Here is a 144,179-nt window from a genome sequence, read left to right on the forward strand (position 1 = left end):
TAATGGATAGCACAGTAGCATTAGTAAGAGTGGGGGCAAATGGGGCAAATACTCTAGTAATAAATAATAAAATTATTTTAAGCATTGCACACTGGCAAGAAGTCTCTTGGGGTCTTTCTCTTTATAGAAACAGCTGTTGCACCACTGCACTGATTAACCTCTTCGCTTTGTTATATTATTCATCTTCCAGGAAGCCAGCAGGATGCCTACAGGCTCCAGTAGCATGAACGTTACAAGATTTTATGCAACTATACAGGACAAACATGGCAAGTTAATCAATATCATAGTTTGATTGCCACTTATGCTTATTTTACCTTAAAATCTTGGTACATTATAAGCTTATTTTTTAAAATATTTTAAGATATATGTGTCCAGTTGAGTGAATATTAATATGAAAATTTATGGGACTATTTGCACAATCAAGGAATTACCCAGGTTAGAAAAGACTGAAGGGTTTGACCCAAAATACTTTTTCCTCCATCTTTGAGATTAACTGTGGAACGAGCTAACAATTCTACACAAACACTACTACCAGCATCTGGAACTTCATCTACTTTTGTGAAGGACAGAGTCAAACAACATATTCGTAAGGAGTAGTAATTTACACCTCAAACTCACTGAATTGAAAGGATGAGTGTGCCATTAGTTTCACATGCCTATGCCAAGGCATAGAATAAGCAAATAGCTTGTTGTACTGCTGGAGCAAATGTAGAAGTAGCACAACTGGAATCCTAGACAGGATGGCAAAACCACAACTGTACCGCAGCCAGTCCTCCTCACAGTTCAGCATATTAGCCAAACTGATACACGGTTGTGGCTTGTGTCAATACAACAAAGCATGGACATACGCCTCATTCTCTGCTGCAGAAGAGATGGTGCTTACATCTGGCATACAGGTGGAGAAAACAGCAGATATGGTAAGAGTTGTCTGCCCTCAACACCTGGTAGCAGAGGTGACAATGCCTCTGTCGCCCTAGTAGTGACTCACCTGGTGACTATATTCAGATTGGGTCAGACTGTAAGAGGCCATTTACTGCCCTCTTGCATAAGAAGGGACGAACAGGTAGGACGCTGACTTACGCTTTCCTAAGGAACTTCCCTAAAGGCCCATATATTTACACATTTCAATAGACCACGTTTGCTCTGCTGACTGTATTTTCCCTCCATTTCCACCCCAATCTAGTTGAATGGGTTTTCAGCAACTGTTCCACTAGCCCTGAATTTTCCTAATATGTAAATTAGACTCCCCCCTCACTTAAAGACCCTAGAGAGCAATTTTTCCTGCATTAAATAATTGTACCACCCATTACATGGACAATGAATCCAGCCCCAAGTGTCTGCCTACACTAATGAATATATAACTAATGAAATAGAGATTAATTAAATACTAGTGCAGTGACATAAGATAGGAAGTACGAGAGAACTAAATTTACTAATGATGTATTTATGAAGCACGTGAACAAACTCTGAAACTGAAGGTTAAAACATCTTCGAATCTAGACATCAAAACCAAACATGCAAGTCGCTCAATGCCAGCATCCAATACACAATTACTGTATTACATCTGTAATCATTGCTGTGGCAAGTCAGTAGTCCAAGCAGGACGCAGCCCAAGCCATAAGACATCAGGCACTGCATTCACCAGTTTACTACTAGGCAGCAGAGCAGGTGCAGCCCATTCATAAAATCCTCCATACAACAAACAGGCTTTCTGGACTGGATACCAGCCTAGACTACATTCATTTTATATGGCACCGTTCTCATTACACCAAGGTTTGATTTAAACTAGCATTGATGAAAACCAAGCTTCAACCACACCACAATTCTGTTTGCTGCTGATTATGGGAAGAAAACATTCAGCCACATCTGCGCTTTGCTAACATACAGGACTGCCGAGAAGCAATTTGACAACAGGGTGACTGAACACTGGAACAGGCTGCCCAGAGAGGTTGTGGAGTCTCCTTCTCTGGAGACATTCAAAACCCGCCTGGACGCATTCCTGTGTGATATGGTCTAGGTAATCCTGCCCCGGCAGGGGGATTGGACGAGATGATCTTTCGAGGTCCCTTCCAATCCCTAACATTCTGTGATTCTGTGATTCTGTGAACCATTATAACGTAGAAGAGCATCAGGTTGGTTTTAAATTACATTTTAATGCAATGGTACTTATCCAGTTTTTCTGAAGTCCTGCATTGCCAGCACTTGGAGAAACACTAATAATATTTTATTTCTTCAGCTAAAACCTTACCACCTCTTTAGCTTTCTCACACCAGCTTTGGGACAACCTGCTTAAGACTGCACTATCTGAACATGCTTTTCTACCTGGAAAATCCTCATAGGTTTAATGTTCTGTCGAAGGCCCCCCGAAATATATTTCTTTTGCATTGTCAATGCTATTGTCACTGAAATTCAGGCCACAGGAGTTCCATTTGTTTGCTGCTTTGCTGCCCTTGGAATGAAGTTTAGGGAAACTTTCTTGCCAGCTAAGGGTAATTATACTAAAACTGGTATCTGTTTGTATTATTGGTCAGCAGTTACCACATCATCTGTGCCAAAATAGAGGTCAGAGGTGTACCCTGGAACACTGCTTTTCGCAGTTATTTTCTCACATACAAGCAGTGATGCAAGAGGGAACAATGTGAACCTGAACCCAGACCTACTGTAACTGTCCTGAAAAAAAAGTAGAAACAATGCTGTAAAATCTGGGTGGAAGATTTATATTACTATTATCCTCTAGATAATTCCTCAGTTGGATATGAAAGCCAATAAATAATGTGATTTTCAGCTATCTCTTACACAACTAATCTCAGAGAAACAGCCCAGTGGACAAATATTGAAGGTAAGATTTTTTTTTTTTTTTTTTTTTATTTAATAAGTAGGTAGATAAATAGCATTAGACAAGCCATGTTTAGGAAGCCTAGGTCAACGGTACTTAAATAGCAGTGTGTGGGATGAACATAAACTCAGAAGCCTTAGGGAAGACAGGGTTTCTTCACATCCTGAGCCACTTGGTAAATTACAGTGGAGTGTCTTCTCCAGAGTGCAGAGCTTCTGAGAAAGTCAAGCTACACAGAGTCTGGGAAAAGGAATCACTGCTGCTTACAGACTGCATTGCTGGGTGGCACTAATGACACTTGGTGATAAATCTGCTGGGCTCACCTGTCAATCCTAGAAATCCAAGTCACATTCAAAACTTATAATTATCTTTCCCAACATGTGCTTGCCTGGCCTGGCCTGCCCCTTCTCTCATGTTAGTGACTTCCAGCCATGCAAGAGAAAGCTAGGCTTTTGTTGTGTTCAAACAGGTGTCAATGTGAGAGTTACAGAATCGATATGAAATTAATCCAAATATGTGTGTGGGATGATACAGCCTGATATCTAGATCCCTGTGTGAAACCTGCTGTCAAGATCCATTTATAGCTTAAGTTTCAAAACAGACAAAGGAATTGAAAGAACTCAGAAGAACTGAAGTCTTGACTGGAAAGAGACATGTAGGTACCTGAGTCTGTGTATGAGTGCCCATGTCAATTTAAGCAGAAGGAAGGGAGATGTGTGAGTGCCCATATGAATTTAAGCAGAAGGAAGTCGGTGGGGAAGGGGCTGTAGCTGAATCAATGTCCCTCTCAAGTTGAGGCGGTAGGTCTGCAAGAAGGAGAAAAAAAAAAGTCCAAAAGCAAAAGCATTAGTCTAGGTTTTCTGTCATGTCTGTGATGAGCATACTTGTCTTTCTCTCTCCCCTCAGAGGGATTTTGAACAGCAACCTACAAACTTCTGTGTCAGCAGCAAAGAACCGTAAAGGTTCAGCTGTGCTCTGACCTTGTCCCGTTACCACTAGAGACATTTCTGTGCAAGTGAAACAGGATAGATGATAGAGAGGAAACACTAGCTACCACCACTATCATAGATCTTGTTGAATTCACCTCACTAATACCAGGGCAGATCATGTAAATTACCTGCCCAGGGCCTAGTAAGTTTGGTCCCTTGAGTTTTCAGTTTGGTATAATCACTAGCTTGATTAATCGTGTGGCAGTTCCCTAATCCTGCTCTGCTCACTCAGAAGATAAGCACTGGATACTAATTTTTTAAAAGTTCTTTTTTAAAAGCTTCTAGAGGCCAAAGTCCATCTTTAATGCATATTATTCATTCCTAAAAACCAAACACCTGACTGACTGAAGCAGGTTACAGATGTCCTTGAACCTTTTGAATAACCACGGTATGCTCCCGACTTGGGTTTATTTCTACTTCTATCAACAGCAGTGAACCAACAGCTTCCCTTAACAACTGAAAATACTTAGTGCCATCCTGGGATTTCAAAGATTCAATACCCCATACTCTCATCATGTTTACTTTATAACATTTATACAGAGTTAGTAGTTTTGAATCTTCTAATTCTAAGGTACATTTTAATATTTGGTATTCCATTTCAAGTCCCAGCTTTAAGAGTCTTGTGGCTTCATGAGAAACCACACCCCTGAATTTGATTTTATATTGTTAATTAAAGTGAGTTTAAAGAAAAACTGAGAATATGCCTCTTAACACCTTAAAAAAAAATAGAAGCCAAGTAATTAAGAAACAAACACTTACTACTACTTGAGAAAAGAAAAAGAAAAAAACAACCTCACACCCCTCTTGATTTAAGCTAGTCTTGTGATCTGGATTGGGGGGTTCAAACTCCCAACACTAAGAACTGTCCTTTCAATGAATTCACATTGCATGGATTTGGATGCATACTTAAATGCGTAACAGAAACTCAAGCCTGAACATCTAAGTGAATACAGCCACACTATGAAGAGATAAGCTATGAATGAATAGCTTAATTGGACACTTGCAAAATTAACACGTCAAAAGTAATTACTCTATACATGATCCAACTGCAAGTGTTTTATATCAACCACAATTTAAAATAGTATTTAAGATATTCCTTGGCCTTTGAAAGATATATTCACAATATGCTGGTTTTTTACTATGCTATTACCATGCCTTTGCAAATCTTTCAAGCACTCTGGTACAAAGAGAAAACAAATTCATTTTGTGTTCAGTTCCAAAGAGGTTAGCAGATATATTGACTATATTTTTCAGGGAAGTTCTCATTCATTCTTCTCCTTAAGTTAGAGTAAAATTATCCTGACTAAATGTATGTCTTTGCTTTATGTGTATAAGAATAAAAATAGATTTTAAAATGAAACAGGTGGAGACTGGAAGACATTTAGTGATTGGGAAAGATCAAGTAAACATGACCAAAAGCAAGACTATGCAATTACAAGACATCAGAACTTGTATAGAAACTACCATGGAAAGTAGTTTACGCCTTTTCATTGAGGGTATAAGCTACTTTGCATTACCAAACACCATATACACATACAATACAGTATATCCAGACATGCGTATTTCAGAGCACAGTTTGTTGTACTTCTCTTCTTTTCCAGTCATTGAAAGAGTGCCAGTAGTAATATTTGTTTTAATTTATGTCCTTTGTTTTGTGTGGTGTTTTTTCCAATTAATGCTTAATTCCACATTTCAGAACATTGTAATAAAACAAGAGACATGCTTTGGGGAAGAGGACTCCAAGAGGAAGTTAAATCTCTCCCTCTCAGGTCCTAAAAGAAATAGTAAGCTTTGCATGACTCATACAGCAGTAATAAAATGCTCCCTGAACTAGACAGTTCCTATCTAGTACCATGAGATAGCAGATCATAATTGGAAAAATAAAATCTCTTGATACACAGATGTATTTCTTTCATCCATGCATAAGGCAGATGCATATCTATTCAAAATAGCATCTCACTGAATTTCCATCTCAGTAACACAGGAAGCAGTAACCCAAAGAGTTGAGGCCAGGTACATCACATAGCCTTCCAATGTACAGCTGCTACTGCATGCCTGGCCTAGCAGAAAGGTTGTTCTGTACATTCATTAAAAACATAAGAATTGTCTAGTGACTTGGTAGACTATCACTTCTCCTCATACTGATACTACGCTGATCAAAAAAGGCTTCCTATGCAATCACTTACGTATTGCCTTAATCTACACAGTAGCAGAAAAAGGCAGAAGAGAAGACAGATCAAAAGCATTGTTAGAACAAAAGCCAGCAATGCATTCATATGGCATTACCACTACCTAGGCCACTACAGTGAGCATCAGGAGAGAGAAAATACTACTAGAGTAGGTAGAAAGCTGTGCTAGCATACTACAAATGCTAATACTTAGAGAGGAAAGAGTCCAAGTATACTGTGCTGCTGCTGGCTTGTACTGAATTCCTTGCACATGCTGCTATACTTGAGAAGGCAAGGAGGAAATATAAAGTTCAAAGATTATCCAATTTATTAAAACTTAATGAGCCATTGCCCCAGTATGTGCAAAGCACACAACACCTTATATTCTGGCTTCAGACTGCAATTTACTAATCAGTTACTGAAGCACCTCAGTCCCAAAGCAGTTACTGATTGATTGGTTAATAAAAGTTTCTACAAAGAGAGTTTCACTTCTATAATTGAAAGTTTAAGGGGCAAATCTGAGATTATATTTAAAAAAAAAAACAACAAAACCAAAACAAACCACCCAACGCCCCCCAAAACAGCACTTAATTAATTATTTTCCTTACCTTTAAAATAATAGTGAAAGAGGTATTTTACTATTGATGTATTTTATACACTGGCATACAGGTTTAACACAGCTGTTGTCCACAAGACTGCAAAATTATTCATACTTTTTCTAAAGAAAAATTGGACAACAGAAGCTCTGTGATATAGTATGTACAAAACACCACACCTAGAGTCTTGAGTGGGGCCAAGTTATCCCATGAGCAACCAGGTCACAAATTCAAAACAAAATAAAAAAGATTCTGGTTAGTCAGCAGCCTATGTGAAATAGGCTGCTGTTACTGGGGGGCAGCAGTTCACACCAGTCAGCATGAACTGATGGTGCTACACAAAGCCCAAGGACAGAACAAATGACTCAAGATGAAATACTTGCCTCAACCTTGTTAGCAGTCTTTTCCATTAGATACACAAGTTTGTTCTATCCTGTTTTGTACCCCCAGGCATTTATTTCTCCAGGTTGTCACAATACGGCTCTGCTTACAAGCTCTTAGTTAATGCCTGTGACTAACACACTAACTATCTTTACCAGATCCATGGAGAAATTATAACCAGGATTCAAAAGCAATGAGTCTTTCCAAGTCTGCAGAAAAAAAAACCAGCATCTCTCCATCTAATCTACTAAATAGTGGTACTTAGTTTCTTCTGTATTTCACTTGTCATGTTGACACGTGAGCATCTGGTGTTTATACAGGAATAAGTATTATTTAAATCGTGGATGGATTAATAATTTCAAGGGCACTGCCATTCTCTTTTCATTCTCAGGAAGAAGCAATATTTACATTTTTTATTTCACTATAAGAAAAGTTACCAAACACATAGGCTGGCATAAATACAGTACAGAGAGGGGAAAAAAAACCCCACACACATCATAAATATTCTTATCATGTTTAATATAACTTATTGAAAAAGCAAAACATAAATCAGATTTTGTTTCAAATGCCACAGGCACTGTGGGAAGATGAGGACAGCAGTGCAACTATATAAGTAAAAAAAAAAAAAAAAAAAAAAATTATGTCCCATAGTAAAGACATTATATCCAGCAGGGTAATGCTTTCAACCTGTGTTCTTCAAGCCTGTTTGGATGATGCATAATGCACTGTATAGGTGTATACATTTGAAGGCAAGGAATATACAAACAGTCCTGAAAATAAATAACCCCTTATAAATCAATCAATCCTAAACAAGCAAAACAAAAGTCTGTGTTGTTGCATAGAAAAAAAAAAAAAAAAAAAAAAAAAAAAAAAGGTGAGACGGGGCTGTCTCACTTCAGGATCTGGAACCTTATTCAAAGCTTTTAAGCATTTATCTGTAGTATTTTCCCTCTTTTCCTTCATTTACATTTCTGCTGCGCTTTTATTGCGGTAATTAACCACAAAGTTCTATCTGGTCAACAGTTTTAGTTCACATCCTTATTGCTTCAGACAATTAAAAACAATCCTTAGTGCTAAGAACAATAAAGGTAGCCCCTAGAAGCGCTGTGCTAAGGCTCTGGAATATAATTTTCTTTTGAAATATAACCTCTTCAAATTGGCTTCAACCTACAAGTAATCTCACATTTTAAGGAGATCCCTCTCTGAAAAGCAACACCTTGACAAGTTTTAACACTTGAGACTAAAATTAATTTTTTAATCAAAAACAGTCTAAAGATAGACTAAACTAATGTCATTATTATAACTGGCTTACTCCAAGCATTATGTTGCTTGACAACTCTTTCAAACAATTCCTTCACTTTATTCATGACAGAGAAGTCAATAATAATTGAAGGTTTTGTTGATTATTAATGCCATCTCTTAGTCAGGGAAAACACAGTGATGTGTATTCCAGATTTGACTGTTCATCTACAATTTTTCTTCTTCAACAAGTTTAGCATAGATCTTTGTGTCTATTTTTTCCTGGGGTGGGGCTGTCAGCTGGAATCTTATAACTGAGTATATGAAACTGAAGCCGTAAACCATTTAAAAGGATACCAGAACAGACAATCTATACCTCAAGCATAGTTTGGAAGGTATAGTTTGTCTAAAATTAAATACTTCCACAAGCATCAAGACTATGTCAGGCTGCCTTCAGAAACAACAGATTAGGATTTAGTCTTATACTTTGTACAATAACATTTAGTTCCTTCCCTTAGACTGGGGTCAAGGGAGAAAGTTCTTGTTTGAGTACTGGTTATGTGAAACCATATGCTGCTGAAATCTTATATCCCTGACCTTATATACAAAGTCATAGATAGCCTGCAACAAGAGTTGTGGCTCTTAATTTAGGAAGTAACAGGCCTCAGACATAACACAGCTCTTTGAAATTTCAGTTGAGGATTGTAAACAGAAGAGACAGAATACACAAGAATGCAACGCAAAGAGTAATAAAACACATGAACAAATTAGTCTCACTCCTACATGCTCTTTCTCTATTCCATATAGCAAAGAACAAGGAAAGATAAAGTGAAAACAAAAGGCTGAAAAGACATTTTGAAGGCTTTCTTGCAGATGCCAACACAATTAGAGAGAACATACTAGTGAATTTTAGGTCAGCTGAAACATTATCAACCACTTTCTTCTGCATGCTCCATAACAGACAGTACACACATGAGATTCATACAAGTTTATGGACTCCTCTCTAATCTAGATGCTCTGGCCTAGTCTCTGCTGTTTCCAAATGTAGTTCCCATTGCTTGAAAGACATACTATAAAAGAAATCCACCACCACCAAAACATATGCCTTATAGACTGAGCTCTATCTAAATATAAACCTGACATGATTCCTGAACTACAACTTAAGCATTTAGAAAACATTGTATATTATAACAGGTCCAAACCAAAAGAAGTGACCCCCTTGGAATAAAACCATACTCATTTCCAACTAAAAGAAATTAATCCCTAGGCAGCTAGAAATCATATCAAAGGTAGCACAAGCTCACAATGTGAATTTTCTAATAACTTCGTCAAGATACAACACCAACATGGCAGTGACATACTAGGAAAACCTCTTACACCTATAATAGCTGAACTTCACACTGGAAAAAATGGGTTTAACTTATTAAACAATAGGATTCGCAGTAGTACTCACCATAAGACAAGGTTAGTGGTGCTGAACTCCCTCAAACAAGCACTGCTTTTGCCTTTATGGAACAGGCTGTAAAGCTCCCCAGCTACAATAAGCCCAGTAACCCCTTTACTTCCAACTAGCTCAGTGTCCTGAGACACAAGGAGGGTAGTATGTACCAACGTGCTAGTTTTCAAGATTGCCAACACCTGATTCAAATCACAGGTGCAGTCACTTGCTCATTGCAGCACTCCCAGGCAAGATATGCCATGCGAAAACCAGTACAGAAGAGCCATATAGTATAAGGGTTTCTCATGGCTGAACCAAAGATACAGGTTTTCTCCTACAACACAGCCTCTGAGGAATAGTGAATTCACCTTCCACAGTAATATCAGTATCTGCATATTACTTTTATAGTTCCATTACTGTTTGTAAAAATTGCTTGTGCATACATATTTATGGTGTTAGTTTTTTCTAGCCAAGTCTGGCCCTTATTTTCAACTAATGAGTAATAGCACTTTTATGAAATAAAACACCTGGCATTACCTGTCTGTCAACAGAAATTTATGCCATTTTGTACATTAACACACTTTGATACAAGACCCCTCAAACCATACGGCCCTTCATATTACCCAATCTATCACTGCATGCATGCATGCACGCACACGTGGTCAGCAGATCATACAAGGCAGATCTATTAGCTCCCTAAATACTGTCTCCTGTGTTCAAGAGAAATACCCTTCTCCAATCTGCAAATTCAGGTACATTTTTTTGTATTTGCCATCTCCCATTATTGGTAGGTAGACAAATTGAGTCAATAGTCCAGGCTGAAAATCATTGCCCTTATTAGTTGAAAGTTGCAGAAACATAAGAAAATTTCTCTCTTTATACCTGTAGAGAAAAAAAGGCTTTCAAGGTACACAGGTGATCTTAGGGGCCTAAAAGTTTGAAAACATCCCTTACCATAGTTTGCTTCCAAACTTAACAATCCTCTTCATTACTCTTCCCTGTAGGGCAATGTCTGATTATTTGATAGACTACAGATCTACTCTTCCAAAAGCCACATCGTTCCACTTCAAAATCTAACAGAGGTTCCTGACTGTTCCTTATTTCACATGCTGAAATAAGACACTGCAGGCAGCCTGGGAGGTATCTAACAAACACCCCAGTCTGAATACCCCATTCCCTGCTGTACCAAAAGGAGATCTCACAGTCCACAAAAGGACTAAGTATGCGTGCTAAACATGGCTTGCAAGAAAGCAGAATTTAGAGCTCAGACCCTATAAAATGAAATTCAGAGGGATCCTCTTTCAAATAAATGGGACAGACTGCATGTTTATGGCTTACATGATACGCTGTTGGGTTTTTGTCCTCTACAAAATTCCAATTTCCTCTCAGGCATTGATTAAATTACTGCAGTAATAGGAAACTCAGACTCAGAGCAAACTGTCCCCTGGGTCTACCCTCTCTAAGACAGAAGTCTACAGAGTTAGTACTGAACTATCATTGTCCAAATCTTTATGCAGTGCTGGAGATACTTTCCTATTCCAAGCCACAGCATGATCTATAAACACACTGCAAAGTAGAGGCTGCTGCCCAGGTACGTAAGGAACAAATACGTAGCCTTTCCTACCTCAAAGTAAGCTGCTGGGAAAGGCAATTATTCCCTGCTTGTCTCTGATTGATCAGCTTCCTGTATATGGATGTGTGAGCTTTCATTTATTACCTACTTGGTCACCGGCACAGGGCTGCAAAGAAAAAGGTCTTTCTAATAGGATTTTTTCTGAGAAAGGAATTAAAATAGCATTGAGACAATTTACATCACAAACAATGGCACTTTCCAATCCTCCTCTCTACATAAGACAACACCTATGCAACGAAAAGTTCCAGGGCAATTGTTTGGGATGCGGAAAGTGGATTTCAACCCCTTTGTGTTGTCTACTCCCTTTTAAATAATATGCACAAAGGGCAGAAGCCTGTGCAATCAAGGCAGAGTAAGGTTTTAAGTAACATGATTTTAATATTCATAAGGTTTTAACTTCTTAGTGATTATTTATGAAATCTTCTATTACATCAGGATAACAGGCTTAAAAGAAAGAAAATAATCTGAAACGTACCATTCTTACACCAGTAAAAACATTTTAGAGCTATATTCAGAACCTATCCTCATAGCTGGGTTGAAATGATCTGTCAATCCCTACGAAGTATCAAATAGTAATTACATCCAAAGTTCATGGAGAACAATTGTTAAAGGAATAAATTTGTTGCAGAAACAACAATCATACATTAAAGCTTCAGCCTGAAATGTATTCTTCGTCACAATACATTACATAGGCCCCTGCTAAGTGCAAAAGACAATGAGGTTTTCCTCATATCAAAATTATCAAAAACTCTTACCTATTCCATTGGCTTAGAGTCTGCTATACAGGCTTTACATTAGGTTATCTCATATGTGAAGAGGTTCACAATAGGAGAGAAGGCGTCACTCTGATGTTCTTTCATTCTCCATAACATGTCTGAGACGGCCTGTCGCCAGTTTTTCTTTACTGGAAAGGAATTTTGTCTTGGTCACCCTTTGATGTACAAGGCAGGGATATTCCCCAAGAAAAGGAATAAAATAAACTAATTAAACTAAGCTATATTGTACAAGTAACTGTAGATCAGTGTCTGCTGAAGGTAACTCTCAATTGGTTCTTCTCATAAAGAACCTCTCGTTAATTTAACTCATTTAAAATACAAATATATTAGAAAATCAGTGCTATGGAACAACCATTATAAAACATTTTCTTAGATGGATAAATTATCTTCCATATGATTCTGAACCACTCAGCATCTCCTATTTGAGCTTGGGAAGACAAGAGCGTATAAAGGTTGCAAGGTACTGTCAAGTGCTTATGCGCACCACTGTCCTCTGCTGGAAGAAACCAGTCTTACTCACGTTTGTGACTGATTAGCTTCTATTAGCAGTAGCTGACATAGAGCAAAAATGACATAAGCAACAGCTAATGTACATTCCCATTTAAGCTTCACGGGCCTGTGGCTTAGGACAGAAGGTTGTTAATTCTAATGTCTGTGCAATGTAGCTGCGCAAACAGCATTTAAGATGTCTGCATATGCCCTGGACAGTGTTCTTTATTACAATGTATTTGTACAGTAATAACACCCCCAGGCCCTGTAGAGACTGGACCTTGCTGCTTTACATGGAGCTCAGATCCAAGATTTCAACTGCATAGTACTGTCTAATTTGATGCCCAAGATTTGCAAAATGCCATCTCTAAAATAGCAACTGGTTTTGTACCAGTGTGAACCCAAAGGAAAACCACACAGAACCCCTTTGAGGACCTGAGCCTAAGACATTTTAGACAACAGGTAGAAGAAAGATGCAAGTGCAATCACTGTGTCTTGCTCCAGCATTTCTATGATGAGTGTTAATTTTCTCAGGATAACCAGAGGACCTGCAGACTCAAGTATCAAGGCTTCTCGAGACCCCCTCAGATTGTAGTGCAGCTGCTTCCCACACTAACACTACCACACTTTTGGGTGCCTGGGGAAAACACATCTCCGGGAGGAGGTAAGCAGGACAGCTGTGTGCGAGGTGAACTTGTACGTGCTTGGTAACAGAGCGTCATGACACAGCCATGAAAGCAGGAGAGGCCTCTCCACAGCAATGGCAAAGCACAGAAACCCCACGTTCACCACAAGCTGAGCGGAGCCAGTCTTCACCCAGCCCCTGGTGAAGGCGGGGAGGTGTGTGTGCCTGCAGCTGGCTCCCCACCTCTACCCCGAGGAGCACCACAACCTTTCACAAACGCTTCCCCTCCTCAGAGCCTCCCACGCCGCCACTGCCTCCCTCCCACCCGCCCCCGGGCTCCTCAGGCGGCGCGCGGGGCCACACCCCGCCCCGCCCGCGAAGCGCCGGGGGGCGCGCAGAGGGCGGGGCCGAGGGGAGGGGCCTGCCGGGAGCTGTGGTCCGTTCTCCCACGCTGCCGGACTGCATTTCCCAGGGGCCGCTGCGGGAGCCTCTCGCAGCGAGCAAGGCAAAATGGCGGCAGCGGCGGCGAGGGGGTGCGGTGGGCTCTGGCGCCGGGCGTGGCAGCGCGGCGCCGGGGGTCCCGCCCCCCGCGGGCAGCGGGCCGTCGCCTGTAACGCGAGAGGCGGGGCGGTGCCGGCGGGGAAGAGCGGGTACGGTGCTGGGACGGCGCGGGGAGAGGGGCCGGTGGAGGTGGTTCTCCGCCGGGGCATCCCGCCCTCAGGGCGTAGCCGCAGGGTGGGGGCCGGGCCCGGGCAAGACAGCAGCGGTTGCGGGGGCAGGGCGGTGGCGTGTCAGGTTCAGGAGGTGCGGTTAGTGTGTCACAAGCAGATCGCAAGGTCTGGGCCCGCTTTAAATACCGTCTTCTGAGCGGTGTAAGGCGTGTAGAGCTTGCTGATGGCTGGCAGCACCTTAGCACGCACTTACCCCCCCACACCCCCCCGGAACCCTCGGAACAGTGCTTGTCCTCGCAGGAGGGCTGCTGTCCCTTCGGCACGGTTGGCCGTGGTAAGATGCCCGCACGATACAGGCAAATCAGAAAGCGTTAGCATTCACGCGTCCGGGGTATAAACAGCGAGGGCGGCACCAATTCTGTGAAGTATTTTTTGAAGGGTTATTCTGGTCCGAAGGAAGCTTGCTCTTCCAGTGGAGAAATGTGAAACTTGGACAGTGCCTGGAACAGAGTATTTTATTCCTGCTGCAACTGAAAGTTACGGCCCGTACAAGCTTTCATGTTCTCTGGTGGGATTCAGGTTTCTCTGCACAACTGATCATCTGAGTGAAGTTATGCACTCACCGGCGGAATTATGCTACTGATTCTTTAGAGACGCAAATAAATATAAACCTTGAACACATGGCAAGAAACTCCAGGTTTCTCATCGGTGTTGTTCGTAGGACTTGAGGACTGACTGATGCACATGTCTTTTTTTATCTAGTGTAAGCCAACACACTGATGAAGCAAAGCCTGATGCAACTTTTAATGCTGTAATGTGACAGGGATTCATTTCTAAAGAATGCGGGAAACACTGAAATAAATTGGCCTCCAAAATTTAAAAAAAAAACCACCAGCTTTTTTTTCCTAAACCTTCAGCTATTTATACGAATAGTTGAAAATACAAAAAAAAATGTTATGTTTCAGTAAAAGAAAATGTATTAGCTCCTTTAAACATCTGAACCTTAATCCTTTATGATAATATTCCTAAAGCAGCAGTATAAGTGGCGTCTGCATCGCTAGTTTTGTGTTTGTAGGGATGTCCTCAGCTGTTGGAGGGCAGACAGAGAATTAAAATCTTGGCAATGTATTATGTTCACCTTTGGAAGGAACACTGTACTTGATATATTTGTGTGATATTTTTCTATAGCTTGCTTATCTCCTGTAGCTATCCGGGTACTTATACTGCTGAAGTATTCTGCTGTAGAAATGTGATTTCATCACTGAAATATTATTTGTGCCACTTCATTTGTACAAGGTCAGATAATTACTTACAGAAACTGTCAAGCAATTCATACTGTAAAGGTGACCTTTTTCTCTTGTCCGTATAAAGGTTATGGATGTGAGAATTGCAATTACTTTTTAGATGATATGGAGAAGCTTTATTCTGTGGAGTATGTTCAGAGAGCAGTAGCTCTCTAGTTGAAATGATGATTTCTCTATTACCAGATTACTAATGTTTATGCTAATATGCTACTAACACTGCTCTGGAGAGCTACCTTTCCCAGCATGCAAGTGACTTAGCTAACAAAGAATACATAATTTATTGTGCCACCTGTCTGTTGGAGATTTATCAAACTACCTGAGAAGTAATTGGTATTTATGATGATTTTGTGATTTTCATGAAGTACCAAATTAGATTTCATCCAGCATGCAAGTTTGCCTCATTAATTTCTCTAAGATTTCTCATGTAAGGAAAAATTAAAAGTTTCAGACCATTACATTTCTTTTTTAAGGCATTCGTTTCTGTATATAATGAAGACACTTTGCCATACAGTCCCCTCCGTATATATTGTCAATTAGTCTCAGTTCTCCAGTATTGCAGCACAACTTTTGCCATTACACTGTGGATGTATTTACAACAGCATTTACAATTTTTTACAATTGCAATTTAATTTTTATTAAAAGAATGAATGAAAAGTTCTTAATTCATGTATTTTTAGATGTTTAAGGGGTTTAATGTCATCTATATTTAAATTTTATTTCCCTTCTCTTTCCTTTTCAGTCTTGCTCCGTGGGTACCAGTTGTGGGTCTGGAAATTCATGCACAGATCAGTTCCAACTCAAAACTTTTCTCTGGTTCCCAAGTCCAGTTTGCAGCACCTCCTAACTCTTTGGTATCTTTCTTTGATGCTTCTTTACCAGGAACTTTACCTGTAAGTTATGCTTCAAGTTAAATTTATATTAGGATTAATGTCTGACAACTTTGAGTATGTTTCTAATACTTTGTTCTTCCCAAGATTTGACTATAGAACTACTTTTACATATTTTTCTATTTTCTGACTGTTTGATGACATGAGATGCCTACTACCGTTTCCTTTCAGTTTACTCACTCCCTAGTTATCACTACAGGTACTTGATAGCCTCTGCAAAGGAAAAAAAAAATAAGGAGTGTTTCTTCAACATACTGAATGAACTGCGGTATTTCTCTGAGGCAAGAGTGGGTGTATTTGGTTAGTGTGCCACACAGGAAATTCCTTAAATATGAGAGATACTTAAAATCCTATGAGAGAAGAACATCTTAGATTTCCAAGTGGCCATTTGATGTTACTTTGCCAAATGTTTATTTATGTAGCTGTCATTTGCCATTTGGAGTGTCTCACTATGGAGGTACTTTGCTTCCAAAGTGGAAAGTCTCTGATTTAGGAAAGTGTCAACCATTCCTATTTCCAGAGCAAAACAATTATTAAAAAATTAAAAAGTAATCTGTATGAGACATTGTGGACTAATACGTCAGAATAGCTAGCTAGCACTTCGCAATGAGATTTATTAGTGACAATGTAATAAATTTTTGAAGTCACAGCTTAATTATAACTTTGTGATGGCTATGACAGTATTGCTGTAGAATTCTCTGGGAATCTAACAAGTTTAATATAAAAATAATAGTTAAAAAAGTATAACATAAGCTCTTACTATACAGTGAAAATAAATATTGAATAGACTTAGCATTGTCTCATGCAACAAGCGTGCAGAGACTACAATGGGGTCATATTATTTAATGCAAAAGTGTTTCACTGAGTATATTTATTAGAGTGGAGGTTTGAATTCTAGTTGCAGATATATCTTTTCCAATCTATTGGACACTTTTCGTCACCATAATACAGCCCTAAATAATATTCTGAAATTGAGAATTAACTTCTGGCTGGATTTCTAGGGTCTCTATATATGCTGTGTGAGCCTTGAAAAGAGAAATGAGTTGATATATTCATTCTGTATTTGCAAAGGTATTGAAACCTAAGGAAGTGAAGTTTAGATGCTGATGAAATTTGGACTTCACTCTGGTCTCAGTGGCAATTCAGGGCTGAGTTTCACTCTAACTATATGGAAATTTTGAAAACTTTCCAGAGAGAATGGGAATCTTATGCAATCGTTTGCTTTTAGAAGAATCTAGTTAAACTTAAACATGGAAAATGAGTTCCTTTCATTTGCGGGCAGGGCTAGGTTAGGGAGTTAATAGTCACAAAATATAAAAAGGTTCAAGATTTTGGTTTTAGACCTTCTTAATGTTCTATTAATGTACAGAAATCCTTGTAAGTTGTCTATGCTTATCTTCAGTCAAGTAGAAAAACTGCCCTTGAATGAATAAAACCAAGTATTTATGAAAAGTTTCATTTTTATGTATGATACTATTTATCTGTGAGGGTTTTTTGGCTTTTTCCTCTGTTGAAGTGCTTTACAAATGAGCCTTGGTATGACCTTTGTGAGAAAACCCCAATACATGTGGGATTTGGCAGAGAATATGACTGCACTTGAGAAGCAAAAAGCAGGATGGTTAGGTTAATTTAAAAGTAGTGATGCTATGTTAGCTTCTACCAGCTGCTTTTATCTATACAAAGAGAAGAAAGGTTTTTCTCACTGTAGTACTGGTGAAAATAGAATTGAAAGTGAATGTTAGAAAATACATGTTCTTGCATGTCAGAATGTGATACAAAATCTAGTCAGTAGTCATAGCTTTATTTTCCCATTCTACTTGCTGCACAGGAATTGATGTTAGAGACCAATGTTTGTTCCAGAATCAAACAGCCAGGCTTATTTTCTTGAAATAACTATATGTGTTTGTATATGGCAATAGTGTCTGAGGTAGAATTGGATTTTGGTGGATTTTGAGAGATGGAAGGTAGTTTTTGAAAATTTCCAAGTATTTGTAAAAAAAAACCCCAACATTTTAACAAGTGTTAATATTGTTGCCTAGTAAGTCTCTTTAGAAGGTAAATATTTGGCCTTTCCTTTTGACTCTGTTTTGTTGAGAAGCAATAAAAATAGAAACAGAGTTTTAATACAGTAGTTGTGCTGTCTTTAGCAGAGAATAACTACTGTTATAAACTGAGAACTGTAGGGGCAGTTTTCAGTGTCACAGGGTTTTAAATTTACTGTGGGACCATGCGATGGTTGTGATAGACAACCATGCTAGTATTCGCTGCTTCACAGCGGGACCAGAGAGAATGGTGCTAAAGGGAGCTTTCCTGGTTGCTATATGTTTCTGGGTCACTAAAGAGTGTGGGCCTGAACCTTTGCTCTGCTCTGCACGGGAGAGGGGAAACTAGAAGAATGTGTTTAGCCCTCCTCCGCCTTTCCTCTTTATATTTTCTTCGTGTTCTGTAATACAGCTTATTTTATGCTTCTGCTGCAAGTAGGCCTTAGAAGGACCATCACAGTGTTAGTGTCATGGCCATTTCACTATGCTGCTCTCATAATGTGCCTCTGATAGACAGCTACAGGCAAGAAGAGCTATGCAGGTGCACTCCTGTTTGGCATGAGACAAAAAATGGTGTGGCAAAGCTTTGATTAAAAAAATAGATTTAGAAGTAATGAGACTGGATGGCGCATCCTGTGCTGTTCTGCACGGCTTTTGTTCCCTGTGGTGATGGAGCCCCTCACCACTAGACCAGATAGCATCTTACTCAAATTACTGTAAGGCTGTCATTTTCTTTGGGACTATATATGACTTCATGTAATCAAATGTGCAAAGGCCTGTTTTTTTTTTTACCTGGTGAATGGTCTTGACAATGATCTTAGCTTGATGTCTTTAGGGGACCTGTTATAAAGAAAGTTTTACGCTGCACGTGGTGGCATATAGTGCGTCATACCTGCAGACTGATCTAAAAATCTTCGGAGGATCCATAAAGGTGGTTGCACTCCCAGTCTGATTTATCCTCTTTGAAAATTCTGAGAATATTTATAAAGGTTTATAAAGATAAGACTGGGCTCGCAGAAAGAGAATCCATGATTATCTATTCTTATGACTGAGGTGGCTGACTAAAGGTTAATTATAGCTCAGCCACAGAAAAAGATGGTAGATCTAGCAGCTAAAGGCTGAAACCTTTTTGCCTGTGCTTAGAGTCTTTGTTGCTAGTCACACGAAAAGGTGCACATTTTACGTTTTTCTCCTGCGTGACTTAAAGTGAAAGCCTGATCCTATTTCTTTGTAGGCAAGTGTACTAAGAAATAATCTAGGATTTACATAACGAAGGTTTAAAGTAATAAGATTTGAATGAATGTTAGCCCTACAGTCTTAAGTATTTTGAAATTTGTGACACCTTATCATGCATTCGAATTTCTCTCTTTACAGTGTGAACAGCATCTATTTTATCTTTTTTTAAGATAGAGTTTTTGGAAACACTTGGTAATGATCAAGCTCTCTTTCTAATGAAGAAAAGGTAAATAGCTTCTGACCTCAAAAACCAGAGTAAGATCTGTGTTGAACACTGCTGTAGAATATCATGTGAGATGCATGATTTTATCTGAATATACGATTTTTTCCTGTTCCACTGCACATCCTTGAGGGCTTGACAGCTCACTCATTGCTGCTGTCCTGTACTGAGATTTTCGTATCCTCTTGTTTTAAACTCCTTTAGTTTTCCCTCTGTAAGTAGTGTTAGAAGGAAGCATTTGGGTCCTACTGTACCTTCTCTCACCTGTATAATTACAGTCAGGCAACCAGGTACGCCTTTTCATGGAAGAAAGCAGGGCTAGAACAGCTATCAGCCGTTGTTCCTTCTCGTATTGCACCACTGGCAACTTAAACGCCAAGCCCTTGACATCTCCAAAGCTGAGGAATGTCACTGCAACACTGGCAGTAGCAAAAGAGCACATGTATTGTGCTGTTGCCTTCCCCACGCTGCAGTGCTGTGCTGTTAAGATGGCTGCTCAGGGACCTGACAGGGGTAATACCCAGTCTGGGGATGTAGAGGGTGCTGTAGTTCGCCCTCCTGTACTGACACTTGGCAGTGGCAGATACCCAGTGTTTTTCCAGATGTCTTAGGTGATAGATTATGAGACTTTATGATGAATTTTACATGTTATTAATTTACAGAATTTATCTGATGCATTTGCTTTCAAAGGCACTGGGAGGTTTGTGTGAGATTTTGGTGGATCTGTCTGTCAGCTATACATACGGGAACAGAAAGAGAATTTGAGACTAGAATTTATACTTTACAGCTTGAAACTAGAGTTTTTGATATCCTGTGCCTGTTAAATCTGGTGATTGCAACAGCTGCTTTACCAACTTGTGCTTTCAGTTTTGTTTTGACATTCTTGCTGGCATGCATATGAATTTACTCCCTTCTTGTGCTATTTTGCTTTGAAAAAAACGTGCTTCTTAGCTTGACTTTTGATAATTACATTTTTAATTCCATGCATCTTTCTTGGGGAACTGGACAGTCTTCTGATCTTTGTATGCATGTTGGTTTAGCACCCATTGTATAAATTTTCTTCTTTTCTTTGAAACCACATGATGCCTAGGTTGTTGTATCCATGAGCTCTACTCTAAAAATAAATTAGTGTCAGTCCCTGAAGGAAAAAGTGAGTTCATGCTTGTTTTAAACCATTTATTTATGTCTAGGTTCACTTTAACTGCTCTTTACTTCTTTCAGTAAAACTGTAATAATTGTACTTAGGGGAAAAAAGGAGATATTTTCTTAGAAATTGATGGTACCTTTCCGTTGCAATCCTTTCTTCCCTGACAGTATTTGAGTTTGCAACATGCATTGCATCATCAGTGGTTAACAGTCTCTTGTTGCTCACACAGTCCAAGCTTGCTGGACTTGCAGTCCCAATAAGCCTCTGAAAAGAAAATCCTACATAATTTAGGAAAAAACTAGGGGAGTGAAATAGGCTTTCAAAACATTGCTCCCTGAGAATGCCTTTGTAGTTCATAGACCCTCACATTTCTGAGTGCATGATGGATTAAATCCTGCCCACGTAATTTCAAGCTATTGATCAGTTCAACGCTGTTGTACTGGTCAGGAGAGGTCTCAGAGAGATAAGGGAGGCCTGCTTCAGGCAGCTTTGAAGGCTGGGTTGTGGTGCAGATTGTTCCTCGTTCTATTGCTTTCTCTTTCATAGGATCATTCACAGACTCAGGATTAGCTGTGGAACTAGTCTCCTTCACTGGGGTCTGAGAAGCGTTATACTTCCTCAGGTACTTCAGTTGCTTAGCTCAACTTTATTTCATACTTAACTGTAAATGCCATTTTTCTGGAAACGCCTCTGCTCTTGTGCTTTGGAGTATTTGGTGACATTTGTTGCTCTTCTCTCAAGCTTTGAAGGAGTCCCCTGTAAAGGTTTTCTCTTGCTTTTTGCTATGTCTCCTTTATTTGTGAGAAGTTCTGACACTCATTCTGAGTGTTTTAATCTTTTTGTCAAGGCTAACAATTCCTGTAGGAGTTTGTCTCCTTAGCACCTCAGTAACTATTGAGCTCTCTTTCTTTTTGTTGTTCTTGTTGGCTTTCCTGTTCATCCTTAACAGGTCCCTCTGGCTGATGTAAACTTACCAGTTAGAATGGCATTGAGTTGATAAAACATCTTGTTATCACCTATCTCAGTAGATCCTTCAACGCATCAGTGATGTTATCGATGTATTTTATCTCTTTTTGTGTTGGTTTTTTTATTGCTTTACGTTTTGCTTTATATACATATTTTTTGCTTCTTAGTGGGGAGCAGGACTTTGCAGTACCTTGTTTCCTTTCTTTCACACAGTTCTGTCACTGCAGTTATTGTGCCATCTTTGATACTTTTGGACAGCACGACCATTACATGACAACTATACAGATCAGTGTCCCCTCTTTCTGGATTCACTCTGAAATTGCTTCTGAAACGCACTTGAGCTTTTTGCAGTAGTTTTTCTTAGTGGGCTGGGAATTTCTTTATTTTAAGTTCAAACCATGAGTGGATTTTTTGGGGCAAATTTCTATTACTTCTGTTATCAGTCACTATATAAGCTCTGGCATCCTGAAGTGTTTGATTTAATTTTCTCTCAGTATGTAGACAAACAGTCTGGTTCCAGGTGACTCCCTTTGACGAAATCCAAGGTAGTATATTGTATATATGTGTATGAAAGCAGTGCTCTGTGAAGTAAAAGTTTGTGTAACAATCATGGTTCTACCCATTTGTTAGCGTTTTAACTTTGTGAACTGACATCTGGCTGCTTCATTCTTCTTAACATTTTTTTTCTTTGAAGAGTTTTTTCATTGAAAGCCTTTTAGGAAACATTGTCCAACAGTAATGACATAATTGTAGACCGGGTCTTTGTTCTCTTCATGGTTAGCTGTCTCATGTGTAATGTTGCGTAACTGTCAGGTTTATGTATTTTGTTTGAAACTTATCTTGGTGCAATTAGGCTGTAATTGGTTCCTGGGGTAAAATTAATTTCATTCTTTGTGTTCACTCTGCTTATCAGCCACCTTGCCACCTTAAATATATTATAACTATGTATTTGATTTTGAGAGGATTATGTAAGCTTCTGCAACTGGTGTTTATTAGTTACATGTGTTTATTAGTTACAGGTTTTGCCACTGCAACCACTGTTCTCTATACGGAAACGCTAGTTTTGCAGTTTCACTGCCAAGTTCAGCCAAATTTGCCTGAAAAAATTTTAGGTTTGTAGAGGTTTTTGTGAATATGTTAGCAAGCACATGAAGAGGAAATTAGCAATTGAGTCTCTTCTCCCCACTGATCTCAGCTTTATTTGGGCTGCTGCTGTTCGGGCATTTGTGACACTTTATACTCAATTTGGGATGTTGAAATGGGGAGAAGGTGGGGGAATCATGAAGGAGAGTATTGAGGTCACTGCTTAGATAAAACAAACTAGGGCAGTTACTTATAGGAAATTAGTCTTTGTGGGTTCTGCTGTTCCAGAACAACTTTGTGGAAAACAAAGAATTTTAGTTTGCTTTCTTAGTAGCTTTTTGCAAAACTTGTTGCATTATGTTGCCTGTTGTTTTCCTGAATTAGTACATTCTTGTCTCTATCCGTGTTGGGCTCTCTTAAGAGACCTGGGTCAGCCTGGAGGGAAAGATGGCTGCCTCTCTGGGAAGCTTGTAAGCATGTTCCAGGAGACAGCGAATGGAGGAAAAAGGAATGAGGGAGTCAGAGCGAAGGGCTGGGAGTTTTTAGTGTGTATCTAGTGTGGGCTCTCAGACACACAAAGACTGCAAGAAGGAGCAGAGGGCAGATAGCCAAGACTTAGAAATGATAGAAAATAGTCAATGTGTATCAAAGGTCGGAATTGTTGCAACTCAGAAAACCACAGAGCTGGCCCTCACCAAGCCTACAAGCAAAGGATCATCTGCAAGGATGAACAGGGCAGGGGTTGGTTTATAAACTCTGTTCTGTTCTAAGTGCTCTCAAATTCCTCTATTGAACAAGTCAATCTCGGTTATATTGAAGAAGGCAGATATTATTCATGTTTAAAAGCCTTTTTTAGCCTTTTGTGGAGCTCAGTGTAGGAAAAATCTGAGAAGGTCCACCTCAAAGCTCTGGTTGACTTTGGATTTGATCACATTCTGTAACTTAGGTTTTAGCCATTGCTCAGTCCCCTACCTCCAGAAGCAGCGAAGTTCTTTCACTGAATCTTCTGGTATTTAACTTTTCCTGGGTGAGATAACATTAGCAATGACTTGCATTTCAACTGGCATAAGAGAGGGAGCATCCTTATGATAGGTCAAAAAAGCCATGTGGCAGATGCAGAAGACTCTGCTGTCAACAGGGAGGGCATGGATGTTAGAGAGATACTGAACTTCTTGATGGAAACACCATAGAAACACAGTGTTTGGTTGTGGATATCATGAACCATTGAACCATTGTATTGCCATTGTGTTGTTCTATCTTCCCTGTGGTTCTCCTGCTTGGAACTGGTTCTGCGTGGTAGAACTTTGTTTGGTTTTAGCTGCTGCTTCTGGGATCTGAGACGTGAAAATCACTGGTTTGGGGCAATGCCACTGGATTGGCTGCCTCCCTGCCACCCCAGAAAATAAATTTATTCCATTGAGACCATTGAGCACTTTGCCCACACAGTGGTCTGAATGGATTTTTCCTTCTGCTTTTTTTTTTAGCAACCCTTGTCTCAAAGGGCTGAGAAACCCAGAAGTCGGACAGTATTTAAATAGCTTTGTATCTGGTGATACCTTCCTGTTTTTCTTACTCCCAGGGGTCAGCATTTCTCCCTACTGCTGCTGAATTTTTCTGGTCATCACTGACACTGGAAGATGCTTCCTCCAATTCTAAGCATTGTCATATGAGCTCTCAGACTAGCTCTTCAGCTTTGAGAGAGTGTGCCCTCTTATTCTTTGAGTACACATAAAGTAACATGTTTGGGAGCTGGGTAGTTCTTAAAATGCAGAGTTGCCTGGTTTTAAGATACGGTTTGAATGAGTGTGTACTGCATCACTGCAAGCCGATTTTGCCACCAGACAAGGTTAGGAATAATAATATGTTTGGTATAGCAGCATATATCTTTGGTACCAGACTGCAGAAAGATAAAGTTACAAAATCTGTTAAGGTATATTTAACGCCCCCCCACCCTTTGCTGCTTCAGCTTCTTAATTGCCATTTTGTTCTCTTTTCTTAAGCTGGAATCTCTATTAATCTAAGATCTTAATTCGAAATGTCTGGTGCTTCCTTCCCTACTCTCTTGCCCCTTTCCTTAAGGATAAGAACATAACGCTCATATTAGGGCAGGAAATATGCTGTGAAGTAGATGCTGGACTGAAATGCAGAAGACTAAACTGAACGTGGCCTTCTTTTTAAATTTCCCCTGCAGTTAGAGACCTCAGGTTTTGTAACATGTGGGCTCTTAGCAGACCAAACAAATGACAAGACTTAGGTTGGCTTGTTTTTTAAATTTTTACTGTATGCTTAGAGGGATGGGGTCTGATTGTACACCTATTGAAATAAATGGGTCATTTGGGAAATGGTTAGCTCGTCATTTATCGCAGTGTACATCCTGTACGTGCATAGCTACAAGGCAGTTACGCTCTCCTGTGTGTGGGGGAGGATGCCAAGGAAGAACGCTGGGTTGAAGTACTCATCTGCAGTGTCAGACTGAACAGTCACAATTACACTTGGACTAAGCAGATATAAGAGTAGTTTATTTTGAAATTTATGATTGCATTTCAAAGAACCATTTATTGGAGTAAGTTGGTACTTTTAACACAGCGAGAATAGTAAGACTGAATATATCCATTAGTGGAAGCGAATAAAAATCAGAGTGATATGAAATGGGAATACTGGGAAATATGATTAGATATATCTGTTGAGGTTTCTAAAGATCACTGCCTGGTCTACAGAGAGCTGGCTAAGTACATTGCACTGCATCCTTCTTCCAGCTGTTATTTTGAATGAAAAGGAGCGAAAATTAAATGTTTCTTAGATAAACAGTCCTGTAGTCAATCTGATTAATGCTGATTTCTTCATGATTATAAGTAGGAATGAAGGTCTTAAGATAGCCAATTAATATGAAATCTACTTTATTAAAATGTGTGACCTAGAATCAAAAACGTCTAAAATCTCCAGGGAATTATTTTGATTTTACTGTTTTAGTACAAGTAATACTTTGTTCCATAACTTAGGCTTCCTGGGTGCCACTGTTACGGCAAAGATTACTTTTTTTTTTTAAAAAAAAAGTATCAAAAATGAACTTTTTCCAGAAGAGAGGTCTAGATGTTTCTTTTTTCTTTTCCCCAGTTATCCTGTATAATACTCATTATCAAAACAAGAAGCTGCATACCTACTCTCTTTAAAATGTAAAAATGATAATTTACTAAATATAGAAACATATATCTTAACCTAAAAGGGAGCCAGCTTTCTTTAATGTATTAATATAAGGAGTAAACCTCCTGTTAAAGAAAAAGCTGTTTAAAAATTGCTTTTGGTGGGGATTTATGCTATTGAAGGTATTGTGCATAGTTTTGTATAGCTATTGAATAGTCTTGTATTTAAAACCAAGGTCTTGACTAAACTGACCTTACAAATAAAGATGATAAATTTTTAAAAGGAGTCTTTCCACTTGTGAAATAGATGTAAAGAATAGACGAGTATCAGAAAGAGAGATCTTGGTTGGATTGTTCTTTCATTCCTTCAGTGCTCAGTTACCATGGTGCTCTAGCAGAATAGCGTAGCTACAAGGGAAGTGGTGCTGGTGCTGTGATGCCATTGTTAAGGTTTTTCATGAGTTTCCAATACAAACAATTTACATTTCCTTTTGTGATACCTCTCTAGGATTTTCTTTAAATACCTCGGAGAGATGCTTCCATTTTAGAAGACCAGAAATATTTAAGAAGGCTTTATAGGCTCTTGTGTTTTGTCCATAGCTATTGCAGGAACTATGTAGCTTTCTTTCAAGGCCAGCACTTTGCTAACATACTAGACTGGCAGCTTGTCAGTTCAAGCTAGTAATTTAAATCTTTGGTGCTAGTCAAAGCTGTCAACTTAATAACAGCTTACTGCATAAACAAGCTTGGGGGACTTATTCTAGGTCATTAGCATGGGAAGTTTCACATACTGAATTGACGTTTATCATTGCAGATTATTTGAAAAGCTAGGCTTGTTTGAAGGAGAAGTAGTAGTTTGCTTAAAAAACTCTGCATTACACACACAGTCTTGATCACTGGAATGCGTAGTAGTAGGCACTTCGGAAATGGAGCAATATTAAATACATAAGTTTTGATTTTTGAGGAAGTAGAGGGTTATCTGATTTTTTTTTTTTAGGGTCAAAGAGGGCAGAGGAAGCAGATTGGAGTGGTAGACGTATCAGTTTGCCATAGTGAGAACGATCTGCTTTGCAACGCCTTCTATCACCACAGAGGTCGATAAAGAAGTAGCACAGAAATGGTACTAGTGAATGAGTAATGGCGCGTATACAGTGGTTTGGCTGCTATGACCCAGTACACTGGGGACACATGCACATTACAGCATCTAAATGCTTAGTAATACTACATAGAAAACAATCAGTACTTCACATTGTTATGCCAGTTTTTCCCCGGAGCCACCAAAATGGTATATCAGCAGTAGTGCAAAAGCTTCTCACTGGTGTAAGTAGTATGTGAGTGGGAATTATTTCCTTCACCTCAAAACAGTGTTATCCCTTAGGGTGACGAGTAAGATAATACACTATTGTTTGAAGCAAAAATTGAAGAGCAAGTGGTCAAAGGCAGTGGTTGTGTAATCATTAGCTAAACTCCACCTGTGTTTGAAGAATGTGCTATCAGGCTCTAACTGACTGCGACTTGGGAGTGGGGTTTTGTCTTGTTTTATGATTACGATCGGTCACAACCCCTGCACCATCAGGAAATGTAGCAAGACACCAGTTCACTACTTAGATGCAGTGGTGTTTTGAGTCTTCCCAGTCTTTATGGCACCTTAATGGTTTCTGGTGATCAGTTGTTAAAGGGCTGACTGGCATGGTTCTCCCTAATGTGTAAGCTGGACTGGATCATGCCATAAGGCTTTAGTAGGAGGAAATTTTGCCCGTGTATTTAGAAATATTATGGTATTTTAAATATTGAACAATTTGACTAGCACTGTTACAAACTTCCTTAAACAGAAAAAAAAAGTATCTATCTGTGTTGTCTGGAAGCATTTAGTTGTTGAAAACAGGAACATCTACTATATAATGAACTGCAGCTATGATACTAAAATAAATTAATATTTCGTAGTTACCAATTTTACTTTAGATTACAGTCAGGACTAATTGCGTTCATTTTGCTGTGGATCAGTATTTCAAAGGGAAAATGTTCTTCCTTTTTTCTCATTTAAAATTTGCTTTATGTATCTTTTAAATTTTTTAATAAATAAAATATGCCCGAACAGATGATGTGTTCTAGTTAGCTATATATAGCTACACTAAAGATCTGAAAGTTCCCTCGTTAAATGTCTTAAATATTTAATTTCTTGTCTGTATAAGCAATTTTTAAGTTTCTGTTACGTGAAGAGTTTCTCATATTTTAGTATTTTGATTTTTGAAATATTAGACGAGTGAAGCAAAGAGATTCCTTTTCCAGCTGAAGACGTGGGATGATGGGAAATGTACAGCTGCTTAATCTGTTTTCAGAAATCAGGCTGGAGAATATAAAAAGTAAATACTGTCAGAAACATTGAAGAAAACATTATTTAAGCCTTTTATATTCTGGTCAATGCAGATGAAGTCATGTAGATTCTTTTACATAATGTGCCCCTTCAATGGTCCTGCTGGAAATTGACTTCTTGGCAGCTGTACAGTGCAGCATAAGATGGATAAAGTTCTGTTCCTGTTTCAAAATACTCTTAAGTATGAGCATGTCAGAGTTGTACTAAGACAAATTCAGTCTTTTTTGCTTTTCAGTTGTATCCATTTGATGTTAGTTAAACCAACTGTTAAATTAATGAGAGAACATTTGAAAAAAACGATCACTTTGAAACATTCCTTGTTAGTACTTTTTGGAGTGGAATTTTCTTTCTCCTCTGGATCCTGACCTTGCTGAGGAGATAGAAGGGTGTAGCGCTGAGAGTGATGGGTCCATAGTGAGAAACCACATTTAACTCCTTTATTTCTTCATGAAGGCCTTGCTGGGTCTTCAGATCATGTGGCATTCTGCAAGAACCTTAATCATAGAATCGTTTTGGTTGGAAGGGACCTTTAAGATCATCAAGTCCAACCGTTAACCGAGCACTGCCAAGTCTACCACTAAACCATGTCCCTAAGCACCACGTCTACACATCTTTTAAATACCTCCAGGGATGGTGACTCCACCACTTCCCTGGGCAGGCTGTTCCAATGTTTGATAACCCTTTTGGTGAAGAAATTTTTCCTGATATCTCCCCTGCACAACTTGAGGCCGTTTCCTCTCTTCCTATCATTTGTTACTTGGGAGAAGAGACCGACACCTGCCTCACTACAACCTCCTTTCAGGTAGTTGTAGAGATCGATAAGGTCTCCCCTCAGCCTCCTTTTCTCCAGACTAAACCACCCCAGTTCCCTCAGCTGCTCCTCATCAGACTTGTGCTCTAGACCCTTCACCAGCTTCGTTGCCCTTCTTAGGACTCGCTCCAGCACCTCAATGTCTTTCTTGTAGTCAGGGGCCCAAAACTGAACACAGTATTCGAGGTGCAGCCTCACCAGTGCAACTACAGGGGTAATCCCATGGGTTACCTGGGCACTGGAAATGCATGTATACTTATAGCCATGGGATCAATTGATGTCTCTTTGGTTCTGTTTTAGCAAAGCATGTAAGTGTGCTTAATTTCATCCTGGTTAAGCAAAGCATTGAAATCTATGTGTAGATACTCCTGAATTCACTGTGGTTCTGTGGTTACAGGTGTTTTACTGAAATGGCACTGCAGTCCCTGATGCAAATCCCCTGTGTTTCCAGTTCCCAGTATGAGTTGACAGCTGGTTACAAGTCAATTACGATTTGCTATGATTTGTCTCTTGCACCCTTGAAGAGTGAAAAGTACTGGAATGTTTGCAAAAGTAGCAAGCCAGAACAGTGCACACGTCCTTATGTGGCGTGACAAAATGACTGAAAGGCTTGTTTTTTCATCTAAAAGCTTTGCAGATTTGTAGCTGCCACGACTTTAATGATGAGTAAGAACTACCCACGCAAGGAAGGAGATCTAATGGTGGCTGAAGGCAAGCAAAATTGAATATATGCTCCATATAAGGCAATGTGTGGGAGACACATTTGTTACATACTGAGTATCTGAACAAAACCATGTGTCATGTTTCCTTAGGTTCTCAACAGGAGATGCGTAGAAGCAGCAGTGATGACAGGCCTGGCACTCAACTGCATCATAAACAAGAAGTCCTTGTTTGACAGAAAACACTACTTCTACGCAGATCTGCCTGTAAGTATGCAGTATAGTTGGTCCCTTTATGGCTGTAGGAAAGGACAAGTCTGGAGTATGGATGGCAATAGGGGATGAGTGAAGAGATGCTGCTTCTGTTTTCAGTCAGTGTTCTGCTCACCTCAACAGGATGCTGTACCGTGCCCTGATGAACAGACAGCTGTACCCTGGTGCTCACTGATTGAATACGATTGCTCTGATTGCTGACTCCTTGCTTAGCTGCAGATTCCAGTAGCTTAATGTAATTGAATTGGGAGCTGGAGGTGCTTTGCCCCTTAAGTTCTCCATGCCTGGTGTTTAGTACTAATTGTCTGTTAGGGTAAAAGCAGTCTGATAATAGTCCTTCATTTAAAGTGAACATATAACAAACACAGGTTCCAGTGGTATAAACGTAAGAGTGTCTTTTTTTGTGTGTGCTTAGGGACCTAAAAATATTTTATTTCCCTTTAAAACTTTCTCAGTCAATAGTTCTAATAAATTAAAAAAAAAAAACAAGAAACTGAGTCTTTGCAGTATGGTTTGGTGGTAGCTTTCGTATTTGGTAGAAGGTGTCAGTGGAAGTCAAATGCATTTTGCCGCACTTGATATGGGTGTAGAAATATTGAAATCATTTAAGAACCTGACTTCTGTCATTGCAACAGGATGCAGTAGTGTTTGAGCCTTTTTCCTATTTTAATGAAATTAAACCTTTTTAATTTAAAACATTTTTTTCCTGTCAGCTTATTTGTACTGAATGTTTTCAGTTTATCACTAACCTGTCAAAGGGAGGACACTGGTTTTACTTCCTCTGATTTTGGGGTGAAGATCTGATGACTGCATTAAAAAAAAAAAATCTGTTTCTGTTTTATCTGAGAAAGATCAGGCATGTTAGCTTATCCTGTCTTTAGGTGAGGTGTCCCAGACATCCAGAGAAGCAGAGCAGGAGATTTCTCAGGTCCCAAATTAATGTGTAGAGGTGCTGTATTATTAACCAAACTGCTTTCTCTCCCACTCTTTTGTTCAGGCATTGGAAATATTTTGAAGATACACAAAACCTATTCAGACACAATTGTTTCACACCTTAGAAAGAGAATTGTGTTATAGTTGTCCACTGGAGACCTGGATCTCAGAAGATATTTCTGTTCTGTTTTCTTCTGGGTTGGGAACTTGTGGCTCTTCTGTGAAGTTGATGTAATCACTGATTTGGTTTCTGGGGATAACTTTGCTAATATTTGTGAGCCATTAAGAGGCCCTTTTGTTGGGGGATCTGTAGTCAGCTACTGGGAATGTGAAACACAAACTTACCAGTTTGAATTGCCAGTACTTTTTTTTTTTTTTTACTTGTAAAACTATCTTAAAGCTCATTTCCAGACCTGAAGGAGAAAAAAGTGAATTAGCAGGAAGTAAACATTACTTTCAAAATTCTTTTACACATCATAAGGAAACACCAAAAACATCACAGACTTGTTTGCAAGCCACTTAGTGCTTCTGCTGTTAAACTGAAAACAATCTCTTATATTCTTGTGGTGTCTGCTTCTGTCAGTCTACTGCATAGAAGCTATATGAAAGAATGTTGTCATAGGAAAGAAACTGCATCCTTGTGTTTAGAGAAGAGTGAGGTGGAAGAAGGTGTGTACAGCACCAAGTGGGCTGCCATTGTCTGCAGGCATGAGTTTCAGGATCCTCTGGTCAGATAAGCATGGAAATTTGGTCAAGGAGATGCTGACACATTTTATTAGCTCGAAACATGTAATTCTGGCTTTCTACTGGCTGTCTTCTGCAGTTTCAGCACTGACAAACTGGCTGACCTGCATTTCATAGTGAAACAGTCTAGTCAGGAACCCTGTAATAAGATGAAGAGTTTGAGCTAATGAGCTGTATAGAACAGATAAAATAAATCCAATTCTTAGGGTTGTTTGACATTTGACGATGGGATTATTGTCACTCCTGAAAATGGAGCTTTGGATGGGAAATGGGATTCTTGTTATTTGTTGTCACTCACTGTTTCAGGCTTTAAAAAAATCATTTTAATGAGAAGTTCTAGGAGATGGGAAGAGCTGTGGGATTAGCATAGGCTGTATAGAGTCAGTTATTTTATTTTTCTTATAGCGATTATGGCTAGAAGGTCATGCACTTCATTGCATATATAAATTGAGCTGTTCACAGGGCCAGGCCATTGTTCTCCATTCTGATGCACTGTCACCATCTCTACATTTTAGACTAAGCTCATCCTCCCTGCAAAATATGCAAATGCTCCTCCCAATTCATTAAAATCTGGCAGGCTTTTTTTTTTAATTCTCAACACTGGGGGCATGAGCAGGCTAGGAAGGAGGAAGAGATGGGGACCCTACCTCAACAGAGTAATTGATTTACTTCTATATTTTTACATCATTGCAGTTATTCCAGTACCTTGCCACTGGCAGCCCCTTTGCTGGTGAACAGTTTCCTCTTTGAGTGGAGTCCCAGCCATGAGGTGGCATTTATCAGCTGTGTGCCTTATGTGGGGTTGCAGTGTCTATCTTTTAAATTGCTACATTAATGAAATTGAGCTTTCTCATTTTCTTGATTTCCATCCCCTCTTCCCTCTTCTTCTCCTCCCCTCTAATGAGTAAAGTTCTGAACAGGCGGAGAGGGATATTCAGCCTGATGGGAGCATGAGTGATAGGCCCAGCTTGGGGATGGAAGTACGGTAACTGGCTTCAGACCAGATTTAACGTAATCACGGAACCACAGGCATGGAAGAACCTTTTCTAGTCCCTTTCCTGCCCCAAGGCAGTATGAGTGAAATTTATGTCATCCTTGGCAAGTGGTTGTGCAGTTGGTTATTGATTATTTCTGCATTAGTATAGTATCTTGCACTTGCCTGTGTTGAGGAGTGCTCTTATTTTTTCCAGACCTCCGGCTTCTCACAGTTATGTCGAATTCTAGACCCATCTTCTAGCTTGCTTCCTTTCCAGCTAAGCCAAATAACTTCTGAATTTACATGTGCATGTGTTCTATCCTCTTATATAGGTCACTAGGGAAGACGTTGCATTTTCAGTTTTGTTCTTAGTCTGTAATATTTGCACTTGGCCACGCTGCTGCTTTCTGACAAGTGAATGTTTTATTTGAGTATAAAGTTAATTTTGTTGACAGGCTGGCTATCAAATCACTCAGCAAAGAGTTCCTATTGCGGTGAACGGAAGTCTGTCGTACAGTCTCTGCATAGACAACAAAATGAGCCAGATGGTGACCAAAACTGTGAGGATTAAACAAATTCAGTTGGAGCAAGACAGTGGAAAGAGTCTTCATGATGACACAAGGAGCCAGACTCTCGTTGACTTGAACAGGGCTGGTAGGCTTGGATTATTTTCCTATTTTTCTCCTCCTTTCTGTGTAAGATAAGTCTTTAAAGGTAAACGGGTGACAGGGAACAGATGAAAAATAAAAACAGCCTGATATCTCTCTCCTTGAAAATAAAAACTCATCAAAATGACCATTACACTTGAAGCAGGGGAATACTTGAATTTTTTAATGGGCAGTGGACCTTTCCCATTGCTGTGGGTTGGTGGCAATTGGCAATAGCAAGTTAGAAATCTGTTGGCTCCAGTTTGCTCAAAACTGTATGTCAGTCACATACAGCCACTCAGCTGTTTAAGCTCTTGCCACTGTATGCGTTGTTGTTAAAAAGAATAAAATACCACAGACCTAGTGAATTAAGTTTGTGTATAGAAGGAGCAGCTGTTGGAATTTGTCAGTACATGAGTCAGACATCTCATTGAATTATTAGCTTTGAAAAAATGTCGATTTTCTCTTTAAACTTCAAAATTGTAAACGGAACGAAACAAATTAGCACACAACACGGGCAGCAACCCAGATGGACAGACCTAACTGGGACACAGTGCTCTTGTGTCCATTGAAGTTAAGGGCTGTGGCTACTCATATTCTTTGAAAGCTGGATCCTGAAGCTAAAAACTAGACTACATCTGTTTGCAGTTCTGTCTGTTCCAAAATTAGTTTGAGATAAATAAATTTGAATCTGGAATCGGATTGGCTTTAAATGGGAGTTCTCCTAGAGAAAGGCAGAAGAGGAATGTGTCCTTCTGATCTGCATGTCATCAAAGGGTGGAGGATTGTCTGCGGTTTGTCTGTTCCTTTAAAAAAATAGGAGGAAAAGTTTTTATAGCAATCTGCACCTAGGTCCATAGTGACAGTTACTAAATAATATATGGGGGTTTATTTTTTTCAAAGAAAGCCCAAGTGCTTTCATGTGTTTAGCCAGTTGCACTCTAATATGCCAAGATCAAAAGCTATTGTTGAAAATCTCCTGTCTCTTTCCCTGATAGGAGTCGGCCTCATGGAGGTTGTCATGGAGCCTGATATGTGCTGTGGGGAAGAAGCAGCTGCAGCAGTCAGAGAGCTTCAGCTCGTTCTTCAAACACTGGGGAGCAGCCAGGCAGTCATGGCAGGTATAGAAGGGGGAAGGGCATGTTCCCTTGTCACCAGTAATTCTCTGCATTTGCAGGAGTTTTGCAGCTTCTGCTTATTTTGCTCTGTGGTTGCTTGTAACGCATAGCCTTTTCTAGCTGTTGTTTTTACAATCCTCAGAGCCTGTCCTAATGTCTGCTGTGCTTCAGGTGTCCTTATGGGCCTGCCTTCCTCTGCAGAGATTTCCAGTACTAGATTTTATGTTGCCTCTCACAATAATTTTACAGGATAAACCTCGACATGGTTGTCCCCAGGGTTCTTGTGGTGTTTCTCCCTGTCTGTCCTCATCTTGCTTGCCACAGTGCTGCAGCGCAGAAGATCTGTAGTAAGGATTAGTTGTAGAACGTGGAAGTTATGGGACAAAGTAGTGGGAGCTTGGATCATCTTGTAAGTTGTGCGTCAGGTCTCAGCTAGTCATAAAATGGATGTAGGCAGTAAACTTGTGCTGGTGTCATGGGTGAGATGGAGTGACATGGCAGGGCATAGCAGACGTGGGTGCTGGGGTTAATTTAAGAACCAACAAGACTGTGGCTTTTACCCTACTCGATTATTTTACGCACTCACTCTGTCTCTCCCTCCCCTCCAGCGTTACGTTCACTAGGTCTCAATTTCTCTTCCCACTAGGGAGATCACTGCCAGTCTGGGGAGGTGGGCCAGAAGATTGTGTTGGTTTGTGCTGTGCAGCAGGCTTTGCAGATACCGGTCTCAGTGTTAGAGGCCAAGGTCCCTAGGCATCCCTGGCATTTGTCTCCATGCATCTCTCTGATCTTCGGGCTCCTTCCCCACCTCCAGGATCTCTCCAGCCAAGATCACTACTGTCCTTCTGAGACCACATCCTCTTTTGGGAACCCCTGCTTTTGGTACCAGCTCTTCTTTCTGGAACACTAAGGCCCCAGTTTTCCCAATAGGTGATGTGCAGAAGCACAGCGTGTGATCAGCCTCCTAACTGGTGATTCTGTCTCATGTCTCTCTATTAATTGGAGGGTTCAGGTCATGCCATTTTTGCTCGGTCCTGATGTTATCAAAATTTACAACCAGCCCATGGTTACAGCTAGCAAATAGCAGGCTTCTGCTTGAGAGTTTAAAAGTGCAGTTTTGGGCATTCATCCCATCCACACATACACCCAATTATAAGCTACCTATGAGTGTTCACAATGTAAGCTATATTTTTGCCTGTGAGAGTTGGCCTCACTGTTCTGGTAACAAATTCAGTCCATAGTATAAGTGGATGCATCTCCTAGAGAACAGTCAGAGTGGTCCATGCATCACCCAATAAATGGGATCCAGTAAATGTTGGCTAGTGATGCAAATCTAATTCAATGTAGGGGGAAATAATAATTGCTAGATATTATGTATGTATCTGAATCTTTTCTCACACTAGTGTTACACGTGTCAAATGGGGCACAGTTGTTAATATTAAGCAGCCAGTTTGCACGCTTCTTCAAAGGCCTTTGTGGACATACATATATACCATCATCTATCACTACTGAATTTGGCCCTAAGATTGCCATTAGAATTGCACTATGATATTGTTTATCATAGTGCGATTTCTGATTTTAGAGGAGAATTCCAGTGTTGGGAATATTTTTTCTCCAGTGTAGTTGGTTTTAAAAGTATTTGGATTTTTTTTTTCAAGGTGGGTGTTTTTAGGGGCTTTCTGCTGTGGTTTTCCCTCATCATAATAACTTACTTTCAAATAAGGGCTTTACGTTCTCATATTTTACCTTCATTCTACTTGTGTGTTCAGTGAAGACAAGAGCCCAGTTTTATCAGGTATTATTTCACTAACAACAGACAGATGAAAAGATGATTTCAGTGCAAAGTGAAAGGGAAAGAAGCTGGGCTTAAAGTGGGCTTAAAGGAGAAAAAAGCTTTTTTAAGAACATTTGGGTCCTGGCTGTCCTTTCACTTATGCCTGGTTAACTTCATTGTCTTGTCACATTGACACCTACATCCAAGTAGAAGCAGGTCATGTCTCAAAATGAAGCAAGGGCAGAACAGGACTATTCCTCTTTTGGAACAAGTACTCATTTCACCCCAAAGAGGGAGCACATGCAAAACACTTCTCTTGAAAGAGATGTTGGGTCATTCCAGCACCTTTGTCCTTCATTTGCATGTCTGGCAAGACTCTATGAAAGACAGAGGAAATTAGTGTGCTATCATCCAGCCTACTTTTACAAAGTGTACCAAGACCTCTCTAGTCAATTTACATCTATTGACTGGAATGGATTCTGAAGCTGGTTTTACTTAATTCTTCACAGGTTTTACTCTGAGCTATTTTGCACTCTCTTTAATAATGCCACTATATCTAAACAGTAAGTGTTCGTTTCTTTTTATCTGTATTTGAAATAAAAAGAAAAAAAGAGGAAGGCTACAGATGTTCACTGTGCAATATGGGAAAAACTATGTTTCTTTTTTAATACAACCTCTCCTCTTTGTTTATTTCCACCAGCTGAATAACTGTGGCAAGCCTATTCTTCTCAGAAGGGATGTCTTTAGAGGAACAAAACTTAGAAAGATACAATTACGAGTTACTTGTGGTTGAGTCATTAAAGATGTCTAAGGACATTATTCCATTTTGGACAAAAAGTGCAGGATACTTTTACATGTAACTTTGTATTCTGTTTCAGTTTTTGGCAGCCAGCGAAATTTGGAGTGGGAGGGAGATTGCAGTTTCTTGAAGGAGAGGAAGAAAATTACAAAAAAATCCACCACTACTCACATTTTTGTCCTTGAGCAGTAAATTTCCAAGAACACCTTAGTAAATCTGTTCAACATAGCTGTAAGTTATTGTGTTCCATGCTAGGGTAGTATATATCCATCAAATTGTAATTCCAAAAGGTATTTTTATGCTGGTTTTAGAGGAATGGGAGCTCACAGTCCACCACTTTAAATTGCTTGTCTAATTCTGCCATTTGTTTAAGAGCTGTGAATCGGGAGCTTTTTTCACTGCATGGCTTAGAGGATCTGTGCTGCACTGCACCATGCAGTTTTCTCTGAGAGGAATTATCAGCAGTATTTTTTTTTCAAAAACTAGTATTCTCAGAAGATTTTGAATGATTGGAGGCAGAGTCTCAAGATGAAATCACAAACAGAATGCTATGATGAGGTGGTTGTTACTCCTCTCTGAACATATGGAAGTCTGCTATTAATGCTCTGCACATATCATGCAGTTTATTAATGCATGCCAAGGTTTTTACTCTAGTTTACAGGGCAGACTATTCTGTTGATGAAGTTTCCTTTTACAGAGGGTCAGCTGAGAGTGGATGCCAATGTTTCTGTGCATCGACCTGGAGAGCCGTACGGAGTGAGGACTGAAGTGAAGAATATCAATAGCATACGATTTCTGGCAAAAGCAGTAGGTGAATGTGGTTGCTTCATTACAGGAGCATTGTAGATATTTTATGTGGTCTGACATATTTCATTTTATGTGGTCTGACACTTCATTTCCTGAGTGCAGTAATTGGCCTTAAATGCCCTGACTGGTTTCATCTGGGTGTCCCATCCATGCACCTTGCCCATGGGACCAGAAGTCCCATTTTAGCTCAGGCTGGGGCCTTCAGACTTTGCCTGAGCTACATCACAGGTGTGCCAGTTTTCAGTCCTGTCTCCTGATGGACCTTGGACCTGTTCTTTAGTCTCGTTCCCAGTCTTGTTTCTGGACTTACCTCCTGCTGCTTCTGTTTGAACTCCCTGGATGGACCCTGGACCCAACTCATCCCCTCACCTTGACTGAGACTGTCAGTAGACCCTGTTAGTAGCACACGTCTCTGCCCGTGCTGTTCAGACTAGTGAGACTTAGTCAGTGAGGGCACTGCCTATGCTGCGGTCACCCTCACCTCCTGGCTTATCCCTCCTTGTGGACCAGCCCCTGACAGAGTAATTCTAAGTATGGGGTACTGTGGGGATAGCAGCCATGTTAGTCTGCAGTTTTCTTGCAGAGGTAACCCACTGCCTGCAAGAAGAATAAAGCAAATGATTCAATGCCTAGCATGCTTAATACTGAAGTATGTTAGCAGTAGCTTTGTGTCCTCCAATGTAGATGATTGCTTTCCATTGAGTACTGTAGATGGTGTGTATGAAGTTCAGATGCAGCTTGGGTATGAGCAAGAAAGGATGATTATTACATCTCCAAAAGAAAACTCAAGTGGGTGATTGGAAGGTCCCTAGGAATGTATGGCTTGGCTGCAGTGCCTGTGAGAAAATTTTTTCTATTTAAAGGGAATGAAAGAAGATGAGGAAAACATGCAGAGAAAGAAACAGTGCAAAGAAAGAAACAGAGACAGTGACTGATAATTCTGACTGTAACTACTGCTGTTGATTTCATTAAGGTTAAAACAACCAACTATTCCATTATTGCATAGCAGTGAAAAATGAAATAATGGAATGTACAGAAGCTAATAGTGCAACATAACGAGCTTACTCTTTTTTCTTTTGTTTCTGTCAGACTATGAAATACAGAGGCAAATTGAAGAACTTGAAAATGGAGGAATAATTCTGAATGAAACAAGAGCCTTTGATTCCAAGCTTGGGTGAGTTTTTATTTTGGAGGAGCGTCAGGAATAGCAGCTTTAGAGCACCACGGGTACTTAGTGACATGATCAGGAGAGGTAACATAGTATTGCTCAACTTCTGTCTTCTAAAGCTAATGTTCACAAGCATACTCTCCTCACAGGTAGTAATTTATTCTTACAGTTGAGGCTTCTTCACAACAGATTGTGTGCTACATCAAGCAGTGTCTGTGTGAAAATGACTGCCCTCTTACATACACACATTTTTTGAAGTGGCTTTAAGAAGCTCTCCTGATCTTCATGAGGCGAAGTTTTTGTTTTTTTTTGTTTTTAAACCTAATTCGGTGGTGTACCTCTTACCACATCTTACTTGTTCTGTTTTTATTTTAGGTGCACTGTACCAATGAGAGACAAAGAAGGAAAACAGGATTATAGGTATTTATTTATTTTTTTAATAAAGTTAACATTTCAAGAACTGAGAATTTATTTCATTTCTGAAGCGTAGTCAGTGCAACAAGCATGTAAAGTTAGTCAGCATAGTGGGTATGTATTGAAAGTTTACATTCCACTGGAAGGGAAGACACCTATCAAAATCAGTGCTAGTCTGAGCAGTTCAAATCTAGAACTGTCTCATCTCTGCTAAAACCCCTGGACCTTTCCCAAAAACTAAGCTGGAGTACCTTAGCTCAAAGAGAGTAAGTTGAAGGTGTACTTTGTGGCCGGTACAAGTGTATTGTTTAGAATGCCTGACATAAAACGTAAGAATATTCTGAGTTAAGCGTTGCTCCTGCTTTAAGTAAATACTGAGGGAAATGATTTTCAGATAGCAGGCCCCGCCTCTCCATGCTTAAATTCTGTGATCGTAGATCGCAATCGCTGTTTGAAAATCCTAACTCCTATTGAAAGGTGTCAGCATTCATAGGCAGGTTTCTACCTTAAAATCTTTGTAGACCTCATGAAGATGTTACCTGCTAAGTACTTCTTGCCTTCTGTCAGTGTGAGATGACAGCCATCAAACCATAAACAGCCACCCAAGAAGAATTAAGACGGAGGGTGAGGGGACAAGGCATGAGTCCTGTTGGGACACAGTGCTGCTGGGAACAAGTGCTGGGGCAATGCTGCAAAGCAGCAGCACAGCTGCTTAGAGCCCTAGCACAGGAGGCAATCACAGCGGTGTCTGGGTGGGATGGGGAAGAGAGATGCAGCTCTGCGATTGCTGATTGCTCTGGGCACCCTTTCTCCTGCTCTGTGCGTGCCTGCCTTCTCCCCTGCTTAGGGCCATCTTAGCGCTGAGCCTCCCAGTAGTTCCTTAGCTTTGCATCCCAGATACAATCTTCCTGTTACTCCCAGAGTTCACTTCCCAGCTGGAGAATTGTAGTTCTGCAGGAGAACTTTCAGAGCTTCTTAGCTTTGCCATATCTGTGTTCCTGTTAAATCTACATATATTCTACCACTGATCTTACTAGGGCAGAGCAAAGATTTTGAAAACATCCCACAAACTTTAAATTTAAATCTGCTTTTTAAATTATTGTTTGTAGAAATGCATCAGAAAAGGCAGTGATCATTTTGTGAATTCCTTATTATGGTAGGGTCTGGCATGAGGCTTATTTAACAAGACTAATTCGAACAAATGCAAAAGAAAATTCAGTAAAACCTGGGCAAAACTGGTGGGTTTAAGATATTTCAAATAAAGACCAGAAAGATTATTACTAGTACTAAGATTATGATCAGTATTAAACTGTTTTTTTCATTTTTTTTTTGTAACTTACTGTTGAACATTATACATTAAAATCTATGTTTAGGCAGATTTGAAGTAGAAATCATTATAGTAAATGTAGAGGGTGCCCAATGTCCTTTATTCTGGTACTTTTGAACCCCTCATTTGATCATGTAAGAGTGAGATTTCTGCTTCAATCGCAGTTGTTCGAATGGTTTGAATTGGCCTTCTCTTTAAGGGAGCCTTTTGTTCTGTGATGGCACCCTTCTGAGCACAGTAACTTTGCTTTTAGCACAGCATGAGATTTCATCAAGATTTTTGAAGTTAGTCTGGAAAAGGTTACAACCTGCCCAGATCACTTCTGGCAGTTGGCTGTCAATCTGGGTTTTTCCCTGCCAGTCCACTCTCATTTTTGTCCAGATCCACAATTCATGCTTGATGCCAAAAGGAGTGGGTTGTTTCCATATCTATTCTTACTGGGTTTATTGGGTTTTTTTGTTATTATCTTGGGTGCAGAAGTGCTTTAATTACCCCTCTTCTATCATCAACTCTTTGACGATCAGTGGCAAATACTCAAAGCAAAAAAACAGGCTTTCCAGCAGTTCCGGGGCTGATCTGTTGCTATTTAACAGTGATAAACTGTTAAAGTCATGAATTTTTAATATTTTGTTTAGTTGAAATAGTAATACAACTTCCAGGTAGGTATAAACTTGTGATATAAATTTTATTCCCTATTGTTTAGCTTCTGACTGAAAATAATTATAAAGGAGTTTTTCTTCATTTTTACTAGGTTCATGCCAGAGCCAAACCTTCCTCCATTGATTCTGTACGATGCGAAATCTTTGCCAGCTAATATGAACCATCAGCAAGTGGTAAATATTGATTGGATTCATGAGAGACTTCCTGACCTCCCCAGTGTGAAGCGAGCAAAGCTTGTTGAACAGTATGGGATTCTTCCTGAACACAGCTTCGCCTTATTGGTGAGTCTATTGATCAAGTGCTAAAATAAGCCTAGAAACGTCAAAGTTGCACTGTTTTTGAAAAGATTTACAAATGTCATATTAACCGGCTGTCAGTTCTCGTGGATGTTTTTTATTTGGAAATACGTCCAATGCGTACTTTGTACCTTGGAGTCATGCACATAGAATGTTGGGGAAAAGAAACCATGCACAGTGCACCTAGAAGTGTTTCTCATGCAAGGTGCAGTCGAATAACTATTATTTAATATTGATGTTCTCTGTCTACACATGGATGCACCCGTGACTGCAACAAATGTACAACTTCTACTGACAAACCCTTGTCTGCAAGTGCCTGCTCTTCTTGTCTTTGGGTCTGGTACAAGGCTGGGCACATTGTCAGTATTTAAAAACTTAATAGACGTGTTTTCCTGACTGCAGAAGCAAACCCCAAAGTTTAAATCTTTCAGCTTCACGTGCCTGTTGATCTAGCTTCCACATTATTTTGAAAAAAACCAGACTTATTCTTGGCTGTACAATGGCTGTGCAACATCAACTTTGACCGCACAATGCAGCTTACCAGGGATAGATTCAGAAGAGGGGATGAGAAAGAAAAGGATGTGACAAATACGGATATAAATAAGGAAGTGACAGCAAAATCTCATAACTTCCAAAATTATTCGAAAGGACTTTGAGCTTCTTAAATACAAAGTGCATTATCTCTGTTTGCCACTGGTAACGCTGTGTGGGGGTTAGTGTACCCACCCAAGATTAGACATTTCACATAGCCAGCTAAGCTAGGACAGTGTTGTGCTGTGGTTACCTCTGTGATTAGTGGAGACAGAAGGAAAAGGACTTCTTTAGAGTAAGATTCAGAGGGGAACCATAAGTACTTTAAATTGTGCTCTGGAGGAGTTCCTTTCCTTTGACTATAAATGGAGGGAGAGCAGTGCACATAACTACTTAATATCCCTCCTTTGTGTGTCTGTAATTTAATACACTTGTACAGAAGCTGGTTCTACTGAAAAAAATGGCTCTTTCTTCTGAAGAAAGCTGTTAGGAAAACTGCTTTTGTGGTGGTGTGCCATTTTAGTGAGTTGCAGATCTTTTTACTGTTTGGTGAGCAGGTGAGTCGTAAGTCTCTTCAAAGTCATGAGGCTGCAGCGATAGCATCAAGAGGTGTCAGTAGTTCTTACCTTTCTATTTCATTGTATAAGCTGCAAAATTTTGCAGCCAGTATTCCTGTCCATGCACGCGTTTTTTCACATCAACATATTTCTCACATATTAAAATAAACAGATGTCAAAAGGGTAGATAGGTCCTGAATCCTTTTTTCTGACTTTTTTTTCTTTTTCTCCCCCTCTGTGGTGGGTTGGCCCCAGCTGCTAACCACCACAGCTGCTTGCTCATTTCCCCTGCCAGTGGGACAGAGAAAAGAATAGGAAGAGCAAAAGTGAGAAGACTGATTCTTTGAGATAAAGACACTTAAATAAGTGAAGGAAAGAGGAAGGGAAAAACCCAAAAGTGATGCAAATGCAATCATGCACCACCTCCCACAAGTAGGCTGATGTGCAGCCAGTGTCAGACCAATGACAATGACTACCTCCCCCAAAATCTCCTTCCATTTTCCTTGTTGAGCCAAGCATTATATGGCATGGAATATCCCCTTGGTCGTTTTAGGTTAGCTGTCCATGTTGTGTCCCCACCCAACTTCGTGCCCACCCTTGCCCTACTCGCTGTTGGGGGCAGGGTGGGAAAAAGAGATAGTACTGCTCAGCAGTAGCCAAAACACCGGGGTGCTGTCAGCGCTGCTTTACTCACAAATCCAAAACACAGCAGCCTATGGGCTGCTCTTAAGGAAATAAACTCCACCCCAGCCAGACCCAGTACACCCACTCCTTTCACTTGGCATCAACCCACTTCTGGCGCGTTTCAGTTTTGCTAGTACTGATGGCTTCTGCTGTGTAGTTTCTGTCATCTCTGTCACCTAGCCCTATATATTTGCCTCATCAATTGCCCTTTCTTGCCAGCTGTTCTCTGAAATCCACTATTGCCTTTGCTTTTTCCCTTTTCACTTTTTTTCCTTTTTGCAACGTGTAAGACAATTAATGAGCTCCAAGCTGAAATTTGGGATCAGCTTGTAATAAGATAATGCATCCATTTGAATGCATCAAGCGAACTTGTTCTTCAGTGCGGGTCTTCTTTTATTGTGCATTAGAATGGCAGCATGTATACTCTCCATAAAAGTTGCTTGCCTGTTCACTGGGAGACTAGTTAACCTTAATTCATCTGAAAACGATATGTCTGTTGCTATGTTAAGCTTACATCAGAAGTTGCAGAAGATTGCTGATAGGGCCAGATGCACAGATCTAATGAGCATTCTTTCAGGTTAGAGCGCCCAGGAGTGCTCATTAAATAAATTGCAGTGGTAGAGGGATGACTCTAAAATGCAAAATCTCTGTTCTCTGCCAACTTGTTAGAGAAAACATTATGCAGCAAAGTTACAATAAAACACCACCATACTTCAGCATGCAACTTACTTTCCGAGCTTACTTCGTGAGCTTTATTCTCATATACAATAGCTACCTGTACGTACTGTAATACTGAGAATCTGAAACTCCTGCTTTGCCTAGTTACAAGATGTACTGAAAGGGAAGGAGAGTGTTACCTATTAATATCTTTATATCTGAAATTTCTTAAGTGTAAACTACTACATTTTTGACAGTTTTGTATAAATTGCAAAAATAAATGAAATTGCTGATTTTCTTCATGTAGAACTCTTCGTATTCATAAAGATACAATTCTTTGAGCCACGTAGACTCCATGGTATTTGAGTACTCAATTTCTGCATGCAATTTCTACTTTGCTGTGTAAACTGGTAGGCTGGCAAATACTTTGGTCAAGAAGGATCTCTGACAACTTTACCACTTAGAGTATTATAATAATTTTGTCTTGCTTCCTATTGAGTCAAAACCGTAAGATGAATAGGCATAGACATTAATGTGACGTTTTGTTTTCAAAAAGCATGCTGAAGTGCAGGGAGGTCCAGCCAAAAGATGGATCAGTTGTCACAGTACAGCATTAGAAAAAAACCACTGCCTTTCTCATCTGAATTCCAAGTCTTCCTGTACATTTACTGTTCCTCTGCTTACTCAGATAAAAGTGGCAGTTCCATTTGGGCTTTCCTTTATTGCTTTGGTGGAACAATTACACCAGTGAATCCTTCGAACAGTCAAAAGTGGGATGCTGTAGAAGTTGGTTTTGACCATTTTGTTTATGACAAGCCATCCTCATACATGTTGATGTGCAGGTGACTTTATGCTTACTTTTAGAAGTTAAATCATTTTATAAGAAGCTGTAGGAAAAAGCTTGAACTTTCTTTGTCTGCTCTGCTTGTCTGCTTTAATAGGCTAGATTTTCTGGTTTTCTCCCTGACAGTCTTGCACATTTTTGCAGCAGTTGTTACCTCACAGTTGGTTATTGTGGGAAATGTGATGGTGAAAATGGGAATAAGAAAGCAGAAAATGACATTTTATTTGTTAACATTGATGTATTTTTCTTCTTCAGTTCTTTGGGAAACATTATTGGTCTTTAAAAGCATAAGTTTGCATTACAGACCCAATGTCCCTAAAGATTGTACCCATGGTATTTTGTAAAATAATGTATTGTTTTAAACTTGCTTAAAAGCATCTGGAATCACTCCACCAGTAGTTTATTTGACATCTCAGTACTATTAAATGATCATTTTAAACCATGCTTAAGAAAGAAATTTGTGTCTGGTTGAAATATTGGTATGTCAGATTTCATGCCAGTGAGACCCTAATGAATAAATTACAGCATATTTGGTGTGTAATGGGAGCACCAAGTGGGCCTGGATCACAAACACAGTGCTGCAATTCCACGTTTCTGTTTTTCTTCTATGAAGATTAGACTGCGTTATTCAGAATTAAGGGAGAACAGTCAGTTAGCGTTCCTGTAAACCAGCACGTCAGAGCGTGCAGCGGTTTTCAGCTCACATCTGTCACAAGGGATGGTGGTGTGTGTGTTGGTAGTTGGAGTGAATTTGACATGAAAAAAGTTGACCAACATGCAGAACAAATTAAAGTCAAATTCAAGTAGTACAGTATCTAGAAATGGAAGCTAATCAAGTTATGCCTGCATTTTTCTAATATAGCAAGAAAATAAGGAAAACGTTTCATTTTTGTCAGTCGTTTTGGTGTTTTGACATTCTGCCTTATTCATTTCAGTCTTGCGTTGCTGGGTTTTCTTACTCTTTGGCTGCAGAAAATGACAGTAACTTTAAAAAACCTAAAACAAAATGCAAAGGAATTTTGGGGATTATGTCTATTTTTATGTGCACAAGCAGTGAGTATGGGGTTTGGTACCTGGTAGCATATGTAAGTCTGTCTCTCTGAGTATTCCTGGGCTTTTCTCCTCTTGCTACCTGGAAATCATCTGATTAAAACGTGAAGGCTGGGTATCTTTGTCCTTGATTGTCAGAGGTCTGGCAGCAGGGTCAGAGCTGTAGCTCCAGACAGCTGTTGGTATCCAGAGATCTGAATGTGCCCACTGCTAGAGATACCCTCTCTGGCCTATACATGATAGAAGTGTTGGACGTGCTGTGTCTGAGCTGTGTAGCCTCCGTTCAGACATGTGGCATCCGCAGACATTGTTTTTGTTTGCATAATGTTGTAGCTAGGCCTACTCTGCCTGGAGTGTTTGTAAAACCTTCTGCAGCATGTGTAAAGAAACCAGCATTTATACGTGCTCGCTTTTTCCTACCTAAATTGGACAGATGTTTTTGTGGAAGGGAACCCGCTGTTTAAATAATCAGTGTTTGTTTGTGCTAATGAATCCTGGGGTGAATTAGAAAGAGTACAGTATTTAGTAATGCATCATTTTAGTAATTCCACTTAACACACACACAGTTTTTAGTCAAGTTTACTGTACTTTGGTAATCATGTCATTCCCTTACTGTTTTTTTTTAAGCCAAATTTATTCCTCAGTCTCTTTAGCCTTAGATTTTACATTATTTGATTACAAAATAACTGCTAGTTAAATTTGTAAGAACACTGGGAAAGAAGGGAATTATGTCTGTATTAGAGAGATAAATAGGGGGAGTTACAAGATTTACCTTGGTTCACAAAAGACTTCAGTGGCTTTCCTAGGCTGAGAACTTGGTTTCTTTGCTCATGGTCTCAGGGTAAAGGGGACCGATCTGATTTTTATTCACACCAGTTTTACAGCACATCAACCATTGATCTAAGTATATTTTGTTCTGTTTCACAGAACAGAGAGCAGTAGTCTGCAGTCTTCTCAAAAGCCATACATCATTACCAATGAAAAATGTAGTATATAGAGCTGTTGGAAGTTTGTATTGTGAAAGTTTTGAGGAAGAAAGTGTAAAATTCTGTATTGCTATGGTGATAAATTGCCTTTAAAAACAAGGGCAAATGAGACTGCTTTGATGGGGTGTGTTTGAGTGGAAAAGTCAGGCTTTGGTTTAGTGTGTACCTGCACTCTTTTTGCTCAGAACTGTTCAGAGATCTGGCTGCAGTCAGTATGCACTTGGAAAATGTTTTTGCTGTGATGACAGTATACTTAGAATAGCTCCTTGGCTGTCTTGAAACTGTTACCTCTCACAACTTCTGGGAGCTGGCTTGTCCTATGCATTTATGCCATACACTGCAGAAGTCCAGTGGCACGCTGGGTTTGGATTCCTCCTTGAAAAGGTAGGAGCTGCCACTTAATATCTCTTCAGCCTTCAGCAGACCTAATGAGTTCTGTGCTGCAGTTAAAAGATCCATCAATGCCTTGGTGACAAACAGCACAGCATTCAACAGACTGTGCAGTATCTGTTCTTCTAAAAACAATCTCAGATTTCACTTAGGCTATAAATTGAATCCCCTACTGTCATACCTTCTGAGCATTTAGGGTGCTGTGGAAAAGCTCCTCTGAAAAAACTAGAAAAATAAAACCTTGCTTCTTACAGTGTGACCTTTTCCTATTATTGAAGGGTGAATGCAAGCTAAACTTATTCCTTCAATCCAAAATAAACAGAAGTGATTGCAAGATCAGGAGTGAAATATCTGTAAACAGTTTCAAGAAAAATCTCTTCTTGGTAAAAGGTAGCATGACAGTCTGTTAGATGGCAGCATTATGTTTTCTAGCATTATACATATTTAAAACACATGAGGAGATGAGAAAGCTTTTCCCCAAATGCTAATTTTAGGGAGGAGTTAAGGAAAGAAGATCACTCCTTTATTGGAAGTTCCATTGAAACAGACGGGCTGGCAGATAAGCTATATGTATGTACCTATTCTAGATGTAGCATAGTTTGTTTGCTGCTGTGTTAATAAAATTACTATAAAGTCTTGTGAGTTTACAATGAATTCACTAAACCAAGTTAACTTTAGGATTCAGTATTTATACTCCAAATGTAATTTTATAATTAAACATGTTTGCACTCTGCCATGTTTTTGATGCATTTAACTTTTCTTAAACAGAATGAAGACGGATTAACAGAATTCTTTGAAAATGTGGTAAAACAGACCCAGATGAAGCCAAAGAAAGTGGTCGGCTGGATTCTAAATTACCTGCTCAGTTATTTGAAACAGCATTCCCTCACAGTAAAGGAAAGGTCAGGCTTCTTGATGACTGCAGTGGTGAAACAAAAGTGATCCTTTGCTCATGAGTACATACCATGAATAGTATTGTGTCACTCCATTGCTCGCTTCTGCTTTAGTTACTGTTTGTGAAGTTTGTTACGCTAGGCAGTGCTACGTAGGCCTTCATGCCGTTATGCTGGATGAAGTTAACCAAATACCTTGCAGAGAAGAGGACCATGTAGTTTAGTAGTCAGAGTCTTCCTTCTTTGGAATTTGACAATGGTAAGGCATAATCAGGCAGTCAATACCAAAGCTGAATATAGTGTGCCATGAGGAAAAATACTAGCTTGTCGTGCTAAACTGTGTTATCTTTAGGCAAGCAATAGTAGCCTAGATATATTACTCCACTTTATTCTCTGAGGTAACTTCTGCCCCCTTTTTCCCTAGCCCAGTCAGTTCTTTTCTCCTGGCTGACCTTCTAAACCTTCTAGAAAAGAAAGAAATTTCTTCTACAGCAGCAAAGCAGGTAAGTACCTTTTTGATTTTACTGCACTTTGAATCTGTGGCTGTTTACTCCATTCGTGTAGCAATTTTATAATCAGTGTGTACCAGTACGTCGGTTGCTTTATGAGTTTTATGAGACTGAAAATTCAAATTGCACATCTTCTAACTGCTATTAAATTTCCAAGCCTTTCATCACATATGTTATTTAGAAAGTCCACAAGACATAATTTAAAATAGTTATAAAGAGCAATTCTTTTATTTTTCATTAAAGGAAAATATTGAGAGTGTTGAGGAAGGATAAATTTTGTATCTACTATATAGATATAATAGATGAAAATGCCTCATGTGTGTATAATTTCACAGATACATCTGCATATTCAGTGTTAGAAGAGGGCACAAGCCAAATAGTAGATTTAAACAGTGTGAACTGAAGCTAGTTAAATAAATCTTGCTTCTGAACAGACTGGACACTAGATCTCAATTTCACAGTTCGAGTCAGACCTGAGTGAAAGGTCAGTGGGAGCTAGTCCATGACTGCAGTGAAGCTGAGAGTATCAGTTAGTAGGTACTAAGGGACAGTAAGGTCTATGTGCCCAAGCATTAGCATGTGGAAAAGGATATAATTCTCGAGTGTAGTCACAAAACAAGTTCTGCTTTGGTGTACCCCTGAGTCAAAAGTGGAGAGGTCTGGCCTTGCTTTTATCCTTGCTTCTTTGAGCAAGTGCTATCGTGGACCTCTCAAGCAAGTACTGGCGGTAAAGCTAGTTTCTCCCTCTTTTTAAATATCATCTTGCTTAGGACAGTCTGAAAAATCAGCTCTTGATGATTTGTATCTGAAATTGTGAACTGCTTATGATGGGTACGGTGACTGCTGTGTCTATAGACAAAATTTGGAGGTTTTTTGTGATAAGGAATAATCTGTCATTCACCTTGAATTGTTGCCGTCTCATTTATGTGGAATGCATTGTACTTTTCAGATTAATTATTATCCTCTAGATAAGTACATAGATGACTTTGCTTCTTTTCAGGTGTTCATCAGTGAAACTCTTAATGAAGATACTTAACTTGCCTTGTCTGCTTCCAAGCTTTTAAACACTCTGAAATACACAGGGCAGGTTTCCATCTTTCTAGCACGTTATTGATTTAATCCAAGTACAACTTTGGAATAGTTATTGAAGTCAGTTGCACTTTTTTTTTGCATGATTTTAAACCAAGTGTAACTGTTGCAAATGTGGCTCCTTTACCCTACTCAGAGACAGTTAAACTTCCTGTTTGTTGTTTTCTTTTTTGGAGATGCTTGTGGTTCTTAATTTAGTCAGTCTTGTTGCTGGTCTTGCTTCTCCAGATAGCCAGCTGCATATGACAGGCGTCAGAAATAAGGCTTCAAGTGCCTGACTTCAGGCATGTGCATTGGAAATTTTGGATTGGAAAGTAAAAGCTTGAAAAGGAGAGAAAGTATTAATAGGAAAAGCATTCGAATGCAGAGCGGTTCTGTGCCTGCAGGGTCTATGGCCACACCCATCAGTTTGGTGTCTGTGTTTGAAAGGGGAGCTTCAGAACTCCAGTCTTAACTCTCGGCTTCCTTGTGGACGTAAAGACAGGGTACTAATGCTCTTCTACTGGAGCCTCTTGCCTTGTGATATATTTGTGTGCCAGCACTTCTGACAGGTTATGAAATGTCAAGAATTTCAGAGATGCTTTTCTTGTTTAATTACCAACTCCTTGTAATGTGCATGTTGTCCTCTGTGTTCTGAAATTGGACACAGAGAAATAACAGTACTGTTTGCCATCACTGAGCAATGCTATCAAACTGCAGGCAACCTTGCCACATTTAGAAAAGTATTTTGGTTGCCTGGATGTTGGAAGAATAACAAATGTTTATAACAATTCTCAGCAGTAGGCCAGAGATTACTGGATGGCCTGAGGGCAGAAAGGGCTATATATACACAACAGCAGATGAATTGCGCACTTGGGGTGGGAGAGAATGAAACTGCAGCGGTAGAGACAGATCCAACAAGAACGGATGGAAGTGTTCAGTGGGGTGAGCGCGCAGACATGCATACACATACGTGTTCACTGCAGGAAGCTGTTAACAGCTAAATTTTTTTAAGAGGTTTTGCGTCTCGGTCTCTGCTGTATAAGGCACTAAAACACAGGCAGATGAAAGCTCTGAGCGCGATTATAGACACAGAACATGTATAGTAGGATGCATATGCCAAGGAAAGGGCACTGTCTGCTACCTAATTACCACGTTAGGTAATTACAGAGCTCGCCCAACTTGCCAATCAAATATAGCATCCTACTGCAGAGGTCTCCGAAGCAGTTTCAGACCAGCGTGCCTCGTGCGAAGGGTAGCAGCTTCCAGCTCTGCCGGCGTGCAGGGCTGTGGGGTGAGCGTGTCTGGAGCAGGGGACCTGCACAGACAGGTGCTGTGGCCCCACCCCAGAGGCGCCATTTGAAGCCCACAGTGGGGGATTGCCTGAGTGCTGCTCAACTAGGGCTGAAACCAGTTCTGGTGGGGAGTTATGCCCAAGACTGGGCCCTGCCTCGCCCCTGGTTTGCAGGGCTGGCAGCGATGTGCACCTCTGGCATAAGGGGGCCAGCCTTGTAGTTAGGGCCTGTGGGGGGAGGCTGGTTCCTGGGCCAGGGAGGCAGAAAACTTTGCCCCTGCTGTCCGAGAGCCCTGCTGAAGCAACTCCGCTGTGGACACCCCTTGTCATGCGTTCAGTGGGGATCTGTAGCAGGCTATGGAGCAGAGCAGACCCCCAGGTCTTGTTTGCTTCTGCGGTGCACTAGGTCACCCACATAGGAATAACTCAACAGACCACACTTGGCAACCCCTACTTTGAAGCAGATAGCAGCGAAATGAGTACAGTACACAAACCTAAACAGAACCATCTGCTTTGACAATTACGGCTATACCATCTGGAGGACTGGACCCAGCCTGCCCCTCACTTTTGTCAGAGGTTGAGGGACAACTGCCAGACATGGAGGCTTCCATCCCTGGAAAGGAGAGATGCCCACAGGACTGACTGAGTGGTACTGCCTGCTGCTTCCCTCCCACCCTTGGCAGCAGATCACTGCAGATAGGGTTTCCAGTTGGAGCGTTCTCAGGCACGGCAGTCAGCTGGCACGTTCACCAGTTGCAAAATGTTTGATATGATGCCCGTGGCAGCCAGACATGTAAGTCCTGATTAATTCATCTTGACCAATGGTTTGCTGCTATGCTTTTGTAGGTAGAGACCACAGAACATCATTAAAATATAATCACGCTCAGGCAAGAATCAATAGTAGAAACTACTGAGATTTCAGTAATGGAAATGAGGCCTGAGATTCTCATTTTGGCTCTGGAGACTTCATAATTTGATCCTCCTGTTCTGGTGCAGGCAGTTTGTGTAAATGAGTTGAAATCATTTTTTAAACTGCTTTCTTTAGATTCGTACTCCTTGCCAAGTGGAGAAACACATTTTTAAAAGTGCATCTTTGACAGGTCTTGGCCACATCTCTTTCTGCTTTCCTACATACCTGTAAACAAGCAAGGGCCTTGATAACATTGTTGCTCTACTAGCTAAGTGGAGATGCTTGTTACCAAGTAGAAAAGTACACATGATGCAGATGTCACGGGCAAAATGTGGTGCCTTCAAGGTTTCGAACGGGCAAGCTTTTCTCAGTGCCAGGAGATGTTTGGCATAGGAATAGAAGGGAATCAGAGCTGGAGCTCTGACTGTCAAGCTGTCCTGCCCCTGATCTAAGTCAGCCTGATGTATGAGTTGCTCCTGGGTAACTCTGCCGTGGTTGGCTGCATAGATTTTGTTTGCTGCAGATTTTCCCTTCCTGCAGCCCAAAGGCATCCTGCTTGAATACATACCGTCCTAAAATCACATCTGCCTTTTTCCAGGAGAGCAGTGTGGCTTATTCAGTGTCCAGCACTTCAGACCTGCCGGGGGTATTTTTGCTATGGGCTGTGCTGTGCAAAGAGGACAAGGCTCCTTCCAAGGGGTGATGTGCTATCCCAGTGCCCCGGGAGGCCTTGAGGACAGAAAGCTTCCTGCCTGGGCCCTCAGGGTGGGAGCGGGAGGGGGCTGCCTGGGGTGACAATGGAGTGCAAGAAAAAAAAAGGCAGGCGGCTGCAAACAGGTTGCATCTCTGTTGGATGTATTTCTTTCTAGGGGTATTCCAGGTACCACTGGCGTGATGATTTTTAAGTATTGCACTAGAAGGAGTATCTTGTAGAAGACATCATATACTGCATTGATTTATTTAGATATAAACATCTGAAAGCTTTACTTATAGTGGTTGTAACTCTGGCTGCTTATCAGTAACTTTACTATTGTAATCTGCCTTTAACCCTCTTACAGGGAAAAAACAAGATGTAGCTGCCACAATACAGCTGCATGACATTACCCTCTCTCAAGGTCTCCAGCAGTGTGATAAGATCCCATAAAAAGCTTTGGGGTACCACTGCCAAACAAATCTTCTCTTGTAGGAATTGTGTCAATGCATGGTTCTTAAATACCTGTTGTGGCTACAAAATTGTTTAACTGAAGGTCTTTTGTACCAGAACATTCTTCATGCTGAAGAAAATTGCTGGGGTAGTTAAGATACCATCCCACATGCTTCATTTTTCCTGATACCATCCCACATGCTTCATTTTTCCTAAGTTGTCTTGCTGCCCTGCTAATTATTTAACATGCAGTTTGAATGCCCCTTCTCGCCTCCCCATCCCAGCCCCTTCTTCATCCTACCATGAGTATTTAATGCTGAAATTTTGATGGGACATCCATTTCCATATTGGTACACAGCAATGGCCCAAACATACAATTACATCTTCAGCTCAGGATGGAGCACAAGCAGCTGTTTTAATAAGGGTTTTCTTTCTCTCTTCCCACAGCTCTGAAATAAGAGCAAAGGGAATACAGAAATGACTGCCCAAGGAAATTGGTTTTTTATAAATGTTCTCTTCTCTCAAGTTTATTCCAGGGCGCTAGACCTGCTACAGCATAGGAAAACACACTAGCATTAGCAAGTGATTATTCTGGAGGCCTGGGTTCGCCTGGCACTCCAGTGCTTGGAGGTGATGCATAGGTGGGCTGGAGCTGCTGCATTCATTCTGCTCGGCACTATTTTTCTTCTGCTTTGTCATGTGTATCCTCATTACAGCTTGCTGATGAGGACTGGTAATGGGATGAGTTACCTGGGACTGGACTCGGTGCAATAATCAGCTAATCGTCAGTTCCCGGGCAGAGACATTTCTCATGGAAATGCATTTTCTTACTGCTCCCAGCCAGTGCTTGTGAATAATATGAGATGAGCACGAGTACTGCCGGAGGAACAGCCTTGCAGTCAGTGAGAGTCTCTGCTGTGGTGCCCCCCTCTTCCAGAGAGGGAGTGGCGGCTCAGTGCAGCAAGGTAGACGGGGCTGCGCTCGTCAAACTTCTTTGAAGAGTAAAAATCATCACTGGTAGTAGCGGGCAGCTCCCAGTACAGTGGCAGGCTGCAGAGCACCGGTTGCGAACCATTAACCTGCACTTGTGCAGGGAGTGAAAATGCTTTGTCTTATTTCAGGATGCAGAAAAGGAGGGAGGGTACAAAAGCTCTTTCAGTGAGGCATAGGATTAAACCTTGGGTTTGTTCACGTTTAGACAATCTGCTCTTGCTTTAACTAAAATTTGGCTTCTTGGATCAGTAGCTGAAATACTGCATGTAAACAACATGGATGCATCAAGATACTGACCTTTGCCACTCATTGTGATTTTCAGGTGCTTGCAGAACTGTGGAAGGGAGAAGGGAAGACTCCTCTTGAAATCGTTAGGGAAAAGAAGCTTGAACTGATACAGGATGAAAAAGAGCTTGAACAGATCTGCCAGGCGGTGATTGACGGACAAGAAAATGAGGTGATTGTCGTGGTGCTGGGAAGCTTTGTGCACTATGGCAGTCTGTGGCACTAAAAAGGGGTTAAAATGGCCTCTTTTTTTTCTCCTTTTGATTGGCATTTGAGCTCTAGAGCCAGTATAGGAGCATTGAAGCTGCTGCTCAGATATTATCAGGCTTTTCTTCTTCCTTATTTTACTAAGTGTTTTTTTGGAAATTGAAGCATACACAAAATGAGCAGCAGAAGAAATTACCAGTCTGGCTAATGCACTAAGTCATTCTGAAAGACCATAAAAATTTAATGCTGGAAAGCAAAACTGGGGGGATCTTTCCCCCTTCAGCTCTACTGCCATTAACCTGACCTGGCCACCCAGCTGCATAACTCTGATTTTTGTGTCATCTGTTGTGATATTAGGGCAACACTGTTAAACTGTTCTGAAGCTGGAGGTTGAAGTTACCTGCCAGCAAGGCATATATTAGCTATGGAATTAGAGACTGTATCAGAGGCTGGCAAGGCAAAAATTTCACTTGCATCTGTCTCTTTGCCATGTCCCTGTCTCCCCCCACTGCCAAAGAGACGAGCCTAGCTGGCTCTCCTGCCTGACACTGGCTGTGGGGTGGGGAGGAGCCAGACCCCCGTGGCAGCAGCATCAGTGGCTCCAGAGCTGTTGTCCGCGCTGCTGGGCTGTGGCAGCAGCGCAGATGCGGCAGTAGGAAAGATGAGGGTTTGGCTCTTCCCCATCTCCTTGGAAGGACACACAGTAGCCTGCGTGGCTCACCGGTCTAACAAGGTCTGAGCGGGGGAAAAGGGAAAAAAAGCCGTGTTGATCATGAAGGGGAGGATTGAGAAGGGATCTTGACAGAGTCTAAAATCTGCTTTATCAAAACCAAAATGAAAACAAGGGCTTATTTGTTCTCTGGAGCGAAAATGTAAAAGCAGAAGTGAATAGCTTACTTCTAATATAAACATTGTCTAGATACATTTGCCATTTAGAAAAAAACATTAACGTCTTTTGAGAACAATACCACCCACCCCCGATCTCATTGGGGGATGCTAACAGCTCTGCAAGAGCTTTTGATAAAGAAAATGAGCTTGCAGTAGGTCGGCGTGACCTCCATCAGAGCGACTCATTTGCAGAGCCTGATAAAAGGGCTGCTGTATTTTCAGACTGGTACAGAAGCACAAGTGTGGATAGAAAGAACATTAGAACTGATTGGGAAGGGCAGAAGCCAAAGGTCCAGAACCGCACTCCCATTTCAATAATAATAATGCTTTCTCCGAGAATGTAATTCCTCTGTGTTTTCTGCTGTTTTAGTCAAGCCAAATGCAGTAGAATGGCCTCACTTCCCTAGTTTTTCCAGGTGATCTTTCGTCAAGGCAAAAACTGCCTTGAAGGCCTGTAACTCATTGCTTTGGATTACTGCGAGAGCTGACCTTACAAAATAGAGTTAGCTGCGTACTTGACAGGGTCAGGGGGAAGTGTGCCTTGCTTTCTGATAGTACATTTCTTTAAAATGAACTAATTTAACAGTTTTTCAAGCCAACACTGAGCACTTCATGAAAATACAGTATCTAGATTGTACTGTATTCTGCCTATATAGGTAATTTCTAGCAGGTCAGGTGTAATGAGTCCTTTCCATATTGTGACATTACAGAGAAGGTTTTCGATTGCAAATAATTCGAATACTGTAATGAGTAGCAATATTTGCATTTGTGCTTGGTATTGGCACCGTGGGTGGTTCATATGTTCGCAACCCTTCCCTTAATATCTGTAAATATGACATCCTGTTTAGTTGATGCTATCGTGTTCTGCCCAGTAACTCTGACAATGTAGAGAATGTCTTCCCTGCCACACAGACAACACCAAGGCCAGAAGCTTGTCTTGCAGCAGTAACACCTCCTTTAGAAATGCCTGAAATGAAATTGCCAATGCTTTTCTCAGTGTCTTTACTTAGCTTTTCAATAGGGCCCTTGCTATTTTGCAGGTGACTGTACACGAAACAGTAGCTGTCTGACAGGAGGTCACATTTCTGATCAGTTAATTAGTTGCTATGTTGCAAAGGATTCCTTGCTTAAAGGAAATAACATGCTCTTGCAAAAACACCTATGTCTGCACTTGAAGGCCCTCACAAATATTATCAAATAGATTGTGATTCGATGTAAATTACTTGTTATAGCTGAACAGTATATCATCGAGTACAAAGGTACAGCCTATTAGCAAAAAGAAATCAGTCTCATTTTTCTGGCTCTTTCCCAGGAAGTCACTGTTCAAGTTGCAGACACTGTTAAAATCCGAAGGTGTTTTCTGACTTTTTCAATCAGAGGAGATTTTTCTATTAGCTGTAAGGCCCTGCTGCTTCAGGGACTTGCTGCTGTTGTCTCAGGGGAGCAGAGCAGGAGCTTATTGCAAAGCTGAAGGCAGTTTTTATAAATAACATCTTAGCCCAACATGTAGTATTGTAGCACAGTGTTCCAAAGGACAAAAATATTCACACCTTGGCTGTGAATGAGTGAAAATGCCCAGGTTTACTGTAACAGTGGTGTTTGCTGTTTTTTTTCTTTAAAGGTTATGGCGATAAAAGCAGGAAATCTAAAAGTTCTAAATAAGTTAATTGGGCTGGTACAAAGACAAACACAAGGACGATCCAATCCTATTCTGGTGAAGCAATTATTAGAGAAGAAGCTCTCAGAGTAGCCACCAGAGAAAACCACCCAGGTGTCTTCAGAAAACATGTGGTTCCTTCTGGCTGGTTCACTGCAACTGAACTTTGGTGCCTCCTCGTGTATGAGCAGGACTATTGGTTATACTTGAAGCAGCATTACGTCCTAGCCTTCCCTGGATGCATCAGCCAAAGACAGATGAGCAGAAGAATAGCAGGAGATGATACACTCATTTGCATCTCCCTCGCTTCGGCGTGGCAGTCGGAAATGTGATTTCCACACAGCTGTGGGAAACAAGTTCACAAAGGTGTCTGTGAGTACGCAGAGAGCTGGAGCTGTACTGGGTAGTTTTGTAATAAAGCAAGTGTAAACTCAGCTTTTCTGGCTGCGTTTTGTGAGAAGGGAAATTCACAGATTGTGAATGCAAAATAATAAGTCACTGTAAAAGTGTGAGCACACTAGAAACCCTGATTAAAACACCTAGCTGTAATTAAAAAGACCACGTGTGTCTCCATGCCTAGCAGAAGGGGAAAAAAAAATGTCCACTGCTCTCATTCTTCCTGGTTTGTGAGGGATGGGGAAAAGGTGAAGGCGAGCTGCTTAAGTACATGCCTGAGGCTGGTGTCACAAACAGATGTAAGTGTCAAATTGTTTGCTCACCTTCTCCTTGTTGTGTACCCAAACATCTGCTTTGCCTACCCACAGTTCATTCAGTTCTGAAGAATGCCTAAGGGCTGTGTGCCTGAGCCCTTCCCAGGGTCACATCCCGTTTTGGGCTGTGAGGCTCAGCACAGCAGGCGTGCTGTTGCCAGTCCTGCACAACCTACACAGGAACAAGTAGGGCCTTCCTGTAGTAGCTCAGTAAAGGGACCATTCGCCCCAGGGCTGCACGCTACTCTGGCACGTGGCTTTCTGCTGTCACCTGGAACTGCACCACAGTGTGGAAGGAATTGAACATGCATTGACTTACAAAACTGAGCTGAATTTGGCTGCGTTCCAGGGTCTGCTCGACTATTTAATCCTGAGGAGTGTTTTGTGCTGTTTTTTTCATACCTTCCCTTTTTCAGCTCCTAGCTTTAAGTATCCACTGCAATCCAGGGTCCTAGATTCAACTTCCCACTCGAGCTGATCAAACCATTAACAGAAAACGCAACTAGAGGCAGCCTATCAAATTTACATTGGTTAGGGAAAGAAATCCCATTTAGTACAATGGGTCTGAAGGTCTTTAATCCCTTCTGGAGGCTGCTAAGCCGTGCCATTTGAAGATCACATTTATCTCAGACCTCAGAGATACTTCTTCAGAATTGTTCTTTAGGATATGCCTGCAGGGCAGGTGTCATGAGAGGAGTGCAACAGGTGTGGCCCTGGGACTTCAGTGACATTTTGCAAAACTAGTTGAAACTAGGTCGATGGCAGTTCGTTCTCATGAGTAGTAGTGCTAATGTCTGTCTGGAGGAGGACATTCTGTACAGACTGGCTCACAGTTCAAGTGTGAACTAGAAGGAAAAAAACCTCGTGGTTTTCAAATACCTTTAATGAATAAAATGTATACCCATTATTCACATAAAAATAACTTTACAATTCAAAAGTCATACAGCTGACAAAAAGCAGTAACATGGTTGCAATCAAAACCTGTGACCCTTCAAAAAAAAACAGAAAAACCCACAAACCTCCAAAAAATCCAAAAAAACCCAAAACCCCAAACCAACGCCCCCCAGGATTCTCATGTAACATGACCTTCACACAAAGGCTTTTACTGTTACTTTTCATATCATGAGCAAAAAGTACCATTTTTACTTACAGTGGTGTGAGTTTGTGGTAGGTGTTCAGTCAATAAAGGTTTCAAGTATACAGCAAACGTTAAATTTTGGAATTCTGTTCAACTCTTGCCACAGCAGCAAGAAATGGAAAGGCACAAGGGCTTCTGCATGAAATCATGAACCTTAATTTAAAGGTACTCCCTCAGTTTAAAAAAAACCCCACCATTGTTTCCAAAAGATGTTCCTCCAAGGTTAATGCTTTTTGTTGCACAGCTTGGTGTTGCTGTGCTGAGTTTCCCCTCTGCTGTAGTGGTGCCTCTTTAAAAAGAGAAAGCAAAACAACAAAGTATTGGGAAGAGTAATAATTAAGCTGTGTTTAAAAGAAGGAAGAATCTCCACTACTGTAGCACGGCTGCTGCTGGTAAATGTCTTTTTAATGGCTACTTCTTCTTAGCCACTCTTTTCCTACGTAATTACACTTTACTAATATGGTACAAAATCTGTTAGAAATCATGAGCCAAGTTCTATACGAGTACGGTGTTAGATCTGTACATGGATTTCCTGTAAATCTCAGTCTGTTTTCACCTCCACCTGCCAGATGCAATGGATAACAAGAAAGATTAAAAAGGGATAATTGTAATATTCTTCGCCTTCCAGGGAAGGGAAGAGCAGCTATAGTCTATAAATTTTGCACTATATTATGAAACAGTCACTTCTAAAATTTTTAAAGAAATCTTTTGCAGACGCACACAAAATGTAAATTTCTTTCTGATAGAAGAAAGTGGTTTGAGTCAGATGAGATGAAGATGATGAATCTTTTTAACGTTTGTGAAGATACCAGCTACCAAGTTCAAAGCAGCGGTAGCTGGCGGTGCTAGGCCTGAGCGATGAGAAGGCTGGGCAGGGCCAGCTGGCATGGCTCCCACTGTGGCAGCCGGCATTAAGGGGCTCATCAGTCACCTTACACCATCTTGATTGAACCAACGCAACCAAAACAACAGATCCAGCTGCCTGCAAAGGGCCTCACACAGCAGCCTAAATACAACTACCACCTTCCTCTGTGTCCTAAATGGAGCTAAAGGCAAATTCTAAGTACTCCACAAACAAAGTCTGTACTGTGCAAAACAGCTTTGGTTTGTATTTAAAAGACAGAAGAAGCAGCAGCCTCAAGGAATTTAATATCTGCTATTGTAAAGAGAAAAAAAAAACCAAACCCCTAGGACAGGTGGGTCCACAAGATAAAAGGCAGAGCTTGACTATGAAGTGTTAGATGTCCAAACGTTTTGCAGACCAGGAGGCTGTTCTAAGTGTGGTTGTATCGAGGCTAGGAACTCAACAATTAAGACTGAGGCTTTGTCCCCAACTTGCCAGTCTTACTTCGCTACAACAGTGCTCCCCGATCTACTGATTGCAGATGCCATCTGTGCAACAGCATTAGGCAGGGTGAATTAAGGACAGTTTCGTGCAGATTTTCAGCAGTAACTGTCCATGAACAGAGGGCCAAGGAAAATGCTCACAAATTAAAAGCTGACACCAGACACTGTCATGACAATCTCATCTACTCGTTGCTGGCAGTTCTTTAGGAGGTCACGCCTGAGGGTGGAGAGATGATACTTACTATCCCGTATAGCTGAAGTATCCCATATCTGAGGTTGCAGAAGAGGAGAAGAAAGTTGTCTAAAAAGATGCTGGCAATGCTGAAGTAGTGAAGAAAGAATTTCTAGCACTCAGCATTGGCTGCAGAGTTTAATTTTAACTGTGTTTAAAATAGAAGCATATGATAGGAACCTTAACTAAAAAATTTACAGCTAGAGTATTCACGCTGCGATTTCACTGTGGCCCCTTTCCACTCCACTTCTGCGGCATGGTGTCAGTACTGTAATGTTCTCATTTCTGTTCTGAGCACCCCTCTACCCACACACTTTCACAACCACTGACCTCAGCAGCACCTTCTCAGTGATTTATGGCCTTGTGGGTATGCTCAACCTGTAAAGTGTTTGGGTTTTTTTCATGTAAAGAAAAACAAATTGAGTTTTCACTCAACTCTCTCTTCTCAAACTGCACGAGGGAGAAGACCGAGTAGCACACTGGTGGTCTTTTTGCCCTTGGTGCCTGCATCGTCCTTGCAATGCTGTTTACAAATACTCTGAAGTTCATTGGATTCTGCTTCACATAATAGCCATGTAAAACCAAGCTACAGCAGATAGGAGGTCAAGCTTTATCGACCCAAATGCTTAGAAGCTTTCCTGCATTGGGTCAGCTGTGAGTGCAAGTCATCCCTGTCCCCTCAGAAGCTGCAAACTTTCAGGTAAGAGAGGGAGAGAGAAATTCCATTGCTAAACAGTGTGAGGAAGGCAATAAAATACAAAATCCTACATTGTCGTGACCTGTAAGTCGCTGCACCTTTTTCTGCCCATTGCGATGGCAGATTTACACTCCCACCTAGCAGAGCCCTGGGCCGAGCCAGATCAGTAATCAGGGATCACTGCAGCGGGAACACAAGCCCACCAGGAACACTCCTGACTGTGCTCCAACACACACCCCGCATCAGGATGTACAGTCTGAATGTTAACTGCAATAAAGCCCACCTACAGAAATGCTCAGGTGCTGCCATGAGGCAACAAAGATGCAAAAGAACGTAGAGTTTAGTGAGCAACGCAGCTCTGCATGGTCCCAGTGAGCACTGACTGGGCCCTCCCTCTAGGACTGGCCTAGTCCCAGAGCCTCAGGATCTCCCATAGGGCAGACGGGCATTTCACAATTGTCTGCAGCATTTGCTGACCATTTGTACGTATAGATGGAGAGGGACCCTGACCTTTGCTGTTCCTCCCCTTTATCTGTCTGTGAGGTCCAACTCATGACTCTGCAACTGACTCCATCTCACCTGCTGGCCTTTCCCCAAAAAAGCCTGGTGACAGCTGTGCCAGCCCCCACGTTACCCCAGCACACACACAGGCAGCCAATTATTTCGTGCCACATCCATTGCATTGTCATTGCAGCCTTTGGAGAAGTGCCTAGAGCTGGGTTCAGTACTTAGAGCTGCAAAGGTTGTACTACCATGAGCTAATTCTAACAAGAGCACTTGAAGGCCAAGAGCTTCACTGTAGGAATTGCTCCTCTCCATGCACAGGCATTTTGTGTAAGCATGAAGCAAAACTTCTCCTGACATATGGTGGCATCAGACACAGGTTTCATTATCTGAAGCATTCACCCACTAAGCAGGCATAACCATCGGTAAATTATATTTTACCTTCTCATTTCTAAAGCTTGAGGCACCGCATTTTCAGACGGGCCTTAAAGGCTGCTAGGTTTTTGACACTGAAGCTCAAAAACCGATGTTACGACTCCGGAGTTTTACGACAGACACTGGTCAGAGTTGCCAACACCAAGCTGCGCTTGGACACCGAGAGACACCTCGAGCAACATGAGTCCTTGGCTCAAGCTGCAGCAAGGGGTACTGAGACCCAGAGCTGCTCCCTCTCCTTTGAGGATGAGATGGCATTTCATCTGAGCTCTGGCCAAACTGACACAGCTCGTCTTGGATTTGACTCATCCACGTTATTTTTTTGGTTTAAATCCAAGCTAGCTATTTTTAAAGTAGACTGCAATAAAATACAGCTGCTGTAGAACAGCATTTCTGTAGGTTGCCCAGAGAAGTTGTGGCTGCCCCCTCCCTGGCAGTGTTCAAGGCCAGATTGGATGAGGCTTTGAGCAACCTGGTCTAGTGGAAAGGTGTCCCTGCCTGTGGCAGGGGGGTTGCAACTAGATGATCTTTAAGGTCCCTTCCAACTCAAACCATTCTATGATTCTATGATTCTATGAACTGGCCTCGTTAGAAATGTAAGTTTGCAGGTATTTAGTCCACAGTACGTAATTGTATGCGGGCAGTCTGCCGAAGTGCCAGAGAAAGTTATTTGGTTGAGAAATGCAGCCTTTGCACAAAAGTTCCATCAGGGCTTTTAGCCCAGAGACTTCAGTCTTAATTTAATCCAGCTGCCACACAAGAACCATTATAATCAATGAACAAAAAGAAGATTTGCACAGTCAGCAACAAAACGCCACTTTAAGTACCTACATATTTGAGAACCCAGGTAATGCTCCTACTCATAAATAAGAGGCTTCCAGCTGAGCATACAACAAATGAAATACATTGATGCTGGGCCACAACGTGTTTAGAAAAGCTGGGGGCCCCTAAAAAATAAAGTATGTTTAGTCAGAGCTGGGCTTTCACTGTCAACCAGTCACGGACATAGCGTTGTGTTCTGTGGCTGGCTGCGGTCGGACAGCTGGCACCACCATCGTATTAGCTGAATTCCCAGTTATGCCAGTCTGACATCACCTTAACAAGGAGCAATTTTTACCCTCCTTCGCACAGTTCTGGCCCAAAGCAGCACACAGCAGTGCTACCCACTTGCATAGTTACCACAGGACGCTGTCGCATTCATTTTTCAAGTTTGCTGTGAGCTTTTTCTTTCTGGTCCCTGGTAAATCAGAGCAACACAAATGTAAATTCTTACTGCAATTCACATGGAGGCAAGTGCCCCCTGCTAATCGGCGGTATTTCACCTTTGGTTTGCTCATTAACGTGAGCTGCCTGAGTGTCATGTACCCTCCGTTTCTGCTGATAATGCTCAAAAGGTGCAAGGAAGAACATACTGTAATTATCTAAATCGGATCTGGACACAGCAGCAACATTACTGTACTGTGCCAGAGCAATCTGAGTTAAAAGGAGGAGCAAAATCCCAGTATTCTACTCGTAATCACAGATGCGGTTTAAGTGTTACAAATGTAATGGGAGCTGTCATAAAAACTGCAGGCATGACATAGCAATTTCAGTAAATACAGCACAGTAAATGGCTTATTAAATCAAGCTGCCCTCAAACAGGAGCTGTGGCTACAAATTCAAACGATACAATGACATAATTTAACTGCACCAAATCACACCACTCTCATCCTTTTCTTCCCAACCTTGAGATTTTAGAGCTTCTTAGAGGAGGTAAAAAACCTTGCTGAGGCATGAAACCTTCTATGAGGCATAAGCAGAGTGCACAAAAGGGTAGTGAACGCGTACACGCTGTGCTAGATGGTAATGCTTCCCTTAGTAAACAGAACTTAACCTCTTGAACTTAAACCCTTGGGCTCTGCGGGATGCAGTAAGTTTGTTTGCATATATTTTCCTCTGAAGCAGCGAACAGAGCGCTTAGGCGTTGTGCCCAGGCCAAAGAGCAATTAGAATAGTGCTGGTGGCAGAAACGCTGTTCAGGCTTACGGCCTCTCCAGTCCAGTGCCCGTTCCAAAGCACGGCCCCTGCCAATGGCTGACGTCCACCCCAGTCACACCACGTTTTCTCCCATTCTAGGAAATTTACCCATCTTACGAAAAAGATCAAATCACATCTGAAAGGCAAATGCACTAAGCGGGTACGGCAGCACACCACCACTGAATTCGTCAGACTTTTTACAAAGTGACAAACCCCAATGAAAGAGGAAGTAACGTATGAACTGGATGCTCTGAGATGTCTCTGGGTGTGCCAGTGGGAGGGACAGCCCATGCCCGCTACTGGGAATTTTCTCATTTCCACGGAATACAGCTGAGAACAGAAGCTCTCATTTCTATTCTTCCAAATGAAGGTCAGAAGTTGCCAGGACAAAAAAGGCCAGTGCATCTTTCACATCTGAAATGGCAACACCAACAACTTGATCTCATTTGAAATCCCATATTTTTCTTTAGGGCACACATGGAAAGATATCACATTTAAGAAAATGCTAGACTACAATAACAAAAAGGCAGCGAGCAGGGCCAACAGCACAGCACATGAATATTGCAACTGACTGTATGTGCCCAAAGATCAGCACAATGCAAAGGGTGACGCTGTTTTGAATGAAAGTTGCCGAGTGCATTAGCCAAATTAATACAAACCGTGTGTGTGTGTGTGCTGAGACTAACCCACAGCGCATCCAAAAGTGGTCAAAGGTAAAAGAGAATGACTACAGTGGTTTTAGACAAAGTGTTCACTTTTGGTAGGTTGCAAAAAAAAAAAAAAAATAGCAGCAATAGCTGCTGCAAGATTCCTTGCTAGAGCAGAACAGCTTAAAAGCACACTCAAAGGCGACATCATTGGAAATGTGGCATTCACAGTTTGAAACATTTAGCAGGAGACTGGAAATGAACTTCGGTATCACTGAGCCACCACCTGCAGGTTTTGGAATAGATCTGCCAACCCTGAGACACTTCATTCATGACTGATGCTGAGACAGTGCGCCAAGGAGGGACTGCTCTAGTCACACGCACACGGGAGTGTGGGGAAATCCTGACCACAGAGCACTTCCTTACCCTCAGAAAGAGGAGCGTAACGCTGTGTCCTCCGGCGGCCTACCGGCTAGACCACAGCTTGGGGCAGAGCTCATACAGGGTTTTTTGGAAAAAGATGTATCATTGGTGAGAGACAGGATAACACATTGTCTAACTGGAGGGAAGAAGCTTATTAAACAAGCATTTGGCCGAAGAACTTCTGCACACAGAGGTGATTAATCTCAAAATATCAACAGGTTCTGCATTTTGAAGACAGGAAGATGCAATTCTTGCCAGTATTTTTTTTGCTGGGTGCTGGACATTATGCTACTGTCACAACTAAGACATGCTGCAAGGCTGATCCCGCTCAAGAACCAAGTAATATAAAGTTACAGGTTTGATTGCCATTTTTACAGTCCTGAGCCAGGGTCACTGCACTCGTCCACCTCTTCCTTTTGGGGAGCTGACAGACAGATTTTCTGTTTACGAGGGGACACTGCGCACAAACACAGTTCTGACCTTTCTGCAAGAAGTCTTCCACACAACTCCAGATTTCAAAGGCTGAATTTATCCTACTGGATATAGAGGATAAGCTCTGCTACAGCTTATGAGGTAAATCCTCCCCTTCCTCAAATTTACAGATGCTTTTTTGAGCAGTCCACATTTTAAAGTCCCCATGTAGCTTAATAGACCTGCTGAGATGAAACTGCTGTGACTTTGTACTTTTGTTGAAAACACCAGTTAAAATCAACAATCTCAAAAGAAATCCCTTCTAGCCAGCAAATAAAGATTCTTATTTTAGAATAAAAACAAGGGAAGGGAGTGTTCACATAGTAACCTTACTGCCTTGAGCACTGGTCTGCAGAATTCTTTTTTTTAAAAAAAAAAATATTTTCATTCCTTTTTAAAAAGTCCTTCAGAAAAAGGACTGGATTGCTTCTGCAATTTAGCACTTGTTTCTGAACCACTAAAAGTTAGCTGATCACGCTCATTTGGTACTTTTTCTTCTGCTCACATAAACTTCCTATCAGGAGAGGTGAGGAGCAGAGCAAGCACTGCCCCTGCATCCACCATGCTAAAACACTTTCCACACACAGCGCTACTGAACCCCTTCAGACCAGGCCTGTGAGTACAGCAGGAAAGACAGCACTACTGGTAATAGTGGGAGTGGGGGAGTGGGGAAAGAACGCACCATGTCCTAGGACAAGTTTTAAAAAAAAAAAAAAAAAAAATCTTAATTTGCTCATCGCCCATTTACAACAACAATACGGGGGGGAAAAATCGAAAGAGCTCTCTTAAACCTGCATAACTAAGACTTAAGAAAAAACCCACAGCCTTGGCTTCAGCTTCTGAGGAAGCTTGTGAGGTGAAACAGGGCTGGATGGAGGTCAGTAGGTGATTTACAGGATAGCAATGCAATGGTGCCTAAAAAAAAATAATTTAGAAGTGAAAGCAAACCAGAGAGTCAGCTAGGAAGCAACACAACCCCAGCCATCATGGAAGTGAAGACTGTACAGCAAACAAGTGAAGACAGACCCAGAGAAGTTCTTGAGGTGATTTTGTTAGAGGTACACTGCGGGATTTTTTTTTTTTTACTTGGAATAGCCCACAGCAGTCTGACACAATGCATGTGTCTCACAGCTTGTAGATTAAAGGTACAACTTTTCAGAAGCATCTAAAGGATTTAGGAGCTTCAGTTGCACTGCAAATTCCACAGGAATTTGACTTGTAATTAATTAAGACTCTTCTGGAGTGTCTTTGTTTTTTGTTTTTAAAGCATTCTATTCCCTTGCAATCTCTGAGGAAGTGTGTTTCAAAATCAGGGTGCAATTAACTGGAGCATCCCACATTACGGAATTACAGTGAGCAGGAGAACTAATGTATGCAAGTGTTATTTCTGATTTCCGTTTTTTCAGATTTCCTGGAGTCACTGTTAGTTTCTTTCCTGGACAAAGGGGTTAAAGGCTTTTTTGAACTAAGCCCCTCTTTATGTAGCCAACTACAGCACACTGGACGCACAATTATGCTACTAAGATGAGATGAAATGCAGTGGTGATGCACCAATTCATCATGTTTGGGTTCTTCTAATGAAGCCCATTACTCACAGAAGAGAATTTTCTCAAGCAGTTAGTCACCAGCAGACAGCTTTCCCTGTTACTCCGTCCTTTTCTGCAGCTGGTGAATAGTCTGGTCCTCCCCTCACCATCCAAAAAGTGCAATATTAGGAAAAGTCAACACCTAAATTAAAAGTAAACAAACAGTATTTAACTTTCCCTTAACCAAAAAAAAATAACAATAAAACAGAACAGCTTTCAGGAGCAAGCCAACTTTTTTCATTAAAAAAAAAAAAAAAAAGACAAAACCAGCCTGCTGTCCTTTTAATACTACTGAAGGACAACGAATACCTTTCTTTAGCTTATTAAAATAAGCATAAAAACAAACTACATACTAATAACAGCTTGCATAGAAACATTTTGTTTTGTGCTTTGTGCAAATCTTACTAAATAAGGCATGCTTAAGAGCTTAGGAAGCAATGCAGTAGTGATCAAAGAATGCTGAGAAACTGCAAGGAAAATTCCAGGCAGTCTGCAAGTCCACATCCACTTACACAGTTCATTTGACTTCAAAGACCAACAGCTGATAGCTGCAGATCTGTCTGCAACAGAAGGCAACATGGTATGTCTAGGGTCCAGCACCTGCTAGTCATGGGTTTAATACACATAAGATCACTTGAATTCAAAAAACCTGAGCTGCTAGTTAAAAAGAGGGCTTCAGATGGGGATTGCTAAGAACCCCATTTCAGGGAAAAGGAAGGGAAGGGGGGAAGAGGACAAAGACGTGAAGAAGCACAACCCTTCACATAAAGGGGTTTTGTGCAGATTTTGTGTATATTTTTATACCCTGAACTGTCCCCATGGACAAACTGTCTTCTAATAAGGTATCCAGAAGAGTATTTCTGGAACAGAAAAAGCTAAAACGTTTGCCTCAGCCAACCTACAAGTGTATATTGCAAAAATTCAGCAGGAATCGGTGACACTGAAGAAGGGTGACTGTGTAAAGAGGAGGAGGTGAAGCAGGAAGCTGCAGTAAGAGCAGTATCAGAAATCTCTCAAATAAGTTATGTAGCACAGAGGGAAATTATAAGGCCATAATATAAGGTAACGTGGGAATAACATTTTTGCCTCCTTCTTTCCACCTCCAAATCAAGTATTTTTCAGGAAATATTGAAGTACCACCTTCTTTTGTAAGCAGCTTTGCATTTAAAATCTTTTTTAAACTCCAAAAAGCTTTTTTAAAAACACATTTAAAAAACACCACTAATAATAATCCTCGAAGTCCCCCAGTATTTTGTAACATAAAACAGAATGTTCCTGAGCAAGAGCTGCCAGCTCCTTCAGGAACTCTGGGAAAAGGGCAGCTGCGAGGACGGCATTCCTCACGTGCGCAGGAAGGCTGGGATGAGCCAGGCCTTTCTTTCCTTTATGTCCCAGGAAAGGCTGGAGTACAGCCGGGTAAGCTTCAGAGAGGTTCCTTCCTTTCCCCACGTTGCTGCTGTGCTGGACGTTACCTAAAGTCAGGAAGAGAGCAGAGGAGAGGAAAGAAAAATAATAATAAGCCCCCCCCGCCCCCGACTCAGCAGATTAAGCACACACAGTATTTGTGCAGTGTCCAAATCCAGTTTACAAGGGCTGTGTTCAGAGCTGTAGTTTGTAGTACCCAGACCGTGCAGGGAGACACTCCACTAATCCAACATTTTAAAGTTCTGCGTGGCCTGATTCTATTGCATTTTTTATTAGCTATCTTTCCCCAGGTTATATATTATTCAGTTCCAGTTCCGATGAGAGAAATATGTGGGCAGAAGAGGAGTCAAGGGAAAGAGTAATATGGATTTACCTTATGAAATAGCAGATAATATCTACCCATCTAGACCCAGCACGGTTGTCTCAATTTAAATGATACTGTGCTCTAGCCCTCCTCCAGATCAAAATAGCTTTTGGACTTCACTTCTCTCTCTCTTTCTCTATCCTCTCCCCATGAATCATCACGTAAATGGGTTTGAGGCCAAGCTATCACATTGCCATGGGAGTTTGAAGCAAGCTAGAAACTAAGGGGAAAAAATGTTTGAAAATTTGATTTTTCTACAGCTGTAGGCCCCAGTAACTGCACTTACCTTTAACTCCCTGTAAAGCAACTAAGCATTAAAAAAAGAGCAAGTGAAAACCACCGTGTGCTCTGCTATATGATCTCTGCTGCCAGAGTTCAGAGGATCAGGGCTCAAGCATCAGAACGCATGGAATTACAGTGACAGCAGCACTTAACTTTCAATCAATGCTCCTTGTTTCAACCTGAAGCAGAACTCCATTTTAATTAGATGATAATTAATTTAGTGAAACTAAAAAGGTGACAAAATTTAACACTGATGGAAATAAATACTTTACAAAGAAAAATTAACCTGCAGAACTCACTGCCACAAGATGTCATTGAGGCCAGAAGCGGAGACAGATGAAACCCTCTCTAACTTACAAGTGGATATCCTCATGAGCTGTGTAAGTAAATCATTAAAAAAAAATAAAGGACTGTCATATTAACTCACATACTGCAGATAAGCCAAATGCCATGCTGCATTAAGAAGTAGGTTTCCCTTAAGTGCATGCGGTTTGTGTTAAAACAACTCCGTCTCAGGTTATACCACCCTTTTTCTGAAACCTCTCCAAGCAGCTAATGTGAGGACCTGTAGATGAACACCTCACCCGACGCAGCAGAGCAACCCCTCTGTCCCAACAGCTCTGCACTTTTGTTCCTTTTCCTGTAGTTCTCCTAAGGCACTATGGAATTACCATACACTTCCAAAGACTCGAAAGAAATTTTCATCTAATCATCTAACAAAGCTGTACTTTTCTTGAGTTTCAAAAAACCTTTCTAACTCCAGACTTATCAATCATTCATATTGTTATTCTACAAATTTCTGTCTACTAGAGAGTACATGAATTTCAGTTCTGTGGAAAATTCTGACTGTGGGAGGAAAAACAACTTAAATTATGAATTACAATGAAAAAGATAAAGTTTGAGCTTCCCTTGAAGCTTTTTTTTTTAGATTTTTCTAACATCAAAATGTTTCATAGTTAATATTTTAAGTTTTTTAAATAGTTCAGCTAATACAACCAGAATGCTAGTATACTGTCAAAGCTTTTCTTTTTTTTTTTTTTTTTTTAAAACTCTTCCCTTCCAAAAGCATAGAAATTGATACATTTCCCTAAAAAAAAAATTTATTTAGATTTAACTGCTTATTGGGAGGAAAAAAAAAGAAGAAATGAAAAGAAAGGAAAAAGCACAGAAGCTCGTCTAGGGACAAGAGATTCGATTTTTCTTTGACCAAGATTGTCCACTTCTTTCTAGGGTCAGGATGCAAACTGAATCATACAATTGAGAAAACCGAGAAATGAATACTCTGGAGATATGGTTAAAAATGCACTGAAAGAAGGGTAGAGCATTTCATATGGGATCTACATCATGACAGTTCTACATTTCTAACCAGAACCCAAGCTACTGTGTAAGGAAACCACATACTACTGCAAGCAGAAAATAACAAATCGTCCATTTCTGCTCGAACACTTTCAGAGACCACCACTGTCAAGGGAAACGAAATGCTCTGCAATATTGCAGTTTTACATTTGTGTTCCCCACTAAGTCTGGCTTCTGTTTTTCAGAGATGAATTCTGTAGCAGGCCAGTTATGCTCAGACCTGTAGAGAAAACTTTGGGGTTATTCACCACTTCCGTCTGGGTAAAAAACCCTCAGAGAACAGATAATTTGTGTGACGCTTAAAGGTGGCATTCAAGCTAATGCAAAGAACTCCTACGGGAGTGCCTATTTTTTTTTTTTTTTCCCATTTACCATTACTGCAGCAGTTCCTCCTTGTACTTCTTAATCAATGTAACGAACTACTGTGAGCTGATGGACTAGTGAGCCAACTTGCCCCAAGAATTATGGTTTGATTACTTGCATCACCAGTCTGGTTGGGAACTACGCCTGCAGTTATCCAGACATGTATTTATTCTCCATCTATTTTTCAAGAGGTGCCTTCTTTACAGGAGTTGCCACAACACAGAAGAAAATGTACCAACAGGGTGACTAAGCAGCCTTGTTTCAAATTCCTAAATAATGACCAGCATGAGTCAGCCTGGCAAATTCTCAAGCCCACAGAAGAAAACTGATGTAAAATTGGAAGTATAAACAAATGCCATTGGGAATGTGTTATATAAAAGTTCTTATTGCCAGCACCCGAAAAAAAGGACACTAAATGTGTCCTCCTAATCTCACCTCCCACATGCTAGCTACAATACCATCTAATTGTAAAGCTTTCTAATCTATGGCACCAGAATGCAGAACCTAAAACGCTACTGACATTTGCAATACACAGCTCCTTTACAGCAGGCACCTTCCACAAGACTAATTCTTCAAGAAGCAGCCTTGGCAAGATCATAATTTTACAGACCAGGTGTACTGCAAACCTTAGAAACACATACCACGCTGACTAGAAACTAGGTAAATTATTATTCAGAGCCTTGAAAAATGAAAACACATTAAAATGGCACATAAAAAGTCCTGCTTTCCACACCTCTGGAAATGCAAGAAAAGTATCAACATCTTTACAGAGGTATAGGCAGAATGGGGGATTATTAATGACCCTCAATGATGAGTAAGCAGACACCTATAAATGCAGCCTCTCTTGAACCCTGTTGCCGAGTCAGCTCTTGGATCACTGCGGTCACTGCTCTCAACAAACTTGACACGTTCCCATCATGTGGGAAGTTGGTTTTTAAGGGAAACCTGCACCCAACACTGCCTGCTCAGCAGCAAGCTGAGAACAAGCACATGCCCAGGGCAGGGCCCCAACTCTACCAGTTCCCTGCCTACGTCTGGGAAGTTCTTGGTTAGAATGTAAGATTTTTCATTTTGCTTATTTTCACTAGCTTCCCCCATGGCACTGTAAATGCTGGTAACTGTCAAGACAGGTGTAGCGTGCACTGTGCTTGAGAAGCAGCTGATGTCACAGAAGTCCCCTGGAAAGCTGGCTTCTGGGATGATACCTGTTTAACTCCTCAGGCTCTCAGAGTGTCCTGGCTTTTACACCCATCCACCCACCCACCCCGGTTTTTTGTTGTTGGGGTTTTTTTTGGTTTTCATTCAAGAAACCACATTCAACGTTTTCTGGCTAATATCTATTTCCTTCAGTAGTAGCCCAAACCATGATATGAAGCCTTATTCAATTGTTGCAGAAACCAATTCATTGTGGACTTCTGTCCTCCCTAACATTTATCAAAAAAGAACCAATGACCAGCTGAAGGTCAGGCTAAAAATAAAATGAAATCATGTACATACGCCAGCTCACCTCATGCCTTGAAAGCAAGTTTGTTTACAGCCAAACTGACAGCGAGCCAGGAGCTGATTTTGTTACTCCTTTAAACAGACATTTTCTGTAGCAAACAAAAGCTTCTAAAGAGCAAAGAATATCCAAGTAGATCCATATACTGTGGCCTACTGAGCATCATCAGTTTAAAGTCAGAAGGGTACATCTGGTTAATGAGATTCACATCGCACCACCTACTTTTAATCATTCTGTAGAAAATGAGGAGGTAGCTGGTGAGTCATTCCATCCAGCACTCCTCCGAGTGGGGCTAACATTTTACCTTTGGTTAGCAATTCCTCCGCAGCATCAGACATGTCCACACGAAAAAGCAAGTACTGTTGGGCCTCCAGGAGAAGACCTGGGAAGTCTTTTTCAATTGAAGCAAAATGTTCAATTTTATTTTTCACAGATGCCAGCACCTGCCAAAACACCAGTAACAATTACTCCTTCCTCCCTTGCTCCCAGTGCAGCCACAGACTGAATACTCAGGCTTTGTCTAGCTGCATTAAAACAGAGTTAAAGTTATGGTCATACAGAATTTCCAGTTCTTTGCACAAATGCAATTAAAACATCAAAACGAGATGAGAGGCTCTCAGACCAGTGGGAAAGCAACAGGTGGAACTGAAAAGAGCTAATGTAAGGTTTAACAGGACACCAAAAATACTGTTCCAATAGGCATGATGAACACTTGTGGTCAAATACCTGATAAAGTGACCGCACGCTAGGCTGAAACACCATGTTGGTGTTGAGCAGAAAGGAGCGAAGAAGAGGCTGTGGATAACTTGCCAGCTGAGTAATAATCCCAATAAGCAGCAAATTTACATGCAAGGAATTCTCCAGCATGTTCTCCAGCTTTGACAACACTACGCTGATGAACGGTCCTGCAAGAAAAGAAGAAGGAACCAATGCTTTTGTTTTCACAGAAGAAAAATCCTAAGATCCGGGAAATAGGCATTTAAAAGGAATTTTCATCATCATAACCAGCCAAATTAGACCTCCCACATGCTCACTAAAGTCAGCAGGGAGAAAAAACAAACGGTATCTGAACAGACAAAATAGACTTAGAGGTTTTAAAAGCTTTCGTGAGTAGAAGCACTTCTGCTAGGTAGCCAATGAGGGTACATTAATGGCATATTTAACATGCATAACTATTCTACCTTACATCTGCCAACAAGGATTTAGCCTAGTGTGTTACAGTCTACTGTTCTATTCCCCTTGAAGTTAATTGGAATGGTACCACTAGCTTCAATGCAAACAGAATCTGCCCTTTTTACTCTTGTTGTGCCTTATTTCTGCGTAAGGACTGGGCGAAGTAAATTACAGCTAGCTTTCTTGTCTTATCAAAAAACTCTGGTGTTCTAAAGAAAATACGAAAATGCTACTCTAAACATAAAAATCAAGGCGTTTGATAGTTCACATCACAAGAAAAGGCATTTTCAGTACTGCAAAGTCACACAAAGCAGGGAAGACACTAAAAAAGATTTATACGCAAAATTATTGGTAGACGTAGGCTTTATCATATAAATGTCACCAATAAATAATAGCTTTAGTTTGTGTATTCACGCTGCAGGATAACCACTGAGGTACAGAAGCATTTACCATGAAAGTACATAAACCCTTAGTGCTTAAGCTAAAGAAAGCTTTGCAAGGCTGAGCATGACTTTAACAAAACACTACATATCGTTAGACGATACAGACGGTGAGATGCTCGAGGCAGTCTGTAAGAGTGACCTAATCACAAGTAAAGTCCTAGAAAGATCCCTCATCCCACACCCAGGCCCACCACACTATTCTGGCTGCGTAAAAGCCAGGGACACCACGCAGAATAATCCCTGGGTGACGCAGCTACTGCATTGCTAACTTTGAATATCCCACCCTAGTCCCTGGCACAAGATGCATGCCATGAGCATTTCTGCAGTCAAGAAGGTGGCCATAATCTGACCCCATTCCAGCTCCCCTCAGCTAGCAAATGTCTGCCATTCGAGCTACCTGGGCATAGTTTAGCCCAGTTTAATATGCCTGCTGTAAACTATGGCAGAGGCTAAAGCAATTCTGGGCCAGCGCAACAGTAAGGATCAAATCATAAGTGCCTACATTGCCACTTCACCTAATAGCACATCACTAAAGGCTGAAGTCTACCGAGTTTTACAGCGACCATGAGTACAAAGCAAGCACTCCCTCGAGACTCATCTACCATGGCTAATGCCAGCACAGCTCTACTCACAAGAGGAAAGGTAGGAGGGCCAGTGTTGACAAGACTTTATGTGGCTGCTACCTTTCAACCACCATGTCAGCCACCAGAGAGAAGGTTAGTATCACGTCCTGCAGGAATCCCCTCTGCCTGGGTACCCAATGGAGCAGCCCCAAAACCTTTTATGGAGATACAGTTTTTCCCATCCCAATATAATCTACTGCTTCCCCTCTCATGTTCATGGAGACATTTTCACAGAGCTCCTGAGGACCACAGTGCAGCGATAGCTCTACTGTATCAAGAGGGATTGCAGGAGAAGGAGTTGAGATACATCACTGTTTCTTTCCTCTAGGTCAGACTTCAAAGCTGGGTAGGTAAAGCTGAAGGTAGTACTTGTTACAAGTTCTGTGCACCACTGCAAGAGAGGTTACCAAGATGTTAAAAAATTTCTCAGTGGTAGAGTGAATTTTTCCCCCAAGAAATTATTGGAATGAGAATCAGAGGAACTAAGCAGAGTCTGCAAGCCTTGTAAGAAACGGCGTAAACAGATGGGAAGTCAAAAAATTGTTCCTTTCTTGACTGTGCATCTCTATGCAGCCATGAAGTCAAGCACTGATTGCAGGGCAGGGGAGGAATACAAATTCCTGTTCCTGAACACCACATTCTTGCTCAGGGGAATATTGGAATGACAGTGTCTAATGCTTTTAAATTGGACATAGATACCAACAGGACATTTTCTTCATAGATCCGTAGGCCTGAAGAGAGCATCTTTGCACTGCTGACACTTATTGGGTGTGGGAACCTCTGTCTGGTTATTTGATTCTGCAGAGAGAAGCCCCATCCCATGACAGAATCCCAAAACAGTGAAAGCAACAAGAAACCCTTATCACACACATCTACAAAAATAATATAGCATTCCAAATTAAATATGTTATTATATTTGAAAGACATTGCAATCTCAACATTTCTGAGGTATTTCTGTGAGCACCTCCTTACGTGCAATCACTGGGATCTGCATTAAAGCAAACAGCCTAAGAGTAAAGCATGTTGTGGAGGGGGAGCAAACAGCAAGGCTTTTTGTGGCGTGTTTTTTTTTGCTTTGTTTTGCTCAGTTGTGGGGGTTTTGTGGGTTTTTTGGGGGGGAGTTGGTTTCGGTGTGGGTTTTTTTGGATAAGAACAAATGGAGGGAGGGACTAGATGAAGAATGAAAGACAGGGACAACATTTTTGAGCTATATTTGACAGCAGATAATGGGAGACAGAAAGGTTTGAATGTGATTAGCTTCTGGTACAAGGAAATTGCCACCACAGCAATAACAGCAAATTGACTGAAAAACAGGCTGAATTTTTCAATTAAGAAACAGTGCCAGGCATGCTGGCCACGGCTGACCAGAAAGGGCTGCATTTCAATGGACACAAACACAGAATTACAGAATCAATCAGGTTGAAAGAGACCTCTGGGATCATCGAGTCCAACCATTGCCCTGACACCACGTCAACTAGACCATGCCACTAAGTGCCATGTCCAGTCTTTTTTTAAACACATCCAGAGATGGTGACTCCACCACCTCCCTGGGCAGCCCACTGGAATATCTAATGACCCTTTCTGAGAAGAGATTCTTCCTAATGTCCAACCTGAACCTGAACCCTGGCGAAGCTTGAGGCTATGTCCTCTTGTCACAAATGAATGTTTTCCCTCTCCGTTTAAATGAAAGAGAAGCCATCCTACAGAGGTTTTATTTTGGATGAGGAAACCTAGATACATTATTATTTTTTATTATTTGCATTACTGTGGTATCTAGGAGACCTAATTAAAGATCAGAAGCCTGCAGTGCAAGGAGCAGTACAAGTACAGCCTACTCTAACCTCCGGTAGCACTGTCATTCCTGAATGGCTTGGGCAGTCTGCAGAGAAGAGGTTTAAATTGCTGCCTGGCACAAGACAGAAAAGCACACCAACAGCGAGGGCAGACCTGACATGGGAGGAACAGGATGCCAGGGCAGAGCATGGAGACAGGCACGTACAGCCATGGCACCAGTGCTGCCACCTCGTGCTAAGATGTGAAATAGCAGAGACGAAAAAACTGGCAACGTGATACCACATCCATAGCATCAGAGACAAAAGCCACCAGAAAAACAAACTATTTAACTGGGCTCTGTATAGCAGAACAGTTACTCCAATCCCCTTTCAATTACAAAAGCTATCTCTAGAATGATGGAGCTCTGACATACAAACAACTCAAGATTTTAAACAATTACAAAAAAAAAAAGCAGCCAAAAAAACCCCCCGAGCAACCACCATTTGCTGTCACCACACTGATTGCTCTGCTCTGCTTTCATGTTGGATCTCTTTCACTTGCCTTGGACCAGTCTCAGCTATTTGGCCTATACCCTCTTTAGTGCCAGGACAGTTCCTTGCTCTATGCTTGTGCTGTGCACTGCAAAGTGTGATCTCATTTGGCCACCTTTAATCACCATGCCTTCCTGTATTTGGTATGTATGTAATTAACAGGACATTCTACCTGTAAATGGAGCACTCTGGCTCCTCGCAGCATACTTGGGAGAGACATCCTCCCTTGGTCCGAAGGGAGATGACATGTTTTCCACAGAAGGGGTGTCTGCTGAGAAATTCTCAAAGTCCTCCTCCTCTTCTGCAGGAGAGACAGGATCAGAAGTATCCAACTTCTGCTCCTCCAAGCTTGCACTGTTTGGATCCAGTTCCTTAATAATTTTGTCATACTGTGCAATGAAATCCTCACCATCTGTGCTCAGCAATCTTACACTTAAGTTACAATCTGCCTCTTGAGGAGAAAGCTTCAACTCTAAGTCTGGCTGTGGATCAATGTCAATCATTTTCTGGTTTATTTGTTCTTTCATTACACCTTGAGTCAAGCTTGAATTTCTCTTAGTGTGCTCATCCAAGTCCATATCCAGCTGGCTCTTTGCAAGAGGCCCATTGACTACAGTCTGGCTTTGGACCTCATGTTCTCTGGCTACATTGAAAGTTTTCTCCTTGGAGTTATCATCGTCTTGAGTATCCTTTTGGGCACATAACCTGTAAACCATAACATCATCCTGAAAGTCTGATTCCTCTATGTAAGATCCTTTGATGAGCATGATGGCATTTTTTTTCATTTCTTGAATGTGTTTTGGTGGCTCTGCAGGTAGCTGCCTCTCTGTGCTTCCCAGATCATTATACGGTTGCAGTGAGCTTACATCAGAACCGGGAGAAATCCCTGTGTCATAGCTATCATCCCATTCTAGCTCCAACTGCATCTTCTCACCGAATGGAGTTACTTGAGAGGAGCTACACATGCTAGGTGTCCTTTGCTGGAGCCGAAACATGGGGTATTCCACAACTGTACTGTTCTCCTCAGCAAGCGTTTGGATAAAGGTGTCTGGATCGGGGTTTACTCCGTCATACAAGGCAGACCAAACCTTACAATCTTTCAGACACTGGAGGATGGCTTCTTGAGCTTCCGCCAGGTACTGCAAGTAGCTGATGTCCACAGCTCTTCCATATTCCACAATGCAAGTAGATTCAGAAGAGTGTCTACCAGAATCTGAAAGTAAAGAAGATTACTCATACCATGACAAAATAAAGCAACCCAAAAGTTCTCTAGCAGGGGAGCCACTAAGACATGGCAGGTAGAATCTTTAGTCCCAATCATCCAATAAGGCAGGAAGATCAAAACATAAAGATTAAGAGATTTGCTCATAAACATATGTGACTTGTTCATATTGCCAAGACAGAGCTATAACTCAAGATTTCTGAGACACCAGCCCGTATTCAAACCTTAAAACAACAGCGACCACTCTGAAGCAGCAAGAGTTGCAGTCCTCTATCTGTATGTTACTCTCATAAATGCATATTCAAGTTGGATAGCTGTTAAAATAAGGTTTCAATAGACCTGGACACATGGAAGGAATTAAATAAGATTTCCAGTCCAGGCTTGCCCAGTTTATTGTTGCCCACCACATTTCCTCCCCCTCCCATCGTTCCCCACCTCCTCCCATGAGCCGCTGCCAAATCAAACTCAGTTCATTATCTGGTCTTCCCCTGAGCACCAATTACCTTTAGTTTGTGCTGCTTTTGTCCATAGAATATAATCTTTTCCTTGGCTTTCAAGTGTCAAGGTGATCCCAGTGGAGCAGCAGACTGGTGTCAGGGCAAGCAGTTTTGCAGCAGATACAGAATAGCAGTCTCTCTCTTTCACAGCCCACCGCTGGCTCAACATCATGTGGTTACATGGGATCAGATACCTGGAACAGCAGTGTCTAGCATTACTTCATCACCCTTTCATGTTAGAGAAAGCAACAACATACAAAGTTCCCTTCCCACCTTCCTGCCCTCTCCAAGTTAAAAGAAACAGTAATAATAATCTTGACAGTGATCCATATTCTAAACCTCTCAAGACCATGAAACACTGACTCTTTATATTGTGAAGCTATGGTTTGATGAGGAACTGTCAAGACGAGTAGAGACAGGAGATTAGTTGCATCAGAATGGGGAAGTGAACAATCCTTTGCAGGACAGAGCAAACTTGCTGTAAGAAGGGATGGAGGAAGCATGGGATGGGCAGACATCAAAGGCCAGCAAAGTGGTTTGGTCACACTATGAATGAGTTTGGTCTCAGAATCCTTAATTTATTTGTTTTCCTGGAAAATCCAGAGAGAAACAGTTTATATGTGTCAGGCAAGCAGCCAGCAAGAAGGAGGGAAGGGTCATCAAGGTGTTCTACAGCACGAGATAAAGACTGAGATCTCAGGCAGAGGAGGGAATAAGCTACGAGGAGTACAAGGAATAGAGGAAGCACAGTCTCATCTTGAACTTCTTTAGAGCACTTCTGTTCAATTTTTTTAAGAGCGCTTTATTAAGAGCCTCAGTGTTAACTGGACTGATGTCTTGCCATTTAAAATGCAAACAAATTCTAAAGGATTCCCTAAATAAACAAAAAGAAGATTAAATACAGCACTCTACTGCTGCTAGAGTGGCAACGTACTTGAGGTCACAGAAGTCCTAACAGCATTCCCAGGCACAACACCCAGAGCTATAGGGAATTTCACCTTAATGCCTGTGGTGGAGGGACAAACAGTATCTGAAATGTTCATGTGGTCTACGGTGCTAAAAGCCCAATTTAGTTACACCAATATTTCCAAATAAATAATCAATTCTTATCTAATAAACACACCAAAATTATAAGTGAGTATTCTGAAGCAACACATAGAACTATCAGTTAAAAGCAAAATTAACCAATGCATTCAGGAACCTGAAGTATTCTCAGTGAGAGAGGAATCAGAGGTAGAAAACAACAAGAAGGAAGGTGAAAGCTGCAAACAAGTACATAGCTCTGTATCACAGTGTATAAAACACTAGAGAAAACATACAGGAGAAAAGAATTATACGTTTAGAAGCAGGGAATAAGCAGTTTGGAGGTGATAAATATATTCTTAGCTTCTCTTCTCTCACTTTTACAAAAATAAATCACAAGAAACATCTCTTGCTCCTGAAGATCACAGGACGTAAATCACACTTCTTCAGGTCTGGTAGACTTTTGTCAGGACCATAAATATTCTTATCTCTGTAGTTTCCTGGATTTCTGCTGCCCTGGAGAACTCTCATCCAGCTCTGCATCCATAGGCAGAGACTGTATGTCCGAGAATTAGGATGAAGAGTGGAAAAAGGAGTTTGGGCTTTACCTTAAAACTAGCTGTAACATCACATCTTCACAATGCAAGCCAATGAGTGTTCTGAACAATGCCAAGGAGACCACACAGAGCTGGAAAATGATAAACGTTGTCAGTTTTTCATCTGGAAATTGTACCTTTCCAATCTTCCCTGCATACTACATTACAAAATGGCTCTGCCAGAACATCATGCTTTATAAGACACTGTTAGTATGATATTTCATTTTGTCAGCACCCCTATGGGATTTTTTTTAAAGTTGTCTAGAGCTATACACATAACATGTTACATTTTAACAAAATACAATCTAGAATTTTCCTTCAAATAAGCTATTCTAAAAAAGCCGTAGTTTACTAGTCTTTAATATTATTCAAATTTATTAATTTAATTTAACTTAGCATTAAGTGAACCCTGTAACTTCCAAGACAGTGTGTTAGGTTTTACCTCTGACATAGAATTTGAACCAACTAAAGGTCTTTTCCGAAAGAAAAGTTGTAAAGCACCTGAGGTTTCTGTTGCTTGAAGTACAAGGAATGATTAGTATTCTACACATTAAGAAGCTGAATGCTTCTATACATATAGCTTAATGTACTGACACAGACCAGGACTAAACAAGTCAGTTTTATCAGAATCTACTCCATATGGAGTGCTCACAATCCCTCCACTACAGGTCACTTGAATGTCTGGGAACCATAGCAAGGCATGAAGTTCCTTTCTGTGAGACAAGAAGAAAGGAAAGAAAAATTGGATTCCTCGTTGGAATTGCATGCTTGCCTTTTTGGCAAAGGTGTACCCATAACTAGGTATTTCAGTAGTCACACTCAGCAGAGAGAAAAATCATACCCATTCTGTGATGGTCATCTCACTTTCATAGTGGCTTTAGGACAGGCTGGAAACATGGACTTCTACGGGCTTTTTTGATCACTAATTAGACATACAACACTTTCAAAGCTACCGTACATTTCTACCTGCCAGATGCTTACCAGACCGCACAGTTATGTCCAGCATAGTAGAAGCATGAGCTGTAAGCTTTCACTGGTTTTCATGGACCACAGCACCATCATCTCCCTGCCTCTTAATGCATGTTTCCTTGGGCACATTCTCCTGCACTGCTCTCTCCTAGAAACAGTATCTCACAGCTGGCTTAGACTCCAGGACCAGGATGACTCTTGTGACAATTATTTAGCATAAGTTGACCCTTTGAGAGAGTTTCAAGTCAGTATTTAAATCTTGCCTCTCCCTATACTAATTATATAGACTCAAATAATTAATATATGAAATTAATTGCACTTTGCAGTAGCTAACAAAAGAAACAGATTAGGACAAAATAAGAAAAAAGCTACAGATATTTCTCTATGTCTTTTTTTTCAGTCACTGAACATCCTTTGTAATTCATTCAGGATTAAATCTAACATACTTCCTGGGCATGGCTTCTCCTCCACACCATGGAATTTCTTTCTCTTCTCTGCAGTCACCTCCCTTACTCCCACTGTTAAAATGCTTTATTCTAGCTCTGCAGCAGCACATTGCTATGTTCCTCTCTCCAGCCCATGCTTTCTCAAGAATGTCAACTTAAAGACTCTTTGTTTCACTATTTCCAGTTCTCTCTTTCAGATGAGTGACTCAGCTCCCCTACAATATTATTGACTGCCCATGGTGACCAAGACCAGATAAATGCATCTATTTCTTGAAAAATATCTATACATATATGTATTTTCCTTTACTTCGTAGCTGTATCTGTGGAACAGTTAAACAGTAAAATTAAGTGAACCTCTCTTGATAGCCTCTGAAAAGCAAAAGTTTGTTTGATTGCCTTCCCTAGTTTGGTCATTGAACTAACACCCAGAGAAGAACAAGAGAAAGGCAAAAAGCAGAGAGAAGAGAACCAGGGCATGCTCGTGAGCTGGCTTGCAGTGAAGCAAAGTGGAGCTCAAACTTGTTTCCCCTGCCAGCACTGTCCACTGCTTGTACTAGGAGCCAACAGGAAGGTGAGAATTAGTCCAAGACCTCATGTCTGCAGAAGCAGATGGAGAAAGTAAAAGGGAAGAGAAGAAGCAATAACCACAACTGGAGTTCTTAATAGGAATAGGAGTTGAAGAGCTTCACAACAAGCTTTTGGAAGAAGCCAGATCCTTGCATGAAAGCTGTGTTTTAGGCCAGGGACAGAGGGAAATTCTCTGAGAGCCAAGTCTAACTTTTCTTCATACCATGAAAGTTCAAAAAAACTGCTACTGCCTTAAATTTTCCTGTATTTAGGAAATTTCAGTTTATAGGGAAACATATCTCATTTGTCTTTGCAACCATATTGCAAACTAGGAACCATCTGAATAAGTAAAGCCAGTCTATTTTTGTATTTTGTAAAAAGAAAAGATCTAATATATGCCTAGGAGACAGAGAGGATAGTATTTTTACAAGTCCTTTTGGCCACCTGTCTGTACATAAGTTTAACCCTGTGAATTGTTAATAAGTATTTTCATCAATAATAACGTATGCAGCTTTTGTGCTACAGAAACACAAGAGGCTGCAGATCTGGCTTTTGCACTTGGCCACACTCGACTGCGGGAAACTCATGTAGCATCACAGAACCATTTTGGCTGAGATCCTGAGTTGCTCAGGGCTGCAGAATTCTTTACAATTCCCATCTCGTTTGCCTATGGAACAGTAATTAATGATTAGCAGAGACAACAGCATTTGCATTTTTGTCAACAGAAGCTGTTTCAGTTTTCAGAGTTAATCCATCTTAGAGATGCAGTAACAGCAGCATATATTCGTATCTTTGTGCACTCACATTTCAAAACAAATTTCAGATGAAGCTACTGTCCCTAATACACAAATTTAATGCACATGCTGGTGTTCTGGCTTCTCTTGTACCTGCACTAAAACAACATTCTTTATTTCATCCATGAAGCTGTGCATCACACAAGATTCAGCCAAGACTGCCCGCTAAGCAAGGCTCAGAAGGGTAGTCCAGTGCAACAAGTAGTCATTTTCCTGCTGGAAGATCCAACTGTTAGCAAAGGCAACTCTACTATTATCTCTGTCAGCTAGCTCTCCAGCCACTGTGGTGCATTGTGCCTAGGCTGAGAAGGGGCTCACTGCAAATTTGAGATAAACCTTACTACACAGAGGAGTGAAGGCAAAGAAAAGGAAGCAGCAATCTGATCACTTGAGCAAGAAAGCGCCTTCTTTTAATCAAAGAAGAAAGCAGGCAACATCACAGTTAGGCAAACACGCTACAACAATACAGACTTGATTCCTGAGAAATATATTGGCAATACTGCAATTCACAACTTGGAGCAATTTGGAGACATCCTTATAGGGCTCCCATCACCTCCCACAAGGACTATTTGAAAATGCTTGTTGCTTGGCAAAACTCCAAAGATCAAAAATGCTCCTCACCACAAGTATATTTATATAAGTCCCAGGGTGAGTTATCTATGGCAGCACTAATTCAGCAGTATCCAGAATAAAAATGCTTCCAAATTTACCTTTAATCTTCTAACAGAATCCAGACTTCCAGAAGCCCTCATGTCCCTCTATCCCATTTCCCGTATGTGTGAAACCACCTCACACATTTATCAACTTAGTATAGTGGTAGCTAGATGTCATCACACACACACAAAAATTGAGGGGGTGGAGAAATCACACATTTTGGTGGGGGGAGAAAATTCCTAGTTAAACAGATACCCAATGAATATATGGAATCTCCCATTTAAATATTTAACCTACATCCATGCTGAGTACCTGAACTTCCTTCCTGCTTGTCTTACCCGGAAAGGCGTGTTGATTCGGCTAGTAAGTGTATCTAGGATATGCACATTCTCATGTCGGTGCAGCAAAATAAAATGGAGGAAAATCTTGAGGAGGGCTGGCTCTGAAACACTACGCAAAAAGAGATCCAGGTATGCAGTAGTAGTCATCACTTCTTCCACAGTCACCTGCAAGCAAAAATAATGTAAATGCAAACATACTTCACACACAAAATATCCATCCATTCTCTGCAACCATACACCTGGCTAACACTCTAAGGTCTCCATATGTATCACTGCCACAAAAACATTGAGGTCTTTGCTTTTAAATTTGCAAGAGCGTGCTTCTGAATGACTCACAAGCATTTTGAACCCATTTCTTATCTGTCTTGCTGACCCAGGAAAAAACTCTCCCCCAAACTGACACCCCAAATCTCACACATACCGAAATACAAAGAGCCAAATCATGCTAGAACTCCCCACCACTTTTCTGCCCATGTCAGCTCTTTTGCATCACACTTCCATCATCCTTCAGAAGCATTTTCAGATGTTGTGAATACCTGCATCTACCACTTTATTAAAAATAAGTGTCAGAGCACAATGAAAGCACAGTACAAACTAGGTCTGGTTCAAGAGCTTTAAAGAAAAAAATCCCCATAGCTATCCAGAATTTTGCCACAATTTCTTTTTATTTTCCCACAGTACAATTCCTCATCTCACTCAGTTTTTAAAAGGAGTATGTATAGACATACATACATGCACAAACCAAAACCCCAAACCTTCGCTACTGACCATTTGTATATCAAAATACAATTCAAATATCCACGTGACATTTGCATACCATAACCCACACTGCTCTGCTTATAGCAATCCTTTGGAGTTTATCTATTCACAGTATGCACTGGCAAAGCTCACAAAATTCCAAAGGCCACCTCTGCACCATGCACTGCTGTTGCAAAGTCAGCTTTTTAAAAATTGTTACCCAGGAACCTAATAAGCTTAAGTGCACAAAGATAAACCCTTAAACACAAGAATCTGCCTATATGAAAGGAAGTATTAAACATCTTTTGTTTACCAGACTTAGCTGGATAAATGAAAAGACTGAGTTTATTAAAAAAAAGAACCAAAGCTGTCACTTAAGAGCTAAGAGGATTTAGAAAATACTCAGAAGGGCAGCATTTATGTAACATGCTGTAAATATTAAAACCCCTGTTCCATTATGCTGCCTGTTAGCCACGTACACAGTAATGTCATGCTGCAAATGTTCTCTTTAGAGCATTTAAGATCACAGGCTGCTTCTGGCTGGTTACACAGAACATAGGAATGCTGCATGCAGCCTGCAGACCTTACGGAGAAGGGGCACCAATGAGGAGAGCACAGAGAAGCTCTGAAGTTACGGTCATTGATTCGCTCTTATTCTGAGGCCTTGCTCTAACACTCAGCTACACCATCCTTAATACAGTGGGCTACTAGCTCATTTTGGCTTTAGGAACAAAGCACCAGTGAAGCAGCAACAGTCGAATTTTTCGCCAGAATGGGAAATAAGTTCACCTTCCAAGTTTATTGCAGTAAGGTCGGTCAAAATCAACCATTAAAATATAACAGTGTAAGGAAAGGAACGAGGCACACTTTCACAGGATCTGTGAACTTTGTAAGGCTTAGTAAGCAACAGCTAGACACAGCTTCTAGATCTGTAGTTTTATGTTCACTGCTACCAAACCAGAAATGAGAATATAGTTCTTTTACGAAATAAAATCTATTAACATATACCCCAACTCAGAATACAGTTTATTAATTCATTCCTCCTCCTTCCCCCACAAGCCTCAAGTGGAAAAAAAAAGAATTAAGTTACTAGGTTAAGCACCCCAAAGTTACAAATTGCCAGAATTAGCACTGTGGCTACAGCCCTAACTCAAATTCTGTATTGCTGTAAATATGATAAAACAAATGTGCTTATGCACATACATACACTTTTCCATAGGACTACTGCCACATTTCAACCACCAAAAAACGTGCTCAGGAAATGAGCCAGGGTTGTGAAAGAAAGGAAATTGTTTCTGGTTGGAGCTGAGCTGCCTTTTTTTTTTTTGGCAATAGCCGAAAGGTGTGGGGACTTGTAGGGTAATAAAGAAAGGCTTTCTGATGAAAGCTGTTGACTGTTGCCCTGAGAACTGGCTTTTTTTTTGTTGTTTTTTTATAGCAGCAAACTGTAAAAAGCAAAGCCCAAGAAATCTATCATGTGACATCATTATGAGAACACACAGTTCATCGAAGAGTTTAAACCCTCTGCCAAGGAAAGGCCAGACAGAAGTAATGCATTGTTATGTTTCTGTGTCACTTCTCCTTCATCCTTGACAGGGAAGAAGCAGCACGTTCTTGGCCTGCGGGTTTCACAGATGTTTGCTGACAGCAGAGGAATGGGCCTGTGTGTATGTATAAATACCAAAGCTGTAAATGAAAGCAAGAAAAGCCATCGGATTCACAAGGGCAGTGACCTTTTTATGAAACGGATGCTCTTTGGACAACTCATCCTACATTTATATCAGTGAGAGAAACCTATATGCTTTTCAGGGTGCATTTCATGAATGAAACAAAGAGCAGAGGAAAGCCAGATGGAGACTACTTAAATGTTCAATTCCGACAGCATGTTCGGTGCCCCTAACAGCTTGGGGACTAGACAAAAAAAAGAAGTCAAGTTTACCATAGCCAACACTTCACTGATACCACTAAACAGAGCTAGAAGCACCAACCAATGATTAACAAAGCCCAAATAGCTCACAAAGGAGTTACTTATAACCTTGTTGAATCTCAATTGTTTGAATTGAGGTTTTCTGTGCAGGGTGCCACATTACACTTAATTTTTAGTTCTTCTTGCGAAAGAAGTTGCTGAATCTGCTTAACCATTTTCTGAGAAAGAGGGAAGACTAAGTTTTGTCAAGATTTAAATGGATTTATAAGAATCTTTTTTCATTTTTCAATGAAAACACACTGCCTTATCCACAACACTCCTTCAAACTTCTGCAATAAATGAAGCTAGGATCTGTTCTGCAGCTCACTAGGCAACATTCAAAGCAGGCAAGTTAACGCTGTACAAGTGATTTTAATGCTATAGTGTTCTCTAAGTTCCAGTGCTCTCTCAGCGTGCCTTTGTGCACAACTTGTCCATACAAACCAGCACAGAGACCGTCCTTCTGCTTCCTCACAAGAACAAATCAAACAAAAATATTGCTTTTTTGGCATTTGAAGTGAAAGCCACGTATGCAGCTTAGGAAAAAGATCAATTAACCCAGCAAGCAGACATCTGTGCTTTTAAAATTATATCTTATTTTGCCACCTTGCATTCCGGGTTTGCTTCTCCCTTTTACCATATCTGATAATAAGTGTAACTTCTGAATATTTGAGGCACCTAGAGAGGTATTCAAAAAGGCTAATTTTAGTTCCATGAGGCTAATTTTCCTTTTATTCAATGGGATACATTAGCCTGCTCTGAATGAGCCTCTAGAGAACTCATTTTTTTTGCAATTAACTAGCGAAGGACGTTGGAGAAATCAGTTACACCAGGCAAAATCCAGCCTTGGCAAAAACCCTTTTAACTCTGTAAACCTTTTCTACAGATTGCATTATACATAATACATTGAGTGTTGAAAGTGAGACTCATTCAATTTGTGCAGTTGTTATTGAAGATCTCTGTTTCCTAAGATACCAAAGCCACACTATTAAGCTTCATTCACATTACCTGCTGGTCGTCTCTCCTTAAACTAATGTCTCGTGAGACAGATTTGGGGAAAGTAGCGAAATCCTTTCTAATAAATTCAAATTAGTACTTAGGTAAACAACAAAAGAACAAATGCTCCTAGAGAACAGAACATTTACTACCCATGTCAAGCATGCCCACTACAGTCAAATCCTGAGGCGGCTTACAAAAACGTTCTATCATTGTAAACATTGATTACAGCATAATTTGTCCAAGTAAGCTTTTAGCTAGCCCTCAGAACTGAACATCTTTGAAAGGATGACAAAAAACAAACAAAAACTTTCACACATCCACAATTCTGATATTTAATTTGAAAATTCTTCACCTCTGATAATTCAGGTATCAAGAAAAATACCATAACAAAGGGAGATGAATAAACTTAAGAAATGGTAGTTTTCTAGAAAAGCCCTTTGCTAAGTGAGTAAGTTTCAAGCTATGTTTTTATAAAGATATTTCAGCAATATTAAAATCCACCAGTGCCACAACAACAAAAATAAACCCCCCCAGCAGCATCCCTTGCATTAGATCCGTTCTACTAATGGTAAAGACCTGAGATATCTCTGCTCCTAAGATAAAATTGTAGGATAGAAAATGAAAAATAGCCATATCCATTGCATTAATCAGACCAGGATACTACCATTTCTATTTTCATTATCCACAGTTGTAACGATTAAAAGTTTTTGGAATTTTTTTTCAATATACATATAAATTTAAAGCATCTATCTAAAGATATCATTTAAAACTTCATCCACGTGTTTTTCTTTACAACAAGCAGTTGTTATAGATGTTTTTGAAGATGTAGTCTGCTACAAAAGGGACTACCTGAGATTCTTCATAGCCAGACAGATATTTGATTAGAGATTATTGAAAACAGAAAGCCACTTTTAGCCTTGCACTACCCTTCTCTAATTGTGTAATAATTTTTAGCAAACCTTTTCTCGTCTCCTCTGATGACTGATTAGATGGTGAGGCAGAACACTGTAAAGAGATCCAGCTTTTACAAACCACTGTGCCAAGTAATAGCAAAGAGCCAGAAATTACTGTCATTGCGAGTTCAGTTTAATATATTACACTCACTGTGTTAGACCAATTGCACTGATTCTTTATTACTGGCTATTTTCCCTTGGGATCCACACAATATATTTTCTAATTTACAGCTCCATGCCCTCTTACAGGAATATGGCTATCACGATTCCTCCTTTCCTCCACGTTTCCCTTCCTTACAAGGATTTTGTACTGCCTATGAAGAGACCATGAATGTTCTTGCTAGAACTTATCCTCTAGATCCACGAGCAGTTTAAACCTGAATATGCCCACCTCACTGATTAAAAATACCAACCATTCCCACTCTCTTCTCCTTTCTATTCATTTTCAGCTTCTTGCCCCCTGCTTATACTGGCAGAAGGGTTCATCCTTCACTTCACTGCACAGTGAATTGGCTCAGGGAATTTATTCAGGTTAAAACTATCCAGGAAATAAAGGCGAGTTTGAACTTCAATCAGTTTCCCATATGAACAGTTGTCCTGGTAAAAGAGAGGAGGGTCAAGCGGGATCAGGGACAGAGGAAGTTTGCACACTGGGGGAACCAGAAAACCAGAACTGCTTCAACTTCCCTCAGCTTACATTTATAAACTGGTTCAGTTTACACCAGGGTTAAAATTCAACTCAACTGCAGCGTTTGATGCAAAGAGTGAAAGGCACCTTTAACACGTATCCACTCCATAGCTGGTAAAACTAAGTTTTGTACCTATTGATGGGCTTCTCCAAAGCACGAGACTATTCAAAGTTTTCCAGTAACGCTTGGTTTACACCTTTTTACAGCAGCTGTCCAAATGCTTTTCAGTAAGGTGAAAGATGGTATTATTTCTAAATGGGAACTGATAGTCTCATAGGGTATTTATAAAGATGCTCCTAATCTGTACAGTATAATTTACAAGTCATTTCCCCCTAGCTGAGCTGTGTAATCATCAAGCAAGTATTATTGAATTAACACAGTAGCATACCATGTTAGAGGTTTTCATTTAGATGTGTTAGTGAGCAATGGAATTGGGGTCCATTTGACAGAGCTTATTTAAAAGGACCATGCCAGCGCTTCCACAGAGCAGTTCTGTTCACTTGGCCCACAGCAACCTAAAAAGCTGGTACAATTTTCCATTATTCAGGTTAAAATAAGGCTTCCAAGTAAAAAATAATTATATCATAGTTAGCAATTAAATGCCGTGTACTAAAGCAGTAAATGCTAAGACATCAAAAACTTGCTTTTATCATATAATTTGTCAAATTTTTAGCACTATCTTCAATAAATTGAAATAACACAAATTACATAAACACTCAAGATGTTCCGAATAGCTATCTTTGTCACCCAAGTTCTCTGAATGCCAAATTAAAATTAAATCATACGCACTTACAGTAAAGAGATGTATATAACCAGTCTGACTTGTATCAAAGATAGCATAATATTTATATATACCACAGTGTGGCTCCTAATTAATGGCACATGGTTTTGACTGCAAAATATATACATATTAAGGACCTTCACTCAGGATTCATATAAAGGATTTCACTCAGATTTCTACAATAGTGCTGCAGCTACCTAAATGAATAAGGTAAATAATCACCTTCTACTACCATAAAAACCAAACCACGGCAATGCAGCCTCTAGCAGAACCAGTAAAACAGACTTTGATAAGGTTATTCTGGATTCACTCTGGAATTTCAATTAGGTTTTAACTGAAGAGAAAATTAGTCTTATTTGATTACTTGGACCCTTGTACAATTTGGCCCCAAAAGACCTTATGTTTTTTTGATAGAGCTCCAAAATGTTAGTTTTGAAAGTGAAGCAAGAAATAGTCAATGAAATATGTAACAGAAATTTACTGGTATGGGTCTCTGCCTGAGCAGAGTTATACCTTCTCACAAGTATTTTTCCCTTAAGTACCAAAGAACGTACAGAACTTCATAATTCCAAGTGGTAACTGACATGCCATCAAAAAATACCAGTCTTAATTTAAGAACAGATTCTGCCAGATAGTCTTAATTTTCTTAAATCTCAGACACTTACACCAGAAAGAATAAAAGATGGTTTGGGCAAAAATTTAAATCATGGATTGTTGCTACAAAGGGAAAACTACCAAATTAACCTTTTCTTCACCTCTGTATCTTTACAGACAAAATATTTTATTCCTTCTATTTTTAACTGAATTTGTACAGAAATAAGGAATTTGTGACCTTGCATAAAGATAAACCCCCCTGAACAATGACATTGAATCATTTTTTTCGATGTCTCAAGAAACTCAGACATTAGAAGTAAGGGAGGTAACACTTCTGTAAAAAGTACAATAAAATCCACACATCCAAAGGACAAGACAGGGTTATCCCAGCACAGCCAGTTAATGCATATCCCCAGCTACATAATACAAATCTGGGCTCTGTCTGCCCATCCAGCAACGTGCAGCTTCTGAGATATGAACATATTTGTCCATCACTCATTACACATGTAGGTGGGATAACCCACACAAAGTGACAAGGCTGGTACAGACCAGGTATAAATTAAGCTACGAGAACATGCTATATTTAGGATACATATCTTTGAGAAATGAAGTTAGGGAGTCATAAACTTGAGAATGTTGGGGTTATTTAAGCACATTGCAGTTAATCTGCTACGTAAATAACCTTCACAGAGCTCACTGTGAAAAACAGGTTATTTCAAGCTAGCTAGCTAGCTAGCCCAATCAATTTGGGACTTCCTTAACTGGAAAAAAAACTGAACTAGCAAATTCTTTTTTCAGCTCCATACTAGCTTCCCGAGATAAAATCATAAAAATCACATCAAGCAAAATACGTTGGTCTCCCCACCCCCTGACTTTTTCATAGAAGCACATCTCTGTTCTCAACACTCTTGCACTGTTCCATTCACACAGTGAACTGTGTACACAGTAAGTATGCATAGGGAGACAATCTGCAAAAATTAAAAAAGGCAGAGCTTACTACATAGTTCCATAAATGTCACAGACATTTCAAGATCACACACATACATATCTCAAAGCTTTGGACCACATACTGTATTTCTGAACTACTTTTACTGAAATTCTACTTACTGAAATTCTGATGCTACTTTTACCAAAAGTCTTGTTTCATAGTCAGTGTTTTAAGTTGGGAGAAGAGAAGGAAGTTAAGGAATGTAGGGAGGCAACTAGGAAAGCTAAGGCCTCCTTGGAATTAAACCTTGCAAGAGAGGTCAAGGACAACAGAAAGGGCTTCTTCAAATACATTGCAGGTAAAGCCAACACTAGAGGCAATGTAGGCCCACTGATGAATGAGGTGGGGGCCCTGGAGACAGAGAATAAAAAGAAGGCGGAGTTACTGAATGTCTTCTTTGCCTCTGTCTATACTGTTGGAGGCTGTCCTGAGGAGCCCTGGACCCTTGCGGCCTCAGAAGAAGTCAGGATAGAGGAGGAATCTGTCTTGGTTGATGAGGGCTGGGTCAGGGACCAATTAAGCAATCTGGATGTCCATAAATCCATGGGCCCTGATGGGATGCACCCGCAGGTGCTGAGGGAGCTGGCGGAAGTCATTGCTAGGCCACTCTCCATCATCTTTGCTAAGTCATGGGCAACAGGAGAGGTGCCTGAGGACTGGAGGAAAGCAAATGTCACTCCAGTCTTCAAAAAGGGCAAGAAGGAGGACCCGGGTAACTATAGACCGGTCAGCCTCACCTCCATCCCCGGAAAGGTGATGGAACAACTTGTCCTTGGTGCTGTCTCTAGGCACATCAAGGATAGGGGGATCATTAGGGGCACTCAGCATGGCTTCACCAAGGGGAAGTCATGCTTAACCAACTTGATAGCCTTTTATGAGGATGTAACCCGGTGGATAGATGATGGTAGAGCTGTGGATGTGGTCTATCTTGATTTCAGTAAAGCGTTTGACACGGTCTCCCACAGCATCCTCGCAGCTAAACTGAGGAAGTGTAGTCTGGATGATCGGGTAGTGAGGTGGATTGTGAACTGGCTGAAGGAAAGAAGCCAGAGAGTGGTGGTCAATGGGACAGAGTCCAGTTGGAGGCCTGTGTCTAGCGGAGTTCCGCAAGGGTCGGTTCTGGGACCAGTTCTATTCAATATATTCATTAATGACTTGGATGAGGGATTAGAGTGCGCTGTCAGCAAGTTTGCTGATGACACCAAACTGGGAGGAGTGGCTGACACACCGGAAGGCTGCGCAGCCATTCAGAGAGACCTGGACAGGCTGGAGAGTTGGGCGGGGAGAAACTTAATGAAATATAACAAGGGCAAGTGTAGAGTCCTGCATCTGGGCAAGAACAACCCCATGTACCAGTACAAGTTGGGGACAGAGCTGTTGGAGAGGAGCATAGGGGAAAGGGACCTGGGGGTCCTAGTGGACAGCAGGATGACCATGAGCCAGCAGTGTGCCCTTGTGGCCAAGAAGGCCAATGGCATCCTGGGGTGTATTAGAAGGGGTGTGGTCAGCAGGTCAAGAGAGGTTCTCCTCCCCCTCTACTCTGCCCTGGTGAGGCCGCATCTGGAGTATTGTGTCCAGTTCTGGGCCCCTCAGTTCAAGAAGGACAGGGAACTGCTAGAGAGAGTCCAGCGCAGAGCCACGAAGATGATTAAGGGGGTGGAACATCTCCCTTCTGAGGAGAGGCTGAGGGAGCTGGGTCTCTTTAGCTTAGAGAAGAGGAGACTGAGGGGTGACCTCATTAATGTTTATAAATATGTAAAGGGCAAGTGTCAAGAGGATGGAGCCAGGCTCTTCTCAGTGACATCCCTTGACAGGACAAGGGGCAATGGGTGCAAGCTGGAACACAGGAGGTTCCACTTAAATATGAGGAAAAACTTCTTTACGGTGAGGGTGACCGAACACTGGAACAGGCTGCCCAGAGAGGTTGTGGAGTCTCCTTCTCTGGAGACATTCAAAACCCGCCTGGACGCGTTCCTGTGTGATATGGTCTAGGCAATCCTGCCCCGGCAGGGGGATTGGACTAGATGATCTTTCGAGGTCCCTTCCAATCCCTAACATTCTGTGATTCTGTGACTCTGTGAAAGGAGACAGAAGGTCTGCATGGATGAACTAGGAGCTCCTAACAAAACTGAAACATGAAAAGGAAGCGACAGAAGCAGGGACAGGTAATCCAGGAGGAATATGGAAAAAAAGCGCCGGAGTGTACAGGGAAAGGATTAGGAAAGCCAAAGTCCAGCTGGAGTTGAAGAAGGGCTTCAACAACAAAAGGAAGACTATGCAAAATGTGTGCTCACTGCTGAATGGGGAAGGGGATGTGGTGACAAAATACATGGAGAAAGCCACAGTACTCAATGCCTTCCTCACCTTGGTCTTTACTGGCAAATTTGCCTTCCGTAACCCCAGGTCCCCAATACGAGAGTGGAAGTCTGGAGCAAGGAGGACTTACCCTTAGAGGAGGGGGATCAGGTTAGGGAACATTTAAACAAACTGGACATACAGTGGGGCCTGATAGGTTGCATCCCAGACTGTCAAGGAAACTCTTGGTTTTTGAAAGGTTGTAGCTACCAAAAGAAGCTCCTGAGGACAAAAAGTAAGCACATATCACTCCAGTCTTCACGAAGGATGATCCAGGGAACTACAGGCTGGTCAGCCTTACATCAATCCCTGGGAAGGGGATGGAGTAAAACCTCCTGGAGGCCATTTCCAAACATATTAAGGAGAAGGTGGTGACTGGGACAGCATGGATTTACAAAGGGGAAAAATCAAGCCTGACCAACCCAATAGCCTTCTACAATAAGATGACTGGCTTCATAGATAAATGGACAGCAGTTATTTATCTTACAAGGCTTTCAACATTGTCTCTTGTACAACATCCTCATAGACAAACTTATGAAGAACACACCGGATAAGTGGACAGTGAGGTGGATTAAAAACTATTTGAACTGCTGGGCTCAACAGATTGTGGTCAGCAATGCAAAGCCCAGCCAGAGGCCAGTGGTGTGTGTTCTACATTATGGCGAATACTGTTTAATATCTTCATTAATGACCTAGATGATGAGATGGATGCACTCTCATGCAAGTTCATAGACGTTACAAAACTGGGAGGAGCAGCTGATAAGACTGGATGGCTGTGCTGCCATTCAGAGGGATCTTGACAGTCTGAAGAAAGAGGCAAACAGGAACCTCATGAAGTTCCATAACAAATGCAAAGCCCTGTGCCTGGGGAGGAATAACCCCAGGCACAAGTGCGCACTGGGGACCGACTAGCTGGAAAGCAGCTTTGCAAGAAAGCACCTGCAGGTCCTTGTGAACAAAAAATTGGCCATGACCCAGCAATGCAGCCAGATGATAAAGATGACTCACAGTCTCCTGGGCTACATTAAGAGTCGTCTTGCTAGCAGGTTGGTGGGGGGCATCCTTCCCCTTTACTCAGTACTGGTAAGATGCATCAAGAGTGCTGGGCTCCCCCATAGAAGAGACACACTGACATACTGGAGCAAGTCCAGCAAAGGCCCACAAAGATGATTATGGGATGGGAACATCTATCATATGAGGAGAGGCTGAGAGATCTGGGACTGTTCAACATGGAGAACAGAAGGCTCAGGCAGGATCTTATCCATGTGTGCAAAGATCTGCTGGGAAGAAGCAAAGAAGATGGAGCCAAACTCTTCTCAGTGGTGCCCAGTGAAAGGACAAGAAGCAATGGGCCACAAACTGAAATCCAGGAAATTCCAACTGGACATCAGGAAAAAAAAAAAAAGCAAACAACGACCACACACTTTTCTACTGTACAGGTGGTCAAACACTGGAACAGTGTTGCCCAGTGAAAGGACAAGAAGCAATGGGCCACAAACTGAAATCCAGGAAATTCCAACTGGACATCAGGAAAAAAAAAAAGCAAACAACGACCACACACTTTTCTACTGTACAGGTGGTCAAACACTGGAACAGTGTTGCCCAGAGAGGGTACATCGTCTCTAGTTTGGAGTTATTCAACATCCAACTGGACACAACCCTAAGCAACCTGCTCTAGCTGACCCTGCTCTGAGCAGGTGTGTTCAACAGGACGATCTCCAGAGATGCTTACCAGCCTCAGCCATTCTGTGATTCTGTGAAGAGAGAGGAGGAAGGAAGAGACTGGCCAGCACCTATCATCTACAATATAGGCTTAGCTTTAATCCAAAAGTGAGTAACCCTCCTCGAACCAGACATTTTGCTCATATCTAAATACATCAGTTGCAAAGGCAAACTGATGTTGTTTGTTACTCCATGAGGGATTAAAAGCAAATAAGACTATTAGCCACACAATTTATTTAATAGTGCTTGTACAGCTGTTCGGATTATTTTATTTTATATACTTGGATCAACTAAATTTGATTTGTTAATGTGACTTCCTGTCTGATCACTGGACTTGTTTATGTTGCTGCTTTTGTTTTAAACAGAAATCAAGTTCTATCATGTTGAAAACAGAAAAGACTGAAGACTTCCTTCCTAGATGTCTACATTCTTGACTGGAGCTGTCTTTGCAAAAACAATAAATGCAAGTCTGTGTCTTGCTGCAGAGCAATTTTTTCCTCAAATATGCTGTATCAGCTCTTTCATACATTAAAATAATTTCTAGTTGCCATTGAAAATAGTCATGCTGAGTTGAGGCTTTGAAAACTGTATCACCCATTTGGGGGCTTAAGTGGTTGGACTTGATGATCCCAGAAGTCTCTTCCAACCTGATTGATTCTGTGATTCTGTATGATTCTGTGATAATTATCTGTTTTAGCACACAGTCATCTGTCCCAAAAGCAATGATGTAAAATATTTATTTTCTGTTAAATTAATGTGGGGCACAACACAGAAAGACTGAAGAGGTCAAATGTGACTCTGTTTACTTGTTTCCTTTTGCTATGGAGTTTTGGTCTCAAGTATGTGAGAGCCTTGTATCAGATCCACTAGATGGTGCAATCCATCTTCTCCATTAAATGCATTTGACGTTTACACACGTAAGTAGTTAATTTTTAAAGATGAAAAGGTCAAATTTAATGCTAATCAAGGAAAGGTTTATCACTGGAAGAACAAGACACCAAACAGCATGTACGAGTTCAGGAAAGATCTAGGCTTGAAAATCACATATGTTAGCAGCCAACATCTCCATTTTCAAGAGAAATACGATTTCACCCAATTTCAGTGTATATAAATAAGGTTCACCAAAATTTCCATCACATGAAAAAAAACTAAACAGAACAGCACGTTTTAAATGATTTAAGTAACACCAACGGGGAAATAATCAAGCCAATAGGGGTTAGCAGATTTACTGACCAATAAGAATGGCATTCAGCAGCATGGTAGTGTTCAAAACAACCTAAAATTTGTCTTAAGTACTTCAGAGGTAAAACCAGTACCCAGTAAGACCAGAATCCCACAGCTACATTCTGATATCTCCCTTGTTGTCCATAACCTTGACCTAAAGCCAGTTAGCTTTTCACTTCTGATTCTAATTCCCAGTCTCAGCAAAGGATTAAGTCAAGATACAGAAATAGAAAAAATTACTCCCAGGTAAGGAGGTGACTTCAATGACAGACTACAGCCTTGATGTAGTTTGCAGCCAAATTTTCTTTCAGCCCTCATCAAGTTTCCAAATGTTTGACGTCTGTCAAATCTTTGAGGAAAATTCTATACTGCTTATTACCTTCTTGGTAAGTGACTACTTACCACAAAGAATTGTGTGCACTGCCAAGACAAGTCCTAGACTAGAAAGCAGGGTACAGTATTTCACTGGCCTCTCAGAAAATGAAACAGGTGCAGTCCTTTCTGCTTGGCAGGCTTAGTAAAAATTAGTAGACCTTCAAAAAGTAATTTATTAGTCCTCTCTTGGCAGTTTTTGGTGGTTTTTTACTCTCAGCAGTTCCTACCTTTTGTCCTCAAACAAGGTGGGTTTTTTTTACAGGGCAATGAAGGCTGTTAATTGACATATTCTGCAACAGTTGGAAAAGTAGTTTCCTGCAGCCTAACAAGAAAAAAAAATAAGTAATTCACCAACATCAGTGATATGTTTTGCTAAGGATAACTCCTACAATCCAAAGAAATTTTTTTTTCTTCAAAGCAACATAAATTGCACCCTAATACATTAGAAAATTGATACCAAACTCCATTTCTTCTCCACCTTATGAGAACAACTACCAACTGTGATAAGGAAGTACAAAACAATACCAACTTTGCTAAAATCAGCAAATGCCTTGGGGGCATTTTCCTTTTGGAAAATGTTAATTTGAAATAAAAAAATCCTCATGTAAACATCTGCCATGATGAAACGTTGTCTAAAAGATCACTCCTTTTTTGATGATATGTCAGCCTAGCGCAACAAAAATATTTTGGTTCTTCAATTCACTTAAGAATTTTAAGCATTTTCACAAATACCTATATCTTGCTTAATAATCTATATAGTGTAAATAGAAAGTATGGATTGAAAAGATGAAAAGTTAGTCTAGAAACTTACTCTTTTATATGGAAGTCACTACTGACAGTACATTTAATAGTGTCTTTACCCAGAGATCATCCATAATACTTTTGACTGTTATTATTTCGTGTCATGCTTGCATACACCACTGACCTTATGGAGCGCAGGAGCCATTACTGGCACCAAAAATCCATTGTAAATGTAATTCACAAGCTGGTTACGTATCAAGGGATGTGCCACCTAAGAGGGTGGGGGAGAGAGAGAGACAGTTCCAGTGAGATTTAAAACAAGATGGGGAACAGACTACTGTTAATCACTACCGAAACTCTTTCCCATTTAACAAGACATGTTCATTTGTCCTTCTCACCAGCATTTGCTATGATACAGGTTCTTAAAAGATTTTTCTTTCTTCAAAGAAACACACAAACTATGTTCAATTACAGTAAGCCTGCCAAATTTAGAGAACAGGGCTTTTCAATCTCCCTGCATGCTGACAAAGATGAATGGATGGACAGAAAAGTGTGTATACCCATGCATCAAAGGAAGATTTGAGATTCTAAATTTAGCTCTTGCAACCTCATCAGGGTCACTTGAAGGTGGATTTGCCATTGTTAACTTGTCCTCTTACAAGAAGAAAAAGCAGAACAACTGCTTTCCTATGGTTCAAGAGTAGGTAAACCAAAGCGCTCTCTAGCTACGGGGTAAGAACGTGCTGTTCACATGCCCTTCACCCAACCACTGTAAAACAGAAATGAAAACAAAACCTACATTATTCATTCAACAGGTTGGTTAGGAGCTTTAAAAAATGAACTGTTATTAGAAGTGCAAAATCTACTTTTATAATGAAACATTCATTTTGTTTTCACAAAGACGACATTATCAATTCATGTATTTGAAAGAAACCTGATAAAACAAAACCCAAATTCCATTCAGAAGCATTCTAGGATAATATATTCTGTTTGAAGTTCACATAGAGACTGGAATGTCACGGCCTACATGTGGCCACAAATACATTCTCCCACTTGCAATTCTTCCCAGATTTCCTTTAAATTTGTAACCCTTACTTTGGAAAGGGGAAGAAAATGGGTTGCCTTTCCTATGCTGTGATCCACAGAAAAAGTAGTAAATGGCAAGAGGTCTTGGCTACACTGTCCCTTTTTGATCTCTGGCCAAAGTTTTTGGGTCAACACAGAACAAGCCACACCACGAAAACCATTCCATGCACAGAGCAAGGATTCCTGCAGTCACTGAGCTTTCAATTCAGCTGAAGACAGACTATAAAAACACAATCAAGCAGCAGTCAGAAACTGCTTTTTCTGCATTTCATCTGAACATGCTTAACCATTTTGAGTTTATTTGAAAAGTGGTTTTAAAATAATATGCTCTTCTTTAATTTGTCTGCGGTAACCTTCACATCAATTTAAAAAAACAGGTATCACACATGACCTCCTACAAGTGTAGATCTGTAGAAAAATTCCGCTTAGACACCATAATGAATATTGTCTCCTCTTCACGTTCAAACATGCGTGTTAAAAACCTTGTATATTGCTTTTAAAAAATGACAGCTACTATTATTTTTGCTTGTTCAATGCTTTAATAGTCAATCAGTTGCTTTACTGTATTTTGCACACGTCTCATTAAAACATATCTTTTATTTAACAGTAAATGTGACTAAATTTTCAATCCTATACAGCACATTTCTTCAAGTAACACATAAATCCACAGTTTCTGTAGAATTTACATAATGTTTTAATAAAATACTGGACAGGGGTTCTATAGGGTTTTCCAGCCTTAAAAACAATACAAAAAGACAAAAATCTCATTTTACGTTTAGATTAGAGGAAAAAAAATAGTAAGGGATCAAAGCCAGAAAAAATATACTGTAATAAAGAAATAATCATTAAGAACAGAGAGTGGTTTCAAAACAGGCTAATCTAAAATGAATTTATATTTCTGGGAAGATACCTAAATTCTGCTTGGAAAGCTTTCTTTATGCAGTACTCGCCAACAGGCAAAACAGACTATTTTCTTTTGTACGCTATTATGAGAGCTTAGACAAACACAGAATGTTTTGCAGCACTTAAATACATAAAGACTACAATTTTTCCACATGTAAAGGCATTCAATTTACTTTTAGTATCAACAGTGGTAATAAAATGCAATAAATATTTTTTTTCAAAAAAGAAAATCCTCCCAATTACATAATGGAATATCAAGCCACCACACAAATCTACTGCTTTAATTTGAAACATTTGCCACCTGAAAACCAAAAACATATTAATTCATCCTTATAACCAGGACAAACAGCACAAAGCATTCATTTTACAAGCAACTTATTTTAGTGTAACTTTAAAAGTCCATGCCATTAATAGAAGTAAATAAACTGTATAATTTACAAACTTCTGCAGAATATATAAAACACTACTACTTCAAAAGGACAGGCCAACTCTACTCCATTACCTGTATCACAGCATTACAAAATTCAAGGGAATTCATGAATTGTACAAGGGCTGGTGACAAGAGCCAGTCATCTTTCAGCAGACAGTGCCACTCTTCTCCTTTTTCTTCCAGCTTTGTAGGCAAAGATGAATAGAGGCCACTTAGTCCTGTTGCTAGCACCTGTATTTCAAAAACAGAAGAGAAATAAGTTGACTTTCCAACTGTCCAGCTGCTTGAATGGCAATGCCACGAATCATTTCTCTTACTGGTTTTAGTAACATAAGAGATCATTGAGATTAATTTCATTTCCTTTTGAAAGAGTCCTGTGGCAGAAAGACATGAATATTTTAAAAAGCCTTCCATATAATGTCCTTCTTCCAAGAGCTGGTATTTACGAGAAAGTGATGGGGAAAAGCAGGTTGTCTTTTTTTTTTTTTTTTAATCCGAAGTTGTAATTTCTTTTTAAATACTTGTAAAATCATTTTATACTTTCCTTCAGTCCCTTCCAGAAGAAACCATCACTGTCATATATCAACAGCTTGTCTTTCATCAGTGATTTGAATGTTGCTGCTTACACGTGCCTATATCAAGTGATTTCACTCGGAAATATGAAACACTAGAAATGGAGGGGGATAGTGCCCCTATCAACAAAAATTAAGTTCAGCCTCATGTAGACCACACATATATGTTGACTTTCATTCCTAGGCACTTGAACCCAGCTGAATCCATTTTTTAAAAAAAAATAAAAATTCTAACTGTTCATAATTTCTCATTTTCCTTTCTTACTTACTTGGAAGGCGGAAAGGAAGAGATAAAAAAACCCTGAAATAAGTTGCTGTATAGACATTGTTTCCAGTGATATTAAGGCTTACAGATGATTTATTTAGAATATATCACTCAAGCACAAGATTGTGTTTTTAGTTACAATTTAAAAAGTGTATTTCCAAAAAGGTTTTTAGAGTATTGGTAGTTTCAGATCAAGTTTTTAATAATTAAAGTTATTTGAAGCTGGAAATTTTCTAAATATTACTTACAACTCTTATCCTTCTGACATGGTTTTATAAACTTCAGAATAATTTTTAAGATTATCCTCATTTTAATGGGATCATTAAGACTCAACCTGATGGAAATATTTTTAGTTTTCATTCAACAGACTCTTGTAAGAATTTTTCCTCTTTCTACAAAGGGCTACTTGACATCTACAGGGCTAGACAGTCAAAGCTCAGATGAAACACAACTGTTTTATTGATCAGAAAACAAACAGTTGACAATGTGCAGGTCAAAGACCAAGAGTTCATGGAAGGGGATGCAGGTTTTGATCATACGCAAGCGTAACCAATTATAATGGCTAACCCATCCAGTCAGACAAAGGCTGTGTTTCTGAATGCTTTCCTTTCCTAAATCACATAATTTTGAAGATGGATTTATTCTGGCATACATAATAAAGCCAAATATTAAGGGCGGGAATACTGTGGAAAATTCACTGCTTTAGCATACTGTGCTACTTTTTTTATACACATATATACATAGATATATAAAGAAAGATGCCGGAGACAGGTTAAAAACCTAAGAAGCTAAAGCCATTGAGCAAAGCTTTATTTGTACAATCACATTCTTCTATAACCAGAATCTTTTTTGCTTTTTCTCCCTCTCATGGTAGAGTAGCTCAAAGCTAAAAGTTAGAAAGATCTTACTAGGCCTACAGAACTACCTATACATAACCCACACACGCACTTACACTCACAAACCCAGGCTTCAAATGATTCTAGGAATGAAAAAATTCCGAAGAGAGAACTTGAGTTTCTTTTGTGTTGCAACCTGTTAACTAATGCACACTCGATTTTCCATTGTCTGCTTAAAATTTAATTGCTATTCATAAACGCATACTTACCCTCTCAGTAAGCAATCTGATTTTCAGAGCTGTGTACTATCCACATTTCTCCTTCATATGGACATTTAGTCCTTAAGCACAAGAAACTGACCTTGAGCAAAACATACTACTCTCCACTAAAAGGAGCAGTAAACTCACAATCAGTCAATGTCTTGAAGTGAAGAATTCTTTAGTTTGTCTGACTTACTGAAGTAAGAAGTGACAGATGTGGCTGCTAAAATCTCTAAAGTTTAAAAAGTTCTTATTTTTGCCGTGAAGTACAACACAAATGGCTCTACGTGAAATTACGTTTCTAATGCACTGAGACAGAGAGTAGCCAGTGGAAGCAATATCATCTCTTTAGGTAAAAAACATTTGAAAATTTTCAGAAAAGGGTACGGTATAGACAGGATTGCCACTTGAAATTACTAACAGAACTCTTCACATTCTATAAGCAGGCATATAAAATAATGCACGTATATAGACTACATTATGGAGTTGTAATCAGTAACACGATAAACATCAATGAAAAAAAAGTCTGAAAGGGAAATAAATGAACGAGTTCACGTCCTGGAAGGGCAAGATTGGGTTTATTTTTTGTTTTACCCAGAGCAGTGTCCTTTTAAACTTCTCCCAACATTTGTCAAGACAATCCTACATGCTCATCTACTTCACAAGCATCTCCAGCAGTTTCTTTCTCACCATCAAGTCATGAGTTTCTCCGCAAACTGATCTTTTTTGATTTACTTTTTCTTAACTCACAGAAGACACTGACTGACTACGTGATTTGTAACCCCAGACACATTATATGATTAAAATGTGTTGTTAATATATAATCAGTTGCTATCTGGCCAATTCCTTCCCTTTAGTAATTCCCTTTCCTCCCACATCGATAGTCTTTCTATCTCCGTGCAGCCTCAACTTTTCAAGGACATTGCAGAGCCATACCTCCTCCTGCTTTAATACTTGCTTTCCTAAGCTGTAAGGTATTTACAAATACAAAGTTTTATGGAGAGACTTTGAGATGTTATGCTGCTCAAAATCCTTTAGAAAGTTTTCTTATTATAATGCTGAACAGACAACATCTTCAGATTCAGACAACTTTCCAGTCAAAACATGATAAAAATGATATGGCAGAAAAAAAATCTCTGTAAAATCAGAAATCTTTGCCCATGTGTAGTTTGTGTACACATTCTGTGTTAAAAATATTTGTTAGTGATTTACCTTACTGCAGCCCGTCCCCTTCCTTCTTTGTAGTTTACTCACATACAGTTTTGAATACCGTGGACAATCTAGTTTTAAAAAGCTGCTCACCAAAGTTAGCTCAAAAATGGTATCAAGAAAGCCTTCAGGTTCACTTTGACACAGATCTAACACTGATTCGGGTATCTGAGGCAGCAGAGATTGATGGCCGGATCCCATCCCAGGGCATGCCTATACTATGCAATAAGGGATGGTAAAGAAAACCCTACATTCTACCAACCAACTCCCCAGAGCCAGAGAGAGCATCAGCACAGTGCCACCCAAATGCCGCTCCTATCAGCACAGGACTGCGCTAGCTGTTTTGCAGAGTAGATAAGGCCACATCTGCACTGATTTGATTGACATACAGCAATGCCACTGACACCTACAGTCTTCCACCAGAACAAAACCTGTTCCTCCAGCTCATCATGCTCAAACTCAAAAAAGATTTTGTGCTAGTGAGCTAATTCTACGGCATCGCATTAAAGTTTTATTATAGACTTAGGCCAGTCTCATTACTGTTCAGAAAAGTCTGATTTTAGAACATTTTGACAAGAAGCCTTCCTAATTAGAATGATTGTCAATCATGGCTCCCTGCTGTTCGAAGGTTAATATAGCTGGCTTTTATCTTCAGTGTAAAAACGCTGCCGTTTTTTTTTTTTTAATTAATTGGAAGATGTAATTATGGAAGTTATAGCATGGATCCAATAATGGTATCTGTCTCAGGGACAGTCTGAGAATCAAGTTCATATTCTTTAGCAGCATCTATTAAACAAGGTCAACTAGAGTCTCTCAGCACAAGAAATTCGATGCAATATTTACAACTGACAAAGGAAACCATTTAGAAGTTTTGTTTTGGAACTTGTAGGCCTCCTCCAGCCTGCAAACCTGCTCTGCCCTACTGCTCAAAGGACATAGCAATCTCAGGGTAAATGCAGACCTACGGCTGGAATAGCTGTCATGCACCAATGCTTAATGCAGGGATTCTAGTGTTCTCTGCTCTAAAGCTCTCTGCTTTAGTAGCTATGTAAGGCTCCCCCTCCACTTCATTTTTTCTGGCATTTATTAAACTAAAACACAAGCCACGCAGAAGATAAAAGAATCAGTCCAAAAACTGGCAAACAAGAGCAACTTTTCTACAGAATGATACTTGGTTTTGAACCCATCCATTGCAGATCTAACCTTGTGATAAGGCATGAAGAAGCCGGTGTTGTCATGTCCTTTCTGCCTTAGCTTTGAAACTGCACTAGGGCAGCTTTGTTCGTTAAATTAGATCATTTACTTGTTTAACAGCAAAGGTTTGCTATTCATGTTGTAAGATTGGTTTGCCAGATCTAACAATGTAACACTACTACCAAGTTTTGTAACAGTACAACATAACAAGATGGCGTTTTGCCTGAGACAGCCATAGAAACATCCAATTCTGTGACAAAGAGCAAGTCTCACTTTTATCTTGCAAAAAATATTACATTTCTATAACACTCACACTATTTTCACACTTATTTTTTGAACTGTTGAACTGATGTTACAGTGTGGAAGCATAGCCTGCCTAAGCTGGCACTGCCACCAGAAACAATAGCTTAGAACAACTTGTTCCCATTTCTTACTCCCTTCACCCCCAGAATCTCACAGAGGCCTCACAGTGAGACAGAACAGGTTTCCCTCGTACCAAGCTCTGCTATAACTTCCATCAGTTTCCCAATTCAATTCACTGTGTGACTGCAAAAATACTTGTGCTGTCCCAAAAGCACAAGACACTGGTATGAAAACAAGGAGCAAGACTGTGTTTGGCAGTAGGGCTGGCTTAAACAGCATTACAATTTGTGAAATAGCTGTTAGCAGAAACAAATGTGTTACAACACATCTTTATCAAAAAAGACAGAAAAGGATGAGAAGAATACAAGGGAGACAGTTTAGCATTGAAGATCAAGCAAAACAAGAACAACTTACTGGGCAAAAATAGGTGTTTTCTGCTATGTGGTTTGCAACAACATTGTTTTCTGCAGACAGAGACATTATGAAAAGCAGTGCATCACGGGCCTGTTGGCCTACTGTTCCTTCTCGATGGATGAAGGGAATCAGCAGGGAAAATATGAGGAAATTGGCAGCTCCTTGGTCCTCACTGGTGTGGAAAAACAGTTCTAAAATGGAGGGATCTTTGGCTATTATAGAGCAGAGCTGGTTCAAGAGTACAACCAACTCTGTTTCCACTGTTGGAGTGGCTGTTCCTGAGCAGGAGCTCAGCAACATCATCAAAGGCCTCAGGATGGGCTTGTGATGCAGCAAAGGCTGATGAGACTGGGTTACTAGCATTTCATACATTTTGAGTTGCTCAATTTTTGTCTCATCAGTGAACTCTCGCCGTAGGCTCCAAAGAAAAAGCTTCTCCATGATGTTTTCTGAGACCACAAACTCCAGAATAGGCCCCATTGAGGCGTCCTTTGCTTGCTCCTCAATTAATAAGAAAAGCATGTGCTCCACATAATTCTGAACAGTGCTGGCCTCATCAGGTGAAATAGCCCCGTACTTTGCATGAGTGTTTTTCAAGGGATCATGCTTCTCTAAGATTTTCAGAACCTAGAGAAAAACAAAGGCAGATCAATTATTTGAATGCATTTTTTAAAAATATGCTCTTACCCCTAATAAAGGAAAAAAACACCAAAATTCTTAACACAAAAAGCGCAAACTCTTTTTACGTTTTTAGTTTTTGTCTGTCAACTCTCTAAATTTAAAAGTTTCACATCTGGCATGTACAAGGCCAAAATGTAATGCTTTTGTTCACTTTTTTTAATAAGCACCTAAATTTGCCACTTGTCCTATTGCTGAAAACTTGGGGTTCTCTGAAGTATATATAAACTAGGTTCCCTTAGCCTTCAGAAATTGAGTTTCAATGATATTTGAAATAAGTTTGTCACAAAGGACTGAAATCAAAGGGCCTGCTCTTCAGCCAGAGTAACTGTGCTCAGGAGTATCAACATCATGAGATGATTTGCAGTAGTAAGAGTGGCAAAAGCCCACAGAGCTGATATTTCCTTGCCACATCTTATATGACACCTAACAGCCACTGATGCCCACATACTCTTACAACATTCAATATAGATGTAGGAATGAGTAACAATTGTCATCCCCGCACTTATACTCCTGGATTAAATTCTGTTCTGCATGCAATAGTGAAGCTTGCTGTCTGTGAAACAACCACTGTCTTTAGCCTTTTTGTGGAAAATAATTGCTACAAAAACACAAAGAAACCGTGGCGCCCCTAACATGACAGCATCACTAGAGTTAAGTGAGAAAAGGTGACTCTTGAATGATGGCTCCTCTGACTCTGGAAACATCTCAGAAACACCACCATTAGATCTCACTCGCTTTTTGGGATAGCCAAAAAAAAGCAAAAGCAGCAGCACAGAAATCAATTTTACATAAATGGTTAATTATTCATATTACTGCAGCAAGTAAGACCTTATATTTTGGTGCTCAGAGCAAAAGATCTTTGCCTAAAAGCAATTATAATCCTAATAACATGCAAACAATTTTTAGAATATGCTGAAGGGCATAATCTATATCTATCCTTAATAAACAACACTGCATACAGCTTTGCACCCATGCATCTAATATACTTTACAAAAGATAGGCAAGCCTTACCCAGCACAAGGAAAAGAAGCAAAGAAGTTTGCAACAGGGTACAAGTCACAGCGAATAACTAGGAAAGCCAGTAAGAAGATCTAGGCCTTCCATAAGATTACTATGTCCTACCACTTCCCATTTAGATGCAAATCTGCAGTTCAAAGTGTGATTAGTAAAGCCTAACCATACCTTGAAAGGTCAATTACCTTTGCATTTTAAAAACGTTTCAGTGTTATCTACTACATTCTGCATGAAAGACATTTGTTCCTGAGCAATTCAGGATTATCCCAAAAGAAAGAACGAAGCAGATTCCTATTAACGCAGCATACTTCAAATCAATAAAACTAATTAACATTACCTGTGCCCAGTGTGTTCTAAACACTATCATGCATGTTTCTGGGTCAACACCCTGCAGGCTCAGAGCCTGCCGATTTTTGCTGATACTGGTTCCAGAGGACATTATAAATTTTCCAAAGGTCAAGCCAACTAGGCCATGCTGGATTTCTTTTTAAAATCCTGTAGTTAGCTACAGATGTTCAAGCATCATGAGGAGACTGATATTGTGTTTTGAACTTTGGTATCCACAGAAATCTGTTTAAAAAACAAAACAAAAACACACATATACCTATGCACATCCAATTATAGCGTATAACAAAAAAGAACATACTTAAAGACAACACTAAAACCTTTTGTCTTTTAATTCAGTTTGAGGATAGAATTTTTTAAAGCACGTTATAAGGGACCATCTTCTCAAACTTTTCCTCATGGTAATAGTTTCTAACGCTCAAACTTTTGAGATCAGTAACTGAATTAAGGTGCTGCTGAAGTTAATAAGCATACAGAAGCTCGTGCAGTAAACATTTTATGCATATGTCACTACATTTTTAGTTCTTCATTATGACATTTTTGCCACCTGACCATGTCTGTCTCCAGAGTTGCTTAGTAACTAATGTTGTATAGACTACACAGGTAAATAAAAGTACAGGTTATTTCTCTAATTTTTAAAAACAAAATTTACATGAATAGATATAATTACAAATACTTCAAGTTTTCTGTCAGAACGCATACCATAAACAGTTGAAAACATCTGTAGAACGCCATATGCAAGTAGGATGCATCTGTATCAATACCAAAGTAACCAAAACCAAACAACGTAAAGATAAAACCTTCATGTATCCAAAGTCAAATAAACTGAGATGTCATATTAAAGGACTATGAGACTACAACCAAGCATTCAAACATGCTTTTCATCCATTATTTAACATCCTACATATCTGAGTATCAAAGTAGTTGCACACCTGCAGGGGAAAGTTAAAATGAAACAAAGACAGATATCTTCCGGATATTTGAGAGGCTCAAGAGAACATATTATTCCCTCAAGCACCAATATCTAAGTCACACAGTCCCCCTCCCTTTTTTTTTCCTGCATAAGCTTTACATTTTTATTCTTCTTTTTGCAAACCAACTAGGCTTTTAATTTAATTGCATTTTGAGCCATAGAAAAAAAAAAAAAAAAAAGAACCAAAAAAAACCCTACAAAAAAACCCCAAAAACAAAAACCAAAATCCACCATCAAAAAACCCCCCAAAAAAGCCCACCCAAACCAAACCTCCATAACACCAATGTACAAAGAGTTTAGGAAGACGAAAAATGCACTGCAAGTTCCTACAGCTCATGTAAATCATAGCAGATTTTTATTTTCATTAAAGATTGCATTTTGAAGTGCTCTCCTTTTCTCCAGTATTCATTAGGATCCCAGGGCGCCCAGACATTCATTGGCTTAGTGAAATACATTAGGAAATTTTTGTACCATAAGTTGCGACAGCCCATATAGCAATTCTTTGCAGTATACTTAGTTATTTCTCTGCATGTATCTTAAAAGATAAAAATCTTTTCTCTACAGTGGACATCTCTGCTCCCTGCATGTGTGCTCTGCTTATAGTCTTGAAACTGTTAACACAGGAAAACATACAGCCTTTCTCAAAAGTAGCAGCAATTTTTGCCATTTTCAAAATGTGCAAAAATATACAACTTTAAGAACTCTGAGGCAAGCAAAAAGCAAAAGATGGCTATGCATTGCCCTGTGTCTATATATGTATATTGAAATGTTCAAGATTCAACAAGATTCAACTGCATGATGAGGGTCTCCTGCCCGCATCCTAACCCTTGCTTCTTACAGCACATAAGATGCATTTTCTAAACACTCTCCTGTGATACAATTAGCACAATCTAGTTCATCCTTTTTGGAGATAAAAGATTCCATGTGCAGAGAAGCCAGCATAAATCCTGGATGGTTTATCTGTTTGGGTAACACTACTTCCAGAACAAAGCTGGCACTCCATACATGCTACTCACCAGGTAATAAACCACCTGGAACCAGATGCACTGCAGAGCATTTTGCAAAACCAGTGAGAACTAGCTCATGAGAGCCAACCAATGCTGGGAACAGAAGTAATCCTTTATAAAATATTATCAAAGTCTCTCTGCTCCTTGCCCCCTTACTCCACCCACACTTCCCATCTGGCTCTCTCTTCTGTGCTCACACTGGCCTTACACTTTCAAGCATTCTCCTTCCCAACAGTTTGGTTCATATGCTCATTTACTTGAAGGCACCTACCAGTATACTACTACTTCATTAACAGTCCTGTAAAAATGAATAGTACTATTTCTACATTACTTATGTTCCTGCACAGGGAAAAAAAAAAAAGAAAGAAAAAATAATTAACAAAAAAAAATAAATAAAAATCAGAGCTCAAAGTAGCAAGTGGATTTCAGAATACAACTTCAGAGGCCTAGGATCTGGTTTTTTTTTTTATTGTTACTGACTTAAGTAGGTATCACTATATGTTCAAAGCACCGCTTCTGGTGACTTTGGGTTGCAGCTCTGAGAGCTCAACATTTCTGCCACAAAACACTCAGAAAACAAGATGCATGCTTAGAGACCATTTAGAAAAAGTCTGCTTTAAGCAGTTTGCCTAATACCATACTTAATAATCAAAAGGAATATTTAATTGACCTGTTCTTCAGATCACCTGTTCACTTCCTGCCAGTTTCCTCTTTGTCAGCCCTCCCCCCTTCAAACAGAAATCTTCCCATTTCTGTAAAAGTTCAGCAGATTCCTTCAGGCAAAAGTGTCCTTCACTGCACAGCCCTCATTCACCCTTTGAGCAGATCTGTCCTGTGCATGAAGTGAAGCATGTAGCTTTGGAAAAACTAATGTGATTGTGTAATTAAAGATGGTATCATAAGGTGCAGCAAGAGAACTTAATTAACAAAGCAGAGGCAAACTCAGTTCTGGAATTTACAAGTTGCTTGGCTTTACAACTTAGAGCTTGTTTCAATGTACTCTTTCCATGTTATTTAAGAATTTAAATAAAATAAACTGGTATTACACATCTAGATATCACATGACAAATTCTGTTAGCAGAACAGCAGTATGATACCAAGAGTAGAACTGGAAACTTCAGATCAACTTCTACTATTTAACTATTAAACAAGAATAAGGGAGATCATGGCTTTCTTCAAGAATGCTGATAAAAAAAAAAAAAAAAAAATCAGCGATGTAACCCTTGAGATGCATGCAATGCTCTAGGATGTACCACACACAGGCAATCCAAAACTATTTAACCTGTTACCCTCTCTTCTCCTCTTATCTGTTCTAATTCTCCATCCTCCCTAGCCTTTACAATTTTCTTTCTTCCTCATGCATCTTTCCTATCCCAGCCTCAGATTCTACTCCACAAACTTCAAGACAGTATTCATTCCCTCCCTATCAGACCCTCCTTTAAATAACTACTTCTATCTTGTAGCTCTCTAAACATACTTTTTTGGGGTAGAGGTTCCATACTGGTGCTTTGGTCATTACAGACTCCTGAAATATTGCCCTACTTTTCTGCAGCTATGAGAAGACCTAAAGGGAACAGAAATGGTACATCTCTCACCACACATTCAAAACACAGCAAGATGCCAAGAGATCCAGTGACAGAGCCACTGTTATATTCGTGCGTGCAACAGGAAAGCTCACTTTCCACAAAAGTGCTACTTAGTTATTGACATTTATGTAAGAATTTATAACTACCACTATGTTACTGAACACTCAAGTCCTGCCTTTGTTAACAGCTTACTGCCTAAGCAGACGACTGATACAGTCTGCACTTGTAGTATAGACATCTTTTCCTACACAAGGATATCCTCATCTAGCCACCATATATAAAGAACAGATACAGCCTCTGTGAAAGAAGCCTCCAAGACAAGCAGGTGTGTCCCCTCATCTCCTGCATCAAGTCCCCCAAGGTCTGATTTATCCAAGACACTTAAGAGCTTCCTGCCATTTCCAAATCCTAATTTGGGCACACTCAAACTACAACACTGGGAGTTCTCAGATACATGGGACATTAACAAGTGGCAGCATTTTGATTCAAATCAGATCTTTTTCAGAGTTAGATGACCCTAGATCAGAACAACAAGGACTTTCAGTGTTGTCAACTCTACAAATATCTACCAACCATAGGAAACTTTTAGGAAGGTTCCCCTGAGCTGCCTGGTCCATTTACTATATTTGTTATTACGTGCACAAACACTACCCCATTGATTGAAAAAGATCTTTGGGAGTATGTGATTGGCAACACAGTAAAATAGCAAATTCATCTCCAGCATTTATGTATTCTAACTAAAACCTGCACCTAATAGTATACTGCCCATACATACAATCACAAGATCAAAGGTATTTACATTTTAATAACAAAGAATCGCGAAAAAGATAGTTCGTCCCTTGGTGACAAACAATAACATCTCAGTAAAATTCAATCAAACAGTAATTCTGAATGTTCACTCCTACTGCATGTCAAGGTTTAAAGCTGGGCCAGCTATTAATCAGGTGGCAGATGCTCTCTGTTAACCCTCTCCCCCCCCCTAAGGGAAAGGGAAAGGGAAAAGGGAGAGAGACTTATGGGTTGGAAAGTTAAAACAGTTTTAATAAACTATAATAATGAAAAAGAGTATAATAACAATAATAATAGAAATAATCAAATATATACAAATATATACAAATATATACAAAGCCAAGACTGAGAGCTTGGAAATCCTCCTCAGGCAGAGTTGCTCCCCCCAGCACGGGCAGAGGGGAAAATGCAGTAGCTCCCCCCAGCACGGGCAGAGGGGAAAATGCAATAGCTCCCCCTGCCATCACACCTGCAGGCTTTTAACTGGAAAATTGGCAAAGCTGGTACCAATCAGTGGGAGACAGGAGGGCCCCTCCCTCCTGGGCCCCACCTCCAGGAGGCAGTGGGTTAGTGATAAATAGGAAAGTGAGAAGGACGTGTATGGGATGGAATACCTCCTTGGTCAATCTTGGGTCACCTGCCCTGTCTGCTCCTCCCTGCAGGTACGACCCCCTTTCGGCTCCTCACTCATAAGCAGTGAGGAATTTAGCAGTGACCTTGGTTTCTCTAAGACTAATTGGCCTGGTTTGGGCCAAACCAGGACATTCCACCCCTTATTCCATACCATTCATGTCATACTCAGATCACCACTACCTTTTCATTTTCAAATATAGATATACATATCAGTAGTTTATGATTCATCTTTATGCAAAAAGTCCATCAAGTTCATTTGGTTCAGGATTGTGGGTTTCCATCTGGTTAGCAGTCTCTCAGCAGTCTTTCTGGCTAGCAGTCTCTCTTTCGTCATGGTTCGTGCCCACGGGTTGCAGGTTAAAGATGTCAGACTCGAGGAGGTTACTGGACGCCACTTGATGAAGCTAGCTCCGGTCTCATCACCACTGTCTTAACCTAAAAGACACTTATGCAGTAACAACATAGAGTTCAGAATTAAGTAGTCTCACCCAGAATCAGATCACCTTCAGGGACACATCAGACTTCACCATCTTGCAACATCACCCACCAAGTACATCCAGGTCCCTGAGCAAAAGCAATCCCACGAATGGGTTTACCTTTGCCCTTTACAGGAAGAATCCAGACAGTTTTTCCCAATAGATTCCTTTCATGCACCACAGGGACTTTATCTCCTTCTACTGTATGTAGAAGGTCTGATTGAGCAGGGCCAGCTCGGTTGATAGATCCTCTGGTGTTAACTAACCAGGTAGCTTGTGCCAGATGTTTATCCCAGTTTTTAAAGGTTCCACCCCCCATTGCTTTCAGGGTAGTTTTTAACAGCCCATTATACCGTTCAATTTTCCCAGAGGCTGGTGCATGATAGGGGATGTGATATACCCATTCGATGCCATGCTCTTTGGCCCAGTTGTCTATGAGACTGTTTTTGAAATGAGTCCCATTGTCCGACTCAATTCTCTCTGGCGTGCCGTGTCGCCACAAGATTTGCTTTTCAAGGCCCAGAATAGTGTTCCGGGCAGTGGCATGGGGCACAGGGTATGTTTCCAACCATCCGGTGGTCGCGTCCACCATGGTAAGCACATAACGTTTACCCTGGCGGGTCTGAGGGAGTGTGATGTAGTCAATTTGCCAGGCTCCCCATATTTATATTTCAACCACCGCCCCCCATACCACAAAGGTTTTAACCGTTTGGCTTGCTTAATTGCGGCGCATGTTTCACAATCATGGATAACTTGTGCAATAGAGTCCATGGTTAAGTCCACCCCTCGGTCACGAGCCCATCTGTATGTTGCATCTCTCCCTTGATGACCTGAAGTGTCATGAGCCCACCGAGCTAAAAATAGTTCACCTTTATGTTCCCAGTCCAAATCTATTTGGAACACTTTAGCAGCTTGATCCGCTTGTTGGTTGTTTCGATGTTCCTCAGTTGCCCGACTTTTAGGTACGTGAGCATCTACATGACGTACCTTCACGACTAGTTTCTCTAGCCGAGCAGCAATATCTTGCCACAATTCAGCAGCCCAAATAGGTTTACCTTTACACTGCCAGTTGCTTCGCTTCCACTGCTTTAACCACCCCCACAAGGCATTTGCCACCATCCATGAGTCAGTATAAAGATACAGCCTTGGCCACTTTTCTCGTTCAGCAATGTCTAAAGCCAGCTGGATGGCTTTTACTTCTGCAAATTGACTTGATTCACCTTGTCCTTCTGTGGCTTCTGTGACTCGTCGTATGGGACTCCATACAGCAGCTTTCCACTTCCGATGCTTTCCTACAAGACGGCAGGATCCATCGGTGAACAGGACATACTGCTTCTCATCCTCTGGTAATTCATTATATGGTGGGGCTTCTTCAGCACGTGTCACCTCCTTTTCTGGTGGCATTCCTAAGTCTTTGCCTTCTGGCCAGTCCATGATCACTTCTAAGATTCCTGGGCGATTAGGGTTTCCTATTTGAGCCCTCTGCGTAATTAATGCAATCCATTTACTCCACGTCGCATCAGTTGCATGATGGGTAGTGGGAACCTTACCCTTGAACATCCAGCCTAGTACTGGTAATCGAGGTGCCAGGAGAAGTTGTGCTTCAGTACCAATTACCTCTGAAGCAGCTCTAACTCCTTCATACGCTGCCAGTATCTCTTTTTCAGTTGGAGTGTAATTGGCCTTGGAGCCCTTGTATCCTCGACTCCAAAATCCTAGGGGACGACCTCGAGTCTCCCCTGGTATTTTCTGCCAGAGGCTCCAGGTAGGACCATTGTCCCCAGCTGAGGTGTAGAGCACATTTTTAACATCTTGTCCTGTACGGACTGGTCCAAGGGCTACTGCATGCACAATCTCTTGTTTAATCTGTTCAAAAGCCTGTCGTTGTTCAGGGCCCCACTGAAAATCATTCTTCTTTCTGGTCACTTGATAAAGAGGGCGTACAATCTGGCTGTAATCTGGAATATGCATTCTCCAGAAACCCACAACGCCTAAGAAGGCTTGTGTTTCCTTTTTGTTAGTTGGTGCGGACATAGCTGTTATTTTGTTGATCACCTCTATCGGGATCTGGCGACGCCCATCTTGCCATTTAATCCCTAAAAACTGGATCTCCCGGGCAGGCCCCTTGACCTTGCCTCTTTTTATGGCAAAACCAGCTTGCAGAAGAATTTGAATTATTTTCTCCCCTTTGTCAAAAACTTCTGCTGCTGTATCTCCCCACACAATGATGTCATCAATGTATTGCAAATGTTCTGGAGCTCCACCCTTTTCTAGTGCAGTCTGGATCAGTCCATGGCAAATAGTAGGACTGTGTTTCCACCCCTGGGGCAGTCGATTCCAGGTATACTGGATACCTCTCCAGGTAAAAGCAAACTGTGGCCTGCACTTTGGTGCCAAAGGAATAGAGAAAAATGCATTAGCAATGTCTATGGTGGCATGCCACTTGGCTGCCTTTGACTCCAGTTCGTACTGAAGTTCTAGCATGTCTGGCACAGCAGCACTCAGCGGTGGCGTAACTTCATTTAGGCCACGATAGTCCACAGTTAATCTCCATTCTCCATCAGACTTTCGCACTGGCCATATAGGACTATTAAAGGGTGAGCGAGTCTTGCCAATCACTCCTTGATTTTCTAATTGTCTAATCAGTTTATGAATGGGGATCAGGGAGTCTCGATTGGTGCGATATTGTCGTCGGTGCACCGTGGCAGTAGCAATTGGCACCTGTTGTTCTTCAACCTTCAGCAACCCCACAACAGAAGGATCTTCTGAGAGGCCAGGCAAGGTAGACAGCTGTTTAATGTCCTCAGTCTCTACAGCTGCTATACCAAAGGCTCATCTATACCCTTTTGGGTCCTTAAAATACCCTCTCTTGAGGTAGTCTATGCCAAGGATGCACGGAGCATCTGGGCCAGTCACAATGGGGTGCTTTTTCCATTCATTTTTAGTTAGGCTCACTTCGGCCTCCAATACAGATAACACTTGAGATCCTCCTGTTACTCCTGAAATACTGATAGGTTCTGCCCCTTTATGATCTGATGGCATTAGGGTGCACTGTGCACCAGTGTCTACCAGGGCTCGATACCTTTGTGGTTTTAATGTGCCAGGCCATCGAATCCACACAGTCCAATAAATCCGGTTGTCCCTCTCCTCCACCTGGCTGGAGGCAGGGCCCCCCTAATTAAGAAATGGATTCGTGCTGCTCACAGGGACTGGACCTTCATTTCTCCTATTCACACTTGGGAAAAAGTGATTTGAGGCCCATCTACCCTGGCTGGGGTCCTGCTCACTGGTAACTGGAGCAGCCAACCTTCTAGAAAAATTCTCTCTGGTATTTCTTTTAGCTTGCAACTCACGTACTCTTGCCTGTAGGGTACTGGTAGGTTGTCCATGCCATCTGCTCATGTCCTCCCCATAACCACGCAGGGCAAACCACAGGATACCTCGTGATGTGTTCCGTTTCCTTTGAGCTGGTCCTGTAGGAGGGCGTTTTCTCCTAACAGCTGCAAAGCGCGCCTGTGTAGGTAGAGAGTCAAGTTTATTCTCGATCATGGACAGTTTGTCTGACAGTTGTTTAAATGAGTCCTTGTTTTCCTTAGTCAGTTTTTCCACAGCCGAGATGCGTGCCTGCAGTGGGGAAGAAATACTATCTTCATACTGTCGCATACAGTTAGCCATTTTACCCACAGTAGAACGTGCCATATCATCTTCTCCCCATACTAATATTGACAATGTATGGGTATATGTCGGTGGAGCATTCTTCACAACCTTCCGGAACATGGATCGGTTGCATTCCACTTCATCAGGATCTACAGGATCTACAACTTCCCGTGGGTGTCTATAAATAATCTCTTGCACAGCCAGTTCTCTAAGGTAGTTAATACCTTTTTCTATAGTGGTCCATTTGCTTAGGTGACTCATAACATCATCTTTATAGGGATACCTGCTCTTTACAGCTGACAAGAGTCGCCTCCAGAGACTGATAGTGTTTGACTTTCTTGCAAGCGCCTTATCAATACCACCATCTCTGGACAGGGATCCCAACTGTCTGGCTTCTCTGCCATCCAGTTGCGTGCTGTCTGCCCCATTATCCCAGCATCGGAGCAACCAGGTAATAATTGGCTCACCGTCATAACGGCTGAAGTCTTTCCTTATATTTCTCAGGTCCTTCAGGGATAAGGAGTGGTAGGTTATCTCTACGTCCGAGTCCTCCTCTTGTGATAGCTCTGCTTTAGAAGGACCTTTCTTCTGTGATGGGTCTGCTTTAAAAGGACGATCGAGGAAACCCCCATCTGTGTCAGGCCCTAACTCTGCCTGAGAAGGGCCCTCACCTGGGTCATATGATGGCTCTGCCTTAGAAGGCTCTGAGTCATCATCCTTCACTTCACGAGCTGATTTCTTTTGGTATTTCTTCCTGGTTACAGGAGCAATTGGTACAGATTCAATAGATGCTGGAGTCTGAGTAGATGCAGTGGCTGTCGGGGGAGTGCTGAGAGTCTGAGTAGCTGCAGTGGCCATCTTGGGGGGTGTAGCAGCTGTGGTACAGGCTGCCAAGGTTTCAGTGGGTTTAGTGGCTGTATCGGCAGTACACACTGTAGGATCTGAGGTGGCTGCATAACACCTACAACTGTCCCTGCACCGATATTTAATCTTATCCCACATCAGAAACACATTCAGGACAACCAAAAATAAAAACATGCCACCTAGACAGCACCATCCTAATTTCGCAAAATCTAGTGGAATCAGTTTGGCAGAAAAGGAGAAGGTACTATTTCCCGATGTAAAACTGGAAGTGTAATCATTAACAGAATCAGCTAAAGGACGCCTGGAGCGTGCAGATGAAGTCGCTGCTACTGATTCGCGATTAAAGCTGCCCATCATTGTGTCATAGAGATAAGAGATCGGAATAGTAACTGCCCAGTTTATCACAGCATAAATCAGTATCAAACCCCATACCAAAACAATACATTTCGACCAGCGCCCACTGCTAAACTGCATGTAAACATTCATAAGAAGCAAGCAATAACACAGTGCCCACGGCAGGTAAGGCATCATTGCAATACTCAATTGTGAAAGAAACTCCATAAAAAGATGAGATAACACAGCATTCAAAAATGACATCACCATTTTCACTATCTGTTTTAACTTTCCAACCCCTCATAAATCTCAAAGGAAGAAATCTGATATTCTCTCAGCTGAGCTCTCCGGGTCTCCTCCCACCAGAGCCAGGATTCAACTTATCAGAGCAACCTGTTGGAGCTTCTCTCGAGCCCCACGTTGGGCGCCAATAAATCTGTCAAGGTTTAAAGCTGGGCCAGCTATTAATCAGGTGGCAGATGCTCTCTGTTAACCCTCTCCCCCCCCCTAAGGGAAAGGGAAAGGGAAAAGGGAGAGAGACTTATGGGTTGGAAAGTTAAAACAGTTTTAATAAACTATAATAATGAAAAAGAGTATAATAACAATAATAATAGAAATAATCAAATATATACAAATATATACAAAGCCAAGACTGAGAGCTTGGAAATCCTCCTCAGGCAGAGTTGCTCCCCCCAGCACGGGCAGAGGGGAAAATGCAATAGCTCCCCCTGCCATCACACCTGCAGGCTTTTAACTGGAAAATTGGCAAAGCTGGTACCAATCAGTGGGAGACAGGAGGGCCCCTCCCTCCTGGGCCCCACCTCCAGGAGGCAGTGGGTTAGTGATAAATAGGAAAGTGAGAAGGACGTGTATGGGATGGAATACCTCCTTGGTCAATCTTGGGTCACCTGCCCTGTCTGTTCCTCCCTGCAGGTACGACCCCCTTTCGGCTCCTCACTCATAAGCAGTGAGGAATTTAGCAGTGACCTTGGTTTCTCTAAGACTAATTGGCCTGGTTTGGGCCAAACCAGGACACTGCACAAAGTCATCATAAACAGACTGTACATAGCACCAAATGAAGAACAAAAATACCAAATTTAAATTATTAGCTGAAAACAACTTACCTGCAGCAAACATTAAGTTGACCAGGACTAAGTTCACTTGCATCTAGCCCAGCTATTGGATCAGAAATCTAAGAGTAGTGAGAGAACACAGACATCATCTTCACAGTGGCAAATACTACAGCTTTTTAATCGTCTCTAATTTGAAAGTAACAAGACAGCAACAAGTAGACTGCAATGTGCAATAATGTTTCTAAGATCAAATCAGTTCCCTTAAGGAAGCAAATATTTCCAGTTTGGAAAGCATCTTGGGATACTGGGATTTCCTTAGTAATGCAAAACATGAATAGATTGTGTAGGCTTCAAGGACTTCTAACTCTGTAACAGCGTTTCAAAAAGCATACAAAGTTTCTGACACCTTAAGTGTCACAGAGTAGATCCTAAAAAACTGCATACCTATTTAAAAAAGGAAAGTAATTGAATTGGAAGAGATCCTATCTTTTAAGATACATATCAATCTAAAATTAGTATGCTCTAGTTATAGCAGTAGCAGAAAGAATATATTCATTATATTTGTGGTAAGCAGATTTTGTTACTAGATCAGTAGGTTTTCTTGATTATTTTGCCAAATGTGCCACAGTAACTGCAACATCACATCATTCCCTGTGAAGTAAAACTAACTGCAACTACACAGGACAAATAACCTGACTGTACTGAGTCCAAAGGTGATAAATTAATTTATAAAACATTGATTCATGAAGGAAGGGGTAGAAGAGAACTTAGGGGCCACTAAGAACAAAAGCAACAGTTTATTTTAATCAGTTCATAGTTAAAATTTTCCAATAATTTAGCCTTTCCTCTCTACCAAATCCTGATCAAGGTATTACTCCACCATTTGATAGTCCTGACAAGTGCAAATATACCTCTCCTACAGTCCATTCAAAATCATACTTCCAAAAGCCACTCCTCAGTTTAATATTTTGACCCTGCCACACAATAACAAAACCTTCTTAGCATGTAAATATTTCCTCAATTCAACCATAACCTATCTACCAGTCATTTAACCCTATTACAAGGTACTTAGGGACATGGTTTAGTGGTGGACTTGGCAGCACTGGGTTAGTGGTTGGACTCAATGATCTTAAAGGTCTCTTCCAACCTAAATGATTCTATGATTCTAAGGCCAAGTCCACGTACATATGCCTTCTAGAGCTATTTCAAATGCCCATATCGACAAGATTTTTGTCTCTAATCCCTCCTCACCTACACGAGGTACCTGCCCCTACCGCCAAGGGTTTATACATTTAACAACCCCCAAGTGCAACCAGAAGCACTAGTGTACACATCACACACATGAGGAACTGAGGTTCAAAGAGACAAGTAAGTATCTCCCCCAAGATTTTCCTATATTCTCTGTGTAACTGGACAACTGCTTTTGAAATCAGGCAACTAATTTGCACCTACATAAACTTTGTTGGTTTTGTATTAAATACCTTTTAATGTGGGCTTCGTTAGTTGGTTGGGGCTTTTTCCTGCAAATCTGGTCAACTGTTGCGTATACAAACATGCTAACGAGCACCTGGTTCTCTCTAAGCAGCAGCGAAGTTATACAGTCACGTACATAAGTCTATAACCGTGTTCTGTGCAGTCTCTGGTAAGTGAATGGGGATGAGAGAAAGAAAGCAGAAAACTTTAGCATAACTCAGCCTATTTCCAGTTTAAAAAAAGCAGCAGTCCACAACTGCACTGTGTAGCTTTAGATTAATGATGAGATTGAGACCCAGTCATTGAACTTGTGGAGGATATCTGCTTTTAGTTTTCCTTCAGAAGTCTGTAAATCATCAGCCTCTTTCCACAGCTGATTAGAGGGCTGAACTCCCAAATCAACAGAAGTACTTATTTTACTGCAAAGTACTCTGAAAGAACAGCCTAGCAGAGAATCCCTCGTGAAGTCCATTCCCACTGGAGTGTGTCTTTTCAAAAGTTTCACTTTTGAATTAAAAAAAGTAGCACAGAAGTTCGCAGGATTGGGGCTTCCCAGGCAATGCACAACATACAGACAAAACGTAAATTGCCTAATACAGTAAGGTAGACACAAAATATGCTGCAAGGCTCTGCAATTTAATTATCGAGGTTGTCTTCTGTTGAAATGCTAAGATACTGTGTTCTCCAACAGCTCTCAAACACAAGTGTACCTCTGTTACCAGATACTCTATGCTTTTGCTCTACCAGCCAAAGATTTCCACCCTGTCAGTCCAGGTACACAAAAGACAATGGAGAGATGGAGAAGAAGCCTCAATGGCAGTGAAAGAAACAGCATATATCAAAACATTTTCATGGATCAGTGTGGCATAAAGGGCCTTGAAATTAGACAACTTCAAAGAAGCAGAGGGAAATTATATGGTCTTATGCATAGCTATGCAATCACATCTCTGCAGTCTCTGATAAGGGGATGAGGGAGGGTAAGAGAAAAATGAGTGGTAAATTTTAGCATGCTTCAACTTAGTTCCAGCTTAAAAGGGACCTTGTTCAGGGTTTATTTATTTTTGAGTGAAAAGAAAGCCTTCTGCATAAATTTGTCAGCTTTTCTTTAGGGACTATGATCAATGAGAGGGTTTAAATTTTATTAACAAGAGTGTTTCAAAGGAAGACATCGATCCTTTCAAAGGAAAGGATTCATAATGCTTGTGGTAAGTTTTGCTACAAAAGCAAAGCCTGTGAAGAACAGTCACATCCCCACCCTTAATGATCCTATACATTCACCACTAGAACATAGAAGGATTACAGCTTGCTCACTGGAGAGCAGTAGGTCTGTGGTAGGCAACTGAGAAAACATCAGTGGTTAAAAGCCACTGCATCAGAGGATCCTCTTTTTGGTTAAGTACGACTCGCCTTCAGAAGCTCTACTAGCAAGCAAGCTGCAGCAGATTACTAGAGGAACAATTTGAAATACATGAACAATTACGCTCCTTCTTGTGTTCTTTCATGTTTCAATGCTGCAGCCCACCAATTGTCCTGTCCTTTGTCTACCTCAAGCAAACGTTTCACATTTAGTCAGCTTTCTTCAATCTAGCTTTTCTAGCCAGTATCTGCAAAGACACTATGCCTTGCGTGTGTGGGTGGGAGAAGATGTGTTTTACACTGATAAAGCTATCTGCTTAAAAGCCTAACAGAGAACAAGTCACCACAAATTGTAAAGCAATGTAGTTAATCAAAGTATCAATCTGTTCTCATCAAGCACAATTTAATCCAACCTGCTAACATGAAAGTAAGAATGTCTTGTGACTTGTCCCCACAGAGACTACCTAACAAGATCTATCTCATGAGAGAAACTACACGCAGTATGTTTTATAATGAGACAAAAATCTTACAGTCCCATCTACGCTCAGCCTGCTGCAGTTAAAAAACACAATTCATCTTTTCTCACATCTCTGGATGGCTACACTACTCACATGTTTATTGTGGATTCACATCAGCTCAGACAACTAATTGGGGTACCACTAACCTCTTCATGTAATCTATGTAATCCTATGGTATTATACATTAGGGGATCCAGGTTACAGTATTAAATAAATACATGGTTCTCCAGACACACAAATGGGCAATTCCTCCATGGTAAGTACAGCAACAGTGACAGGCAAGAGGCCCACCTGACAGCCGCAGTTCAGCAGTGCTGCAGTGGCATAAACGTGCATGCTTCAAGGGCAAGCAATGGGATCAACTCGCACTGGTAGCCTATGCACTGTGATGACACAGGCTAAGCCAAATCCCAAGCCTTCAGAGACTTTTGCTGTGTTCATCAGCCAAAATGAAAGAACAGAGAGGCCAGTTTGGTAGTATGGTCCAAAATGCATTGATGGGTTAGGCTAAATTATACATAGTGGGTCTAGGAAGGTATATAGCTAACCAGCAAAGACGATTCATCAAAGGGCACATTGCCAAAGCTAGAGAAATGGCGGTGATTGCTCAAGAAAACAGTAATTAAACAAAGCAGAATACTTGAGAGAGACCTTGACCTCCTCAAGGAGGGCTCTATTTACTTGATACACCACAGGGCATGTTCACCTACCACATGCATTTGCACATAGGCAATTTCACTGGAACTCAAGAGCATACCATCACTGAACTTACTCTTGCAAAGCCCCAGGAGGAATGAACTACATGTTCATATCCTTAGGTCATAAATCTGAAGCTAGGGAGGGAAAAAATAAGGTTGCAATTCTAGCTCCTTTTAGAGAGAGATAAGGAATATAATAAACCTGTTTCTCTGTTGTATTTGATCTCTTCGCATTTGGCCTACTACAGAAAGGCAACAATTCAGTAACAATTATTGGTTCAAAACACAGATTATGTTGGTTAAAACCTCAATAATAAAATAGCAGCTAGGGTTCTTAAAATCCAAGAGAGATATCTCTCTATTCTTAGTAGCACTCAGGCACAGTACGGCTGAAGTATCCTGTCTGCTACTAGCAGACAACTGCTGCAAAAGGGATATTAATAGCTTAAACTAAACTGAAAAAAAAAATTAAAACTAGCAGCTCAGAAGAGTTCATTTCTACCTATACACTGAAGAAGGCAGATGTCATCGAACTGAAATCGATTGAAAGGCTTTAAATTTGCTGGTTAATTCCCAAATCACCACCAAAATTGCTGACCCAAGAAAAGCATGTTTCCATAGAAAATCAAGTCATTAAAATGTCTGAGGCCCACAGACCAAAGCGTTTGGTGTTATACAGGCATTACAAGCAAAACAAAACGCAGTTTAAAACTTTGTAGTGCAAATATGCTTTCTTACCAAGTTTCAAAGGGAAAGAGAACCACCCCAAAGGGCATAGCACACGTCACTGAACGAAAGCTACCTTCCATGCCTTGATTTATGGGGTATTGCAGATACCAGCTGCTGTGTCTGCACTAGTAATTTTGTTTTGTCATAACTGAAATGAATTATTAGGAAAAAAGAGTTGCTGCCACCCTCCCCATCTCTACTGAGAATTTGTACAGGGTTTATTTCAAAATTTATCACTATCCAGAGTAGGAGGGAACAACACATCAGAAAGCAGACATTTAACAAAACCTACTTTATGTTCTGGTTATGCTAGTGGAAGAAAGAAATCAAAATAATCCACACAATCTGCAACATCGATTTTGCTTTCCAAGATAATTCTGACATCTGTGTGACATACAAATTTGGCCCCAATATGCTCATAATTTAGGAAAACCACGTGCTTCGAAGTTGTAATGCTGAAGTGAATGGAACTTTTCTTTTTTAATTCTTTCTTTTTTGAGAAAGGTAAAACAGTATCTATAGCTAGAAGTATAAAATAAATTCATACAAAATCATTAAGTTGCCTATCTAGAAAACCTTCCTGACAGAAAGATGAATAAGACCAGCAAAGCAGTAGAAGACTCTATACTCTGAAGATTTAAAACTATTTTCAGAACACTAGCAATACAGAATAGGAAATACTACCTTCCCGAGAGAAAGATGGTCTAGAAAAAAAGTTATCAATATACCTGTAATTATCATATGTAGATTACAGAAAACAAGATTAAGCTATATATTTTATGGATACAGCAATAATATGTAAGATAATTTTTCAAGTGATTTTTATAACATGTCAAACTATTCATTATAACAACCGTAAGAAGCCCAAGAATAATGTTCTCAAGTCTACAAAGTGACATTAATGAAGACACGTATGCTTTCAGCACTAATCCACAATAAAATGCAAATACACCTATACTCTAAACATTCCACATTTCATGATAAAGAATCCATAAACATATTTTATTTCCAAACTCTCAGATGATTCTGCAGGTTCTAAATATAGTTCAAGCACAAGAATCAGTAGTAAAACACCATTAAGATTATCCGGATTACTTGATCAATAAACCAACAAACCAACTGACAAGCTTCCCCAGAGGATTGTCACCAAGTTTTCAGTGAGAAAAGAACTTCCAATTTGCAGACGGAATTCCTCTCTCTTGCCCACATGCACATGTTACTTCTCTTTACCTGTCTCTTTCAAATTAAAAGGTCCAGAAAAGTAGAAAATATGCCATAAAATGAAAACTGTTAGGTATAGAATGGATATTGTGTAGTTGTTAACGTAATACTCTAGAAGCATATTTATTTCTCCTCCCAGGGCTTCATTCACAATACAAAGTTGTTTTTTTCCTGGAAAAACAAAGGTTTTATAACTGTATATAAATTTAGGTAGCTATCACACAATAAAACCCTCTCATACTTCTTAATGTGTTCATTATAGTATATGGACTATAATAATTGACTACATGACTTGAATCTGTCATTTATCTTTCTGTGCATGATTAACTGAAACTACTCATTTCAGAGAGAATTGCCACCCCAATATACTTATCCACCAAGTCAACATTATTTCCTACACTTTAAAGCGATAACCTGTTTGTGACATGATGAACTAACGAACGAAGGGAATGAGCAAAAGCAGATCATTACACAGCTTCAGGACGACTACTTCATTGCACTGTAGGATGGTAGAAGCCCATCACAAATTACTTCTCAAATTAGTAAACTTAATGAGCCACTAAAACCCGAAAGGTCGCTTTCCTATCTCACCCTATGTACTATGTATCGCCTGACATTAGGTAGGGGGTTGTGATAAAACGTATTTAGTGGACTGACACTTTTGAATGTAAATGTACTTTTGTGGTCTTTTTTTCCTTCTTTTAAAAAATAAAAAGAAGAACAAAAAGAACAGAACACTGTGTGAACCAACATTGCTTGCATCAGACATTTGTAATTTAGCTTGGAGAAACCTTCAGAAGCCAGTGAACTCCCTTTGTCCTAAATTATGTTCCAGGCTTGGCAAAGAGAAAAGCACTTGCAAAATCCTTTTTCATTTCCTTTTTATGACTATCAATTGCCAAATTTGGGGAAAACCACTGAATAAACACTACTGTTTAAGATGAGACTCACAAACCACTATGGCACATTGTTCACTGAAGAACAAGGATAAGGAAGAAGAAAATAAAAGGGGGAAAATGCAAAACCAGCACTCCTTACAAAATCCTATCCTGTCCCTCCAGCTCCCCATTCCCGTAATGCACAATACCCCACAGATTTGGTCTCATAGGAAACTGCACGGAAACGCTGCTCTCCCTCTCTCTTTCTATTCCAACTCAAAGCAGACAAGCAGAAGTTGAGGATTCATTTTATATTAATTCCTATTGCAAAGTCAAGTACCTCAATAAAATGAGACCCTTCCCCTATCTGTGAGCACAGATCCGTGAAAAACAAACCTCTCCTCCTGCAGTGACACCGTATTTAAAAATATTAGTACAGATTTGCAAGTTGAGTGGACTTTGACAGATTATGGCTTTCTATACATACGTTGATTTTTTTTGCTTTTAACACACATGGTAGTAAACAGCAAAATCCAAAGTGGATTGTTGGCGTTTTTATTATGTTGAGTGCCTAAAAAGCCAAATCAAAGAAAAATCCCCATGTTATTGAATTTATATTTCCATTTCTATTTAGTTTCATTGCATTTTATACAGGTGGGTAGATATTTTTTCCCTCTAAGCTTCTCCAGCTTTCCTAGGAATAAAATGATTTGTGTCGTGTAAACAGTGTTAAGTTGTCCATTATGCAGAGTAGAAATTAATTCTTCATCTCTGATCTCATAACACAAGTCTACTCTACTATATAAATATGTTTACACTCTGCAACTACAGCATCTTCCATTCTTGTGACTGCCTTTGCCTGGGTAATAAGACATGCATGCACCGGCAAAAAAAAAGAAATGTATGAAGTCTATACAACACTTGTCCCAGCCATGTTGCCAGCATGCAAAAAAGAAACTGCTAAATAATCAAGGGAACAATTAAAAAAAAAATCCAGGTAATCTGACACTTTCATAACAATTCTGTATAATTTTTTTTCAGTCTTGTCTTTGAACCTTTGGGAAAAGATGAATAGAAATACAGGTGTCTTTCTAATCCAGGGAGGAATGAAGATAAACTAGTAACTTTTACACCCTGGAGGGTAAAAGAAGGTAAATAATAGCCCTTTCTGAATTGCAAATGAAGACTATACATGTTATAAAGGGAGCGCTCTGAAAAACACAGAACCTTACAAATTTTGCAGGAAAGCAGTATCTACTGAAAGGTGGGGTAAATATCAGAAGCTAGTAAAAACAAAATGTAATTACTATTTACACTTTTTAACACTTGGAACGACCAACATTGAAAGCCTAGTAAAGAAGACAGTTGGACGTCAGCCTTAGCAGGACTGGTTCTTGGTACAGATAACCGAAAGTCAAACAACAACCTCTCCCATCTAATTTTGTAACACCTAAGGAGACTTCTACAGGCGTGGGAAAGCACAGGTTCCACCCATAAAGAGGTTGTTCCTATTCCTGCCTGCACACCTCCAAAAGTGGGGAGTGTCCGTGTATGTCTCTGGAAAGCCTGCTGCTTCTCACCTCTGCTACCATCCTTCCGTCTGAAGCTGTCAGAGCTGCAGAAGCTACAGGACACCAATACTCGTTTTGGGTTTTTGTTTGTTTGTTTGGGGTTTTTTTGGTTTGTTTTGGGGTTTTTTTTGGTTTGTTTTGTGGGTTTTTTTTGGTTTTGTTTTGTTTTTAGAGTAGTGGGGGTGTACTCTTATCTCCCATGCCTGAAATCCAGCACCTCTCTTCTCTCATTTCCCATCATCCCAAATTTTTCAATTCACCTTTACAATCTTCTTGAAAATTGGCAATAGATGTGCTATCCAAAATGGCAAACTGAGCCTTATGCAAAGTCACATATGACATACCAATCCTCACAGAGCTCCAAAGGAGAAACACAGTCTCAAGGCAGGAACACTTTGAAGAGGCATGAGAAAGTCTGTCTGTATGCACAGGCCTCGAACATTAGTTGGTTGTAACCATAGCCTGTTTGGAGGTAAGGCTTTCCAACTTTATTCCTGAGGACATGGTTCTTGACACTGAGCTACAAATTTATGATTTTTTTCCAACCTCTCATTTAAAACAGGAAATAGGCTATGAGAATTAGAAAGCATATGTCAAATCAATTTTTTTTGTTTTGCTATATCAGTTATGAAAGTACTTCAGTACATGCAAAACTATTACATCATTTACCAGTTATCCCTCTGATGAAACAAAACTTACAGTATTTCTACTGTCACCACATATATTGCCATCTCTGTACTCTGTTTTATGTTTTTCCACATTTTACTCTGTTTTATCTTGAAGTCCACCTCTCCCCACAGAGACCATTTTACTTGCATCGTAATTCATGCCATGGGCATTCAAATAATAAAGCACTTCAACACTGTTTCAGAATACACTGTCTCTCTGCTAGTCAGCATTCAGATAACACTGCTGTTCTCAAGCATACTTGTACTCTGAAGGACATTAACCTCCAGTGCTGAGAGTCACGGAATGTCTCAGGAGGCCCTTCATTGACTTTATGGGAGAATTTGCACACAATCGAGAGTCTGAGCTGAAAAACTAACTGAAAATAAATGGTGTTATTAGTAAGTCAGCACTAACCAAACATACATGACTAATGACAAATTAACGAAGGGTGGTAGAAAACCTCTCTTCTGGAGTGCCAGTAGCAAAAGCACATCCGCCTACAATTACGCATACCACAACGATCAACCTAACTGGAAGGAACCAGTCCCCAAAGCTGCCAACACAAAGGGGTTTAAGTATCAATTTAACACAGGATGGTAAGAAAAGAGATTCTCCTTGCACCTCTAGCAACCATTTAAACAACGGATTCTCTCATGATAGACTATTTCCAAGATATCTGAAGTATTATTTTAACATTGCTCTAGAAAGAGGTGCAATCATTAAAGAACTCAACCTGAGAAGAATTAGTGTAAATTTTTCCAAATAAAGACCACATGGAAACAAACATGAACCAAATCAGCTTACAAGCGGAGTGATTTTGAGTTGTGTTGCCTCAGACACCAGAACTAACCGTGTTCATTCACAATCACTGAATCTTACAAACATTTATTGGGAAACCTTCAAAGCTTGAAAGTTTCTAGATGGATTGAACAAGTTTCTTTGGATTTAGACAAGACTGTATGAGCAACTTGGTGGGAAAACCTATTAACTGGACTTGCCAGAACAATTCCCTCGAATCTGTTAAATTCCCTCTTACTTGCTCTGAATAGCACACTGGGGACACAATCATCATCACAAGCCATAGTGGTAACTGCCTACAGGCAAGAGGTCAAGCCAGGAGACTTCTCCTCCAAATCTCTTCCCTTTTACATGAGCCTAAGGCACATCACTCAGCTCAGTTTCTCCCGTAAGATGAGAGCAACAGACTTTAGGAGTGCTCTGATTATTATTAAAGCTGCAAGTCATCATTATTCAGTTGACAGTCTGGCTGTTTTAACTGCCCAGAAAACTCTCAGACTCCCTACGCACCACACTCTGACAACACACTTAGACTTATGGCCCCCATCAGAAACTCCTACTTGGCAAAATGTTTCTAAGCCCAGGGCCTACAAGTAATGAATTCTCATCTTACCTTCATTTCTATATTTTGGCATCGCACAGAAAAGATAAGACACAACCAAGGCCCCCTAAATGAAGAAAAAAATACATTAAGTGTTTCAGAACACCAGTGGGAGGATTTCATGCAATGTATGGCTATTACTAGAGTGCTATTTTGCTTAGCAGATCCGTGGATATAATCAGCAGATGATGCAGCCATGATTTGTGAAGCACAGCCTTATTAAAGACTAATGAGATAAACGAGTTAAAATTTACATTTTGCTCCACTGATAAGGTTCATTGGCACACTTATCTCCAACACCATAGTCTGAATATTAAACCCACTTATTAATGTCTAGTAAAGCTAATTATAATGCTGAGTGGCATTAAACTATAATAACCAAGCAGCATGTTAGAATCACATCTTTTAGTATTACTGTAGCTCTGAAGTTAAGTGTTCTGCAACTGGAAATAAACACCTGTCAAGCTCACGCTGTGAGAAAGCACTAGCCTTCTGTGCCTTTTTCCTGACCCTTCTAAAAGCCCAAAGCCATGTTCTAACAATGCAAGAGGCAGGTAAACATTGCTTATTACTATGATTTCAACAGTGTCTGTCTGTCTTATTGCAGTAACAGTAAGGATTAAGTGGCAAGTATTTTTGTATCTACAATATATTACATTACACTGGGCATATACTCTCTAATCCCTAACAGTAAAAGCACTGAGATACTAACAAAATTAACAACAAAAGCCTGGATACCATATTTGTTTGTTTTTACTCACCTTTTTCACCATTTTCTGTCAAAACTACCCATATTACTATAAAATACCCACCATTTACTGAAAAGAATACTGAAAATACAATTTAGGCCTTACACTATTCTATATATTTTTATGCCACATCTATCTAATGTGAGCACTTTAATGGACAGTGATAATTTTTAAGGATAACATAAGAGGACAAGGGCCATAACATTCTTTCCATTTTAATCCCCACAACGCATTTGTCCTGCGACAGCAACGGAAAGAAGGATAGGGGATAATTAAGTGCCAGCTATCCGTGGATCAACAGTAACCAGTGCCAGGACTCACACATGCCAGTCCAAGAAGAACTTCTGGTAAGCACAAGCTTAAGATGCACAGTTCCTCTGGGAGCTCTCTATCCCAACACAAGAGCAGCACCAGCTCTCCTTCCATGAAGACAGCCATGGAAGGTACAAGACTGCACAGCAGCCATCATTACCATTTCAAAGTAAAATACACAACAAGAATGACAACAAAAAGCATAAAAACACTATAGATAAACCAACTCCATTTCATATTTGTAAGGTAATACTCAAAAGCAAACATTCACCACACACATAAAAAAGGCATTGCAGGACTACCAGAATTTTTTCTTCTATGGGGAAAACTGAAAAGGCACTTGCAGTGTGACAATAAAAGAAACTAGCTGAGCAAATCATGTGTGAAGTATTAAATGCAACTGATTTTTGGAACACGCTTTTGTTCCTTTCAATTTATCACCCGATTCAAACGTTCATCTTGTAATACAATCCATTTCACTTTCTTCAGCCCAGATTTAAAATACAGGCATTCAGTATTTCAGCAGTAGAAGCAAAGAAACACAGTGGAGCTCAGAAACAAAAGATTAGGTATATGGCTTGATGGGAAGCTTTCCATTGCATCTCTGGTTATAGGAATCCATGGGTATACACTGGTATCCACAAGTCCTATGCTGTAGCCAGGCACAAAAAAAAAAAAAAAAAAAAAAAAAAAAAAAAAAAAAAAAAAAAAGGAGAGCAGGCCACTTCAGTGGTAGGTTCTAGTGCCACAAAACCACCAAGCCAGATGAGCTCCACCAGACTTTTCAGCTACCAGTAGCATGAGTTATGTCAAAAGAGCTCCCTGTGCTCTTCACATGGTTCCTATGCCACGCATCAGGTCCTGAAACCAAATCTGGGGAGGAGTGTTTGTTGAGGCGCTGAGGATCCCTCCCAACAATCTGTCCTTGAAAATGGATACTTGTGACTTTGGAAAAGCAAAAGCCATCAAGCCTCTCCCTAAGGGAAAAACCTGCCTGCCTGATCCCACAGGAGCTCCTCTCCCTACACAGGTTCTTCCCACAGATAAGAAAGTGGCTCTGCAGTCTTTTTCCTTCGATACATTGCAGTAGATGTGGCTTTTCCCAAGCCATTTTATGATGTGTGGTTTGTTTACTAAAGAATAATCAGAGAAGCTGCTCCAATTACTCTCTCAAGTATGCTAATACTTGGTAGGTATTCTGAATCTAAATGCTTCAATACTTCCCTGCATCTGTAAACAACAGATGCATCTAAAGCATATTTATTTAAAAGAGGGGCAGTCAGCAGCACCAGTATTCCCACAGGCAGCCTTGTCAGGAAAAGATATAAGTGGTAAATAATTAATTTTCCTAGGTTAACTTGAATTCCAGACGAGCATTTGTGAGCATCAGTGCCATGCAAAGGCAACTAACAACTCTAGTTTGTATTCCTGTCCAGTAAGGAGTTTTACCTCACTGCAAGCGCTAACAGCAGAATCTTATCACCTCAGAGATAGGAAAAATAAAGAACACTTATGCAATCCAGCAAAGACTCTTCCGTGAAATACAAAGAACTCTGAAGTTTGTGCTTGGGCTACTTCTTGCACTTTTTATTATTTCCTTTTTTGACAGTTAATGGACCAAACACAGATGGGTGCTGAGCACTGCTGTCAGACTGCAGCACGCAGAACCCTCCCCTATCATCTACCCTACAAATAATTAAAGACATTGTTCACTTCTTATTGTGCTTTTTTCTCCTGAATTACAGATGTTTAGCAGGAAGGTTGGGGACAATTCTAACCATGGTGGGGAGGAGCAACATTCCAGCCAAATCTTTTCAACATTGATCTTGAGTTTAGCAGTTTAAACAAGTAAAGGTTTAAAACAGTACATAAAATGTTATGAATAGTACTGGTGTACATTCAATATTTGTGGTTTGAAGGAACTGAAGTTTATATAAAACTGATGAATTGTGGTGCTATATCACACTTAGAAAAGGTGAATGATCTAATTCTTTTACCACTTCTATTTGCTGCCTCAAAAAGTGGTGGCAGATCATAACAGACAAAGAATAGTTCTACAATCAGGAATAAGCTGACCTTTGAGACAAGACTTTGTTGAAGATAGTTCATTTTCCCATGGAAATGATCCACAAAAACAGACTGGAAAACCATATACATAAACATTTAAGAAACAAGCTTCATTAACATATTGCTTACACATTAATTTCTGACAAACGAGGGGTTTCTTAAGTAATTCTATACCTGGTGGTACCAATAAAGGGGAATGAAGAGCCTCTCATGCTTAGCTTCATTTTCAAGCCATGGAACTAGATCTTATACTCCAGGAATTTTCTTCCAAGTCTGATTTTATTTCCTTGTGCTTCTAGAACTGCCTCCACTCTGTGACTGAGAGCAAAGTTTATAGACCTCAAGATCCTATTTCCTTTCATTTCAGTTGGCTGAATTTTTAGAAGATCAGAATACAGTTATATACTTCTTTACAATAGAGCTGCATTACAACCATGATAAGAAATGGGAGAAATGTTCTGCTCTGATCATTACAGTCAATAGATTATGTAGCTCAGTCAGAAAACAGAAGGAATTATGAAAAAAGGAAAGTGATCTTTAAACTATTAATATTTCCAGAACAACTTTTCTTTCAGATACACAGATTCCCACCTCCCAAACACAGCTAATAATGTCAGAAGCCCTGAGATTCATATGGTCAGAATTACTAATATTTACATTAAGCAAATGTATTGCCATAGTAACATAGACACCACAGAGCTATCTACCTGCCACAGCTCACTAAATTATTTAGCACGCCAGTGCTACAGTAACACTGTGTAAATGATCACATTCATTAAGAGCAGAGTATGTGCTGAAAAACTGAATGTTAGACAGCTGTATTTATTGCCACGAAAAAAAACAATGGCACCAGTACTGGAAAAAAAAGCAGAGACGCATAGAGGAAGGCTACAGCCTGCAGAAGAACAATGCACCTTGAAAAGTTTCATTTAAAAAACTTGTCCACATCCCCATTCCTGTGCAAAGCAGCACAAAATATAATCCCACCTGTGGACGTAAGGCTGACCCGCTGCGGCCAGAACAGACTGAGATATTAGTAACTCCCCGCATTACATTTTTGCAATAATCATGAAATTCATTTAACATGTATCTTACACTCCAAAATAGTATTCTACATTGTGGGATTATAAAAGCTAGTGCACAACGAAATATTCAGAAGTAACTATGACACACTCTCAGAAATCTGCAGTTCTTCAACAGTCAATACACTTACAGTTAGGAGAGAGGTGCAATATTCTGGGTGACGGTCTCCCACATCCTCCAAGTGGCAGATGACGGCAGGGTTCTGAGCGGTTTTTGTAAGTCACTATCCTCAACCTGAGTTAAAGCAGTTTGGAATCATCGAGCACTTCCTGCACTATGGATATTTTCCCTTCATCATGTGCAAAGGCAGAATCAATAACAGGTCAAGAAAATGAAGGGACAGCTCAGGTCAGCTCCTGTAACCAGATGGATTTCTTCCTCATTTTTGGCAGCTGTAGCCCCTTCTTTTGTTGGACACAAATCATGTTTTTTCACATCTCAGAACTAAAAACAACCAAGAGGAAACCTAAGAGTCACAGCACAAAGATACAGGCACAAAACTAACCCAGCCCAGCTCTAACCAACTCCTGTTCTCTCTGATCTTTTTAATTCTTCATAGGCTCAATTTACAAAATTTCAATGCAAGAGAAAGTTTTAAATAATTTCTTCTACTAAATCTCTACAGAAAATAAGTCTGGCATACACCCTTCTCCACCCTCATGCTTGTATTATTACTCACCTACTTGGAAATGCCACAAAGTCTTACTTAAAGACTTTTTTATAGTACTAGAAATAATCAAATCTAACCTCAAAACAATAGATTACCATAACAGAGACTCAAGTAGAATTTGTTCTTGAGAGACTAGCTTTGTAAAATATTGACGTGTTTGGGCCATACTGCTCTCCAGAGAGACTACTGCTTAAATAACAAGGGCCTGATTTTCTTAAGCAAGTTATTTTCATTAAGAACTATGCAAGAACTGACTTGATCCTCCGCAGGAGAATGTCAGGACAGTATGGAGAACAGCACCATGGTTTGAAAGCGGTTTTGAAAAGTAGCCTCATGGGACCTATCGATAAAATCCAGATTACTTTCCACTCTCTGCTAAGTATTTTAGATCTTTGGAATATATTCTATACTGTAAGACAGTGCAACACACATAGTTTATTGGTTTTAACTCAAACAACGAGTGACGTTGCATATCTCACTGTCACATGAAAGAAATCCTCCCTAAATGCTCCATCTCTATAGCCTCAATCTTTTCCTCTGTTCACCAGCTGAATCTCATTTCTGAGATAAAACAGTCAAAGATACTCACACCAAAGTAATACTGAGACTTTCTCTTTGCCAGATAGAGGATTCAAAAAAAAAAAACCCCACCAAAAAACACACCACAACAAAACTTCACAAATTTTTCATTCCATTATCTTTAGAAGATGACACTAATAAAATCATCATTTTGAAACATGCTGTTGAGAATCAGCTTCATTCTGTTTGTCATCTCAAAGATCCTCTCTCCTACTGGAATCTGCTACAGGAGCCACTTCAAAAAAGATACATTTTTTCAGCAGACAATATAAACAATTCATGCAGTTATTTAGTGACTTTGTGTATTCAGGAAGTAGACAGAACTATAGTTAGTGGCATATCACAGTGGACCAATCTGTGCTTACAATTTTCCTGACCTCCTGACAGTTCTTACAGCTGAGAACATAAAATTTGGCACTTTGAATCAACTAAAGCATCTCCCAATGCTAACTAGAACATTAGCATTACTGTTACTAGTAATCTTAGCCAAGCTGCTTGCTATCGTAGATTTATTGCAGAAGCTTAATCTGCAAGATTGCCATAATTAGACAAGGGGTATCAAGGGGGTTGAAAGATTTGAAGTCAGAGATATCGGGGTGGGGGGAGGCGGAACCCACCACCAAAAAACCCCACAAGCTGACAGTTCTCTACTCTGGAAATAATGCAGAAATTTGGTATCTTTACCTCTATGTTCTGTCCATTCCTCTGAAGTAGTACTATAGAAATTTAAAGTAGGATCAAAACAGAATTCTGAAAGCTATGCACGGTACAAGTACAGAAAGACAAAAGCATCCATAAAAAGCCATACTCAGCCATAACTATATAGACAGCTTCCCAATATTCAGACTAGAGACGGGTGTCTCAAATACTGGTACTGGAGAGCACAGGTGTGGTGAAGAAAATCAAGAAGTTGACTGCTCATGGAAGTCAGTTCATCTTCTGAAAGTATTGAGGCAATGAAGCTCTTACACAGAGTCTCCACTCAGTATCCCACTTCAGATCATGAGTTTAACAGAATATCTGCTGGGTTTAGGGAAACACCTTAGTCTGTGAAAGATGAATACTTCAGATATTACTGTCAAAATATAAATTGATCATATGAGAAGCAACTGACTAGTGGACTAATTAGCAGCAAGGAAAAGAATTATGCAAAGCCTCCAAATTCCAGGCAGAGGTATCAATTACATTTGCATGTTATAAATCACCTTGCTGATAAAGTTCAAGCTGGAAATAGGAAGTCACCTTCAAGTATTCAACATCTTAAAGCACATTTGCAATGGAGCAGTGGGGATATCTGCTCGGTTCATTGCAGTAATTTAAAATGTGCACTAACACTTGAAATGTTTCTATGGCAATTGAGCAACAAGCTAAAGTAGCTGAGATAAGCCTTTGACAATTCTAGATAAGAAACATCAAGCAATTAAGAGAGGTATCCAAACACTAAACTTAAATTCAACTTAGAAGCTGCAGGAGAAAATTCAACCTATCTTTCCAGCTTATAACAGAAAGCACTAGAAAAGTCAGTCCTGCTACATAAACCACAATTAATTCTAAACACAAAACCTGTATTTTGTTTTCAAGCCAACAGTGAGTAGATGAACCCAAAAAGTAACAACAGTCCACAAGAATACTGGCTTAATTTTATTAGATTTGGCTCAGCACCACTACTACTGGATCCAAACTGTCTCCTGCAGAACAATTCAAGTAACAGCAATGCAAAACACTTTGCTCCAACAGGAGTGCTTTACAGATCAGATGCCATGTCAACTCCAACACACCTAAACTATTTTTGGTTCTACAGCATGGTGTTAGTCCACAGTCCAGATAATCTAGCGACATAAAGTTTGAGCTGACATTACACACATATGGTCAATACGGATTACAACAATTTTGCACAGTATAAATTATATAACCAGACATAAAGCATACTGCACAATAAGCAAGATTTATTTTAGGCTTTACCAGTGATCAAATATAACTGCTGCTTGAACTTCCTTAACCAATACACAGAGTAAGAGATTCAGAAGAAAAGCAAAGTATGAAATTTTAGTATCGCTTACCTTTAAAAGATTATTTTACAGCAAAATGCTTTTATTGTATAAAAGATGACTCAAATAAGAATCTTTTTTTACTCTGTATATACAACGAAATCTGACCCACTATAAGGGTCTTTGCATCCAAATTGTAAATAGACCTATCATGCACGTCCACAGGTAAATTAAGCTGGATAGCTAAAAACTCATATGTGTACCCAATTTTAATTTCTGAATGACCAAACCTGTTCTGTGTCAGCAGGGCAAATTTAAGCCTGCAGAGCATTACTGAAGTCCTCTACTACAGTTGTATATGCATGTATGTGCGCATACGTGCTAACTGCAGCACGTTTGGACAGCTCAGAAAGTATCCTGAGAATCGGAATAAAAAAGTCAAAATATACCATTTCTCTGGCTCAGTTAAATTTAAAAGACAGACAAAAGCAGGTACAGGAACTGAACGGCAGGTCTACTGCAGTTTCACATGTTAAGGTTAACAAGCAGCAAGTAGGCCAGCTGACAAGGCCATAATTGGCATTAAAGGCAACAGCAGCACATCTAATTTCCAGTGCTACAGTCACTATCTCAAGTGTTTTGTTAACACTGAAGTATCAATGACTGTACAAATACAATACCTATTATCAACACTTTTGACATATTCAAGAATCCTGTGGTGCATTTTGTTACTTTCTCATGCATTATTCTGATATGAGGCTTGGTCTCACCCAGTGCAATGTGTCCTGTTCAGTTTAATGACAACTTGATTCCCCTTTCTTAAAGTGGAAGAGAAAAACTGTAAAAGGTTCATTTTTATTATTATTTGTTACTATTGCCCTTCCTTCCAGGCTCCCCCTTCAAACACAATTTTTCAAGGGACACCCTTTAACACTAACTGCTTCAAAGCCCTGCAACCTGACAAGCTGACAAAGAAAAGGCAACCACATGTTTAACACTGTCATCAAACTGATGTAGAACCTCCATGCTTTCAGAAATGAACACGTTTAAATGCCTTGCTGGACCACGGCCAACTCAGCACATTGCAGGACTAAGCCCCAGAAGAGCAAGAAGTCTGGAAAGAAGAATCAAATCCAGGCCTTCCGTATGGTATAAAAGAGCATTAACTCACACAGGGTTGGCCTGTATTTGGTCAAGCTGTAATTTGTTTGGTTATATCCACTCATGTATTGGCATGCCAAAGCAGGCTCAAAAAGGTCTTTGAACATGAGGAGCTCCAGAGACTTTTTGCTTAGTGGTTCAGAATCCAAAAGGTGAAGACAGAGAGGACCCCAAAACTCAAATACCTCTCATCCTCATTTCCACATCGTAGTCCACCAACCACTTAATTTTAATGAAATTACCAAAATCCTAGTTCTGCAGAGCATTTTGCAAAAGAACCAAATCACACAAAACAGAGTTAAGAGCTGATACTGAGGTTTTTGTTTGTTTTTAAGGTGTTGCAGTACCTGGCTAAATGCAACTTGAAAGAACATCCTAAGTGTTCAAATGACTCATCAAAAATCCACAGCAAACCACCAGAGCAAAGAAACTGTAGTTATAGCTGGGGAGTGGGAGCTACTTTTATTTTTACTAACCCAGAAAAACTCCTTCCACGTTCTGCTCTCCTCCTCAGCCAGGATGGGAACAGAGCCCTTTGTCAGGGTTGGCTTAGCCAGCAGTCTCTCATGCTGGCAGCTGCTTTTATATATAGCAGGGAGACTGAAGAGGTAGAGCAAAGCTTAGCATTATCTGCGCAAGACCAGGACTTTAAAAGGAATAAAGTGTTTTCCCACTTTGCATACCACAACAACTCAAACAACTCCCCGGTGCAATGAACTATACCCTTTTCCCCTTCCATCCTCAAGTTTATCCTTCCATTATCACGTTTACCATTTTCTCATAGTAAGCACTTACATAGTGCAAAACCCCTATCAGCTTTCTTGTTTGCTAACCCTAGTCCTTAAAGCTTTGTTTCAGTGAAATAATTTTCTAATCAACTTAAGTGTCCCGAGAAGGTCTGAAACAGGACTAGCTTTTTGCTGCCATTTCATATTTCAAAGTAAAGTTGACTTTACCACTTACAATTATTAAAAAAATTTTAAGCTTTCAGCCTCACATTTTCTTATCACACTTACATAGGATTTTGATTTTTGTCTCCCTCCCAACATCAGAAAAGTGAAAATTATAATTATTGTTCTGTATCAAGATGCTCAATTTGGATGCCTACAGTGCTCTTCATTGACACTTTTCCTACAGGTGCTCCAGGCAGTGCAGAATTAAGATAGCGAACTAATTGCTACAATCCTGCTGCTTTTAGTTGTTGTCACTGCCCAATTCAAAAGAATTGGAAGTACAAAGCATGATCTTCCATGGCTGACAGAGGAAGAAGAGCTACAGAAATAAATGAGATAAGCAGCAAGAGGGAAGAAAAATCAGAGAGAAGTGCAGGGAAAAAGGATAGATGCAGATAAGCAAGGGCCACTTAACAGACTGGAGTCTGTCATCTCTCCCTCCAGTAGCCGTATCATTCCTGCAGAACAGTGTTTTGTTTATCAGAACAAAGTAAATGGAGGGAGATGGAAATAGCAGAACTGAAGGAAACCAAACCCAGCATTTTTTTTTTCCAGACAAAAAGGGATGGGAAGAAAAAAAAGATAGATTTATATGATTTGCATTGATTAAAACATTAATCAGACTCCTTTGTAGTGTACAGCAGTGTTAAAATACCCTACCACCACCCATGCACATATGTACCAATACATACACAAGCCCAGACACGTTGCTGTTAGGAGTCGAGCTGCTGTGTACTTAATACAGAGGCAGATTTACTGAACAGGTATTTCTAAATTTGTGTAAAAACCCCACCAGTGACATACCTAAAGTATATGAAGTCCTCAATATCTACACCTTGAACATAAAAATGACAATTTCAGATGCAGATATCTTGCTATTAAAAAAAAACCTGAACAATTACATATGCATTAAATAAACCTTATGCCATTTATTTCCTTGATACTTTATGTGCCAAAACATGAAAAAAACCCAGAATAAAAAACAACAAAAAAAAATCCAAACAGACATGAGCCCACCCTACTATGCATTATTAAAATGCCAAGCACAGTAGGTTGTTAATTTTTCACTTCAAGTAACTGCATAATTTGGTTGGGGAATTATTCAGTCCTAAAAACTCTGTAGCCATTTCATTTTCACCCTTTCATTTTCTATCATCCACAAGTTGGAATCGTACATGCAGTTTAATGAAAAGTAAAGTGCACAAGTCCTTGAATCCCAGATACAGATGGGATGTGCTATGAGTGATTTTTCTTACCATAACTGATAAGTAAGGAAAAAAAATCGAAATATAGAAAGATGTGAGTATAAGCATAGTAAGTCAGAAGTTATTTTCATCATACTGGAAACAAAATCTCTTCTTTCTGTAAGCCCAAGATACATCTTCAATCTTTTTATCATGTCTCCATGCTATGCATCATGAAGATAGATGGCGATAGACGAATGGCAGTAAAATGGTGATAGATTAAAAATAGTGCCACTCAGGAGTACAAGAAACTTTAAAGGAGTACTTGGAGTATAAACATAAGTGTATGAGCAAGAAAATAATTATTTATATCCCAACAGACAAACAGCACATCCCCAGGGACAGATTCTTCTGTGAACACTCTCCTGCTATTAACTGTGCAAGAGTCAGGGTTGAGGAAGGATGCTGAGTCAAACTTGTGGTACATAAAGATTTAACCACAACAGATGTGCATTTACCTAACCACTGTTCTCCTGACTCACACAAAAGAGGTCTTTCAAAACTTCTTAACACATAGGTCTGTAATTAATGCTTGTTTTAAACGTTCTAGGAGATGGGAAATGTGCATACTGATCTCCTGTAAAAAGGAAGGTGATTGGGCTATTCTTTGTATAAAATGCTAAACATCCACCTGGCAGCAATTTGGAGGCACAGAAGTTGTCACCTGGTCACTTGCACAAATAGCATGCTACCTTTGCACTCACTCTCTGCTCAGGCTGTGAGCACTCTGATGGGAGGGAAGATTGTGGCATCATCTCACTCCTGACTTAGGTAAGTGGGAATCCCACTCACAGGAATCAGTTGTTCCAGCTACTCCCCCACAGATAATTTTAAGACAATTATTCTACATCATGAGATGATTACTGCTTTTGCATCTACTGTAGCACTCTAATTAAAGAGGCTCAAAAAAGAGGGTATACCATAAAGGTTTAAAAAAAAATATGTAAAAGAAAAATCACACAATACATAAATTCTGTAGTTTGATAGGAGAAGGGGTTTGGGAGGCTATGTCCTCCTCCAGAAGTATCCAGCACCGGGCTTGTCTCAATTAGATTCAAAGCCCATATTGTTTCAGAACATTTAAGAACTGTTTTGGAATCTAATGGTGACATGGTAAATGAAACATGCTGACAGAGCACGTACAAGCGCAGTTGTCTTATTATTAGTAACATGCTAGTCAATTAATTCTGAAAAAAAAAATACACTTTTAAAAATGTAACAGATACATGACCTTCTCAGTTCACGTTTTAGAAGATACAGATATAAAATACACTACGCTGTACCAGTTCAGGTGATTATCTGGAGTACATGTTTGTAAAATAATCACGCAAACAATCAAAAAAAATCCATTATAAGAGGAAAACCAAAGCATTCATAAAAGAGCATAAATAACTCTGCTCAGGGTTTGTCAGGTTATTTTTTGTTTGGTTTTTTTTTCCCCCCTTTCAGTTTCAGGAAACATGAGAAATTCTGAACAGGGTCATTCATGATACTGATTCAGCTGCTGCCTTGCCTTTCAAAAGTGCCAGACTAGTTTTTCTCATTTCTTTTAAGAAAGCAATGCAAGGGGACAAGAGCTTCATCTCCCAAATTAACTACTGTTGGGCATCCAGCTCCAGGCAATTGGCTTACTCTGTGCAAGCACTTTATTACTACCCTCCTACTTGTTTATATTTATCAAAATGCAGCATATTATTCTCTTCAACTGCAGTTGCTTCCCACATGTTCATTCATCTTAGTTTGTCTCACTGGATTTCTTCAACTGTGTCTCATTAAACAGCCTGAATTTTTCTTTCCAGCTGCACGCTAGGTTGACTTTCAGTGAAATTAAGGTAGATTTACACCAATGAAAGGAAAACAGAATCCAGTCACACAGTCTCAAAATTTAAGGGACAAAGCAGCTTTCTAGGCTATGAATTTTAATACTCAAAGATTAGCTATTCATCTTAATCTCAGTTTTATCATTCTAGGACAAAACAGTTACTTAGAGAGTTCCTAACAGGATTTTTACTAAAAGCATAATTCCAAAAGATGGGATGAGCCAGTAGAACAGTTCAAGACAATGAGGCCCCACATCCCTAGCACATTTATTTTGTGCATGCAAGTGCACTTTGTCACTCCTGAGTTGATTCAGTTCAAATTATAAGACACAAACCCAGAAGAAAAAAAAAGGGACTGTTTCCTGTTCAGTTCACAAAGCAAGTCAGCTCAACAACAGCTCTAAGAGTCAAAACAGAAGGGAGTAAGCCCACACCACTGCAAGCTGGGAATGGAGGGACAAGCTGCGGCGAGGGGTGGGGTGGGGCGCTGTGCAGCTTCCACCTTTGACAGAGACTAGACCAGCTCTGCAGCTTCTGGAATTAGTCCCTGACTTTTTATTACTGTAGGTGTATATTTAGAGCCAGCAAGTGAAATTCTGAAGATTCACAGCCAATCCCTTGTTACTGAGACAGTAGTTAATGATACGTTAGTTCTGAAATAATATTACAAGAATTCAAACTTCTTAGCAGTAAACATTTCAAAATGTTCAAAATGTCAGAAGACACTGGATCCCCAGTCTCACCTTACTCCTAACTGACCATATTATAGAATCATTTAGGTTGGAAAAGACCTGTAAGATCATGGAGTCCAACCATTAACCTAACACTGCCAAGTCCACCACTAAACCATGTCCCTAAGCACCATGTCTACACCTCTTAAATACCTCCAGGCATGGGGACTCAACCCACTTCCCTGGGCAGCCTGTTCCAATGCTTGACAACCCTTTCAGTGAAGAAATTTTTCCTAATATCCAATCTAAACCTCCCTGGTTCGACTTGAGGCCATTTCCCCTTGTCCTATTGCTTGTTACTTGGGAGAAGAGACTGACACCCACCTCGCTACAACCTCCTTTCAAATGCAAGAGAAACATTCCCTGGCCTGACAGCCACTGTGCCCCGGCAAGGGACACAAACTGATAAAGATGATGCATGGAAACACAACATAAAACGCTAGCAGAAGTGGACAAAAACTCAATAGTCATACTGAACATGATCACTAGTCAAAACATTTCCAGAAATGTATCTCTTTTTGCAAATAAATTAATAAGAATTCCTTATTTTCTTAAAATAAGCTGTTCACATCCTTTCCTCCTCTGGAACTGGAAGAATTCTGGTTTCTCAAAGACAGCTTTCCTCTTCTATTTCTCCAAGATCAAACCTCCAACTCTGCATTTGGCAAATGGCCATTCCAAGCTGAACACGACCCTTGGAAGCCAGCAGATTCTTTTGCATCTCACCCACCCCAGCAACTAAGAGTAGGACTGTGCCTCACCCCTGCCTGGACACAAAGAAAGGTAACAAAAGATCCAGGAACTTCCTCATCTATTCTACCCCACACTCAAAGATCCTTGGTATGGAGGGAACCGATTCC

At 40.4% G+C, this 144,179-nt stretch overlaps 2 protein-coding genes across 2 annotated transcripts; one reads left to right on the forward strand and one right to left on the reverse strand.

Moving 5' to 3' along the window:
- The first annotated feature begins 13,680 nt into the window (after positions 1–13,680).
- On the forward strand, positions 13,681–57,627 carry GATB (glutamyl-tRNA amidotransferase subunit B). Its single transcript, XM_068403124.1, has 13 exons — positions 13,681–13,820; positions 15,885–16,035; positions 29,864–29,977; positions 33,092–33,290; positions 34,282–34,404; positions 37,672–37,785; positions 38,871–38,955; positions 39,325–39,369; positions 41,442–41,631; positions 48,114–48,247; positions 48,663–48,741; positions 54,479–54,613; positions 57,158–57,627. Exons 1-13 carry the CDS (start codon positions 13,681–13,683, stop codon positions 57,284–57,286), a joined length of 1,638 nt encoding a protein of 545 aa, XP_068259225.1. The 3' UTR covers positions 57,287–57,627.
- Positions 57,628–68,620: 10,993 nt separating this feature from the next.
- Positions 68,621–108,153, reverse strand: FHIP1A (FHF complex subunit HOOK interacting protein 1A). Its single transcript, XM_068404021.1, has 11 exons — positions 108,052–108,153; positions 106,020–106,646; positions 100,979–101,137; positions 98,672–98,758; positions 84,360–84,527; positions 80,604–80,683; positions 78,979–79,166; positions 77,426–78,466; positions 73,417–73,595; positions 72,995–73,133; positions 68,621–68,871 (listed from the first exon to the last, which is right to left on the reverse strand). Exons 1-11 carry the CDS (start codon positions 108,151–108,153, stop codon positions 68,621–68,623), a joined length of 3,021 nt encoding a protein of 1,006 aa, XP_068260122.1.
- Between the last annotated feature and the right edge of the window lie 36,026 nt (positions 108,154–144,179).

This window comes from Nyctibius grandis, chromosome 6 (assembly GCF_013368605.1).
Source record: "Nyctibius grandis isolate bNycGra1 chromosome 6, bNycGra1.pri, whole genome shotgun sequence".
NCBI lineage: Eukaryota > Metazoa > Chordata > Aves > Nyctibiiformes > Nyctibiidae > Nyctibius > Nyctibius grandis.

What these genes read in the sequence shown, in the direction of transcription:
- GATB (XM_068403124.1), top strand. Translation starts at nt 13,681, where the DNA reads ATGGCGGCAGCGGCGGCGAGGGGGTGCGGTGGGCTCTGGCGCCGGGCG. An exon ending in GAAGGAAAACAGGATTATAG is followed by an intron (nt 39,370 to 41,441) that starts GTATTTATTTAT and finishes CATTTTTACTAG; the next exon opens with GTTCATGCCAGAGCCAAACC. An exon ending in TTGACGGACAAGAAAATGAG is followed by an intron (nt 54,614 to 57,157) that starts GTGATTGTCGTG and finishes TTTTCTTTAAAG; the next exon opens with GTTATGGCGATAAAAGCAGG.
- FHIP1A (XM_068404021.1), bottom strand. Translation starts at nt 108,153, where the DNA reads ATGTCCTCTGGAACCAGTATCAGCAAAAATCGGCAGGCTCTGAGCCTG. An exon ending in TGGCTCCTGCGCTCCATAAG is followed by an intron (nt 84,528 to 98,671) that starts GTCAGTGGTGTA and finishes TTTTGCTTGCAG; the next exon opens with GTGACTGTGGAAGAAGTGAT. An exon ending in GCGTGCGGTCACTTTATCAG is followed by an intron (nt 73,134 to 73,416) that starts GTATTTGACCAC and finishes GTGTTTTGGCAG; the next exon opens with GTGCTGGCATCTGTGAAAAA.